General features: G+C 45.5%; 1 protein-coding gene across 1 annotated transcript; it reads left to right on the forward strand.

Moving 5' to 3' along the window:
• Positions 1 to 6,720: 6,720 nt before the first annotated feature.
• Positions 6,721 to 95,829, forward strand: TRPM8 (transient receptor potential cation channel subfamily M member 8). The gene is made up of 25 exons (XM_043462048.1): positions 6,721 to 6,842; positions 9,941 to 10,014; positions 15,154 to 15,310; positions 17,521 to 17,698; positions 22,720 to 22,892; positions 23,724 to 23,898; positions 25,473 to 25,540; positions 27,209 to 27,406; positions 35,206 to 35,308; positions 36,624 to 36,742; positions 41,453 to 41,743; positions 43,533 to 43,628; positions 44,653 to 44,782; positions 46,188 to 46,333; positions 47,139 to 47,251; positions 48,201 to 48,417; positions 55,993 to 56,084; positions 58,719 to 58,860; positions 60,123 to 60,294; positions 63,675 to 63,852; positions 74,555 to 74,745; positions 83,207 to 83,306; positions 84,378 to 84,411; positions 89,999 to 90,091; positions 93,123 to 95,829. Exons 1-24 carry the CDS (start codon positions 6,726 to 6,728, stop codon positions 90,047 to 90,049), a joined length of 3,315 nt encoding a protein of 1,104 aa, XP_043317983.1. The 5' UTR covers positions 6,721 to 6,725; the 3' UTR covers positions 90,050 to 90,091; positions 93,123 to 95,829.
• The last annotated feature ends 12,405 nt before the right edge of the window (positions 95,830 to 108,234 follow it).

The following is a 108,234-nucleotide window of genomic DNA, read 5'->3' on the forward strand; positions in this document are numbered from 1 at the left end:
TGTACCTGTATCTGGGTCATTTTTAAAGCTACTGTCACCTTTAATTCAAGAAAATTCATTGTCCTGAATATTTTTAAAAGTCAAAAATCAAGACATCCTTAATAAAGTTTCAAATTTAGACATTAAAATGTATATGAAAGTACAAAGGACACAAACCATTCCTAACATCCATACACACCAAAGAAATTTTCTGTTTTATCTGCTTGTATGGCTTTATCTTTATTTTTAAATAATTTCACTGGGTACCTTTAAGCCTATTAATTTCACCTGGCATGAGACTTTGGTTTTTTTTTTTATTTTTTAATATTGAAGACTCAGTTGGCAACCCACTCCAGTATTCTTGCTTGGAAAATTCCATGGACAGAGGAGCCTGGTGGGCTACAGTCCATGGGGTCGCAAAGAGTTGGACATGACTGAGCGACTTCAGTTTCAGTTCTTTCTCTACTCCAGGGAAGATTTATCCTATCGACGTTTGCTATGTCTGCTGTGTGGAACTTTTTCTTCTCTCCTTTTTTTTAAGCAGCTGATTATCAATTTATTTAAAAGGTTGATTTAGACATTGGCAATGGCGGCTTCCACCTTGACTTCTGGCTCAATCTTGATGGAAGGGATCTGCTTGATAATCTCAGAAGGACTGTGTGGGCCCAAGAGTCACTTGTGGATCCTCGTCTGGAATCAATTCCAAGTCTTAGAACCGTCACCACAAGGAGTTTTCCTTGTAGTTATTCTCAGAGTCTTGGGAGGCATCCAAACAGGTCCTTTTACTTTGAGATTCTTTTCCTTCATGCCTCTGATCAGGTCAGCACATACCTTCTTCAGAGACTTCACATTGAAGCTGGTGAGGGTGATGCTACAGGAATTGAGAAATGGGCTTCCTGGTGGCTCAGTGGTAAAGAGTCCACCCACAATGCAGGAGATGTGAGTTCGATCTCTGGGTTGGGAAGATCCCCTGAAGAAGGGGATGGCAACCCTTTTCAGCATTCTTGCCAGGGAAATCCCATGAACAGAGGAGCCTAGTGGGCTCATGGAGTCCATGGAGTCACTAAGAGTCGGACAAAGCTGAGCATGCACGCTTGGTGTGTTTATTTGAATTCCTCTTGACATTATATGTTTCATTATTGAAGAAAAGTACATCTTTCATTTTTTCCGTGAACTTTTGGTAAAGAATCCGCCTGCAATGCAGGAGACCCCAGTTCAATTCCTGGGTTGGGAAGATCCTCTGGAGAAGGGATAGGCTACCCACTCTAGTATTGTTGGGCTTCCCTTGTGGCTCAGTTGGTAAAGAATCCGCCTGCAATGAGGGAGACCTGGGTTTGATCCCTGGGTTGGGAAGATCCCCTGGAGAAGAGAAAAGCTACCCACTCCAGTATTCTGGCCTGGAGAATCCCATGGACTGTGTAGTCGATGGGGTCACAAAGAGTTGGATTCGATATGCACTTTTACTTTTACACTTTTACTTTTGAAATTCTGGCCTGTGTTATGAAGCTAGTGCTTTCCTGATGCATTGGCCAACCCTACAATTTTTTAAGAAGCAGAATAATAGAATAAACTGCGTGTGTGATTTACATGAAATCCACCTTATCAGACATCATATCCACATTACAGGGCATGTTTGGTGTCATTTTACTGGTAGAGTCTTACTTGGGGAGGTCCCCCTGGGGGGGCGGTTAGTCCATATCCGGTGCTATCATTTTTTTGACTCCATTTTCCTACTCCTCAGTGAGAATTTCACTAATTTAGAGAACTGCGCTCAGAGAAAGCAAAAAGATGGCCCTAGACTTGAAACTCATGCTTGACAACATTATACTCCACAGCCCTCCAAGTGGTGGACTGTCTCTTTCATGTGGATACCAAATATCTCATTTAAACATCTCACTTCTGATCCAGAGAAAGTAATATCCAAGAGATGACCTTGGCTAGGCTTTAAGACCATAAGAGTTACGTATTATGCTTACGTCATGTTCCGTTGTGTCGTGTCACAGTTTGGGAGTTACACGATCATGTATTCCAGGATGTATGTGAAACTCCGACCCCTAAGTGTTGGGGTTTTGGGGAATCAGCCCATCACCTTTAACTTCTGAAGCTTGGTAAACCATTTACAAACTCACTTCTCCTCAAGTGAAGTCGTTCTTTCTTCTCCATTCCAAGAGACAGAAGCCGCAGACGTCTCCTGGCTGCCCTCGTGGTTGGTTGGGAGCAAGTGTGTAGCCAAGCCCCAGAGCAGATGTGTCCAGATGCTTTTGGGCAGCACAAACCTTTCCCCAGAGGGAGCCTGTTAGGAAGGACCCTGAAGATACACATCTGAAGGAGCAGCACTCTTCCCACAGCTGTGGGGAGGGGTCCTTGAGCCCCTCACCACCGGGAAGCCCTAAGCTCCACCTTTGAGACCACTTCTCTAAACTCGGCTTTTTAAACAACTGCTCTAGAGTTTCCAAGTGTGCAATGTCACAGGCGTGCAGCGTCCCCAGCCAGCCTCTCGTCTGGGGCGGACTTGGCCTTTCTTCTCTGGAGTACGTGGCAGACAGTCCAGTTGAGACCAAGGACCTGGGGCTGTAGGAAGTCAGTGTAATGTCCAGGAATGATTTCAAAGAATACAAAGCGAGAGGGAAAGAAAAAGACCCCCCAAGTTTTTCATCAGCATTTATTATGGTATTCTCAACTCTCTTTTCCTTTCATCTTCGATTTATCATTTATCCTCAGTTGATCAGTTTAATGCTGATAGTCTTACTGCTCCCAACTACCCCACAAAGTCCTACTCTGTGCTTTATATTGTCATAACTGTTTCTCTCTCTCTGCTAGTTTTCATCCCCTAAGACTTAAACACGATCATGCCCCTTGGGAGTTAACAGGTCAGCCTGTGACCCTCCCCTCCCCTGAAGCTACCCCCACCCACGTGCTCTTGTGGATGGAGAGGTCTGTCCTATGGTCTCAGTCTCTCACCCCCACTTACTGAAATGTTATCACTAAGGTCATCAGTTATCTTTGTCTTATCCAGTCTCTAGAAACTTTTCCTGTTTATTAAATATGTTTTCAGGATTACATAAGGAATATATTTAATTTTGCCAAATATAAAAAGTGAAAGGATAAAGTTAAAGTCACTCAGTCCTACCCACACATATAGCAGTGGTTACCATCTTGGTGCATTTACTTCCATGTGCCTTATACACGTTACATGTAATGATTGTACACCCCCTTCTTCGATAGTTGCCCTTCCTGAAGGTGCATTGTGTATTGGCTCCTTTGTTGTTGCTGTTTAGTCACTCAGCGGTGTCAGACTCCACGACCCCATGGACTGCAGCACACCAGGCTTCCCTGTCCTTCACTATCTCCTAGAGTTTGCTCAAACTCATGTCCTTTGAATCGGTGATGCTATCCAACCTTCTCATCCTCTGTCATCCCCTTCTCCTGCCTTCATCTTTATAGGGAAGCTGAGAGGGTGAAAGACCCACTAAAGGTCACAGGGTGAGTGGTTGAACCCAAGCTGTCTCTCTAAGGTCAGAGCTCCTGACCACTGGGATTTCTTGCCTCCTGCTTTTCTTCTGCTCACAATAAATCTTATTAATTTTCCATGTCATTAAAATACACCTCATTCATGGTACCATCTTCTTACTCCTTCCGCATGTAATGTTCTCCTATTGTTGGAACTTTAGGTCATTTCTAATTTTTTCTATGAAATGAAAATCTAAGTATACCCTTTAATGTCTTTCTGATGACTTCTTTTATCTAGAATTCTCCAAAGCCCCAAGGAAAATATTTGAACTTTTGCTACATTGTTGCCACACTGGTTTGCAGGCTGGAAAATGATTTTTACCTCCCCAGGTCCCCCAGCCATATGAGAGAGTTTGCACTAAGCTCTTTTCAACATCAAATGCTGTCATCTGAGACTGTCTCCCCTGGATGCTTCCTTGTCACTGGAGGTTTGTTGTTTTTATTCCTAGGAAGGCATAGCATATGTTTGTGTTTATTAGTGACTTGTGTTTCCTTGTTTGATGGCTTTGGATCTTTCACCCATTTTTCTACAGGATTTTATACTGTTCGACCTAGTGGTATGACTTTATGACTTTTCCTTAGTATTTGATGCATTAACTGGTTTCTCCCTGGTGTGGCTTTCACTTTCTCCTCCTCGTGGTTGTCATTTTGCTTTTCCAGTTCACCTCCTTTCCGGGGTGGACGACCTTCTTTCCAAGGATCCTGGGGGTCCCTGTAGACCCTTTCCTCTCCTCTCCAGACCTCCCTAGAAGCCCTTGGTCCTTGACCCTATGTCCCTTCTCCTAATACCCCTTTCACACCCAAGCCTTAACTCCCAACTGTGTTTAGGAGATGGATAAATGGTATACCTGGCATGTGAGGCAGTGTGAAGGTCGGCCAGACTCATAATTAGTCAACTAGAATATCAGCTGACCTCAGAAAACCGATTAGAAACTAACATGGAATAAAGGCCCCTGAAATGTCAGAACAGGACTGCTTCCTGCTCTTTTTACACAGCCTTCCCATTTCTTATTTGAACTGTGATTAAAAGGCAAAAATAGACATTTTCCGCTGCAATGAAATCAGCAGTTTTTTCCTTGCGAGCAAATGAATCACTTGCTGACCGTTGGTGCCCTACTTAGAAGCCATTTGCTGCTGTATGGGAATCGCAGTAAATCCCTGGCAGGATTGATTTGTGGTTTTACAATAATGTATGTAAAGTACCAATTAATACTCCGAGTCTCTCTGTGAAACGCCTAGAGAGAGAAGTAAAAGAAGCGCTTGTTCTTTTAAACAGCCTGGCCTGAGGGTTCTCAGCGGGCTTTAAAGAGGCCTCCCATCTCTGTGGCATGGGAGGGTTCTGAGGCTGGTACAGGCGATCTGGGAGGAGGAGCCAGGCTGAGAGGTCAGGAGCTGAGTGGCTGAGCCGTGGATCTCAGCCTTTCCACATGCAGGGGTTGTGGAAGGTGAGGTGGAAGTAATCTGCAAACTAAAGGAGGATTTGGGGGTGAGGGGGAGTGTTATATAATTGCTTATGTATTCCGTCAGTCTTGGTATTAATACATTCTGCTTTGGGCTCTGTGCCAGGCTCTGGGAATACAGTTGTTCAGTTGCTCAGTCGTGTACGACTCTGTGAGCCGATGGACTGCAGCATGCCAGACTCTTCTGTCCTCCAGTAACTCCTGGAGTTTGCCCAAATTCATGTCCATTGAGTGGGTGACGCTGTTTAACCATCTCATCCTCTGTCGCCCCATTCTCCTGCCTTCAATCTTTCCCAGCATCAAGGTCTTTTCCAATGAGTGGGATCTTCGCATCCAGTGGCCAAAGTACTGGAGCTTCAGCTTCAGCATCAGTCCTTCCAATGAATATTCAGGGTTGATCTCCTTTAGGATGCACTGGTTTGATCTCCTTGCTGAACAGATAGATCTGGTTTTAGTCTTAAGTAGACAGTCTTAAGTAGACAGTAGACAGGGGGCCAAACAGATCATGAAACCTATCAGGGTACTCATGTCTTGGTGGAGAGTAGGCGGTGCTTCCAGAATAGGCCACCGGGGGGTCTGTGCCAGCCTGGGCATCATTGGTACCTCCCTGAAGAGATGGTGCATAAGGTCGAGAGGATGAGCAGGAGATAACCAGCTGGGTGTTGGGGGAGTTGGGGAAGTGGGCTGCAAACAGACTGTGGGACCCACATGGCAAAGTCGGGGCCCAGTGAGGAGCCTGGCCCAGAAGGAGAGGGAGGTGAGTGAGGTCAGGCTGAGGTACCTGGGTCTGGGGGGCAGCTGTGGGCCACTGGAAGAGCTAGAGAGGGGTGAAGGGGTGGGAGTACCCCTTGGATGTGGTGATGACAGAGGCGAGGGTGGTGGGGGGAGAGGTCACGGGCAGCTGGGGGAGCTTGGTCCCAGGAGCAGACAGAGGATCGGGGTGGGGGCAGACGGGAGTGTAGGAGAAGGATGATGCCATTGTTCTAGGAATCCCATGTTTGCTGTGTCTGCTCGACCACCCAGGGATATGGTGCAGCTGTTGGTGGATAAAGGTCTGAGATAACGTTCGGGAGACAAGAGGGACAGGTTGCTCCTGAAGCTGGGATGGGAGACTCAGATCCCCAGAAGAGCAGGGGACATCCTGGGGGCATCTCCATGGCAACCGAGGCGTCTATGATAGCCCCAGCTCATGGCCTGCTCCTGGAGCCTGGGAGGAAGTTGTCAGGGTCCCCTGGGTCCTGTGTGCCGGCTCCAGGTGTCAGGGTGACTGGGAGCTCACTGGTCTTCGGGCCCCACTGCCCTGTCGATCAAAGTTCTCCTCCCCCTTCTTGTGACTGGATCAGGGCAGGAGTCCTCTCTCCTGCCTGCCAACTGGTCTTCTAGCTGCAAGCCGCTGGTTACAGTTCTCTCCAAATCCATCAACGTGAAAGGAGCCATCCTTCACCGCTTGTGTGGTGGTCAGGGATGCTGGATCCCACCCCCCAGACAAGAGGGTGCACCCGGAGGGGCCCTGCCCAGGCGTGAGGGGCCAGGGAAAGCGTAGGGAGGGACTGAACTCAGGCTGGGTCCCGGAGGAGAGATGAAGTGAGGAGGGCAGAGGCCGGGGGACAATTACCTCGTGAGGGGGCCCGGGGTGGGCGCGGGTAGGGACGGGGCTCTGGGGCAGCAGTCGGCGAGAGGGGAGGGGCTCGGGGAGGGCACTGCGGTAAAGCCTTCAGTGAAGCCTGTCCACGTTGGTGACCCCATCTTCCCCCCTCCCCTCTGTCCACAGGAGAGATGTCGTTCAAGGGCGCACGGCTCAGCATGAGGAACAGAAGGAACGGCACGCCGGACAGCACGCGGACCCTGTATTCCAGCAATTCCCGGAGCACCGACGTGTCCTACGCGGAGAGCGTGAGTTAGCCGGGCCGCCTCCAACACGCAGTTAAGGTTCCTTGGGGACGTACTCCTCCTTTCTGGTGAAGAATCCGCCGGCAGTGCAGGAGACCTGGGTTCGATCCCTGGTTTGGAAAGATCCCCTGGAGAAGGGAAAGGCTACCCACTCCAGTATTCTGGCCTGGAGAATTCCATGGGCTTGTCTATGGGATCGCAAAGAGTCGGACACAACTGAGTGACTTTCACCTCACTCCTTTAAGAAGATCATGTCTCATCGCATTCATGTCTGTGTTTTCTTTTCTGTGTTGTTTGTCAAGCATTCCTGTTTTAAAGATTGTAACTGTAACCTTACGTTGTTAAAGAATGCATTTGTTTTGGGCCTTTAAAAAATAGATTTTATTGAGGTGTAGTTGATTGACAATGTGTTAATTTTTTCTGTACAGCAGAGTGATTCACTTAACACACACACACATATATGCATCTTCTTCTTCATATTCTTTTTCATTATGGTTTATTACGGGATATTGCATATAACTCTCTGTACTGTACAATAAGACCTTGTTATTTATTCATTCAAGAGTGCACCTATTAGCTGACTTATATCACATTTTCAATACTGCACTTTAAAAAAATATTTAGTTTTAATTGAATGATAATTGTTTTACAATATTGTGTTGGTTTCTGCCATACATCAGCATGAATTAGCCATAGATAGACACATTCTCTCCCTCTTGAACTTCCCTCCCACCTCCCACCGGATCCTCCCCCTTTAGGTTGTCACAGAGCACCAGTTTGAGCTCCGTGAGTCACACAACAAATTCCCACTGGCTATTTTATATATGGTATCTATTTTACATATTTTACACATTGTAGTGAAATACCATGCTCTGAATATTTGTTTTTATGATTTAATGCTTGGTGTTCTTGCTTCCAGCCCTGTGGGTTCACCTTAGAAGTGAGTTTTGAAGTCCTTTATTTAATTCCGTGGCTGGTGGCTCATTCTGCGTCTGCATTTGTTCTGGTGTAGCTTCTAGCCCTTCTCCTTGGTGCCTGTCTCACCTCTCGCCATTCTGTGTCCCTGCACACAGAGTTGCTTGCTTTGGATTTGGGGCGGGGAGGGGTGAGTGGGCAGAAGGCTCCTCTGTTTATCTGTGTGAAGTAGACTTAAAACTAGTGAAGAGCTAGAAAAAATGATGAGGATGAAAGGACATCACAGGGCTTTGAAACTTTTTCATTCAGAGGATATGAGATTTATTTTTGCTTTCTACATTTTTTTTTATTAATATTGGTAGAAAAGAACCTACAAACATAAATTACCAGCCTAAGGAAAAACAATACAACTAACACTCTTGCATCCATCACCAGCACTTTTCAGGAGACTCCCATGTGCCCCCCATGTCAAAGCCCTCCATGCTGTCCTGAATTTTGTGTTCCCCATTCCTTGCTTTTATTCATAAGCTTATGGTTTGAATATATGTGCGCAAACAGTGGATGGTTTCATTTTGTCTGTTATGACATTTGTGGAATCCCACAATCACTACTCCTTTGTGGATTCAGTTTCTTGCTAGCTGACCTGTGTTTGTGGTTCCTCCGAGTGGCCAGGTGTAGTGGCGTTGATTCCATCCTGCTGGACTGGGCTTCCTCACGCGCTCCTTTGTCCAGCCTAAGGGGGATGAACATTTGGGTTTCTGATTTTGCTATTAGGAGCAAGGCCATTCTGAACCTTCCTAGATGTGTGAGGTGGTCCCTGGAGAAGGTTCTCTGGGCTGAGGCTGCTGGGTGAAGATGAACACCTCTCCCTAATGGGAATTGGGGTTAAGACACAGGATTTATGGTGAAATATCATTTAAAGGGCCAGGTAAAGGGGGCATGTGGTTCCTATTCTCTGATGTCTCAGAACGTACAGTAGTGGGCACCAGATGGCTAGGGGAGGCTGCTGAAGGCACGGTGGACCTTTCTCCAGGACAGGGACAGTCCCTTCCCTTTTTGTAATGGCCTCGCTGTGGGGGATGAGGAGTCAGGCTTGGCTTTGGTGCAAAGACAGGAGGAAAATGCACAGGACATTGTCTGAGAACTGTGGGTGCCCAGTGACTTGACGGAAGTGGGTTTGGACTGCCAGCCCCACCTCCACGGGGCAAGACAGTCCCCTAAAGCTGCCAGCCTTGTGCCAGGCATCTGAGCGTGCAGGGCATTCCCAGGACACAGGGACTATTTTGACGGGACAGCGGTGGCCAGTTTCCCAGAGCTGTGCCAATTTGCTCACCACCCACAGTGTGTCTGAGGCCTCCTGCCGGGCCCTTCCCAGGCCTTTGGATCCAATGCTCTCTTAATTTTTCCAGCCTGGTGCGTGTGTCATGGGATGTCATTGTGGTTTCCCTTCACGTTTGCCTCATTCCCGAGGAGGCTGAGCTCCTCACACATTTATGGCTTCTGTATCCTCTTTTATTTAATGCCTGTTCACGTCTCCTGCCGTTTTCTCCTGCCGTTGTCTGTCTTATTCTTGGTGTCCCATCATCTTTTATATATTCTATTTACCAAGCCTGTGGTGATCAATACATGTTGCAAATATCTTTTCCCACTCTGAGGAGTATATGTATTTTCAAAGTAGTTTTCAATCTTTGCCAATTGGTTTGCTTCTGTCACCTAAAGGGAAGTTTTCCATCACGTGTCAGAATTAGGTCCTGGATATGCCTGACCACCTGCCCGTGGGGGGACAAATGCAAGTCTGAAAAGAGCATTTGCACTTTATCATCTTTGGAAAAGCAAGCATTAGAGGAATGGGAATCTGCAGTAATACATTATTTATGCTAAGCTACCAACAGATCCTTATTTTTCCCCAGTTGCCTTAGAGTTGAAAAAACATACTTTGTGTGTGTGACATCTGTTACAAGATCATGCCAAGCAACTGTTAGAAAAATTTACATTTAGTTATAAAAATTTAAACATCTGCCTCTTTTTTAAAGGTCTGTGTACTCTAAAGGCGTGACAGGATGCTGGGTGCTACTGATCTGCAGTGAATCCTTAAACTCTTTGAAATAAGTTTAGTTCACTCATGAAGAGCAGCAGGGGTTAAGAGCAAATTAGTGATGTGCTGTTCCCATGTTCTCTCTCCAAAGGACTTGGTGAATTTCATTGAAGCAAATTTTAAGAAACGGGAGTGTGTCTTCTTCACCAAAGATTCCAAGGCCACGTAAGTACCTCTTTTGCCTCCGATTTTGCTAGTATGTTCAAAGATAAATTATTAACAACCATGACAGCAGACTAGTTCATTATTCAGGTTATTTGCATCTTGCAGTTCTCAGAAATGGTGTGCGAGCAGGAAGAATTTGGCAAGCAGCTTGTCCCTAGAGAGGTATCATTTCATATTTTAAGCTTTGGCAGGAGTGGGTGAAGGTTCCAAGACAGGCTGTCACTCTCTTGGTGTTCCCATGAGCCTGGGAGCCCACCCAGGTGGCCGTGGCAATGAACCTTGTTATTTCATAGCTGTTGGCAGGCAACGGCAGGCATGCGCACACGTGGCAATCTGACCCGCTCCTCTGTCTGGCTGTTGACTGTGGCTTCTCTTGTCTGATTGGGTGTTCATCTATGCTGAGTCTCCCATGTTTTGGAACATCCAGGTTGAGTCACAAAAGCCTTGGGGAGCAACCCCAGGGGGGTCCTCGGTGAATGTTACCTAAAGGGCCAGTGATAAGTGGACTGACTGATGATGTTTCCCACGGAAGGTGCCCTGGGCTCTAATGAAGAGATTTTAGTCCTCCCTTTCTCTCATATGTTCCTCTCTGCTCCCTCTCTTTTGCCTACTGGTGATAGGAGACAGTCTAGCTATTGATTCTATAAATTGGAGTATAGTCGATTTATAATGTTGCATTCTTCTGCTCCCTCTCTGCTCCCTCTCTTTTGCCTACTGGTGATAGGAGACAGTCTAGCTATTGATTCTATAAATTGGAGTATAGTCGATTTATAATGTTGCATTCTTCTCTGCTGTATAGCAAAGTGATCCAGTTATACACACATATATATTCTTTTTTAAAATATTCTTTTCCATTATGGTTTATCATTTATTGCTGTTGTTTAGTCGCTAAGTCATGTCTAACTCTTTTGCGACCCCATGGACTGTAGCCTGCCAGGCTCCTCTGTCCATGGGATTTTCCAGGCAAGAATACTGGAGTGAGTTGCCATTTCCTTCTCCTGGGGATCTCCTCGGCCCAGGGATCGAACCTGCATCTCCTGCATTGCAGGCCAGTTCTTAATCATCTGAGTCACAAGGGAAGCCCAGCAATGTGACCCTGGGTAAAGCAGTGAGTCTTTCCAGGTCTCACTTGACTTGTCAGTCAAATGATAAAAGCTACCTTGCAGGGCAGTTGTAGAATTCATGATCAAGTATGTAAAGTTCCCTGATACAGTCAATGCTCAATAAATATTTGTTGAATGAATGAATGAATCCAAATGGTATTTTGTACCAGTCAAACAAATTAACACAAAATCTTTCAGGGAAATGTGGGGGATAGATAGCTGACTCACAGAGTTTATACTCTGTCAAAATGCTTCATAACGACTAAGTTTATACCAACGATAAAATAGAAATCTCTTATTTTTTCTGATGTTCATTTTCTAATTTATACAAAGAAAGAAAGCACATTGACTGAGAACTTTCTATGGCAGGAATTTTATGAAACATCCCACTGAATCCTTACTACAACTCAGAATGTATACTTTGCTGGATTTCTAGGATAAGAGAATTCAGTTCAAAAGATAATAATTAGTTTAAGTTCATGCAGTGAACAGGCAGCCAAGCCAAGGTTGGATCTAAGGCTGATTATAACACTCCTGATCTGCCTCTGGTCAACAGAGAGTCAGTGTTTAAACACAAACTATGGCAGCAACTAAACAATCAGTGAATAGCTAGACTATTATATATAGAAAGGACAAACAACAAAGTCCTATTGTATAGCACCGGGAACTATATTCAACATCCAGTGATAAACCGTGTGCTTCCCTGGGGTCTCAGGGGTGAAGAACCTGCCTGCAAGGCAGCAGACTAACACTTTCACTTTCATATTGCTGGTAGGAGAGAAATGAAGGATTGAACTCAGTTTTCTGATTCTTCTTTGTGCATTCTTTTTTAATGTTTTAATTGGGAGAAAATTGCTTTACAATGTGATGGTTTCTGTCATACAGCAATGCAAATCACCATGATTATACATATATCACCTCCTTCTTGAGCCTCCCTCCCCTGCCCCCAGACCACCCCTCTGGATCAGCACTATTTATAATAGCTAGGACATGGAAGCAACCATGTGTACGTTCTTTTCAGGCCCAGCTCCTTCCCCTTCTAAGAACGACCCTGCCTTAGGCTGACTTTATTCATCAGTACCTTGTCATTTGCAGATATCCAATCTAATTGGCTTAAATGAGTGGTGGTTGTAATGGGAACTTGTGGCTGGAAAGCACAGCCAGATCCAGGGCTTAGTGTCACCAAGACCCCGCCTCTTTTTATCTGTGGGTCTGTCCTTCTCTGGGTGGGAAGGCTCCTCCTTTGTAATGGCAAAATGGACACCACAACTCTGGCTGATACCAGTTCAGCTTACCAGTGAGGGGAAAGAGGGCCTCATTCCTAGCAATTCTACCCAAAGTCCTGGACCCTTGATCTTGGAGTTCATGGCTCTTATTGGCCTGGCATGGGCCATGGACCCACTCTAATCCTTGGGAAGGTGATGAAATATGTAGTTGGCCAGTCTTGGATCATTGGAAGGACTGATGTTGAAGCTGAAACTCCAATACTCTGGCCACCTGATGTGAAGAACGGACTCATTGGAAAAAGACCCCAATGCTGGGAAAGATTGAAGGTGGGAGGAGTAGGGGACAACAGAGGATGAGATGGTTGGATGGCGTCACTGATTCAATGGACATGAGCTTGAGTAAACTCCGGGAGTTGGTGATGGATAGGGAAGCCTGGTGTGTTGCAGTCCTTGGGATCGCAAAGAGTCAGACACGACTGAGTGACTGAACTGACTGACTGGGTGTTGTGTCCATATGGATCTGGTGTGGGAAGGAGGGGTCCTCAAAGGAAAGTCAGGGTGTTTCTACTAGCTGCAGCAGAAGTGGATGGAGGATAGGGAAATCTACAACTACCCACCTGATGGTGTCTGATTGCAGCTCAGGTCTGACCCCAAACGAAGGGACTTGCCTTCGAAGTGAGTAGCCCTCCCCCTCCACAATGCCAGCTGAGGACAGGAACACCTTGGGGTCTCCCAGTGCCTATCTCAGAGGAGACCCAAGGTTGTAGACCAGAGTCAAGACTCCATAAGCTTTTTAACTTCTCATATTTATTATTTTCATCTATCAGCCGTGGGGATGCTCTGTGTAATCTAAATTACTCATCGGACAAAGGACTCAAAGGAAGTGACTGGTAATAGTAATAGTGTAATTTTGCTGCTGCTTGGCACACCAGCTGACGTAAACTACTCCAAACCTCCCCCAGAGTTGTCCCATATGTGCTAAGCCCAGAACACTCATGTTTTTCTTCTTTAACCCCTTTCGGATGTCTGTTTCTTGTGTGGTCACTGGAGAGTGATGCCTGACTATGGCCCCTGTTGCTGAGGCTACCCTCTGACACTGCTGCCCAAGTTAGGGGTTGCCTCCTGGCACTCTCGAGGCTGTATGTTCCTGGATCTGGGTTTGTTCTCTGCAGTCCTCACTGCCTCAGCCATCCTGGGTTCTAGGTAGAGACAGGAAGAACTTTGCTTTTGCTCTAATGGGCTCTGTGTGATGGAACTTTCTACTATAACGGGGATATTCTTTATCTGCATCATCCCATGTGAGTATTTGAAATTGGCTAGTGCAACCAAGGAGCTGAATTTTCACATTAAATTAAATGATAGCCACACATGGCTAGCAGCTACTATATTAACAGTGTAGTTCCGTAGGATTCAGACTTGTCCCAAGGGGCAGAACTAGCATCCTGACTCTCTCCTAATCCTCTTCATCCCCCTTCTCTGTCACGTCTATGCCTCCTCCAAGTATCTGTGCTCCTAATGCCTTCTTGGCATTCTTCCCGCCTCCTCTCCATTTGTAGACCAATTTATGTACATTGGTGCTTACAGGGCTACCAACCCAATCATCAAGATGGAGCCAGACAAGCTTCTCATTCAGGGTCACCCAAAACACACCCCTACTCTTGGAAAGGAAAAGAGTTCGAGAGTCACTCTTCAGTTGTAACAAAGACAGTTGGGACAGGAACTTCCCTCCCCAATCCTGCAATGAACTTGGGTGGGTGTGGAAGGACCCCAAAGGACAGTGGGACAGAAACAGCTAAAGAAAGACGGGAGGAAGCCAACTTGAACCACAATGGTGGGGAGGATCCTGACACCACCGGAGCAACCTCAGCTCAGGAAGTGCCCCCGGGCTTAGTCGGAGAAAAGACTAAAACAATTGTAATCAATTCCAGTTGACTTTTTTTTTTTTCCCCCTTGGCCAGACTGAGTGATGCCCAAGAGAACTGTTCCAAAAAAAAAAAAAGAAAAGAGGCAAGGTTACTGGTGGAGGAGTGATTTTGGATTCTAGGTTCTAGCTCAATTTTTATAACTCTAGAAAATATTGAATGTTTTGATATCAATACAGATAATTTCTATACCCTATAGTAATTAAGATCTGGGCTTCACTGGTGGCTCAGTGGTAAAGAATCCACCTGCAGTGCAGGGGACATGGGTTTGATCCCTGGGTCGGGAAGATCCCCAGGAGCAGGGAATGGCAACCCACTCCAGTCCTGTTGCCTGGGAAATCCCATGGACAGAGGAGCCTGGTGGGCTTCAGTCCATGGGGTTGCAAGAGTTGGATGTTACTGAGTGACTGAACACACCTACACACACACACACACACATACACAGTGTTAATAATTAAGACTTTTAGTTACAAGGACCCTGAGTTATTTTAACCTAAATGAAGAAATTTACTCTAAAGAAACGGAAGTGTCCTGCAGAACCTGAGAGAGAAGTGACTGGGAGTCTAGAATAGTTAGGGCTATGGCCAGAGCATGTGAAGGCTCAAGAAGTCTTCTCTGTTGTTTTTTATTCCCTGCATTCCTGCTTTCTTCTTTCTCAGTGGAGACGCAAGTGCAGTGTATTGCCTGAATCTTCCATGTCACAGGGATAAAACATCAAGATAGTTTTTAAACAACCGAGATGATGAAAACAGTCTGGAAATTAGATGTGATGCTAAAATCTCTTTTTGTGTTGATTTAAGCTAATCATGTGTAGTCTAAGAAACGTGATGAAACATTTAAGTAGATTTAATGAAATCTGTTCCTTCCTGTCAATATCCTCCTACTCAGGGAAAATGTGTGCAAGTGTGGCTATGCCCAGAACCAACACATAGAAGGCACCCAGATCAACCAAAATGAGAAATGGAATTACAAGAAACATACAAAGGAATTTCCCACTGATGCGTTTGGAGATATTCAGTTTGAGACTCAGGGGAAGAAAGGGAAGGTAAGCAATGGTTTTTCTACTTGAACTAGCTAATCCATATGCTAACACGGTAGGTTACTGAAGTACCTTGAGGTACTTCAAATTGTCTGATAGTATGTATGAAAGCAGAAGAGATGGCTTGTCAACCCAAACATGACTGCAGAAAAAGATTGTAAAAAAATCAAAAGCTATGATTAGATTATGTGCCATGGCAACACTCCACAGGTGAACTTGTTAAGGCAGTAGTGAGTAGCGGGAAAAGCAGAAAGAGGAGTTCCATCTGTAAGGTGTTGGTAACACCAAGGTTGCGGGTTCAGTTCCCATATGGGCCACCAAATGTTACGGCTGTCCGGGCGTGGGCTGGAAAAGAATTTCCAGACACAGAGTATTTTAGAAGAAAGGATTCATTGAGAACAAAGGACAGAGATAGTGAGAGGTGCTGCTAAGACATTAGGTCGGCTTTCTGACAGAGCAGGGAGAGATGACCGCCAAAGGGAGGATAGAGCGGGAGATGCTATTAGAACGACAGGCCGATCCTGAGGTGTTTTCAAGGGAGAGCTGATGCTTTTGTGGACTTACAGCCAATTTTTATAGACTCAGGACAAAGAAAATTCCTAAGGGAAGGGTTGGCGTTAAGTCATTGATTCTCTATGGTGCATGTGTTACTGAATATAGAGATGGGAGCTGGCTGGTTAGGGACAGGATGGCTCTTGACAAACAAGATGGCCTTTGACAATGGTTGTCATGGAGCTTGGCTCATTCTGGAAATATTGGCCTGTGACCCCAGCATGGAGCTCCACAAGGATGGCTGGCTTGTCACCCAGTATCCTTTCTCCAGGCACAGAGCAGGCTCATGTGATATCCTCGTTGACCCTCGCTGCTACAAAATGCCTGACAAATGCATTTATGAGTGGTCTGGTTTAGTTTGGCATATGACAATCTTGAGAGTAAACATGGCCTTGAATAAGGTGATATTTTCCTTTGCATACCCACACTGCAGGTTCTTACACAGCATTTTACAAAGCTGTTTAATGGATTGTGTCGAATGGAAACAAAAAGGATAATGTGAGAGTTGTGAGTTAAGTTTTATTGGGGGCAAATGAGGACTATAGCCAAGGAGACAGCATCTCAGATAGCTGAGAAGCTGCTCCAAAGAGGTAGGGGGGCAAGGTCAGTGTTACATATGATTTTAGTGAAGGGGGTATGTGTAGTCAAACATCCACTTTGGTAGACGCTTGCTGCTAGTCACGAGGAGCAGGTGTCTCCATGAATGATTTTAGTGTTTTTGTAGATATGAGAAGATGCAAGAATTTGGGCTCATATAATATCCTGAAAATAACTATCTGAAGCCCTGTTCTGTGGGTTTTCCCCAGAGCACAGAGTTTCATTCTTGATCTCCACCCTGAACTCATTTCAGGATGTGTCAAAGGTCAGTGACTACAGTGATTGCTTGCATCCTTGTAAAGGCAGCTCCCTGGTGCTCTCACCGCCGCAGCCTGGGTTTGATTCCCGATCAGGGAAGCCTTTCTTCTTCCTTTCCCTCTGCCACCTAGGGACCTCCCTGGTGCAACATACCACCCTTTATGGCTTCCCTGGTGGCTCAGAGAGTAAAGAATCTGCCTGCAATGCAGGAGACCTGGGTTTGATCCCTGGGTTAGGAAGATCCTCTGGAGAAGGGAATGGCAACCCACTCCAATATTCTTGCCTGGAGAGTTCCAAGAACAAAGGAGCCTGGCGGGCTATAGTCCATGGGGTCACAAAGAGTTGGACACGACTGAGCGACTAATATTTTCCCTTTCAGAGGCAGATGGCAGGTGCCCGTTTCCAGTTGGCCATTATTAACAGTTTCCTTAAATTCTCCTCTGTCCACTCTGTGTCTTCCCAAGGCCTCTGTCCCGGGATGGGCCACCACTGTCTTGCCTCCCCGCCTGTCTTGGCTCACAGTCTATAGTCAGCACTCCTGCTGGAGGGCTCCCTAAAATGTAAATCCCCTCTGGCTTCTACTCTGCTTAGAACACCTGACGGGTGCCCCACTGCCTTTAGGATGAAGTCTCCAGCTCTCTAGCTGGCTTGGGTGTCCCTGCAGGGGCACCCACGTCCCCTTCCACTGCCCCAAGGGGACCTTCCTCCCCTGCCATGCGCTCCCGTCCCTAAGGAACAGGTAGACGGGGCCGCGCCCCCGCCATCAGGAGAACGCCTGCGGACCCTGATGCTTCTGCCCTTCCCCACAGTATATCCGGCTGTCCTGCGACACGGACGCGGAGACGCTCTACGAGCTGCTGACCCAGCACTGGCACCTGAAAACGCCCAACCTGGTCATTTCTGTGACTGGCGGCGCCAAGAACTTCGCCCTGAAGCCGCGCATGCGCAAGATCTTCAGCCGCCTGATCTACATCGCGCAGTCGAAAGGTGCGCGGGTCCCCCGGTGGCCGAGGGGACCGTCCCCGGGCCGGGACGTGGCGCGCGCGGGTTTGTCTGTCCAGGCTGCGCCGCGTCTTCAGAGACTGAACGAAATTGTCCTCTGCCATTCATGCGCAAGACTGCAGATACTCTAGAGCTGTATGATTAATCCTGATCTTAGTTAGAAACAAGATCCTTTAATGAGGAAACAGATCCGGAACTCCGGGGGGTGGGGGGATTTCCTTATTCACAGATCAGGAAGTTGCATGTAGGTAGTTGCATGTTTCTCTTAACCTAACGTTTTCATTTAGTCGTTTTTACATAAAATACTCAGAGTATTCTGGCCAATCAAAAAAGAAAGTTTAATGTTTGCTCTTTCATTTGGGGACCAATAATATGCTTTGAAAAAAGTGACCGTGGCTGGCAGGTTGTGAGCACCGGGTGAGTGTCTGATGCGGATCAAAACACATAACCGTGGCTTTGTTATTTGATATATTTTGCTAATTTTTTTCTTTTGTGATTTTTTTGTTACGATAAGTTTTAAACCTACAGAAGAGTTGTAAGAATAATCCAGTGAATATCTATACAGCCTTTACTTAAATTCACTAGTTGTTAACAATTCCTCATGTTTGTCTTATCTCTCTCCGTAAATATTCACGTATTATGATTTTAAAAATCATTTGAGGGATTTCCCTGGTAGTCCAGTGGTTATTGTTGTTGTTCAGTTGCCCAGTTGCTCTTTGGTGATGCTATCTAACCATCTCATACAGTGGTTAGGACTCGGAATTTCCACTGTAGAGGGCACAGGTTCAATCTCTAGTCGGGGCATTAAGATCCCTCAAGCTGTGGGGTGCAAGAGCCAAAAAAAAAAAAAAAAAAAAATCCTGTGAGAGTAAATTTTAGGTATCATGACCTTTAGCCCTTACGCACACATGTTAGCACATGTCTCTGAAGAACATGGCTGTTTTCTTATGTAACTAGTATAACTTTCAAACTTAAGGAAGTTCACATTGACCAATACAGTTATCTAACAAAAGGTCCATGTTTTAATTTTGCTAATTATCCCAACAATGTCCTTCAGAGCAAAAAAAGAAGTTTCTTTTTCCTCTACCTGTATTCTAATTAATTTACTTTTTCATATCATATAAAACTGAAAATCTTTCTTTCCTCTGGAACTGTTCTTTAGTTTTTTTTTTTTGTTTTTTTTTTTTTGCCTTTCAGGACATTTTTGAAGACTGTAGGCAACTTTTTTTTTTTTTTGCAGTATCCCTTTCATTTGAGCTTGACTCATATTTCCTTGAGATTTAATTCTGTTTATCAAAGTCTAATAATTATTTTTTTAAAAAGAAATGCAAAAAAGCAAAATGGCTGTCTAAGGAGGCCTTACAAATAGCTGTGAAAAGATGAGAAGCAAAAAGCAAAGGAGAAAAGGAAAGATATACCCATTTGAATGCAGAGTTCCAAACAACAGCAAGGAGAGATAAGAAAGCCTTCTCAGTGATCAGTGCAAAGAAATAGAGGGAAATAATAGAATGGGAAAGACTAGAGATCTCTTCAAGAAAATTAGAGCTACCAAGGGAACATTTCATGCAAAGATGGGCTTAATAAAGGGCAGAAATGGTAGGGACCTAACAGAAGCAGAAGATATTAAGAAGAGGTGGCAAGAATACACAGAAGAACTGTACAAAAACGATCTTCATGACCCAGATAATCATGATGGTGTGATCACTCACACTCACATAGAGCCAGACATCCTGGAATGTGAAGTGAAGTGGGCCTTAGGAAGCATCACACGAACAAAGCTAGTGGAGGTGATGGAATTCCAGTTGAGCTATTTCAAATCCTGAAAGATGATGCTGTGAAAGTGCTGCACTCAATATGCCAGCAAATTTGGAAAACTCAGTAGTGGCCACAGGACTGGAAAAGGTCAGTTTTCATTCCAGTCCCAAAGAAAGGCAATCCCAAAGAATGTTCAAACTGCTGCACACACTAGTAAAGTAATGCTCAAAATTCTCCAAGCCAGGCTTCAGGAATATGTGAACTGTGAACTTCCAGATGTTCAAGCTGGTTTTAGAAAAGGCAGAGGAACCAGAGATCAAATTGCCAACATCCTCTGGATCATCGAAAAAGCAAGAGAGTTCCAGAAAGACATCTATTTCTGCTTTATTGACTATGCCAAAGCCTTTGACTGTGTGGATCACAACAAACTCTGGAAAATTCTTCAAGAGATGGGAATACCAGACCACCTGACCTGCCTCTTGAGAAACCTGCATGCAGGTCAAGAAGCAACAGTTAGAACTGGACATGGAACAATAGACTGGTTCCAAATAGGAAAAGGAGTATGTCAAGGCTGTATATTGTCACCCTGCTTATTTAACTTCCATGCAGAGTACATCATGAGAAACGCTGGGCTGGAGGAAGCACAAGCTGGAATCAAGATTGCCGGGAGAGATATCAATAACCTCAGATATGCAGATGATACCACCCTTATGGCAGATAGTGAAGAAGAACTAGAAAACCTCTTGATGAAAGTGAAGAGGAGAGTGAAAAAGTTGGCTTAAAGCTCAACATTCAGAAAACTAAGATCATGGCATCTGGTCCCATCACTTCATGGCAAATAGATGGGGAAACAGTGGAAACAGTGGCTGACTTTATTTTTGGGGGCTCTAAGATCACTGCAGATGGTGATTGCAGCCATGAAATTAAAAGATGCTTACTCCTTGGAAGGAAAATTATGACCAACCTAGATAGCATATTAAAAAACAGAGACATTACTTTGCTAACAAAGGTCCATCTAGTCAAGGCTATGGTTTTTCCAGTAGTCGTATATGGATGTGAGAGTTGGACTATAAAGAAAGCTGAGTGCAGAAGAATTGATGCTTTTGAACTGTGGTGTTGGAGAAGACTCTTGAGAGTCCCTTGGACTGGGAGGAGATCCAACCAGTCCCTCCTAAAGGAGATCAGTCCTGAGTGTTCATTGGAAGGACTGATGCTGAAGCTGAAACTCCAGTACTTTGGCCACCTGATGCGAAGAGCTGACTCATTTGAAAAGACCCTGATGCTGGGAAAGATTAAGGGCAGGAGGAGAAGGGGATGATAGAGGATGAGATGGTTGGATGGCATCACTCAATGTACATGGGTTTGGGTAAACTCTGGGAGTTGGTGATGGACAGAGAGGCCTGGCGTGCTGCAGTTCATGGGGTTGCAAAAAGTTGGACACGACTGAGCAACTGAACTGAGCTGAACTGAATGTTTATTTTATTAGTTTATCTAATGCTAAGATTTTAAAAGCTTAAAATTTTTTGTTCATCATGGATTTTTTTGGCATCGATTTTTATATTTATTTATTTATTGGCCATGTTGCATGGCATGCAGATCTTAGTTCCCCGCCTGACCAGGGATTGAACCCTTTCCCCCTGCCGTGAAAACTTGGAGACTTAACCACTGGACCACCAGGGAAGCCCTTTGAAAACATCTTTACTAAGAATATTAGTTGACAGAACTAAGGTAGCATGTCTCATTCTAGATATGCTTTTCCTTAAAATCAAAAAGAAACTGTGGTTTCTCCCCTTATTTATTCTTAATTTCTTGATCAGCCAGATGGGACCACAGTAGATACTTTGTTATGAAACCCAGCAGCTGCCTTCCTCACCACTAAATCTGAACAGACATAATGCATTCCTTCAGCAAATACTTCTTAAATGCCTGCCATGTGTCAGAAATTGTTTTAGGTACTGGGAATAAACAGAGTAGAAGAAAGCAGACAAAAGTCCCCAGGCTGGGATTCTTCTTAGATGAAGTGAATGGCCGGAGCTGGGGGTTCATTGTCTTCTTGTACTCCGGGTCAGCCACGTGGAGAGCAGCTTCGTCTCCCGTTGCCTCATTTGAAAGGGGAATTGACAACTGAAATCTGTCTGCAAGAAGGAGACTGGGCGCCAAGGGGTCTGGAATTCACATCTTGTGAGAACTGGCCAAAGGAATGGGATCTGAATGTTCTAGGGGCTACATCACATTTACCGTAAAATATTGGAAGGACTTTTATGTGGGAGATAACTAAAGTAGCTCCCTGTCGGGAAGGCAGTAACAAAATGGAGAATGGAGACAAAAATGAACAAAAGGGCTTTCTAACAGTTGGGGAAGGGGGCTGCCTCGGGACTCCTCAGAATTCAGGGAGACTGGTGGCCAAGCCTCAGGCTAGATTCCTGCCTGGGTGGCACTCTGGACTAGGCACATTTTCAACTTTAGATTCTATTATTATGTGAAATCATATTTTTTAGGTATTTTGTTTACTACAGTTTTGAAAACAAAACTGTGAAAAACTCTTGGCCTTGCAAAGATCATCAAATAAAAACCTTGAAACACCAGTGTGAAAGCTTGTGCAATTTAAAAGTTAAATCGTAGGCACCAGGGTCATGCTAGAAGACCCCATGGACTGTAGCCCTCTAGGCTCCTCTGTCCATGGGATTCTCCAGGCAAGAATACTGGAGTCGGTTGCCATTCTCTTCTCCAGGGGATCTTCCTGACCCAGGGATCAAACCCAGGTCTCCCACAATGCAGGCGGATTCTTTACCATCTGAGCCACCGGGGAAGCCCAAAGTTAAATCGTGGGCACCAGGGTCCTGCTAGGAAGATCACTCCAGATCCATGGGGGTGGGAGGTGTGGGAGCAGAGCGCTCCACTTTCCATGATGACATTGCTTAACTTGCTCAATGGCTAAGGGCAGGTGCTTATTAGCCATGAAAAGATTTACCCGAGAGGTGGTTAAAGGGACAGATTCCTTGGCCCCCGCCTCCCAGAGAGTCTGATGTTGTGAGTCTAGAGTGGGGTCTAGAATCTGTATCTGTTTAAGCAGCATCTCTTAGACACTCAGACATCCTCTTCTCTTTCCTAAGTCCATGCCGTAGGTTGAATGTAGTCCAAAGTGTGGCCGGCGATGCTGGGTCCTGGTGCTCATGGGTGGGGCTTCTTTAGGGATCGAGCACAGGATGAAAAATTTATTCAGAGCCTCTGTTCTCCTCTCTTGTTGGCAGGTGCCTGGATTCTCACTGGAGGCACCCACTATGGGCTGATGAAATTCATTGGGGAGGTGGTGAGAGATAACACCATCAGCAGGAATTCAGAGGAGAATATCGTGGCCATTGGCATCGCCGCTTGGGGCATGGTCTCCAACAGGGACACCCTCATCAGGAATTGTGATGTGGAGGTATGGGCAGGACATGAGGAGGTCTGCGGGATCACAGGGGACAGTGACCCTGGCATGGGGCTCTGGGATCCCATCAACTCATAGGAAGTTGGCCTTACACGGTTCCTTTGGAACCTCAGGAGTTAAAAACAAGGATGACATAATCAAAGGAGTTCTGTGAAGGAGTTACCGATGGATGTGTTTTGTTCATGAAAATGTGTTCCCAGCAAGTCCTGTTAGAGTCAGATCTTTAGTTTTTTATTCTCTGGTACTAAGTCTTAGGACAAAGAATCTATTTAATTGCCTCTTTTCATGATCCTGTAACTGTGTGCTCCTCAAGAGCTAAGACTCCATTTTATTCATTTTCTAATCCCTAGACCCTGGCATAGGTCTTGACATATGATGGATTCTAGACAAATATGTTTATATCAATATCTACCTTTACCATATCTACACACACACAAATATATATGTCTGGACACACACACACATATGTCTGGACACACACACACACACACACTTTCCTGAATGCTATCAGTTTCAATGAATTTATACAAAAGAGCACAGGGCGATGGAACAAGAACTAGATTGAGAATCTGGTTCTTACACTGCCACTGGTCATTTATGTGACAATAAGCACATGATCCAACTATTTTGAACCTTCATTTACTCATATTTAAAATGATGGCCTGAACTATAAGATCTCTAAGACCCTTCTGCACTTAGGAATCTGGAAAGAAGCATCAGTATAGTTGAACCCAAAGAGTCAGCCTTCCGTGAACCTATAAAGATGTCATCAGGCATTTTGGCCAACAAGCAAGTCCCAAAGACAAGTTTCTGTGTGCTTTTCAGGGATATTTTTCAGCTCAGTACATTATGGATGACTTCAAGAGAGACCCTCTGTACATCCTGGACAACAACCATACCCACCTGCTGCTCGTGGACAACGGCTGCCATGGGCACCCCACCGTGGAGGCCAAGCTCCGGAATCAGCTGGAGAAGTACATCTCCGAGCGCACGATTCAAGGTCAGTGTTTATGAGATGGGATGTTAGAAAAACATATGAACAAAAGTGGCAACAGCAGCATCAACAATAGCTCCCAGTTGTCGAGTGAAGCCTGGCAAACCCATCCTATTAGATGCTCTGCTGCCAAAGAAGAGCCGTTGTATCTCTTCTTTAATATACTAGAAATACTTCTGCCCATATGATAGGTACCCTCCAATGTGTTGGAACATTGATGAATGCTGCCTTGTCCCACTCTGGTTTGGCAATAAATAGACCTGCTGTCCATTCTGCTTGACAACATTTAAAACCTGGTAAAATTCACAGTAGCAAATTGCACTGATGAAGCAATGGGATTTGCTAGAGTAGAAGTGATAAAAAACCAACCCACTAGCTTAGCAGTTAGATGATTTACTTTGAATGTTGGCTATTTCTCTATACCATTGTTGTTTAGTCACTAAGTCCCGTCCAACTCTTTTGTGACCCCATGGACTGTAGAATGCCAGGCTCCTCTGCATTCTACAGAGGAGAATGCAGGAAACATGGAATTTTCCAGGCAAGAATACTGGAGTGAGTGGCCATTTCCATCTCTTAAGTGATTTTCCTGACCCGGGGATTGAACTCGTGTCCCCTACTCTTTACCACTGAGCCAACCAAAACCACCTAAAACATTGGTTTCAGGGGGAGAATGCAACCATTGAGTGAAAGCCTTTATTTGCTATGGAAAGTGATAAATACTGTCTTCCTACTGCTGAGCTATTGGTGGTGAGATGTGTCCTGTTGTGGAACCAGATTGCCTCATGATCTAGTGACAGTCTCCATCACAGAGACTTGTTGGAGATAATCTCGATCTTTTCTTTTCTCAATGGGAAGTCTGTGGCGGAAGACACTTATATACAGTCATCTCTTTGGAGAAAACACATAGTTATGCAAATTTTTCACACACTTGAGAAAGCATAGATTATGCAAATGAGTGGAAGTGTAATTATTGTTAGGATAAATTTGAACCTGGCTTAATATATATTCAGTTCAGTTTGGTTCAGTTGCTCGTTTGTGTCCGACCCTTTGCAACCCCATGGACTGCAGCACTCCCAGCTTCCCTGTCCATCACCAACTCCCAGAACCTGCTCAAACTCATGTCCATTGAGTTGGTGATGCCATCCAACCATATCATCCTCTGTTGTCCCCTTCTCCTGCCTTCAATCTTTCCCAGCATCAGGGTCTTTTCCAATGAGTTGGTTCTTCGCATCAGGTGGCCAAAGTATTGGTGCTTCAGCTTTAGCATCAGTCCTTCCAATGAATGTCCAGGACTGATTTCCTTTAGTATTCGCTGGTTTGATCTCCTCGCAGTCCAAAATATTTATTAGCAAAAGTCAATCATTCACAGACTTTATCATTTTAAATATTAGTAAAAAATTGCAGTGTGACCCATGTCATGGTTTGGAGCCCAGAGATGATCCATTTTGATCAACTGATTGTCAAGTTCATTAGGTCTGCAGCCAGCACCCCTACCCTGGGCTCAAGGGGCAGAAGTTCCCTTGAGGTAGGTGAGTATTTCTGATGAGCCCAAAATATATTTTATGTTTTATATTTTACAGATTCCAACTACGGTGGCAAGATCCCCATTGTGTGTTTTGCCCAAGGAGGTGGGAAAGAGACTTTGAAAGTGAGTCTTGGTTTGGTTTTCTAGAAGATCAGTCAACAAGTTGGCTCAACCAGTCTGCATTTTCAGGGTTTGGGGGGCTCACCTAATCTAATCTGATTGCTTTCTTTTCTACAGCAAGTAAGTGGCATTTTTCCAATCACACAGTGTGTTGCCCTAACAGACTTATGTTGTTTCCTCAGCTGAGAAGATTTAGGAAGAGACTTTGTAGCAACAGGAATAGTCTGTGTACTTGCTGTTGGCTTTGGCCATCAACCAGCCAAATAGGAGGGCTTGACATGAACTCACAAGACTCAGGGATGGTAACCAACACGCATGTTGGAAAACCATGGCCACCCTGTGATCACACACACCTAGAATCACACGAAATTTCTGGCAGAGTTAGTTGGAATCATAATCTAATGCTTCTCTTTGTTTATTATTTTCTGTAACAATGATCCATTTATTTATTCCTTCATGAGCAGGTATTTGTTAAGTACCTTCTATGAGACCTACTGTTGAAAACATTATTAAATAAAGATTTTTCAGGGAAAGACTTTTCAGAGAAAAATTAGAGATTTTTTTGCAGCGTGAAATAGTCAGTATGGAAATGCCTGAAGAGGCAGTCATATTACAGAGGAAGAGAGATGGAGAAAAAGTAACTGAAGGTGGTTACATTTATTGTCACTCAGATTTTAGATTTAGAATTAAGGTTTCCAGGGAGGTTCTGCTTGTCTAGAGTATTGCATTTCTGTAGCATTTCCCTCAAAGTCTGTTCAGCCAGTTCGCAACCCACAGATGCTACAGGAGAGAGGAAAGAGGAGAGAGGGAGGAGAGACTGCCCATTGAGCTCTTCATCCTTCAGCTCACTCTCCTATCACCCCCACTCCTGCCCCAGCACGGCCCCGACACCCACCTTTGGCACAGGTAGGGAGGTGAAGATGGATCCCAGCCTGATCTGATGAAAGCTCCACACTCTATGAGCAACGTCTTCTCTAAGGGAGACAGCATTCCTGGCTAAAGGAAGGGGCATCGCAGTGTCTCCTGTGCTCACGTGTACATCACTTTGTCTTGTTGTCTAGTGATTAAAATTCTTCAGACCTGATTCCCTTATGCTGGTCTCTGTGGTTTTTATCAAGGAAATAAAAGTATGGTAGGTGTCTATCCAGAAAGCAAATACATTTTTCTTTTCTTTACATAAAAGGAGAAAAGAAAATTATTTGAGGAGGGAAATATGTGAGTCAAAAAAGTGTGCCAGCTCCTGGGAAGGTATTTTCATACCTTAAAACTATGCATATTATTCACCTCTGTCATATAAGCCATCAATGAAAATGTTGAGTATCATCTTAAGAGTTGTCATTCGAATCTATGATGTCAACATTTGGAATGATCAGTTTTGTATAGAGGGATATTTTGAAGCACTTATTTGTGGGAAACTTGCCAGTCGCACGTGTCCTTACTATGGAATTTGATACTAACACAGGACGTAAGACAGCTGGCTTGCATTTCTGATTCTTAAAGCGGTTGCAACTATTTGCTTTGCTTCTGATTGAAAATGAACCTCCCCTGCCCCCACAGAAGGATACAGTGCAGAGTTGTGTCCATGTGATTTGTTCACCACCTTGATTAGAACCTCCGTCCGGGGCCGGGTTCTGTTGATCCTCTGGTCGACTCTTAGCTCCCTTCTCGCAGGCCATCAATACCTCCGTCAAAAGTAAAATCCCCTGCGTGGTGGTGGAAGGCTCGGGGCAGATTGCCGATGTGATCGCGAGCCTGGTGGAGGTGGAGGATGTCCTGACGTCATCCATCATCAAGGAGAAGCTGGTGCGCTTCCTGCCCCGCACGGTGTCCCGGCTGCCTGAGGAGGAGACCGAGAGCTGGATCCGATGGGTGAGTGGTGGGGGGGGTAAGTTCACGGGAAGGGAGGGGCGGGCGTCTTCACTGCCAGCCTCCACTAGCAGCTCTGGGTGTTTATACTTTCTCAGTGACTTTGAAACTGCACTCCAGCCCAAACAGGTTTTTTTCCTTGGAAACTGAAGCTCCCATACATTAAGTGACTTGCCTAGTCTCCATACCTCATAAGGTGTAGCGGATGGGGCTTAAATTCCAGTCCGCCTGGTTTCAAAGCTGATACTCCTTCTTTCATACTCTGCCAATAAGCATTGAGCTTCTGTGTCTTGTATCAGCAGTGGGGGGTGAGGGGGTGGGGGTTGGGGGGTGGGGGGTGAAATCCCTGTGATGATGTTTTAGAAATGCAGATTCTAAATCAAATCTGTATCTAGTGGAGAAGCTGTTACTACAGAAAGATTGCCTTTCTAAGTTAACTGGCCTGTGATTCATTCATAATCTCTCATCTTTCCTATTGGATCATGTAAGAAATGTGTACTGATTGAAATATCTCTGGCTTCTTATTGCTAAGCCAGTAAAGTATCTTAACATAGTGCTCTGCTTTCTCCCCTTTCTCTCTGGATCATGCCTGGTGTTGACTTGAAATGCCTTTCATCTTGTTGACTGTTCAGTTTGTGATAGAGTTCACGTTGATAGGAGTGGGGGCATTCCCATCAGCTCATTTGAAAATGGCCTTCGATCTTTGGGTATTCTTAGGAGCCTGTGCTGCCACTTGGAAAGTTTTCCATAAAGGAAATAACAGGATGTAGACAGCAAGAGTTATTTTAATCATGGAACCCATTTCATCATTAGAGTGAAAGGCTGAATTTAGTATAAATAGTTTTCATAAGTTCTTTAATTAGCTTGGTATTTCAGCAGCATTTTGTTGTGGAAGAACCTTGAAGTGTCAAATTTGGCAAACTGAAATCTTGGAGTAGTGAAGACAATCTTGCTCATGGTAGCATTTGTCATTGTGTTTTTTTCTTTTATCGAAGCATAGTTGATTTACAATATTGTGTTCATTTCAGGTATACAGCAAAGTGATTCGTATCTCTATCTATCTATCTATCTATCTATCTATCTATCTATCTATCTATCTATCTATCTATCTATCTATCTATCTATGCTGTGCCCATTTGCTCAATCATGTCTGACTCTTTTGTGACCTCATGGACTGTAGCCCACTAAGCTCCTCTGTCCATGGGATTTTCCAAGCAAGAATACTGGAGTGGGTTGCCATTCCCTTCTTCAGGGGATCCTCTCAACATAGGGATCAAACCTTCATCTCTTACATTGGCAGGCAGATTCTTTACCACTGAGCCACAGGGGAAGCTCAGAGATAAATATTTATAAATATATATAGAAATACATGTATGTGCATGTATGTTGAGTTGCTTTAATTTTGTCCTACTCTTTGCGACCCTATGGAGCATAGCCCGCCAGGCTCTTCTATCCATGGGATTCTCCGGGCAAGAATACTGGAGTGGGTTGCCATGCCCTCCTCCAGGGGATCTACCTGACCCAGGGATCAAACCCGTGTCTCTAATATCTCCTGCACTGGCAGGCAGGTCCTTTACCACTAGGGCCATCTGGGAAGCCCCATATATGTAACTTTCTTTTGCAGATTCTTTTTCATTACAGATTACAAGATACTGAATATAGTTCCCTGTGCTAAACAGTAAACCCTTGTTTATTTTATATAGAGTACTGTGTATTGGTCTTTGTCCTTATTTAAAGCAAGCATGAACAAATCAAATTCTGGTAAATAATGAGAAAAATCAAGCCTACCATCGAGGCTGCCAGGTACTCAATATTAAATGAACAAACAGCGAGACCCTCTTGGCTTTATTTAATTTCACATGACTGGGCAGTTAGGTGATGATCCAGGGAAGGTACGACAGGACCAAAGTGACCAGGACACAAGTCCTTTCTGGATTAAGCTTCACTACTAAGACTCAGAATTAGAAGATGCAGCTGCGTCTTCTTCCCACACCTGAGAGTCTCTGTTGGTGCTGAATGATGCTCTGTCCAACAAACGCTCAGGTGATGTTCCTACTTGAGGTGCTGCGTTTTGCAGATTTTGCTAGAAAGGGTAAAGCTGGTGGTTTTCTGTGAAAGTTCTTGCTGGGATTTGCTTGTATCTTGTTCAAGTCCGGTTGGGATGAATAGAGTGATATCAGCTTCATTGATGATGAAGGCCAAGTTGAAAGATGCAGCTTAGGGGTGCAGCCACCACAGACCTCCTTATGCTGAGCCCCAGAATGAGACAGATGAACCCACCCAGACAGAGGCAGCCCTGGAGGATTGCCGGCCCGCTGTCAGGTGACACTTGTGGTGACAGCTGACACTAGATCTCTAGCACGCTGCAAGGAGCAGATCCCAACGAAGAAGCAGGAGGGGGCTGGCTGGGTAAGGCCAAAGTTGGCAGTTGCCTATGTCACTCCCCAACCCCGAGCCAGTCGAGGTAGTGGTGAAGAATCCGCCTGCCAGTGTAGGAAAGGCAGGAGACATGGATTCAATCCCTGGGTTGGGAAGATACTGTAGAGAAGGAAATGGCAGCTCACTCCAGTATTCTTGCCTGGAGAATCCCATGGACAGAGGAGCCTGGCGGGCCACAGTCCATGGGATCGCAAAGAGTTGGACATGGCTGAACATGCACACACACAAACACCCTGAATACCCAGGAGCCTGATTTGAATAGAGTGCCCTCTGGGTGAAAATATGTGGGTGAGAGAAATACATATAACCCACAGTGGTTATTTCCGGTTCCCAATATATTCAGACCTAAACAGTTTGAGTCATTTCAAACATATCAAGGGAGCAACCCCAAAGCATAGATACAAACCTGAGACTTTGTGTGTTGAGCAATGTCCTCAAGGTAGTTTCCTGTGATGGATGGAAGAAATTCAGTGGTCAGTTCAAGGATGCTCGCAGACAGAGGAATAGACAACTCTTAACTCACTCGTCAAAGATGGCCCTGGGTCCATTCCACTGACTTTCCTCTTATTCCTCATGCACATTGATTGTAGAGTCCAGACAAGGTCATGTCCAAAGGGCCATGCCACTGTATGGGTCCCCATACCCTTTATGAAGGATTTTTTTTAAAGTTTTTTTTTTTTTTTTGATGTGGGCCATTTTTTAAAAAAAGTCTTTATTGAATTTGTTATAATATTGTTTCTGTTTTACGTTTTGGTGTTTTGGCTGCGAGGTATGTGGATCTTAGCTACCCAACCAGGGACTGAATCTGCACCCCTTGCATTGGAAGGTGAAGTCTAAACCACTGGACCACCAGGGAAGTCCCTTTATGAAGGGTTTTGATTTTCTGCTTCAAGAAAACTGCTACAGAAAGTCACGTGAAGCAGACTAAATGTCAGACACATTTCACTTTCTATGATTATTTTGCCCTTTCTGGGGTGCATATCTAATTCATATTCATATGCTAATGATTTACCATAATTATAATCATGTCAATCAGAAGACATACATCCATAATAAAAATTAGCCTGGCATTTTAATTATGCATGTATATGGGGTTTGGCAGTTGGTAGAGATTTCCCAAAAGACAAAGCTTGAGAGTGGAATTATTAATGAATGAATGTATACATTCAGTCAAATATTCGTTGAGTAGCCTCTCAGGGTAATTGTGGGTGGCCTCACTGGTCATGTGGACAAGCATCCCCTAAGCCTGGCCTCACAGTTTCTCATCCTTCTCAAGAGACACCATATACTTGCCCCCTGGGACCAGGCCCTGCTCCCCTACCAGGGTTTCTCATAGTTCTCTACTCTGCCTTCTCCTACCTGCTCAAGAACTTGACCCTTCAGGGTCTCCCAGCCTGCCAGCCAACCTGGTATCATTCATTTCCAACACTTGCATTTATTCAGTAGTAATTTATTGAGCGCATACTGATGCCTGATCCTGGAACAGACATTTCAGAAAGAAGGGTATTCAACAAAGAGTGCTTGTCCTCAGAGAGAAAACAGAAATTGGGGAAAAAAAATTCCTGTGGCATGATTACAGAACAGTGCAGTGTTTAATTTCACACCAGAAAAGGGAGTTTTGAAGAAAGTTAGCAGCGTGGATGCGCTGGGCTTGAGCCAAGGGAGCCTGGCCTGGTGTGGGAGGCCTTTCAGCGGAGGGCTTCTCAGAGGAGGTGATGTGGGAGCTGAGATCTGAGTGATGGGTGAGGGTCAAGGGTGAGGGCTGGGCTTGTTTGGGGCACAGCTCCTGAGACTCGAGGTAAGCTCGGCTCCCCAAGGGACTGAAAGATGGCGATGAGGGTGGATGCTTTTGGGTGGAGACTGTGGGACTTAGGAGGGGCCAGGCCAGGGAGTCCTTGACCACTGTCTAGAGTTTTGGTCTTGCTTAGGTGTGTCAGGAAGTCACCGAGGGGTTTGAGGCAGGGTGAGGTGTGATCTGAGTATGTTTCAGTTGAGGTCACAGAGGCTGCAGTTGGGGGTCAGGATTCTAGGGGGGTCAGAGTATGGGTGGGCGCCCCTGCAGAGTCTCTGGGTTCCATCCATTTGCTCTGTATCCATGCTCATCTTCTCCTTCTTCCTTTTCATTCCAAAGGAAAAGTTTTCTCGGCCCTTCTGTGCTGCCCACACCCAGCTGACCCCAGAATCTTGGGACCTGGACCCATCCTCACCTGTCATTTCTGGCCAGACCCCTTTCCTTTGCATGAACTTTGCAGCCAGTGTGGTGAGAGGACCCTTCCTTTCCTGCCATCAGCCCCTCTCCCTCTCCGTCAAACTCACTGTGGTCTGTGCTTTCCTGCAGTTTTCATCTATTTCCTCATCACCCTCAGATGCCTTTTGAACGAAGCCCTTGAACACCACCTTTCCTAGGAAACTGCAACCTTAAGGTCACCTCCTAAAGTCAGTATTCCAGGGCTCTCCTTTTTCTTTTTGAAAAATTGAACTCAAGTTATAATACTGTGTTCTATCAGGTATACAGCCAAGTGATTCAATCAGGTATACAGCCGAGTGATTCAATTATATAAATGCATATATAAATATATATACTTATTATTGTTGCTGTTCAGTCGCCCAGTCGTGGCTGACTCTTTGTGACCCCGTGGACTGCAGCACGCCAGGCCTCTCTGTCCTTCACCATCTTCTGGAGCTTTCCCAAATTCATGTTTATTGCATCGGTGATGCTGTCCAGCCATCTCATCCTCTGATGCCCTCTTCTCCTTCTGCCCTCGATCTTTCCTAGCATTGGGGACTTTTCCAGAGAGTCAGCTGTTCGAATCAGATGACCAAAATACTGGAGCTTCAGCTTCAGCATCAGTCCTTCCAGTGAATATTCAGGGTTGATCTCCCTTAAGATCGACTGGTTTGATCCCCTTGCTATCCAAGGAGCTCTCAAGGGTCTGCTCCAGCAACACAATTTGAAGGCATTAATTCTTTGGTGTTCTACCTTCTTTGTGGTCCAGCTCTTACAACCGTACATGACCACTGGGAAGACCATAGCCTTGACTCTGTGGACCTTTGTCAGCAGAGTGATGTCTCTGCTTTTCTAAGTTTGTCATCGCTTTCCTGCCAAGAAGCCATTCTGATTTCACAGTTGCAGTCACTGTCCTCAGTGATTTTGGAGCCCAGGAAGAGGAAATGTGTCACTACTTCTGCATATTCCCTTTCTGTTTGCCATGCAGTAATGGGGCCAGATGTCATGATCTTAGATTTTTAAATATTTAATCTTAAGCCGGCTCTTTCACTCCCCTCCTTCATCCTCACCGAGAGGCTCTTTAGTTCCTCTTTGCTTTCTGCGATTGGAGTGCTATCATCTGCATACCTGAAGTTGTTGATGTTTCTCCCGCCTTTCTTTATTCCGGTTTGTAACTCATCCAGCCCGGCATTTCTGATGATGTGCTCAGCGTATAGGTTAAACAAACAGGGTGACAGCAGACAGCCCTGTCCTACTCGTTTCTCGATCTTGAACCAATCAGTTGTTCATACAGGGTTCTAACAGTTGCTTCTTGACCCACATACGGGTTTCTCAGGAGACGGGTAAGATGGTCTGGTATTCCCACCCCTCTTAAGAGCTGTCTATAGTTTGTCATGATTTACATGATCGAAAGCTTTAGCATAGTTGATGAACAGAGACAGATGGTTTTCTGTACGTATATATGTACACACATATATTTTTATGTAAAGAATATGTATATATTATTTTTCAGATTCTTTTCCATTATAAGACATTACAGGGAATTCCCTGGTGGTCCTGTGGCTAAGACTCTGTACTCCCAATGCAGGGGTCCTGGGTTCAATCCCTGGTCAGGGAACTGGATCCTACATGCCACCACTAAGACCAAGAACAGCCAAATAAATAAAAATAAATATATATTCAAAAAAGACAAGATATTGCATATAGTTCCCTGTGCTATACAGTAAATCCTTGTCATTTGGACAATCCTTGTTGTTTTGCATTTAGTAGCGTGTATCTGTTAATCCCATACTATTAATTTATCCGTCCCCTCCCCTTCCTCCTCTGGTAACCATAAATTTGTTTTCTATGTCTGTGAGTCTGTTTCTGTTTTCTAAATAAGCTTATTTGTATTATTTTTAGATTCCACATATAAGTGATATATTATTTGTCTTCCTCTGTCTTATTTCACTTAGTATGATAATCTCTAGGTCCATCCATGTTGCTGAAAATGGCATTATTTCATTCTTTTTTTATGACTAATATTCCTGTGTGTGTGTGTGTGTGTGTATTCACCCCATCTTCTTTGTCCGTTTATCTGTTGATGGTTGCTTATGACTTGGCTGTTGTAAGGAGTGCTACTATGAACACTGGAGTGCGTGTATCTTTTCAAATTAGGGTTTTCATCTTTTCTGAATATACACAAGGACGCTTTTTAGTTCACATCTTCATCCTCAACCTGACCTGAGGCTTCCCTCTCTGCCCAGCCAAGACTCTGTAGTTCCAGATCTTCATGTCCAAATGTTGCTGGGAAAACCCACCACCTTGAAGTCGGTGTAACCACAGCCAGACTCGCTTCCTCCTCTAGAGGGAGCTCTTCATTTTCAAGCTCCCTCCAAGTGGGCCTGAAACCTTAGAATCCGGAGGGGCTCTGCCTCTCCCTAGGCTTTTTTTTTTTAAAGTCTTTTATTGAATTTGTTATAATATAGCTTCTGCTTTATGTTTTTTGGTTTCGTTTTGTTTTTGGCTGTGAGGTATGTGGGATCTTATCTCCCTGACCAGGGATCGAACCTGCATCCCACCATTGGATTGCCAGGGAAGTCCTTCCCCCAGCTCATGAATCTTACAAAGTGTCTTAAAATTAAACATTACAGAGAATCACAAAGGAAAATATAGAGAATCCCTCATCTCTTTATTCAATCACCATGTTGTCTTGGCTTTTATTCACATTGAATTTTCTTTCCTATAGTCTAAGCCCTTAGGACTACACTTGGACAATTTCTGTGGTTTTTCTGTTCTTTTCCTGATTTATTCACTCATTCAATGATTGAGCGCCTACCACGTGTCACATACACACACACTCACACTCACCCCAGTCATTGTGTCTTGCAGCTTTCTGATAGATTCTTTTTGATATACGTGCCCTTATAGAAGCAGTGCTTTATGCTCATCATGGTCAAGGACTCACTATTTCAATTTAGAAATTAGATGCTATGAGTATGGGCACTGTAGAGGAGGGAAGGAAATCTGAAACATTCTTATAGGTGGTCTTTAAAAAAAAATGGAACAAGACTTTCCCCACCAAAAGAGAGAGAAATTTATACTCCTTGGGCCTGAAATCAGTTGGCTGACAATTCTGCTCTTTAAATCTTACCAGCTCAAAGAAATTCTCGAAAGTTCTCACCTACTAACAGTTATTAAAATGGAAGAAGCAGGGGATGAAATTGTGAGCAATGCAATCTCCTATGCATTGTACAAAGGTGAGTAAAAATAAATCTTCTAGAAATGTGACTTTCTGTGGTTTTTAATGGCTGGCATTTATTTTTTAAGCAGCTTTACTGGAAATATAATCTTGCATTTAATTTTGATTATCATAGGTTGAAAGTTAGAATAACTATTATAGACCTCCTTGGATGTATGTATTTAATAGAAGAAGAATTTTTATGTCATTAAAATATTGGTTAAATATGATCACAGTGCTTTCCAAAGAATTGTCTCTAATAGTGGTTTAAAACCTTTTTCTGAGCCTCAGACATCTGGGAGAATGTGATATAAGCTATGGACCTTTGTTCTAGTATTCCACATCTATGTAAACATATGCCCACACACTTCACACACACATAATTCTGCATTCAGTTTCAGGGGCTAACACATCTCCTGAAGCTTGTGAATGAACCTCAGTTTTAAATTCTCATGTGTGAACTTTGCTTGCTGAGAATCCCATCCAGATGGAATTACCTGAAGTAAATAGATCCTTGACAAAGACCGTGAGGAGTTGAGCCACCTGATTAATATCTGTAAAGTATGCAGAGCAGAGCAAGGCACCTCAGAAGTGTGTTTTAAGCATTAACTATTTATTAGAAACATTCTTGTCATACTTGTCAGAAATTTGGTTGTAAAGATATTTATTGAAATGGGGCTACATCTGTAGAGATACATAGATACAGAAAATAGTAGCTCTGGAAAAGACAAGTAGAACATTGCTATAATATAGCTCTTTATTTCATAGATTTAGATATAGTATAAGTCAGATGTGGCCCTGGAAATGTAATATTTATGGAATCTGGATCTATAGGAAAATATCAATATACCATAGTTATACTGTTAAGATATGGAATGGAAAGATATTATCACCTTAAATGACCTTCATCATATACTTTGGGACATAGAAAATATGGATAAGAATCAGTGAAAATAAAGTGTCAGTGAAATGACAGCTCTGAGTGTCTGATTCCTTAAAAAAAAATTTTTTTTTGTTTGGATCTGGACCATTTTTTAAAAACCTTTAATGAATATGTTATAATATTGCTTCTGCTTTTTATGTTTTGGTTTTTCGCCTGCAAAGCATGTGAGAATCTTAGCTTCTTGTCCAGGGATTGAACCCACACCCCCTGCACTGGAAGATAAAGTCTTAACCGCCGGACCACCAGTGAAGTCCCTCTGAGTGTCTGACTCTGAGAGAACATGTTTAGAATCTCCTTTGACAAATGGCTCTGATAACTGACCGTGTGGAATGGTCCTGATATTCTTGTTTCTGGGTGTTTGGTAAGTTGACTTTTCCCCGTCCTCTTACAGCCTTTAGCACCAATGAACAAGATAAGGATAACTGGAATGGGCAGCTTAAGCTCCTACTGGAGTGGAACCAGCTGGACATAGCCAACGATGAGATTTTCACCAACGACCGCCGATGGGAGGTAAATAAGAAGCCATCCTTGGTGATTCCAGTGGCAGGTCTAGTCCATTTCTTAGAAGGCCTTTGATGTTGAATCTTGTAATGGACGTTCTGTCTGGTGCATCTGTGTTGCTAAGACTCACTTTCTTCATCTTGCTGTTGTTCAGTCGCTAAGTAGTCTCCGACTCTTGGCGACGTCATGGACTGCAGCACGCCAAGCTTCCCTGTCCATCACTTTTCTCCCAGAGTTTGCTCAAACTCATGTCCATTGAGTCAGTGATGCCATCCAACCATCTCATCCTCTGCCGCCCCCTTCTCCTCCTGCCTTCAATTTTTCCCCGCATCAGGGTCTTTTCCAGTGAATTGGCTCTTCATATCAGGTGGCCAAAGTATTGGAGCTTCAGCTTTAGTATCAGTCCTTCCAGTGAATATTCAGGGTTGATTTCCTTTAGGATAGACTGGTTTGATCTCCTTGCTGTCCAAGGGACTCTCAAGAGTCTTCTCCAGCACTTCTTCATCTGTAGTATGGGATAATAACATTGACTTTGTAGGTTGGTTGTAAAGAGATAATAAAACTAAATATACTATAATGTAAGGTAACATCAAGCTACCCACATCAGCTAAAGTTTACAGCTTTTCAGCCATGCCATGAGAGGCAATTCTCCATCTGGGTGTAGAGGTGAAGATTTCCTCTTGGGGGAAATATATGCTCGACAGCAATACTCATTTTGTGCCATACTCCACCTTCCTAGCCAAATTCTAATGAGAAAATCATCAGACGTGAGATGCATAAGAGACAAATAGAACAAGTTGATTGAAGACATACAATGAATATCATAGAAAATTGGGCCTCCCCCAGGCAAACCTTTCCCTCTAGTATGGAAGTTGTATGTCCAGGAAATCTGTATTTTTTTCCAGTAAGCTGAGTTTTCTCGTTTAGAATTAATTTTTTTACATTTATTCAGCGGCACTGAGTCTTAGTTGCAGTATGTGGGATCTTTTGTTTCAGCATGGGAACTCTTAGTTGCAGGATCTAGTTCGCTGACCAGGGATCGAACTTAGGCCCCCTGCATTGGGAGCACAGAATCTTAACCACTGGACTACTTGGGAAGTCCCTCTCACTTAGAATTTGATGAGAGTCGTAAGGCTACGCTTTACAGCAGCATCCTCTTGTATACAACTAAACTGAGATCCACTTCAGGAATTCTGTTTCATAGGAAAAATTATGAACTGTCATACTTGGATCTACATGGCAGGGGCTTCTTTGTTTCAGCTCTTCAGTCATTGGTGGGCAGTGAGAATTTCATTCTATATGTGTATAACAGTATAAGGCATGTGTATTTCATAACTTTGTATCCTTCCCAGTCAGATTCAGAAAACACTTTTAGGCCTATCATCATATAATCAAAGATGAAGAATTCATTTATACTAACGTGATCAATTTTAATGATAGAATACAAATAAAGTCATGGCTTATGGACATTTAAATTATTCATTTCTTTAGCAAACACTATCTTTGTTTGGTTTTTGCAGCATAATGAGCCCTATCTCATATGGCAAGCCTTGAGTTAGTTGAGGGAAAGTAGAATTGCAGGTAGATTTAGTTAATTGATTCATAAATGAACCCATGTGTATGAACTGTCTTATTTAAGTGAGGTTAGATGGGACAAATAAACATAAAGTTGGGCACATATTGAATCGACTATTTAATTTTACTGACTTAGATAAAGATAGTTAGCATGAAGGGTCTAATGGTTGAGAGAATGGACTCTGGAGCCAGCCCCTCTGCATGACTTAACCTCTGCAAGTTACTTAACTTTCTATGCCTCCGTTTCCTTGTACAGTGGTGAGTTGGGGTCAGCTCATATTGTTTTTAGCAATAAACAAAGTTGACTGCTAAAATTTGTAGGGATTTTTGAGTCAGTTGTTAAATATAGTCATTAAAAATCAAATAATATAAACTTAGAACTAAATAAATTTTATTAAAAACAAAGGCAATACTTAATCAGACTCATCCCTTTCTAACTGTTTTACTACATTTGCTATGATCTAGCTTCGGGAAGTTATGTCTGTTGTGTCTGTGTGCTGGAAACTCCGTACCTGGTAGTCTGTGTCGAGGCCCAATTGCACATTCAGTGATATCACATGATAGCTGAAGACTGGCTGTGGTGGGAAAATTTACACCATAGTAATGGGCAAATGCCCCAAATCAGGACTTATTTTCTTCTAGAGAGTTGATTGTAAAGTATTTACCAGCATACCACTGCTCATTTAAAAATGGAGATGGTAATTAATAGCAGTACCTACCTCATTGGACTGATACAATCAGATGTTCCTAAAGTGCTTAAGACATAGGCACCTGTTAAGTCCAATGTAAGTCTTTGTTTAAAAATAAATACAGATCTTTGGAATGATGGTTGTATTTGTGTAACCTCTTATACAGCACAAAGCAGTTTCACTGTGCTTGTTCACTTGGCCCTCATGCCAACCATCCCAGGGATTATCTCATTTTGATGGTTAATAAGCCAGGGCTCCATGGGTACCACTGGGGAGCATTCTGATGGCATTTTGGGGGCCTGTTCTGAACTTGAAACTCTAAAGGCATCTGGACCCGTGTTACCTCATTTCATTCCCACACACACCTATTTTAGAGATGAGAAAAATGAGGTGCAGAGACACAGTCTCATTCAAGGTTGCACATAAGGTAAGGTAAAACCAAGGTGTGGAAACAAAGGCGTGTCTGGCTTTAAAGCCGTTCTCTTTCCCTGTGTTCCAGAGGTTATCAGTGAGTGATCCCTAGACCAGGGGTTGCACAGGCTTAACCTGGGAGCTGGTTAGCAGTGCAGATCATCAGGGCAGCCACCGCTTTCTGCCTCTGTCCCACTGGGAGCCACAGTGTGGGGACTCAAGGGCCCCTTGGCAGTTCCCTCTGCAGGCAATGTGTGATCCTCCTGAGACCAACATCAGAAACAGAAACTGCTATTGCTGCCCTTGGCCGGGGATATTCCCCTGAACTAGGTCTCAGACACATGAAGTGCGGAGAGTGGACTGGGTGGACAGCAGGGAGACGTGTGGGGTTTGGCGCTGCAGCGCCCAGGCTCCTGGAGCCTCCCCCACTGGCTCCAGCTGATGGTTCTCCATGGTGTCAGATCTTCTGGTGTTTACTTGTGAGTGTTAGTCGCTCCATCATGTCTGACTCTTTGCGACCCCATGGACTGTAGGTAGCCCGCCAGGCTCCCCTGTCCTTGGATTGTCCAGCCAAGAATACTGGAGTGGGTTGCCATTCCTTGTTCCAGGGGATCTTCCTGACCCAGGGATTGAACCCAGGTCTCCTGCATTGCAGGTGGATTCTTTACTGTCTGAGGCATCTGGATTGTAATGCTGGAATTGTGGATTTTTATGAACCATCTAATTTTTTTATTAATTAATTTTTTTTGCAGTATAGTTGCTTTATAGGACTTTATAGTGGTTTTGTAGGACTTCCCTGTAGCTCAGACAGTAAAGAATCTGCCTGCAATGCAGGAGACCAGGGTTTGATCCCTGGGTCAGGAAGATCCTCTGGAGAAGGGAATGGCAACCCACTCCAGCATTCTTGCCTGGAGAATCCCATGGACAGAGGAGGCTGGTGGGACAGAGGAGGCTGGTGGGTCCATGGGGTTGCAGAGTCAGACACGGCTGAGCGACTCACACATACACACAGTCACTTTACGGTGTTGTGTTAGTTTCTGCTGCTGCTGCTGTTAAGTCACTTCAGTCGTGTCCAACTCTGTGTTAGTTTCTATTGCACAGCAGAATGAATCAGCCGCACATGTACATGTGTCCCCTTGCTGCTGGATTTCCTTCCCATTGAGGACACCATGGTGCATTGAGTTCCCTGTGTTATACAGTATATTCCTATCAGTTTTCTATTTTATACATAGTTTCTGTTAATGTGGGCAGCTGAATCAAACTGTAAGAAATATTGGGTTGGCCAAAAAATTCATTCAGGTTTTGCAACACCAAATGAACTTTTGGCAAGCCCAGTACTAAGGAGGACAGTGGGAAACAGTGGTATGGCCTGTAGACCACTGGTTTGTGCCTGAAGAATGTATTAATTTTCTTTATTAAGATTTTCAATAAGCTTCTATGGGATAAGGCTTATCAGGAGCCCAGAGTGTAGAGATGAAGGGAAATAATAACTGGGTATCATTGTCAGGTGTTCCAGTAACTCATGGTTTTTTAACATGGCCAGGCATTTGCCTCATGGTATGTGAAGGGCAGCAGGGTGACCCCACGGCACAGAGGGAAGAGTTGGTTGGTGGTTGGTTCATAATGGTGTCTACTGTAGACCTCAGAGAAATGGTGTGAACTGGATGGCAAGTTCCCTGCCCCGTGACAGAGCCAGTGCTTCCTCTATACCAGACATTGGGATCAATTCTCGATCAATGTCATCCCTACATGGTGTCGTTATCTCCACTTTACAATTGCATAAGGCCAAGTCCCATCCAAGCCCATGTCTGGCTGATTTCAGATCCCACCATGCTGCTTCCTTCTCCTGCCTCAACGCTTGAGCTAAAACCCAACATTATGTTACAACTGAAAAGATAAATTTTATTCCCGAAGCAGAGCTGAAGGAAAAGCTGATGATCCTATTGCTTTGTGGTTGAAAGTGCGCTGTAAGCTGAGAAAGAAAATGCCTTGCTGCTTTAATTGGGTTTAGGCTGTGCGTTCTCTCTCTGCTCTTTCTCCGTAGTCTGCTGACCTTCAGGAAGTGATGTTTACAGCTCTTATAAAGGACAGACCCAAGTTTGTCCGCCTCTTTCTGGAGAATGGGTTGAACCTGCGGAAGTTCCTCACCAACGACGTCCTCACAGAGCTCTTCTCCAATTACTTCAGCTCCCTGGTGTATCGAAACCTGCAGATTGCCAAGAATTCCTATAATGATGCCCTCCTCACATTTGTCTGGAAACTGGTTGCTAACTTCCGAAGAGGCTTCCGGAAGGAAGACAGGAATAGCAGAGATGAAATAGACATAGAGCTCCACGTATGTACTGGGATGGTTGTCTGCCTGAATTCTCTGATCTCTTGAGTCTTCCTTCAGAAAAATTTCTCTGCCTCTCTAGATTCCTACTCCCTACTCATCACCATCATGTATTTGCTAATTTTTTGCTAATTTTTTTGTCCTACTTCATTTATTTAAGCTAGCAAATCCTATTGAGATAACAAGTGGTGCATTTTCTTGCTTTATTCTTTGTGCTATATTTACAACTAGTTATTGCAGTGTTTATTAATTGCAAAGGTTGGTGTGATACACTTTCTGAAGGCAACAGAGAACAGGGGCAAACAAATGGCAACCTGTTCGTGCCTTAGCCTTTTGGACGTGATCTGCCTAAAATAGTTCTGTGCTACCCATGCAAAAGACTGGAGAATTGCCAAGTTTTCCTTTGTGAATGAAAAGGGAAGAGAATCTTTCCGAAAGGATAATCCTGGTTTCCATTTGAGAGGATGTTATGGAGGTACCACTTATATTCTTTCAAGATTTTCTACTTAAAGGACAGGCAGGGCCAGTTTCCTGCACCTGCAACTCTTTGCTGAAGGCCTCCTCTAGTCAGAGCCCATTGAGGGTCAAGTTGGTGTATAAATACCCCAGCAACTTTCCTGCTCAGAGGGGATAGTTCTGAGGCCTGTGTCCTACACTGGCCCCTAGAGTTGCCTAGTGGGACTGTTGTTGAGTTGCTAGGTCATGTCCGACTCTTTGCAGCCCCGTGGACTATAGCCCGCCAGGGTCCTCTGTCCATGGGATTCTCCAGGGAAGAATACTGTAGTGGGTTGCCATTTCCTTCTCCAGGGGACCTTCCTGACCCAGGGATTGAACCCACATCTCCTGCATTGGCAGGCAGATTCCCACTGAGCCCCCAGGGAAGCCCCAGCTAGTGGGATTAGTTTCTGGTTATTTACTATGATAACCCTGTTGGTCCTTTCTTTTCTAATTTCATTTCCTCAACCTCCGAGTGGTTTTCTTGGAATCACTTCTCAAATAAAATGCTTGTCTCAAATCGTTTTGCTTCTGGGAAAACTCAAGCTAGGTCATTATCTTTTATAGTTCTAGAATTTTAATATATGTGTGTGTTGCAAAAATCTAAATGAGCTAGGTGTTTGAAGAAGCTGGAAGTGTTTTAAAAGCTGTTTGTTTCTATTTATAGTGAAACTCTCCACAGTATCCATAACTGTGCCAGAAACATTTTGTATCTTGGTAAAACTTGTAGGAAAGATTAAAAGGAATCTACAGATAGAGTTGTTTTTCTATCTGAAAAAGATTCCCTTGGAAGATATGGATGGCTAAATGAAGCTGGGATTCTAACTGAAACATTAGGAATTGAAACTTTGAATAAACACTCCAAAGAAATAAATATAGTTTTACATTGTGATAATTGAACTTTAACTATCAGAAAGTCAGAATTTAGATTGAGCGTTTTTCTAGATAAGAAGGAGATTTATATGGTGAGAAGGAATTGCTTTCTCTTCCGGCTGTCATTCAGTTTTTAAATTGCTGTCAGCACATTTTTTCACCCTTTATACTTTTCCATCTACTTGTACATTGCCTTTTATGATAGATCAAAGATTCTGTGTCAAATTATATCACCTGGTGCATTGTGGAGATGAAACGCTCATCCCTATTCTGTGAAAATGGATTCAGGCACCAAGTTACAGAGCCCTCCAAACACGGGGTGCTCCCTAGGGCATCCTGACCCCATTTTCCTTCTTATACTAGTGTGTCTGCTAAAGTAATGTTCCAGTTGTAAGTGCTGACTCCCTGCTCTAACGCCTCCCAGGATGTGTCTCCCATTACTCGGCACCCCCTGCAAGCGCTCTTCATCTGGGCCATTCTTCAGAACAAGAAGGAACTCTCCAAAGTCATTTGGGAGCAGGTAAATGCCCAATCCCTTGGCAAACATATGCTTTGTTGTGGTTGTTCTGACCCTCTCAGAACTCACACACGTGTGCACATGTGCATCCATGCTCAGTTGTGTCTGACTATTTGCTACCCCAGAGAGTATAACCCACCAGGCTCCTCTGTCCTTGGAATTTTCTAGGCAAGTATACTGGAGCTAGTTGCTGTTTCCTTCTTTAGGGGATCTTCTTGATCCAGGGTTTGAAGCTCTGTCTCTTGCATCTCCCGGATTGGCAGACGGATTCTTTACCACTGCACCACCTGGGGAGCCTAATCTTAAAGCATCACTAATGAAATGAAACGTTTGATGTAATGAAAATGGTTGTGGCTTCTTTTTATGTGAACAGAGGTGTGTTTGGGAGGGGAGGTCTCTGGAAAGTCCTGGGCTTTGTGGGCAATCCAGGAAGCACTTACTGCTTAGGTGTGTGTGGATGTGTGATTGTTTTCCAAGAGGATGAGGTTTTTAAGTTTAGTTTAAAAATTAATTTCTAGCTTTATCACATTATAGACAGGAAAGTAGGGCCTGTACAAAATCTGCCCTGGGAAATGATTGATATTTTTCTCTGTGATTCCATACATAATGATTTTTATAGATGATTTATGAGCAGTTGAAAAGCAGTTACCTTCTCCATTTTTAGAGCCTACAATCAGGTACTAAATATTAATTCACACACAGTCTCACTAACTCATTGTCAGATCTTTGTGTCCTTGGCCACTTTCCCGCCTGAGCTCTTATACCGTGGAGGTGGGTCTTCAGACCTCCCACTGCCCTATCGAACTATCAGCTTGTCCTGCAGTGATCTTCATACTGTCTTTTTGTATGTTAATTTCGTGCTCAAGACTATGAGTATGTTCAGGTTCAGGGCTCTCGGTGCACACTGCACCTCTTGCTGGGAATCCATTCCCTGCTTTTGCCACAGTTTTTTTCCTTGTCTGACTTTGACGTTGGCTTGACCACAAGGGATTTAGAATTAACTGCAGCATGCTCACCTCTCTGAAAGACCAGGGGCTGTACACTGGCTGCCCTGGGGGCCAGCAAACTTCTGAAGACTCTGGCTAAGGTGAAGAACGACATCAACGCTGCAGGGGAGTCGGAGGAGCTGGCAAACGAGTACGAGACCCGAGCAGTGGGTAAGTCTCCCGGAATGGGACCCGGGGCTGGCACAGTCACGCTAGGGGGCAGTTACTGACTTTCCTAAGGTTGAAGGTGGGGAAAAATGGGGGCTTCCTCTCTCCACAGCCTCCCAGAGCCATATGCAGGTCAAGTCTAAGTAACTCAGCACCGTAGGGGAGCCTTGGAGTGTTGCTATTCAGAAGCCGTGACAGGTCTGAGGTTTTATCTGACGTGTGAGCTAACAGGTTAGCCTGCCAGTCTCCCATACCCATACCTAGGGAAGACCCCAGAGCCCTAGTTAGGGGACACAGAGTTTGTTACTAATGGGAAAGGCAACATTCAGAACAGCATCCAGGGTTGTTCCTCGTGCCTTGATTCCCCACGGGGTGATGTGAATAAGAACTGGTGTTGACAGCCCCACAGCTCCCCTAAATCAGGAGACTCGGCCTCTATAATAAGAGATGACAGGTGAGCTGCCCAGCTGCCCTCCAGGAGGAGGTTTCTCATCACCTGGAACAGAAGAGGGCAGAGGCCTTGCTGAGTCTGATGCTCCCGGAACATCTGTCCTCTGTTTGCTACTCACCTGCCCTTGAACAAAGCTTATCAGTGCCCCTGCTCAGAAGTCCTGGATCATGTGGTATGAGAAATCCAGGACCAAGTTGCCTCCCAGCAACACAGAATGTTACGCCAGTTCTATTTTTTTTTTTTTTTCCACTTGGGAGTTTTAAGTTTCCAGACATGTTTATCTGTTGTCTTATCTAATGAAGAAATTCTCATGAGTTGAGTTTCTCTATGTTGGAAAAAAAAAAGTATCTGATTTTTTTTCTTCTAATATATTTAAAATTTGAAGATATCGTGTTGATTTTGGATTGACTTAGCTAGTCTATGACTGCTAACATTTTGACTTTTAAAATAGTTCCTCTGAGGATCAGCACACCAATCTCTTTGTCATAAGAGCACAAAATATGAGCTTATGTGTCAAAATATGAGCATATCCTCAATGCAACTGGTCAGTGTTTTTTATTACATCATTTTGGCTTTTTTTTTTTTTTTTTGGCACTGTGCCTTAACTGCAAAGACCCTCACCAAGAAAGCGCAGAAGGTAAATGAGATGGCTGAGGGTTTGAATCCTCTCCCCACTGGCTGAGCCCCGCCAAAACTCCCTGGGTTCACTGCAACTCAATGGGCATTTCTGCCACCTGCCACCAGGAGGTGCTGTAATGGGCATGGGGTGCACATTACTTGCTCCGTAGGGAATTCTCTTGTGTTGGCCTTCTCTCTGCCTTCTATAAGCCAGGATAGTCACAGCCGGGATTTTGTGGAAGTAAGGGCTTGACTTGGGAAAGGGGCAGGGTGAGAAAGTTCTGTGTATTGGTCAGCCCTGCCTCCCTCTTCCCTCTCTCTGGGGATGCTGTTGCTTAGAGCTGTTCACGGAGTGTTACAGCAACGACGAGGACTTGGCGGAACAACTCCTGGTCTACTCCTGTGAAGCCTGGGGCGGAAGCAGCTGTCTGGAGCTGGCGGTGGAGGCAACCGACCAGCATTTCATTGCCCAGCCCGGGGTCCAGGTAAGCAGCACACCGTCACCAAACAGCATGCCTAGAAATGGGCCTTTCCCATCAGCTGGGGCTCTGGATCCAGTGTACCTCTAGCTTGGTGTAGGGATGGGCCAGGTTACACAACCTCTCTGAGCCTTAGTTTCCTTATCTGTAAAATGGGCAGAGTAGGGGGTAAAGAAAGGGTTGCTATGAGGATTTAATGTGACAGTATGTGAGTGGAGCCAGCCCTTTATGGTAGCAGTTACTGTTACAGCCATTATCAGTAGTGATGGCAGCAGAGAATTTCGTATGAAGTGGGTTCAGCCACTGTAGATGCTTCCTGCCTTGAATTATACTCACAGCAATTTGCGCCTCCTGTCTCAGGTTTGGGAGGGGAGATGTTTCACCCACCGTCCCAGCTGGAGGAAAGGGAGGAAGGTAGGGAAGAGGACAGACTGACACTCCTCTACACACTCCTTGTACATGCAATCACATTTCATCTTCACAGAATGCGTCCAGGTCGACATCATACTGTTTTACTGAGGAAGATTACACAATAAGAATTACAGTTGGTTAAGGTTCATAGGTTTAGTGAATTTGGACTCATACAGCCTCTATTTTAAAGTCCACAGAACTCAACATAGGACAGGACTGAACATCAAGCAGGTTTCAGTGGTTGAATCATAGCCCCTTAGAATCCAGGTAACCAATAGAAAAGAATAAGGATCTCAATTCAGAGAGTGAGGGGAGATTTGAGGGCTGGGAAGAAAGGTCGCACACCATCTGGCAAGTCATCGCACTGATAAGGACCTGTTTCTTTGTCTGTTTCCTCTAGAATTTTCTTTCCAAGCAGTGGTATGGAGAGATTTCCCGAGACACCAAGAACTGGAAGATTATCCTCTGTCTGTTTATTATACCCTTGGTTGGCTGTGGCTTTGTATCATTTAGGTATGAAACCAAGCCACACAATAGTGTGTGTGTGTATACATGCATCTGTGAATGTGTGAGCACCTGTGTGTGTACATGCATCTGTGTGTGTACAAGCACCTCTGTGTATGTATATGCATCTATGTGTGTAGACGTACTTGTGTGTGTACAAGCATACTTGTGTGTGCACATGCATGTGTGTGTACACACACCTGTGAGTGTATAAATGTCTGTGTTTATACATATATCTGAGTGTGTAGATGTACTTGTGTGTGTACAGCATCTGTGTGTGTGTATATGCACCTGTGGGTGTATAAGCATCTGTGTGTATACAGATATCTGTGTGTGTAGATGTACTTATATGTGTACAAACATCTGTGTGTGTACAAGCATCTCTCTGTGTGTACTTACATCTGTGTGTAGATGTACTTGTGTGTGTACAAGCATGTGTGTACCAGTGTCTGTATGTGTGCATGTACTTATGTGTGTACAAGCACCTGTGTGTGTATAAGTGTCTTGTATGTGTATAAGCATCTATGTGTACATTCAGCTGTGGGTGTACGAGCATCAGTGTGTACATGCTTATGTGTGTGTACATTCCTCTGTGTGTGTACAAGCATCTGTGTGTGTACAAGTGTCTGTGTCTGTGCACATCTCTCTCTGTGTGTGCTCTCATGTAAAGAAAGCATTGTAAGGCCAGGAATTGATGACGTCCACTCTAGTGCCTGCACACATTAGGTCTGGGATCTCCGTGGATTTTCTCTGGGTTTGAAACAGGTAGAAGTGGGGTCATGTCCTTATATCCGAGGCAGAATTTAGATCTGGTAACCGAGAAATGCCAAGGCTGAATTCTGGCTGCCTGGCCCCGGCCCGGCTGTGGGTCTGTGTTCCTCTGTGTTCAGAAGGAGAGATGAAGCCCACACAGCGCCGTTGGCTGGGACGGTGACAGGGCTGTCCCCTCTCGGTCCAGGAAGAAGCCCCTGGACAAGCCCAGGAAGCTCCTGTGGTACTACGTGGCCTTCTTCACCTCCCCGTTCGTGGTCTTCTCCTGGAACGTGGTCTTCTACATCGCCTTCCTCCTGCTCTTCGCCTACGTGCTGCTCATGGATTTCCACTCTGTGCCCCACGCCCCGGAGCTGGTCCTCTATGCGCTAGTCTTTGTCCTGTTCTGTGATGAAGTGAGACAGGTAGGTCAGCCCTCATGTGGGCGCCTCCTCCTTTCCTCACTGGGTGGTGTCTTCCTAATGCCACGGAGGATCAGAAGTTGCTCCTGAAGTTCCAAAGTCACTGTTTCCCCCAAACAAATGTTCTCATTAGGCGATCACCCATGAACATGAAGACACACTTCCATGAGATCTCTTAGCCCCAAGCCCATGCTTTGCTCTGTAATTAATGTTAATGGAGATGAATTACTCGGGATCAGAAATGTGTTCAAAGAGCAGGTTGATCTTGGCCTCTAAACCCACTCCTGTGTTTAGGGTTTAGGAGCTACTTGTGGTCCTGTCTGTACCATCACAGGGGGAGGCAGCGCCATGAGTGGCAGGGGGATTGGAAGGACTTTCCATTTAAGAGCATCTCGATGCTCAGTATGTCAGATTGACAGTGTTGGGAATTCATATTCATCCTTGTGAATTTCAGGGAGTTCGTGTCAATTATTCATGGTGCTTTTCTGTAGTTTCTTGGGATCTGCATTGTTCAACATCCCCTTCCCACTCTTTTTTTTTCCCCCCCAATGGAAAGTGATTTTATTATTTTTTTTCATTTATTTTTATTAGTTGGAGGCTAATTACTTTACAATATTGTAGTGGTTTTTGCCTTCCCACTCTTGAATCCAAACTTGGGCCAGGCTGGGCGTGTAGCAGTGCTCAGTTAATAGTTGTTGAATAAATAAATGTTGATGGTGAAGGTCAGTGCTGTCCCTAAACTGTCATAAAAAGTCATCCAGAAAATCCTTTTAAAATGGTAATTTGCAAAGTGTATGAGAATTGCTCTTGCTGTCACTCTCGTCCCATATGAGCCCAAATGCAAGAACATATCCATTCAACAAGTATGGCCTAGTGCCTGTAGGTTATGAGGCGCTGTGCCAAGTGATACAAGATGTTTGGAGGAGCAAAGGATACCGGTCTTGACCTCACAGAGTCACTACCTAGAATGGGAATCCTAAATTGGTTTCAACTATCATGCCAACTCTAATAGATGCCTTTCGGTGGCTTCTAGGGTCCCTAGGTTGAGAAAGACTCTGAGGCTCTGTTTTCAGCAGGAGAGCGTCTTAATGAATTAGCAGCATCTGCCATGGGCACAAGGGATGGCAGAAGTCCTGGCACCAATGTCGGGGATCTGCCTTTGCTTGTCCAGTAGGTGGGAGTTGCAGGTGTGGACTGGAGATGGGGTACAGGCAGAGGTGTGTTGAGCATAGTGAGATTATCAGGCCTGTGGTCTACCAGCAGGTCTCCCCAGGTCCTGGTTCTGCTGATGTGCAAAAGGCTTCTATGGTTTCAGATCAGCCTCACGGGAGCCCCAGCACTGGCTCAAGAGGTCACGTTCAGTCCAGGGCCCTTCTGTATGAGTCCATGAGGGCTAGGGCTGCGATGATGAGACAGCTAGGGCTGTGCTGAGACAACACAAGTTCATCATCTCATTGATCTGAGGGTCAGAAGTCTGAGATCAGGTTGTGGGCAGGGTTGGTTCCTTCTGAGAACGTGAGGGAGAACCTGTCTGAGGCCCCTGACTCGTTCCTGGAGACTTACTGGCCATCTTTGCTGTTCCTTGGCCATAGAGGCGTTGTTTGATCCCTGTGCTCACACTCACACCACCTTCTCCCTGTGTGCGTGTCTGTCCCAGTCTCCCTTTGTCATGAGGACACTAATCATTGGGTCAGGGGCCCGTCCTGCTCCAGTATGACCTCATTTTAACTAATCCACACCTGCAAGGACTCTACATCCAAACAAGGCGCCGGGGGTCTTCCTTGGAAGTATCAATTTGGAGGGGACACGGTTCAACCCACAGCTCCTTCCATGCAGTCTATAAGTGCTGTCTTTACTTGCTAGTTCTCTCTCTCTCTCTCTCTCTTTGGACTTAACTACATATCAGCAGCCAGCATAGGAAAATACCTGCTTGAGAGAATCAGAGAAAGATGGAAGGAGAGTCAACAATTAAAACAGAAATGGGCCATTGTGAGAGTTAACCAAGTTAAACTAGGACCTCTTGAGTTGTGTTGTCATGGGAGTTGGCGCTGCCCAGGGTCACACATGCTTCCTCCTAGACCAGTGGGGTCGCGGGCTGGGGCCCTGCCTCCCTCCCTTTGCTCTGCTCCCGGGTGTGGTTGACTACCTTTCAAAGCCACATCAAAGAGAAAGCTTAGCTACTGCAGAGAAAGAGGATGAAAGGGCAAGTCTGGGGGGCTTTGTCTGGCTGCAGGGGGAAAGCCCTGAGTCTCACACCATCTTGGAGGGTAGCACACCTCTTGTCCTCTGCGGATGGGGGATGCCCAGCAGGGAAATAAGTCATGAGCCCAAAGAAGTGGAGAGGGAGAGAGAAAGAAAAAACCAGCAGGAATTGCAAGCAGCATGGTTGTTGTTCAGTTGCTCAGTTGTGTCTGATTCTTTGTGACCCCATGGACTGCAGCACGCCAGGCTTCCTTGTCCTTCACTATGTCCCAGAGTTTGCTCAAACTCATGTCCATTGAATCGGTGATACCATCCAACCATCTCATCCTCTGTCGTCCTCTTCTCCTCTTGCCCTTAATCTTTCTCAGCATCAAGGTCTTTTCCAATGAGTCAGCTCTTTGCATCAGGTGGCCAAAGTACTGGAGTTTCAGCTTCCAATTCGGGGTTGATTTCCTTTAGGATGAACTGGTTGGATCTCCATGCAGTCCAAGGGACTCTCAATAGCATGATAGTAACTGAATTTCTTTGATCTTCTGGTTTCCCATCCATAAATGGGCATCCTTCCTACTGTAAGCGGTAATTTTTTTTCAGTTTTATTGAGATGTTATTGACATATAGCCCTGTATCCTTTCAAGGTATGTAGTATAATGACTTAACTTACATAGAACTGTGAAATGATCGTCACAGGAAGTCCCAGAGAGGAACAAGAGGATTGGGTGCCTTGTGAGGCAACCTCACCCATCTCATCCACATCAACTCTGCTGGGGAGTTCCAGCTCCTCGCCCAAACTCTGCTCCTGACCAGAAGTGGGTGGCAGGGAAATGACTTCATTTGGACATTTGTTTCTTAGTCACATTTGATCCCCGGGGACTAGCACAGGGGCCAGTGCTACTGTGTTTCCGACAAGTGTGTGTATCTTTTTAAAAAATGAATTGACAAGGCAGGGTCTTCCTGACTGAACCCCAGAGCTGTGCTGTGACCAAGAATAAGTGGGAAGCCCTAAGGCCAGAGCCGGGCATTGGGGAGGAAGCTCGCAGGAAGGGCTCAGGGGTACCTTTTTGGGCAGTGGGTGCTGTTGGCAGCTGCTTCGTGGAACAATTGATAAAGAGTTCTTTTCCTGCTCTTGACTGCCCCTTACTCACGCTCCCAACATTTCTCCCATGGTCCCACTCCTGACCCTGCCTCCTGGCTGCATCATGGAGCCTGCGATGTGAGTCCCAAGGTCATCTGTATCCTCCAGGCACCTAAAAGAGCATCAGGTCCAGAGAGAGGGCTTCTCTTGGGCTGCTCTGGGGGCAGAGCTGGGCCTGAATGGAGGACGCAGGGAGAGTCATCCTGGCTCAGGCCAACACACTTCATCCACACCCTCCTTCTTTGAACAGATATTTGTTGAGCACCTACCAGGTGCCAGGCAGTGTTTAGACCCCAGGGATGAAACAAGCAGGCAAACATCTCTGTCTTCATAGACTTTTTACTAGTTAGAGATGGCCGTCAGGGTCATTTGCAAGAGTTTTCAAGGAGAGGAGGTGAGCATGGCAGGTAGTGTAGAATGAGCGAGTTTTGAGTTGATGGGGAGGTTGGCGGAGAGGACCCAAGAGAGTGAAATTCTCAGTCCTCTCAGCACAAGCGTGTCCCTTCAGATTCGGATGCGTGTCAGCTGCCTGTCACTGATTCGGGTCATGCAGGAAGGAGCCTCAGGACAGGTGCGTTTAGCTTGGAGAGGGGCTCTGGGCAGGTGGAGGTGTGAAGGGCTGCTCAGGAGAGACACAGCGGGGACTCTGCGTGGGAGCAGACGGTGGGCTGGTGTGCTGCCCAGTTACTCCCCAGGCTTGATGTGACGCCCACAGCGTCCGACTGGGTCCCGGCTGTCCTGCCTTCCAAATGGGTGATACTTGACCATGTGTAGCTCTGTCCAAGTTTGTCCTCTCTTTCTCTGTAAAAAGTTATTCTTTTAAATTTGTTTTTAATCGGAGGATAATTGCTTTCCAACATTGTGTTGGTTTCTGCTGTACAATGACGTGAATCAGCTGTCAGTATAAACACATCCCCTCCCTTTCAAGCTTCCCTTCTACCTGCCCGTCCCACCCCTCTGGGTCATCACAGAGCACCGAGCTGACCTCCCTGTGTTACACGGCAGCTCCCCACTAGCAATCTGTCTTACGCATGGCGGTGTACCCATGTCAACGCTACCCTCTCAGTTTGTACCCCCATCCTCCCCCAGCTGTGTCCACAAGTCTGTTCTCTATGTCTGAGCCTCCATTCCTGTCCTGCAGTTAGATTCATCAGTATCATATCTCTACATTCCATATATATGCACTGTACGCGTGCATGTTCAGTCATGTCATCTCCTTCGTTGCAGGCAGATTCTTTTACTACTGAGCCATCAGGAAAGGCATATATATATATATATATATATGCATTAATATATGATACTTGTTTTTATCTTTCTGACTCACTTCATTCTGTGTAACAGGCTCTAGGTTCATCCTGTAAAAGTTCTTCTTGAAGGGGGAGTTTGAATTCAGCAACCTTTGCGCATTAAGGCGATGGTGAAGGACATGCTTAGGGTCAGGAGTGTGGGGCCCAGGCCAGCCCTGCCATCCGAGAGCCGCTCTGATTGTGTGGTCTGTGAGCCAGCCTGCGTTGCCAGCCAGCCTTGCAGATTCTTGTCATTTCAGGACTCTGACACTAGAGGTCGGTGTTTCCCCTCGGGTCTGCAGTCTCAGGCCTTTGGAATCCTCCATGCGGTTGGTTTCCTCAAACCATCAGTTCTGCCAGCCTGGTACTGTCTTAATTAACCCAATTCACACTTGTTAGCAAAAATCAAAACCAGGCGGGATGTTACCTGTTTCGGATCGTGTCTGGGTGTCAAACGCATGCTCCTCAGTGTCTGTCTGGGTCCTCTTGCCCGTGGGGGGATGGTGGTGGCAGAGGTTGCTCTGTTAAGTGGAATTTTTAACCAAGGCAATCAATAAGTGCAAACAGAGTTAGTTGCTAAATAGCTCTTAGGTCTATTAAGCAGTCTGTGAATGTTTATTTAAAATGAGGCAAGTCCCAGCATCCCTTCATGGAGAGCACACTCATTCTTCAGGCCCTTGAATCCCCCAGTCCTGAGAAAGATCGTGAAATATGGTATTTTATGAATGTAGCCTGACCCTGGCATTCCATTCAGAAAAGAGACTGCTGTTCCTTTTTAAAAATGTCTTCTTACTGTAACAGTGTCTCCCAGCCGCAGAATTGATCTACTTACTGTTCCTCCCATCACGAGTTCAGAGGCTGAGCCAGGCTGGCGCTGTCCTATTGCCCTGTGCCTACCTGCCTCGCAGGCCAAGGTCTCAGAGAGGGAAGTAGGTGGCAGGTAGAGCCTGTCCCAATCACCCTCATCACCCCTGGGTGGGTGGTGATCCACGTCACTGGGGTCACCCAATGGACCATTAGAGATCTGAGCCCACGAGATCTGCCACCCCACAGGGGAACAGGGTCAGATCAGGCTGCTTAAATCTGGGGGATTTTTTTAGTGTTTTTTTTTAATTAAAGTTTTTATTTTGTATTGGGGTATAGCCAATTAAGGGCTTCCCTGGTGGCTCAGTGGTAAAGAACCCACCAGCCAAATGCAGGAGATGTAGGAGACCCAGGTTCAATCCCTGGGTTGGGAAGATCCCCTGGAGAAGAGAGGGCAACCCACTCCACTATTCTTGCCTGGAGAATCCCTGGGACAGAGGAGCCTGGCGGGCTACAGTCCATGAGGCCACAGAGTCAGACATGACTGAAGCGAGTGAGCACACACTCACACAGCCAACTAATAATGTCGTGATAGTTTCAGCTGAACAGTGAAGGGACTGTTCCATGAATCCATTCTCACCCAAACTCCCTCCCATCCAGGCTGCCACACAGCACTGAGCAGAGTTCCATGTGCCATATGGTAGGCCCTTGTTGGTTATATTTTAAATATAGCAGTGTGTACCTGTCCATACCAAACTCCCTAACTGCCCCTCCCCTGGTGCACCTGGGGGACTGTAATACTTTCTTGGTGCTTGATTTCATAATGCTCTCACCCCCTTGTCCACAAAAGTTGCCATTTGCATTTATCAACGACTGAAGAGAAGGGCTTCTTGAGAAACTGATGCTGTCTCTTGAATCTCTTCCAAGTCTAAGACTGGGGGATCCCCGTGGAGTGTAAAGAAGTGGGGTGATGCTGGAGAGAGGAAACCAGATTTTAGAACCCTGAGACCCACCACTTGCTGCCTTTCTGTCTTTGGGCGAGTTCCTTTGCTTCTTTTTCTTAGGCCTTGGTTTCAGGTGCAGAATAGGAAAGGAGATATCTGGATAGCGGGTGGCCCATGGTGGTGAGTCCATGTAGTAGATTTGAAAAGTGCCATGTTCCTTTGATGATGCATCTTTGTTGTTATTTTTTTCTTCCTTGAGTAAGGCAGGTACATAGTTTCCTTATCTGAGCTCACTGGGAGCTTTGGTCTTACCTCCCCTCTGACTCTTATCACGTTTCATTTTAAACATGTTTAACATTTATCTTTCCCATGGGCCAGTGGATTCCTTGAGAGTCCACAATGCACCCAGTCTGATGACTTTGTGTCTCAGGAGTCCAGCACAGATATTTGCAATGCTGTGGACTCTCAGTAAATATGTTCTGAATGGATGAGCAAATGACAGGTGACATGACCTCCCTGGAATCACCCAAATCTAGTGCATGGATTGGCAGAGAGGCTGTCCTGATGCAGCCTCTTCTAATGGATAATCTTATCCCTCTTTAAGTGTTTTCCTGACATGCTTTCTTCTGAGAAATCATGACTGATATATACACATAATGACAAAAAGATCCCTGAGACACATCATTCCTGTCAGTCATTTCTGTGACCACATCTGTCCTCTTAGGTGCCATGTATAGCACCTGCGTGCCAAAAAAGGGTTTTTAAAACTTCTAAAAAAACGTTCCTTTTTTCAAGATGTTTTATTGTCATGTGTCAGAAAATATTTATAGTAAACACACAAATCTGTGATGACAGTGGTATGGGTAACACCCTTGAAGAGTTGTCCAGCGCACAGCCTACACCACTGTACATGGCGGTTGGGGGAGGGTTCCAACTTGGCCCACACAGGCTCTGCAGGTTCCTCTTTAAAGAACAGTAAGGATCCATGTGTCTTTTTTTTTCCTTGACTTTGTTAGCAACATATGAACAGAACAGCAAGCATGCGACTGTACTTTCCAATCCCCTGGGAATCGCAGGGAGCAGTTGTAGGGCGTATTTGGTACGTCACAGACTCAAAATGGATCTGGAGAGAAATATGTGAGCACGAATAAACCTGGATGCAGTTGATGTTCCAGCTGTTCCATCCTTTCTGTCCCTCTCTGCTCTGCAGTGGTACGTGAACGGCGTGAATTACTTCACTGACCTGTGGAATGTCATGGATTCACTTGGGCTTTTCTACTTCATAGCAGGAATTGTGTTTCGGTAAGTAGTCCTCACCACGTTTTCAAGCATCAGGTGTTTGCGGATTCTCTCAGGTGGAAAGGTGGAGGAAAGACATTTCAAGCCCAAGATAAGTGAGATAGGATGAAATATGGTCCGGATATTTTATGAATACCGGGCTTCCCTGGTGGCTCAATGGTAAAGAATCCACCTGCCAATGCAGGAGACAGGGGTTCGATCCCTGGGTCGGGAAGATCCTCTGGAGGAGGAAATGGCAATCCACTGCAGTATTCTTGTCTGGGAAATTCCATGGACAGAGGAGCCTGCAGACTACAGTCCATGGGGTCACAAAGAGTCAAATACGACTTAGTGACTAAACAACAACAACAACAACGTTATGAGTATGGTGGTGGCGGTTTAGTCATTAAGTCGCGTCTGACTCTTGCGATCCCGTGGACTGTGGCCTGCAAGGCTCCTCCGTCCATGGGATTCTCCAGGCAAGAATACTGGAGTGGGTTGCCATTTCCTTCTCCAGGGGATCTTCTACCCACTTAGACCCAGGAATCGAACTTGGGTCTCCTGCACTGCAGGCAGATGATTTACCAACTGAGCTATGAGGGAATAGACTATCTCCAGAACACCATTCAGAAAAGCGGTTACTATTCCTTTTAAAAAAATGTTTTCTTACTATAGCAGTCCCTCTGAACCCCAGAATTGGTTTGCTTATAGTTTTTCCCATCACGTGGCTGGAAGGCTGAGCCGGTCTGGGGCTGCCCAGTTGCTATGTATCCTCCCCGCCCCTACCATTTAGAGATTAGTACAAATGCCCATTGTCTCTGCCTCTTGTAGACACAGCCTGGTTGATATAAAGTTGTGTCTCCTCTCATCCCCCCTCTTGGTGATCTGTAACTGGAAAGGGGTTCTTCATGGTTTTTCTCTTTGTGTTTATAGAATTTGGGGAGAGGAAATTAGAAATTGAGGGCCCTAGAGAATGATGAGGGTGTAAATATCACACAGTGTTTTCCTTTGAGGCCATATAGTCTAACATGCGTTTAACTTCAACTCGAATATTGGTTCTGGAGCCTGCCCTCCCAGCTGCAAGGTTTCCTCAGTCTCAGAGCTTGTGATTAGAAAAGCCAGTTGGAAATGTGTTTGGAGGGAAAAAGCAACGTGACTCCACCTGATAGGGATATTGGGGTGCACCCAAACTATGAACCCCCTTGCCCAGTCCTGCTCCTTCCAGACCTGCCTCCCCAGTAGCTTCAAGGTGAAACTCCTTACTCCTTCTTCTGATGGAGCAGAGAAGCTTGACTGTTCCTATTTACACCCACTTAGAATGAGAAGATTTACAGTGAGTGCTCACGCTATGATGTGAACTGGGTAAAGCTCGATTTCCTCCTTCAAAACCTCCCTTTCTGCTGGGGTTAAAGGCCCAGCTTTTGGAGCACGGTTGGACATGATTTCTGGATCATTCCAGTTAGAAAGCACAGGTTTTCAATGAACAGCAGATGGTTAGTTAATCAAATGATCTGGTGCAAATGAGGTAAGCTTCACTGGGGGGAACATGGCAGGCTCAGGTCCCAAGTGGCTGGCATCACTGTGGAAGCCTTGTGAGCCGGGAAGTTAGTGACGGCGGGCTTGGGCCCTACAGTAGTTACAATAAATCCCCTACATTCGAACGTGTTGTGTTCGGGGAGTGTGTTCATTAAGTCTGACAAAGTTAGCCTAGGGACCCACGTAACACAATCTGCTATATAGTACTGTACTGTAATAGATTGATACTACTTTTCACACAAATAATACATTAAAAACAAACAAAAAAACATTTTTGATCTTACAATATGGTACCTTGAAAAGTACAGTAGAACCAGCTAAATCACTGCTGCTTTTACACTTGCTTCTGGACATCCTAGGCTTGACATAAAGTTACAGTGCTACTGTAGTCGACGCTGTTGTTAAGTTACTAAGTCACGTCTGACTCTTCGCAGCCCCATGGACTGTATCACCAGGCTCCTCTGTCCACGAGATTTCCCAGGCAAGAATACTAGAGAGGGTTGCCATTTCCTTTTCCAGGGAATCTTCCCCACCCAGGGATCGAACCTGCATCTCCTGCGTTGGCAGGCGGATTCTTTACCACTGAGCTGCTTGGGAAGCCCAGGCTACACAGTACTCTACAGTAAAGTACACAAAGCACGATTCTAGAGGACGCATGCCCTTGACAGGTATACCAGACAGCTGAGCTAACTTACATAATTGGACGTGGGGACCCATATTTGCATCTTTGAAAGTTTGCATCTTGAAGGTTCATGTGTAGGGGACTTACTGTGTTTAAGCGGAAGGACTGAAGCTTTGGAAATCTTGAGAGCTCTATTGTGCGTGATGGCCTCATCTCCCCTGGAGCCCACGAGGGCAATGCACGTGGCCTTTGGTTTCCAGTGACTGAAGGGCAGGTGTAGACCCTGGTCTATTTCCACCTTCAGTTCCCAGGCTTTTGGCTGTTTCTTCACATTTGGCTATTTTTAAAACTAAAACTTTGATTGTAAATCAACTACACTTCAGTAAAATTAAAAAAAAATACTAGCAAATAAAATCCAGAAATAAATAAAAGTGATACAAAAGCACAGCTTTGAAATGTTTTGTCAGCATCTCACAAATTCTTTCCCCTTCTTTCCACAGGCTCCACCCTTCTAACAAAACCTCACTGTACTCGGGACGAGTGATTTTTTGCCTGGATTACATTATATTCACCCTAAGGTTGATTCACATTTTCACGGTCAGCAGAAATTTAGGACCCAAGATTATAATGTTGCAGAGGATGGTAAGACTGAAGAGTATTTGTGGTTAGTTGTCCTTCTTCTGACTATACCCAGGGTTCCTTTCGTTGCTGAGAGGGACTTTTTCTCCACAGAGTGATGGTTGCATTTCATAATCAGTAACATTTGTTTTTTTTGATCTGTTTTCCTCAGGGGCCCCTTCCGGGTTAAAATTTAATGAAGGATGACTATTGGGAGTAAACTGCATAACTCAGCACATTACTAGTAAAGATCTCTATTTAGACTGTCCACGTTACCAAGTGCTTCCACTTGAGTCTTAAGTATTCACTAGGGGTGGCACAGTGGTAAAGAATCCGCCTGCCAATGCAGGAGATGCAAGAAACTTAGATTTGATCGCTGCATGGAAAACATCCTCTAGAATAGAAACTGGCAACCCACTCCAGTATTCTTGCCTAAAGAATCCTGAGGCCAGAGGAGGCTGGTGGGCTACAGTCCATGGGGTCACAAAGTTGGATACGACTGAGCACGCATGCATAGGCAGGATAGGGAATTTTATACCCATCTCATAGATGTGGGCAGTTGGGTTCAGGAGGTTCACATGTTTGTCTGGAGACATGAAGTGAGCTAGAAGCACAGCGAGGTCTGGAACTTTAATCTTCAAACCACGTAATACAGACCTTGGGGAAGCACCACCAGACCTGTTTCACAGGGTCAGATAACAGAAAGATGATTACACCCTGACCATGTTGCTTCTCCCAGCTTGTTTTCCACATGACCCAAACCTCCGTGTTTTTGTCTTTAAATCAGATGGGTGTTTGAATGAGCTCATCTCAAGGTTCCTTTCCAGCGCTGAGCTCCTTTGAGTTTGTGGTTTTAATTCAAAGCATATCTGGGGCATCAAGTCACCATGAAGTCATGCTTTGTGTGCAGAACATTAAAAACAGTATAATGGTGCATTGTTGTCTAAAAAGGAGACTTTTTCCTTAAAAAAAAAAAGCAGTAGCTCAGGAGTCGGCTGGAGAGGAGGGGGGTGCTGTGGAGTTGGGGCCCTCTTCTGCTCCCAGGCTGGTCTCATTCAGAAAGTTTCTGCTGCTGAGCTGGCCTGGGGACCTGCAAGCAAAGATGCATCCATCAGTGGATGCCCTGAGACCCAGGGGTGATGATGGCCATGTTTAAAAATTGGTGAGCGGATGATGCTGGCTGCCTTAGGTTCCTGGGGCCCCTCTGCCTTCTCCGTGGTCAGTGGAGCAGCCGAGCCGCCCTGGCGCAGTCCTGACTCTGCTCTCCTGTCCTCCTCCCTCGACAGCTGATCGATGTATTCTTCTTCCTGTTCCTCTTTGCCGTGTGGATGGTGGCCTTTGGCGTGGCCAGGCAGGGGATCCTTAGACAGAATGAGCATCGCTGGAGGTGGATCTTCCGCTCAGTCATCTATGAGCCCTACCTGGCCATGTTTGGCCAAGTGCCCAGCGATGTGGACGGTGAGCCTGACGTGGCCTGGGTGGGGATGGCTGGGAGGCGGAAGATGCTTCCAGAACCAGCCCCCGGGGAGCCTCCAGGGCTCCCTGGTTTGACCCTGAGGCCTGTCCTAGGAACAGGCTGCGGGTGTCTGGCTAACATCAGGAGTGCACACTAACTCTCAAAGCCTTTTCTGTCTCCTGAGCAGGATCTTATGTACCCTGGCAAGCTTGTCCCCAGCATCTCAGCCTGCAATTTTAATTTTTTTATTTTTTCATTTATTTTTATTAGTTGGAGGCTAATTACTTTACAATATTGTAGTGGTTTTTGTCATACATTGACATGAATCAGCTGTGGATTTACACGTATTCCCCATCCCGATCCCCCCTCCCACCTCCCTCTCTACCCGATCCCTCTGGGTCTTCCCAGTGCACCAGGCCCGAGCACTTGTCTCATGCATCCAACCTAGGCTGGTGATCTGTTTCACCCTAGATAATATACATGTTTTGATGCTGTTCTCTCGAAACATCCCACCCTCGCCTTCTCCCACAGAGTCCAAAAGTCTGTTCTGTACATCTGTGTCGCTTTTTCTGTTTTGCATATAGGGTTATCATTACCATCTTTCTAAATTCCATATATATGCGTTAGTATACTGTAATGGTCTTTATCTTTCTGGCTTACTTCACTCTGTTTAATGGCCTCCAGTTTCATCCATCTCAGAACTGATTCAAATGAATTCTTTTTAATGGCCGAGTAATATTCCATGGTGTATATGTACCACAGCTTCCTTATCAATTCCTCTGCTGATGGGCATCTAGGTTGCTTCCATGTCCTGGCTATTATAAACAGTGCTGCGATGAACATTGGGGTGCATGTGTCTCTTTCAGATCTGGTTTCCTCAGTGTGTATGCCCAGAAGTGGGATTGCTGGGTCATATGGCAGTTCTATTTCCAGTTTTTTAAGAAATCTCCACACTGTTTTCCATAGCGGCTGTACTAGTTTGCATTCCCACCAACAATGTAAGAGGGTTCCCTTTTCTCCACACCCTCTCCAGCATTTATTGCTTGTAGACTTTTGGATAGCAGCCATCCTGACTGGCGTGTAATGGTACCTCATTGTGGTTTTGATTTGCATTTCTCTGATAATGAGTGATGTTGAGCATCTTTTCATGTGTTTGTTAGCCATCTGTATGTCTTCTTTGGAGAAATGTCTGTTTAGTTCTTTGGCCCATTTTTTGATTGGGTCATTTATTTTTCTGGAATTGAGCTGCAGGAGTTGCTTGTATATTTTTGAGATTAATCCTTTGTCTGTTTCTTCGTTTGCTATTATTTTCTCCCAATCTGAGGGCTGTCTTTTCACCTACTTATAGTTTCCTTTGTAGTGCAAAAGCTTTAAGTTTCATTAGGTCCCATTTGTTTATTTTTGTTTTATTTCCAATATTCTGGGAGGTGGGTCATAGAGATCCTGCTGTGATTTATGTCAGAGAGTGTTTTGCCTATGTTCTCCTCTAGGAGTTTTGTAGTTTCTGGTCTTACATTTAGATCTTTAATCCATTTTGAGTTTATTTTTGTGTATGGTGTTAGAAAGTGTTCTAGTTTCATTCTTTTACAAGTGGTTGACCAGTTTTCCCAGCACCACTTGTTAAAGAGGTTGTCTTTTTTCCATTGTATATCCTTGCCTCCTTTGTCAAAATAAGGTGTCCATAGGTTCGTGGATTTATCTCTGGGCTTTCTATTCTGTTCCATTGATCTATATTTCTGTCTTTGTGCCAGTACCATACTGTCTTGATGACTGTGTCAGCCTGCAATTTTTAAAGCTTCTTAAAAAGAGTGTTTCTCAGATTTCTGACAGCAGCATGGCCAATGACACCAGAATCCTCACTGGTGTAGAGAAGAGTGTTGTGGGTCTGTCCAGAGTTACAGGGTACCCGTTTATTTCAAAAAGTGCCATAGTGAAAAATTTTGTTCTGGAACCTGGAATTTGAGCTTCTGGTATGAGCTCACTGCCAACTACCTGGAGGCAGGTTAATGGTAGCAGAGATGGCATTAATTTGATCACAGCCAGTTGGCATAAGGAAAGCGTGGGGCATGTGCAAACTGGTGTGTTTTGGATAAACTGTAGAACATCTTTGTGATGCTGGCAGTAGCTTGGGCTCATCGTGTTCTGTCCTGCCACAAGAAAACCCCCTCGATGTTCACCCAGCCCTAGGCTTGCGTTTCCCAGCTCCTTGGTGTTTTCTCAATTATCCCCATGGCCTCATGTGGTCTTTCTGGTGTCTTCTGCTGCAGTCTCTTCCAAGACCTTAGAAACGGCTCTGATGGAAAGGCATCTTGTTATTATTGTTCCCCAATCTGCACTCTGTACTTGCCATTTTACATAAGTGGGTGTGTTTTGTCCTCCCAACAGTCCTACATGTTGGTGGCCTTAGTCCCACGGGAGGCGGTTCATGGTGACCTAAGAGTCAGTGACAGGTAGTGTTCGAGTCCTGGTTCCGTCACTCATATGCTGTGTGACCTGGGATGCAGTTGGCACCTCTGCCTTTAAGTTCTGTTGCAGGTAACATGGGTGCAGCACCATCTTCTCTGACTGGCATCTCACCAACCAACAGGGCCAAACTCACACGCTCAGAGGAGGATCTCGAGTCTAGAGTGACTCCTGGAGTGCCAGGCGGTTACATCCACTGCCTTCTCTAAGACTCCCAGGCAAAACTCCTCATCCTCTCTTCCAGACCCAGACTTTCTCCAAGGCCCCCATTCTAGGTTGTTGCCACCGGTCACACAGATGCCTATCAGCCTCTCAATTTACCACCCCACCAAGTGGTGACAAGATACCTGGTAGCCATGTTTATTTTCTATACCTGTGGCTATTTCTGTTTTGTAGATAAGCTCTTTTTTTTCGTTTGTTTACCATTTTTTAGATTCCACATATAAGTGATAGGACTTCCGTTGTGGCTCAGCTGGCAAAGAATCCACCTGCAATTTGGGAGACCTGGGTTCGATCCCTGGGTTGGGAAGATTCCCCTGGAGAAGGGAAAGGCTACCCACTGCAGTATTCTGGCCTGGAGAATTCCATGGACTGTTTAATCCATGGGGTCGCAAAGAGTCGGACACGACTGAGCAACTTTTACTATGAGTGATATTATATGATATTTGTCTTTCTCTTTCTGAGTTTTTTACTTAGTATGATGATCTCTAGGTCCATCCATGTTGCTACAAATGGCATTGTTTCAGGGGAATATTAGTCAATGCGTGAACACGTGATTCTGAGGATTATGCCTGGTTGGGTAGAGTGCCTTGGAACAGTGCCCAACACAACGCACGATCTTCACCTTGTGGCCCTCTGGGGTGCCTTAGTGCTGTCCTTCCGAGTGTCCTCACCTGCCTGTTGTTTGCTGCATCCTCAGGTACCACGTACGACTTCTCTCACTGCACCTTCACCGGGAACGAGTCCAAGCCCCTGTGCGTGGAGCTGGATGAGCACAACCTGCCCCGCTTCCCCGAGTGGATCACCATCCCCCTGGTGTGCATCTACATGCTGTCCACCAACATCCTGCTGGTCAACCTGCTGGTCGCCATGTTCGGGTAAGTTCTCAGAGACGCGCTGAACGTGATCGGTGACGCGATGGATGTGCTCGGGAACGCGCTGGACGTGCTCGGTGATATGCTGGAGGTGCTTGGGGACGCGCTGGACGTGCTCGAGGACGCGTTGGACGTGCTCGGGGACGCGCTGGACGTGCTCGGGGACGCCCTGCTTGGGTGTCCACGCCTTGCCGGGCCCCGTGCTGGGCCGGGCTGGAGGCACTGGGAGGGAGGCAGCAAAGGTCCCCCTTTGCTGCGTATAATAGAAGTCTCTAGGGCAATGATGGTCTAGAGTAGGGAGGGGCCTTGAAAGGATTATATTACAAATGTAGTGTGTCCCTGTGAGCTATAACCTGAGTTTATTTGACCCCAAAGACAGATGACTATGACCCTCTCCAGCATATTCAGACTGTATGTTAGATACCCTCTTAGCACCCTCCCGCCAGTATCACGATGCTGGCCTAACGGTGACTGCATCCCAGCTCAGCTCAAGGTCCTCACTTTCTATGGACTCAGATGGATGGTTTCCAGGGCTTAAGGGACTCAGCTGTTAGGCAGTTGCTGCTTTAAAATGTTGAGTTTAAGTACAAGTCAAGAGCACAGGGTCAGGAGAGTGACTCTCCTTGGGGCTTGCATCTAATGAGGTTGGCTTGAGAACTCGATGGAGACTCTGAAGCATTTTTATTGCCTTTGGCCATTCTCTTTAATACATTTAGAAAATCATGCTTATCTCACCCCTTGTTGTTTCTTAAGAGGGTTTCAAAGAGCCCCATGTGGCGATTACAGTGGAGGTACCTTAGTTTTTTATGCTGTTGCTTGAAGTAGCTGGTTATATTGAATACATGAATCCTGGCACACAGAGAAACAAATAGTTTAGAAACAAAATACAAATTAAAAAATTATTTGTTAAACCTTGGACTGAATGAAAACTATAGTTGAACCCCAAAACTGGGGAACTACGACAGACAAGAAATACATTTGATTTCATTAAGCAAATGTTTTAGGTACAGGGGACCACAGATGGAGTCACGTGATAAATGATAGACTGGGGGCAGTCTTTGCCTGAATGTGAGCAAAGGCTTCTAATTCTTAAGATAGAATGAGCTCCTGCACACTGGTAAAGAAAAGATGAGCCAGTAGAAAATGCGCAGAGGGAATGCAATTAAGAGAAATTCAAATGGTCCCGAATCATATGGAAAGGGGCTTACCCTTGTTGTGGGAAAGGTCAGATGAAACCAAGAGTGAGGTGCTGGTTTAAGATCTGTCAGGTAAACAGACATCATAAGAAGGGTTGGGGGTGGTTCTGGGAGTCTGATTTGTCTCCAACTTTTGGGAGAGTGATCTAAAAATAGCTATTAAAAGTATACAAACGTTTGGCCCAACTCCTTCATGTCTGAGAATCTTTACTAATGGTACATATGTAAGAGCATTTATTAGATCATCATTTGATGCCTGTCAATAAGGTGATGACAGAACAAAACGTGTTCTAGCCATACCATGGAATATTATGCAGCCCTTAAAAAGAAAAGGCGGGGGTCTCTGTTTATTGACTTGGAAGGATATTTTGTTAAATATAAAAAGCAAAGTGCAGACTTATTTTAGGGTATAATCTTATTTTCTGACAATAAAAAACCAAGAAATCTTAAAAAATCAAGTATATATTTCCCTCATCACAATGATCACATATTACTTCTACAATTAAAAAAAAAATAAAAAAAAAAATCAGTCAGTTGTCACAAAGAGCTGTGAGGGGCACCAGGATTGTAATCGAGGGTCATCTTTCTCTGTTGGTCAGTGGCCTGCCCTTGAGTGAGGCTGGGTGGGGGGGACACGTGCATCTGGGAACATCACGCATCCATGGCACTGAGCAGCCAGCGGTCATCTGGTCTTTCGGTGCACAGAGACATCTGACTCTAGTCCAGGTGCCTCCAAAATGTCACTGCTGGAGGAGCCAAGATGGCGGAGGAATAGGATGGGGAGACCACTTTCTCCCCTACAAATTCATCGAAAGAACATTTGAACACTGAGCAAACGTCCCAAAATGTCACTGCTTTGCTTAAAATTCTGGAAGTATTTTAGTATTTCCTCACAGTGTTCGGGGTAAATTTCAACCTCCTCCAAGGCCGTCTGTGACCTGAGCTTTGAAAACACCTTCAGGATTCCATCCGCAGGCATCCCGCCTGTTCATCCCTGACTGAGGTGATCTGTCCTGCCTGACACTCTTGCAGATGTCACTACTCTGTCGGCATCACCTGTTCCATCTTGACTGCTTTCTCCCCCTTCCTGCTTGTTCTCTAAGGAGCCCAGCACCATCCTTGGCCTGAGTGGTCCATGTGCCCTCCCTACTGTGCATAGCAACCCCATGAACCCCCTTCACAGCTACAGCCTCCTCTCCTTCCAGACTGTAAGCTCTGGAGGGCAGAGACTATGTCTGTCTCAGTGCCTGGCCCTTCCTGGCTTTGTTCCATGGATGAAAAGAACAGGATTCTTTCTGCTTTTAGTTCATTATTTGGTCCCCAGTTAGGAGCTTAGCTTCCTGTTCTGTTACTCAGGGTGAAGTGTTCATAGTGAAGTTGCTCAGTTGTGTCTGACTCTGTGACCCCATGGACTGTAGCCCACCAGGCTCCTCCATCCATGGGATTTTCCAGGCAAGAATACTGGAGTGGGTTGCCATTTCCTTCTCCAGGGGATCTTCCTGACCCAGGGATTGAACACAGGTCTCCTGCATTGTAAGCAAATGCTTTACTGACTGAGCCACTAGGGACGCCACTAGGGATGTGTTAATGGTGAATGTCAAACTAGTGATGGGCTCATCACATAGGTAAGGTCACGTGGCCGTTGGTCCCACTGGCCTTAAAGAGGGAATGTGCAACCACTCCCCTCCCTCCACCATCACTGGCTCTAACGGGGGTCCAGAAAAGGACTTAGGGATCCCGACACCTGTATTGCTTAAGGGAAGCTGGACCATCTCAGGCTGCTGAAAGTCCCCAAGTCTGAGCTTGCAGAGAGAGGTGGCAAGATGAGTGATTACGTATCCACGTGAGGGCAGAGAAGGGAGGACCAAGTCCTAGACTTGAAGCAAGAGTGGGGAGGAAATGAGATGACTGGGATTCTATTTGACAGTGATAGCCTCTCCTATCAACCTTTATGTTGAACCCTGGGCAGCCCCTGTAAAAACCGACGGCTGATATAACATCTACAACAATTCAACGAAAAGGCCGACAGCTCCCAGTGCTGTGGACTTTGAGTGACGTGAACTCAGTAGATCTCAAGAAGCAAAGAGGAATAGTGCTTAGAGCTTGCCCGAGTCTGAGTGCTGTGAGTGTGTGTGTGTGTGTTTGTGCTCAGTCGTGTCTGACTCTTTGCGACCCCATGGACTGCATGCAGCCCACCAGGCTCCTCCGCCCATGGGATTCTCCAGGCAAGAACACTGGAGTGTGTTGCCCTTCCTCCTCCAGGTGTTCTCCAAAGCTAATCTTGAGGACTGTGTCAGTTTGTAATTCATTATGGCCCTGACAATCATACAATAATAGAATTTGGAGCTGAGAGGGACAGGAGTCTGGCCAGTGATTTTTGGGTCGAGGAAGTGCAAGTTGGGCAGCTCAGCCTTCGCGGTGCTGGCCACGCTGCCGTCCAGCTTGCTGTGTCCATTCGAGCTTGAACCCGAGTGCTTTCCGCGTGAGGCCTGAGCCGTTGGGCCAGGCTGCAGCCCACTGTTGCCTTCAGTACTTACGTGTGAAAGCTGGAGGAGTTCCCTTCCCGGGGGGGCTTCCTGGATTCCTCTTGGGCTCAAGCAGAGGCCTTTTCTTTGTTAATCCCTGTCTGGGCACTTGAGAGCAGCCCCCTTGCCATCCTTGGGCTAATTAGTCAGAACACTGTCTCAAAAGATGGTCGTAATGGTTGTTCTGGGCTTCCCTGGTAGCTCAGCTGATAAAGAATCTGCCTGCAATGCAGGAGACCCCGTTTCGATTCCTGGGTTAGGAAGATCCCCTGGAGAAGGGAAAGGCTACCCACTCCAGTATTCTGGCTTGGAGAATCCCATGGACTTTAGTCCATGGGGTCACAAAGAGTCGGACACTACTGAGCGACTTTCACTTTTCGAGCCCACAGCTCTGGGCTATGACCCTCATCCGGCATCACATCAAAATATTCATGTAATAGCTTAGCTATACACAATGGCAGCCTTTTGAACTCAAAGTAAATGAACACTTGGGATTTTAAAGCGATATTGAAGTGTTCTCTAGATGGTATTCAGCGGGGAAAGGAAATGGATGTGAACATCTGTGATTATTCCACATTAAAATTATTGATCACAGGCCGTGTGTGGCTTATCAGAGCACGGAGTGAACTTAATTGTCAGTAAATAACTCGGGGTCACCTTAACACACAGCTGTGGTGCTTACAGATGCTGTGTCCTGAGGTTCAATACACCAGAGGCTTTTCTGCTGAAAGGGACCCATCAGACATGCCCCGTCTAGGGTGATTTCTAAGAATGATTTTTTAATCTTAGGACTAATGTATGCTCATTACAAATATGGAGCAGAATAGAAAAAAAAAAATCGCATGGTACAGACTTAAACGTTTGGGTGACTTCATTAGTCCCAGGCAGGCTATTGAACCAGGAGGAAAAGGGAGCAGATAATGGGAACAATAATAATAGCTAATATTTATTGACACTTTATTGGGCTAGGCACATCCAAGTGCTTGACATGTGTGGCCTTATTTAAACGATTCATCATTTTGTGTAGGTGTGGCTTTATAACCATTTATAAATGAGGAGCTGGAGGCAGGGAGAAGTTAAAATCTCTGCTATTTGAGATGTAGAGAATGGACACGTGGAGCCGGGGGTGTGCGGTGGAGGGGAGGGTGGGACAAGCTGATAGAGGAGCACTGACATGTACACGCTCCCATGTGTATGACAGATAGCTGGGGGGAAGCCGCTGTCTCACACAAAGAGCTCAGCTTGGTGCGCTCTGATGACCTAAGGGAGCAGGGGAGATGGGGCCCGACTAGGGAGGGAAGCTGACAAGGGGCGGGATGGATGCTTACCTATGGCTGAGTCACGTTGTTCAGCAGAAGCTATCACAACATTGGGAAGCAATTATATTCCAAAAAAACCAGAAATCCCTGCTATTTGAGGGCGATGGGCCTGATAGTGATACAAGACGATGTGTTGTGATACAATATTAACAGCACGAAAAGGCTCTTTACGAACAAAGGACCTTGGTGCAGAGTGGGGGTCGTTACTTCTGACAGATCCAGGGGGTGGGCAGCAGTGAGCGCATGAGACCTTTGCCCTTTGAGGTTTGGTTGGAGAGGGAGAGGCAGAGGAGATAAAGCAGTCTGGGGAGGACCAGCGACTACAGAGGGGAGGAAGTTGGCAGCTGTAGGTTATGGAGTCTTTTCTGCTGTGGCAAAGAATTTGGAGTTTTTCTTGCAGGTGAAGGGGGATTTTCATGGGTCTCTACACAGGCAAGCAGCATAATCTTAGTTGTGTTACTTTGACAAAAACAAAGTCGACATTTAGCATCTCAAAAACCAGTGCCATGAAATCGCTGACTGTCTCTTACCATTCGCTTTGATGCGTTTTTGGTGCTACAGAGTCAGAGGAGAGCCTGGATGTGCAGAACATCTTAACACACCCACTGGGTCAATGCATGGGTGCAAAACGTCAGGGTGAGCCAGGGTCCCTGGGTATCGCTGGTGTGTCAGGCAAAGAAAGGCAGATGGTAAAATGCCTGATATTTGTGGAAAGCTTGGAAGAGAGGTTGATCTGCTTGCAGTCTAGCTGGCAAGTTTCTGGTATTTCAAGTGTTTCTAGATTCTGCCATCGTTTTAGTGTCTACTTTTTCTTTGTGAATTTTTTGCAGACTTGCCATTCTGCTCTGTGGATCGGTCTTTCTGTTTTCATTTTTACTACCAAACGGCTTTAATTACTGATTTTTAAAAATCATTTTAACATCTGTTGTATGAAGGCCCTTCATTAGTCTTACTCAGACTTTTCCTGAGTTTTCTTGTATGTTTAATCAGATGGAGGGCCTAAGGCTTATCTTCTGAAATCTGTTTTTCTTTCCTGTTCCAAAAATTTTGTTAATGAATTTTATTGTGCTGATGTTAACTTTGTAGATTCATTTAGGGGAAGCTGACATCTAAAAGAAGTGCCAGAAAGAATGGGTTTTTCTCCACTTAATCAAATACATATAGTTCCTCAGTTTTATGGACTTTTTTTCACGTGTATATAGTCAATGTTTTGTACATTTTTTCCTAGCCATTTGTGGTTGTGAGTGACATAGTTTTTCTATTATGGTTTTTCGATAACTGTTTTTTGATATGTAGGGAGGTTATGAAATATAACTTATTTTGGAATAAGTCTCTTTTGTTATTGTTGTTTAGCTGCTAAGTCATGTCTGGCTCTTTGCGACCCTATGGACTGCAGCATGCAAGGCTTCCCTGTCCTTCACTATCTCCTGGAGTTTGCCAAACTCATGTTCACTAAGTTGGTGATGCTCTCCAACATCTCATCCTCTGTCGCCCTCTTCTCCTCCTGCCCTCAATCTTTCCGAGCATCAGGGTCTTTTCCAATAAGCTTAATAAATAAGAAACAGGAGGAAACTTCCATGACATGATGAAAAGAAAAGAGAGGGAAAAAAAAAGAATTCCATGTCTCCTTACTGAATTCTTTTTTCTCTCTCTCTTTTCTTCTTATCATGTCATGGAAGTTTCCTCCTATTTCATATTTATTAAGCTCCTTCTTTCTTCTTCTTCTTTTTTCCCCTCTTAATCAGAAATGGATGTTGCATGTCGCCAGAAGACTTTCTAGCAACAATTGAAATGGTATTTTTTCTTTTGATCTATGATGTATTATGAAAATGATAAATTACATAAGTGACCTTAATATTTAGTCATCCTTTTGTTCTTTGGTCAGGCACATTACTCTTTTAACGTAATGCTGAATTTCAGCCATGTGTATTACAAGGCTATCTGAATCCTAAACATTTATATCTCAGTAACAGTTTCACTGTCAAGGGATGTCTGAGAGTTCATCTCTCCTGTCTCTTCATCCTCTTGTACTCAGCTGCTCCTCGGGGACAGAGCTTCCACCGGCTGGGTAGCTGAAGGCACAGATATTATGAGAGATGTTTGGTCAAAGGGGATCTGCTCAGACTTCCCTGGTGCTCCAGTCGTTAAGATTCTGTGCTTCCAATGCAGGGGGTGTGGGTTCCAGCCCTAGCTGGGGAACTAAGATCCCACATGCTGCATGATGCAGCTAAATTTTTTTTTTTTTAAGGTGGAAACCTTGCAGAATTTCTCCCAAGGAAGACACTAGATGTCCAGTGCTTGGCAGGGAGAGTGAGGACCATCAGAGTTGGGTGGATGAGAGCCTGAGCCTGAGGGAGGGGCCCTGAGCTGCTCTGGACACTTGGGTTTGCTGAGGGGGTTGGGCTGCATTGACAGCAGAACTCAGCCCCTCCTCTACAGAAATGGAAAACCATGTCTAAAGAACATTAAAAATCACTCAAGCAAAGCGCTTTGAAGCAGTGCGCAGTTATCAGCCTCCCCTGGGGACACCTCATGTCTTTTTGGCCAAGTCTGGAGCTGACTCAAGAGAAGAAGAACAATTTGGAAGGTCTGGGGTGGGATTTGGCTCAGGGTCACATTTGTCCCTTTCTGCTGCTCTCTGGGGGAAGGTGGGCCTAAGTAAAGGTGGACCTCAGCATGGTCAGCCCCAGAAATATGTGATTTCTGCAAAGCAGCCTTGGGCATTCATGTCCAGTAATCAGCCAGCTCGTTCACACCCCTTGGGATGCATATCAGGGCTTTTACTGCTTGACCAGGAGAGGAACGCCGCTCACTGGATCCACCTGGACCCTGAAGTGCAGAGGAAGCAGTGGTTCCAGCTGGGGGCTCTGTGGAGCCTGCTGGGTTGTCCTAAGGAGCCCGTGGGGCAGAGATGGGAGGCAGAGTTCTTCAAAGTGAAGAGTGCTACCAACACCAGCCCTTGTTGTGGTCACTGGTCTAAAGTGCATTTCAGACCAGGGCTTGGCAGCCTTTTCTGTACGTGCCGGCCAGTGTCTTGGCTTCGGCCAGATGTGCGGAAAGAAGCCATGCCTCGTGACCCTGCACCATCCCCTCCTCTCTGCTCATGGCCCCTTACAGAGCAGTTTTGGCCTCTGGGTCACATTGCCAATTCCTTTTCTAGATGACCTGGGAGTCTTAAGATGTTTTCCGTTGCCTCTGAGTGACTGGTGAAGCTAAGATGTCAATCTCTTCCCACTAGGAAGGACCCTTCTTGGCCATAGTTCTACTCAAAGCTTCCAGGAAGAGAGGGAGAGCTCACCTTCTCCAGCTCGAGGCATCCTGAGTGTTCCTCCCTTCAATAGGAATGAGTAATTCCTTTTGGATAAAACTTCAGAAAACATTTGATGCATGACAATGGATACAATTTTTTTTTTTTTAATTTGGGGCATTGCAATAGCAATTGGCAGAAACCATTTTTGGCTGCATAGGTAAGAATTTAAGATGCTTCTCCTAGGGCATCACCATTTGCATGGTGATACTGGTTCTGGCACAAAGAATAGAGTAGAAAGTGATTCCTGGCAGGCTGCCCGCCTGGACTTCATTAACCTGGGCGTGCCTGCCATCCTCTCTCGTTGCAGCGACAGAAGCCTGCGGTGTCCTTTGCAGACGTAGAATCAGCAGGGACTGGCCAGGACAGATAATGATGCTGGGTGTTTGTCTCCGAGCAACCTGACCTACATTTGGAAGAAGCGGCAGCTTCACTGCCGGGTTCAGTTTGCTGCACGCTCATGCATCACAGTCCTGTCTGCTTTTCACCTAGAAAATCTACCACATAGAGATGACACATGATCAATCAAGAAACCATTTTACATGCCTAGCCTGGGAGGTTACAGACAGTAGATACTGAGTAAATGTGAATTCCCTCTGCTTTAAAGATCACCCCCTATTGAAGAGGCATTCCCTGCAAAAGCCTGCCCTGCCCAGACCCCAGGACCTGGAGGAGTCTGATTCATCAGTCAATGCCAAGATAAGCAGAGCCAAACTTACAGGCAAAGCCACAACCATGCTCTGTGTAGGCTAAGGCTTTGCCTGTATGTATGACCATCACTTGCCTGAAGATATTTAAGTCTTAGGTGGTAGTGTGGCAGAGAGCAAGAGTGAGGTCTCACAACAAATGTATCCCATTTAGTCTGCCTGAGAAGTTTGGCCTCTGAAGTTTTTACCCAGAATTTGGAGAATTTAATCTATCTGCAATCAGGATTTGCTTGGAGGTGATTTCTAAGGGTTCACTGCTGCTTCTTTGGCGCTTAAAGGGGTGGTTTGGTGTTAGCAGTAAACTGTCTTGGATGATTGAACTTCAGCGAATGGTAGAATGCTCCGCAGTAATCTTTTACTAAGTAGTCCAGGCAGATCACTGATTCAATGGACATGAACTTGGGCAAACTCTGGGAGATGGTGAGGGACAGGGAAGTCTGGTGTGCTGTAGTCCATGGGGTCACAAAGAGTCGGACATGACTTGGTGACTAAATAACAACCAAGCAGGTCCTTTTGAAATGAGCATGACTCAGAGCATTCACGCTCCACGTCACGAGATGGCATCACGCAGTGACAGAGCAAACAGGCTCTGGGGCGGGTCGTCAGGTCCAAATTTTGGCTTCATCACTTCCCAGTCTGGGGACTCAGACAATTTATCTACCCTGGTTCTGCCTCAGTTTCCTGATCCGTTAGTCATAGGTGATGGTAGCACTTATATGCTACAGGGTTGTTTGCAGATTAAATCAACTAATATAAATGGGCTGCTTAGAACAGGGCCTGGTAGATACAAGTGTTGGCTACCTTGCAATCTTGGTTTAATTCATAACTGATAAGTCAGTAGTATAATCAGACATTTTCCCAATAAATAGACGTCCTAATTTTCCTTATGGGGATCTCTTTCTCCCTATGAACTGTGATTTACACAGTGAAACGGTATTGTTAAGTAAAAATCCAAGCCTTATTATTTTCACTCATATCTAAGCATTTCCCCAAAGTATAAAAGTTAGTTATAAACATAATTTTTAATGACTGCATAATGTAATCATATGGACTAGCCATAATTTGTGATACATTTTCTTAGTGTTGAACATTTTGGTTGCTTCATGCTGCTGGGTGGATGGTGGGGGCACCAGACCCCAGTGAATGTATAACCATTTCTATATTCTCTTTTCTCAGTGTCTCCTTATTCTTAGGTTAGATTTCCAGAAATAAAATCAATGGGTCAAAGGGATAGATATTTTTTAAGGCCCTTGATAAATATTAACAAACGGCTCTCCCAGATCGTTTATAATTAAACTCCCACAATGACGTAGGCAAGTTATTCCTATGAGAGTCATCCCCTTGGGCCTCTCAGTATGAAACACGATACCGGACTAACGGACAAAGAGAACCCTTGAGAGATCTTGAAATAGGAATCATTTTAAAGTTCGTTGGACAATCTTTTGTGATTAGCGACAACAGCAAGACAAAAGCCAGATCTAACTTTGACCCAGCATGGACGGAAGAGTGCCTGAATTGTTCAGGCTCTGATACCAGCATGAATTTTTCTCTCCTGTGTCAGCGAGAGCTTGATGCTGATGTCGGGTATTCGGCAGTGAAATGGCCAGGTCTGCGGAAGGCTGAGCCTTGACCCTCTCTCCCCTCCCGCCAGCTACACCGTGGGCACCGTCCAGGAGAACAATGACCAGGTCTGGAAGTTCCAGAGGTACTTCCTGGTGCAGGAATACTGCAGCCGCCTCAACATCCCGTTCCCCTTCGTGGTCTTCGCCTACTTCTACAGGGTGGTCAAGAACTGCTTCCGATGCTGCTGCAAAGAGAGGAACACGGAGCCCTCCGCCTGCTGTGAGTGGCTCAACCCTGGTGCTGGGGCCCAGGGGCAGGGGTTCGTTTCTGGGAGGGTGTCTGGTCCACATCTCAACAGGTGGGGTTAGTGACAGTTATTTCAGCATTCACAGGGGTGTGTCCTGAGGCTTCTCTGACGGCCCAGTGGTTGAGATTGAGCTCCCAAGGCCGCGGGGCATGAGTTTGATCCCTAGTCGGAGAACTGAGGTCACACATGCCACACAACTGGAAAAAAAAAAAAAAAAGTGTTCATCTGTGAAGGTCAGGCATCAAGCCCCCCCAAGTGACTTATTCAGGAGGGAGAGTAGATTAAGAAAGACAGCTAGATCTGCTGGGATGGCCTTGTTACAGGGGGCTCGCTTTTGGATGGACATCATAAGGGTGTAAGTAGGATGTTGAACAAACACGATGGGTGGGATGGTGTCAAAATGTGACTTGGTTCTTGCTCTCTGTTGCTTCCATGACATTTATTCTCTGGGAGATCTTAGGTCTGATTCTAGTAAGGCTTATTGTTGCAGAAACCAGTACTCAAGAAACCAACTACCACACTCGGAGAGTTGGAGAATTCAGGTTTATTACACCGGCAGGCCCAGAGGAGTTAGCACTCCAATCTCTGAGCCCCGAACAAAGGGATTACAGAGTTGTTTTTTTTTATTTTTTGGGATTACAGAGTTTTTGTAGACAGACTGTAGTGGGCAACACTAGCTGTTAGTAGGCTAGTTTAAACTAAGGGGTTTTGCGTGTGTGGGAACAGCAGTCCAGATGGGGAGGGGGATGCCTGACCTGGACAGGCATGATTAAGCAGGTTTGCAGGGTCTGGGCAATTGCAAAGAGCAGGACAAGGGTGAGTGAGATAAACTCCAGTTCCTAGTATTGCAAGTCCCCACTTTCTGAGACAACCTGACCTACGTGATCTAGACTTTGCAAGGGGCAAGCTGAGTTACAGAGGCAGAAGAAGAAGGAGGTTATGTCAAATTTTAACTTTTCCTCTTCATGACTTTTCTGGTGGTTCTTAGAGAAGATCTTCTGATGGTCTTACTTGGTAAAAGAATCTCAATTTAGGAATTGGGACCTGCAGTCCGATAGATGAACCAGCCCGCTTGCCATCTTCCAGAGGGGAGGCTCCCCTTAGCACCCCTTCTCAGCCAGTGGATTCATCAGGAAGGGTGGGCCACCAGCTTTCCTCTCTCCCCGCCTCCTTCCCACTCACTCACCAGCTGCCCTGACTGACCTTCTGTGGGTTGGAGAGCAGGAGAAGGGAAAGGAAAGAGCGGAAACCCTCTGTGGAAACAGTGGCGCTGCCCTGGGCTGGCTCTGTGCTCCCTGGTCTGTGCGTGATTCCAGCTGACCCGCGATCGTGTGGCATGTGGTGGGTCCTTCAGCTGAACCCTGCTTGACCCCTTCACACCAACCACTGCTCCTGGGGTTTGGCAATGCTTTCTCCGGGGGCTGCTCCCCGACCCAAGCCTCTGGCCTCCAGGGGTGTCTTCTGCACACTCTCCCTGCTGACAACCCACACTGCCTTCCGGAAGGCAGGATCCACACGGCCGTGGGGTTTGCTCTCTCTCTCATGCTTGCCCACCGCCTCAGCCCTGTTAGATGCTAGGCAGGCGGTTCCCCACCAGCCCGTCTCCTCGCCCCGGCTGTGGGAGCTGACTCTCTGACCCCTGACCCTCGGTCACACCTGGTTCCACCAGAACCCACATCTGGCTCTCTCCCCTGAGATCCTAGGGTTTCCTAATGCCCCTTCCTGGAGCCACTAAGCTGGGCAAGTCTTCCTCACCCACAAATGTGCTTCTACCAGATTCAGCCCAAGGGAGAGAGAGGCCTATTTTCATTCCTCTGGATGTTTGGACACAAAGAAAGAGTTGGAAAGAGCACCACTGGCTCCTGTAGCTGTCCTCTAGACTCAGGCTTAAGCTGGCGGCTCCATCTCTGGGTGGGCGTGGAGCAGATCTGCAGGGCAGGCGTCTGCACATTGACGGGGCCCAGACCCTTTGGGGTCCACAGGGATCTTTCCATTTCTTTTAAAAGCCAGAAGGAAAAGAAAGAATTTTTAGGTGACAGAAAATCTATTGGTGTATGCATGGGAAGCCACCACTTCCCTGGTGGCTCAGGCAGTAAAGCATCTGCCTACAGTGAGGGAGACCTGGGTTCGATCCCTGAATTGGGAAGATCCCCTGGAGAAGGAAATGGCAACCCACTCCAGTACTCTTGCCTGGAAAATCCCATGGATGGAGGAGCCTGGTGGGCTACAGTCAGTGGGGTCGCCAAGAGTCAGACATGACTTCACTTTCACTTTCATATGCGTGGGTGCATGTTCAGTTATGTCTAGCTCTTTATGACCCCATGGACTGTAGCCTGCCGGGCTCCTCTGTCCTCATGGAATTTTCCAGGCAAGAATGCTGGAGTGAGTTGCCTTTTCCTTCTCCAGCGGATCTTCCTGACCCAGGGATCCAACTGTGTCTCCTGTGTCTCCTGCATTGGCAGGTGGATTCTTTACCATTGAGCTGTCTGGGAAGCCCCTATTGGTATATACTTGTCTTTATACCAACCCGGTCATATAATCTTTTTAGTATTTTCTTCATCCAGGAAAGGGCCCATGATGGCAAAAGTGCCAGTGTCGAGGGCCTAGGGTGACTGACTTATCTCAGTAGCCACAGACCATCCCCACAGTAAAATTAGAAGTCCTGCATCCCCGGGACTCCAGCGATTCAGGGGCTCAAAGAAGTCATCAGTGGCTCTGTGTGCTGATTAGAGATGCAGACTTGATGACCCAGGTTGGATCCAGCCCTAGAGCCCTTGGGATTTTCCTTCTGTCCCTTTTTCTGAGGAAAAGCCAAGAAGGGTCTCACTGAGTCTCTAAGCAGATCTCTTGTGCCTTACTTAACAACTTCATGAGACCTGGTTGCTTGAAACAACTACTGTTTATCTCTTCACTGACTGGGCTTCCCTCATGGCTCGGACAGTAAACAATTTGCCTGCAGTGTGGGAGACCTAGGTTTGATCCCTGGATTGGGAAGATCCCCTGGAGGAGGGCATGGCAACCCACTCCAGTTTTCTTGGGCTTTCATGGTGGCTCAGACGGTAAAGAATCCGCCTGCAAAGCAGGAGACCTGGGTTCGATCCTGGGTTGGGAAGATCCCCTGGAGGAGGGCATGGCAACCCACTCCAGTATTCTTGCCTGGAGAATCCCATGGACAGAGGAGCCTGGCGGGCTGCAGTCCATGAGGTTGCAGAGTTGGACATGGCTGAGTGACTAACAATGCATGACTACCATCATGGGATTCATGTTCCATTTTGGGCCAATCATTCATGTCTTTCTAGTATATCCCAAATATTTTGATGATTCATAAAGTAAAAACATGAATTTTACTAACCTAGATATGATAACTGGCTGTAATTAAGAAAAATTTAATTTGCCAAGAACCATCATTTTTTTGTTTGATTCCTGCAAAGAAAAATGCAGGAAAGATACTCAGGAATATGACCTTCAATATTGTTCGTAATTTGCTTCTGTGTTACCCCTGCAGCCGTGATCCCCTAAAATCTGGCTTTCAGAATGTAAATGTACAACGACCCCCATCTCATGTCACAGTTTAAACAATCTTCATGGTCGGCTCTTTTAACAGCAGTATTTCAAGATGTTAAATGTCACTTTGGGGATGTCATTAGCTATCATGGGTATGTAATTGCGTTTCCTAATGAGGAAAAGTGTTTTGACAATTTGGATAAGTTACTGTCTTTCTCCTCATTGTTTTGCTGTGGAAGACAGAGTGAATCGTTTCTAACCAAAAGAATGAGAAGTCTTTATATCAGGGATGGGAATTGAAAGCTGAGACCTGGAATTTGTACTCAAAGACTATACCCAAAGATCAGAGGAGTGTCATGAAGCGTCTCAGATCTACCTTTGAGTCTGTTTTGAAGCCGTGTCATAGATGAATGACTGTAGAACCTGTGGGGGGGCTCAGGGGACCAAACCAAGCCTGCAGACGTGGAGGCAAATGCAAAGTAAATTTAGGAAATGTGTTGCCAACTAGAGTCTTTGGCAACAAGTTTCATACTTCTTCCTGAAGTTACAGAGAAAAAAATAAATGATGGAGAAATCGTGTGGGGAGGAAGGTTTGATGAAGTATAAAGGAAAGTGAAAATGAAAGTAAAAGTGGCTCAGTTGTGTCAGACTTTCTGTGACCCCCTGGACTATACAGTCCTTGGAATTCTCCAGGCCAGAATACTAGGTAGCCTTTCCCTTCTCCCGGGGATCTTCCCATCCCAGGGATCGAACCCAGGTCTCCCTCATTGCAGGTGGATTCTTTACCAGTTGAGCCACAGGGGAAGCCCAAGAATACTGGAGTGTGTAATCTATCCCTTCTCAGGGGATCTTCCCCACCCAGGAATCGAACCAGGGTCTCCTGCATTGCAGACAGATTCTTTACCAGCTGAGCTATAAAAGCCATGTCTAACAGTTAGGCCTGTCTGGAAATGATGTGGTACCTTGTGAGGTAGGGAATTCCCCATCGCCAGTGGGATTCCAGTTGGGGGTGGGGAGGCAGAGGGGCTACATGGGAGGCAGGTCCAGTCTCCAGTCCAGAATCAATAGAATCGGGAGACATGATGTATGGGTGAGGACAAATCAGTCCTTTGGATTCAGGATGGGTTGAGAAGGCAGGAATAAGTGCAGATCTCCTCCCCAAACTTATTTGTGATTAAGCATAATAACATAAATGTAGAAAACAGACATGTGGACACCGGGGGTTGAGGAAGGTGAGAGTGGGGTGAATTGGGACCTGTCTGGTGGTCTCCCATCCCCATTCCATTTCTGTATTCCTTCCTGAGACTAAGAACTGTCTGGAGAGAGCATCGTTGGCTCACTGTTTCTCCGAATGTGGTGAGCCCTTCAAGGAGACAGGTACAGAATAACACGGCTCTTTTCTGACTTGTTTGCTTTCTCTAGTTGAAGCTCCTGTCCACTCGCTGGCCAGGTTGGTGGATTTGTTTTCATTAATTTATTTTTTTTATTGGGGTGTAATTGCTTTACAATGCTGTGTTGGTTTCTTAGTGAGCACACACACACTACCATGTGTAAAATAGAAAACTAGTGGAGAGCCTGCTACAAAGCTCAGGAAGCTAGTTCATGCTCTGTGATGACCTAGAGGGGTGGGGTGGGAGTGGGTGGGAGGGAGGTCCAAGAGGAGGGGACTTATGTGTGCATATGGCCGATTTACCCCGTTGTACAGCAGAAACCAGTACAACACTGCAAAGCAATTATTTGTTGGTCAGTCGCTCAGTCGTGTCTGACTCTTTGTGACCCCATGGACTGCAGCTCACCAGGCTTCCCTGTCCTTCACCATCTCCTGGAGCTTGTTCAAACTCATGTCCACTGAGTCCACTGATGCCATTCAACTATCTCATCCTCTGTCACCCTTTTCTCCTCCTGCCTTCAATCTTTCCCAGCATCAGGGTCTTTTCCAATGAGTTGGCTCTTTGTATCAGGTGGCCAAAGTATTGGAGTTTCAGCTTCAGCATCAGTCCTTCTAATGAATATTCAGGGTTGATTTCCTTTAGGATGGACTGGTTTGATCTCCCTGAAGTCCAAGGGACTCTCCAGAGTCTTCTTCAATTAAAATAGATAAATAAAGAGAAAGCAAATCCCCCAATCTGGCCAGCAAGTGGACAGGAGCTTCAACTAGGGAAAGCAAAGACAGCAGAAATGAGCCGTGTCCATCTGCACCTGCCTCTCTGCTGGGCTCACAGCAATCAGAGAAACAGTGAGCCATCGATGTTCTCTTCAGACAGTTCTTAGTCTCAGGAAGGAATAAAGACATGGGGGGGATGGGAGGTGGAGGACAGGAGCCTCCAGCCACTGTGCAGTGATGACAGAAGACAGGGAGCCAAGAGCTGTTTACTCCCTGGAGATCCTGGGGCATCTGGTCACCACCTGCCCTTCTGTCTCTCCTCCGGGATGGCTAATTCCTGAGCCACAGCATTCTGTGGTCATCGACTCCTCTCACGGTATTGATTTCCTTCCCACGTTTACTTTGCATTTGCCTCCAGTGATAGGAGAATCATGGGGTTTAAGCTCCACATGGCTCTTCTTTGGAGAAAAAATGCAAGATTTTTCAAATAACTTTTCAGAAAAGGTAGAATCCAAGCATCCCCGTTTAGTACTTTTTGGGCAATGCTTTCAAGTGATAGTAAAAGGTATGCTACCCAGTGATTACAGTTTTATAAAACCCATCACTTTTCATGAATGAAAAAGTACTTATTTATAGAACATTTGAAAAATACAGAAAAGCTCAACTAAGGGTAAGAGCAGATGAGCTTCAGATGGTAAAGAATCCACCTGCAATGCGGGAGATCTGGGTTCGATCTCTGGATTGGGAAGATCCCCTGGAGGAGGGCATGACAACCCTCTCCAGTATTCTTGCCTGGAGAACCCCCTTGGACAGAGGGGCCTGGTGGGCTGCAGCCCATGGGGTCACACAGAGGTGGACACAGCCGAGTGACCAAGCACTGCACAGCACATCTAGAGATAAATATTGATAGCCTATTGGTATTGATTCTGTTATTTTTAGGTGGGTGTATGATAATTTGATTGTTCTGTGCATACATATTCAAAATCTAATTTGCTCATTTAACTAATAACCTCCTGTAGAACATCTCTCGTCACCATAAATATATACTTTTATGATAATTTTTAGCTGTGGAATATTCTAGCCTGTGGATATACCATACTTCATTAAACCAATCCCTTGTTAAGCATGTATGATGGTTTCTTCTCTTTGGTTACTATGTCACACTATGATAAGCAGTTTTATATATTCATTTTTGAGTGCATCAGCGACTTTTTTTTCCTTTGAGTTCTTTCTAGAGGAGAAATTTCTAGATACAGTGTATGTACATGTTGAAGTCTTTTGATATGTCTGTTCCCATCCCTCCCTCGTTCCCTAAGGCTGTAACAGTTCACAGATTTTCCGCAGTGTATGGCAAACCTGTTTATTCGCCTCTTTGCCAACTCCTGGTACAGTTATTATTGTAGACCCTGCTGTTTCCAGTTTGGTTGTGAAACTGCCATGTTGTTGTCTCAGTCAACATTTCCTTGACTCTTAGAGAGGCTGGAGGTTTAATCATTGGCCTTTTTTGCTGTCTCGCCACCTGAGTTCAGGCATCTATCCTTTTCCAGTTGATTATTAAGTTCTCCTACTGGGCTTCCACATATGTTTAGTTTGAGGAAAAGACATTGAGAGTGACTTTGCTTGGAAAAATCCAGTTAAGAGAAATTCAGTTAGGAATTATTTTTTTAAAGTGAATGACCACCATTGAAAAAAAAATCTGGACTTGCTATCTGGGATCCGCTTCAATTCTGATCCGTGCATATTGGTTCTGCCTTTGACTCCCAATTAATTCTTTCTACATTTAGGAAAATCTTATAGCAGTTCCTAAACTCTAACATCTCGAAGAACAAATTTAAAACTAAACACTAAGTAAACTTATTCTGAGTGGACACCTGCATGAACATATGCACTTTTCTTTCCCCACGAATTCCTATGAAGGGTTGCTGTCCATTGCACTAGTCCTGGAAACACAAGTGACACGTTGATCTGCTCTTTTGTTTGCATGCCATCTGAAAAGCTAAGTCACTGTAAAAAGTGTTAGTCACTCAGTTCTGTCTGACTCTTTGCAACCCCGTGGACTGTAGCCCACGAGACTCCTCAGTCCATGGAATTCTCCAGGCAAGAATACTGGAGTGGGTTACCATTTCCTTCTCCAGGGGAACTTCCCAACCCAGGGATCGAAACGGGGTCTGAGGAATTGCAGGCAGACTCTTTACTGTCTGAGACATCAGGGGAGCCCTACTGTTAAAAAAAAAAAAAAGAACTAAAAATCTTGCTGGAACATTCCCCAGGCCAGTTTTGCAGCATACCTGGTTTAGGTGAGAGGAAAAGACTAGAAATAAGATTTTCCTTGAAGTCTACACCTAGACTGCATATTTCAAGAGGGTAGGAATGAAGTCCAGTGATGATTCTCCTTTCCTCCAAAGTTTCTACCCCAGTGTTAGGTTGAGAATAGACAATCCATCAGTAATTATCCAACTGGATAATCAGTGTAGCATTCTGATGTCATCAAAATGGAACATAGGAAATATGAGAACCAAATTGACTAGTGAAATGATTTTGTTAGGTCACAAAACGCATAGATGGGCTATGGATGGATCTCTGTTTGGAATGAAAAGTGCATTCCTATTTCATACAAGCCCCAATTCCTCATTGTTACCAAGAAATTCATTACTATTCCATCGCTCTGCTGCAGTCACTAGTGAGTAACAGTCAGATCAGCCTGTGCAGGACAGATCTAATTCCTTTGGTTCCAGAGTATGGCAAAATGCCTAGCAGGTGTTGATTTAGGAAGGAAAGGGGTAAGTGAAACAACTTGAATGTTTTTCTTTGTCTCATCATCCAAGGTTTCAGGAATGAAGACAACATGACTCTGGCATGGGAAGGTGTCATGAAAGAAAATTACCTTGTCAAGATCAACACAAAGGCCAGCGACCCTTCAGAGGAGTACGTCAGCATTCATTCCTGCTTTGCGAGGCTCCCCTCGTGTATGGAAGCTAGCAGATCACAGGCAGCTTATATGAACAAACTCTGTGTAAAGAAAATTTATACCAGAAAGTGGCAGCATAAGGCTCAGACAGCCAAAGGTGACAAACACAGAAGGGTGTGTCAGCCTGCTAGGAAGGGCAAAACCTCCGCACCTGCTATCTGATGGGCCTCCTGATTGCAGGGAAGAAAGAGGTGTTGATATCTGGGACCCACAAGGCAAGGCCATGGGACCAGGTGACCAGAGCATGGGTCCCTGTGCCATGCTGCAGAGGTGGATTCTGGGAAGATCCACAGATCATGGGCAGCAGTCATCACCTCACAGGGTCCACACATGTATCTCTGCGAGGAAGAGACAGAGAGATTAGAAGATGGCAAAGCCTTTTGGTTGGTCTGTCACAGACTGTTGTCCCTGAGAAGTCCTGAGCATCCTCTGTGAGGCACATGGGGTTGCTGTGAACATCCCAAAGAACTAGACACATCACTCATTCCATAGATGGTCCACGAAGAATGTGGGATGCAGGGCCTCCAGGAGCATGCCCTTTGAACTTAAAGTGGGGTTAACAGGGTTAGTCAAATGTAATTCTGAGAGCTCCAAGCACACCTCAGAATTCAGTCTAAGAAAGAGCGAACATAAGAACAACTACTCCCTTTGTTAGACTTAACACAACTCTCGGGAGCTCGGGACGTGAGGCGTGCCTTTTCTCTTCGAGCAACAAGGCAGAGGCCTCTATTCTCCTCCGTCCCTGGACTCAGAGGTCTTAGTTTTGGAAGGAAGGAATGGACCTTATGTGTCATCTTCCACCCCCCACCCACATCAACAAAGGCTGCATCAATTTGCTGTCCTTCCAACTGGGACAAGAGTGCAGTTCTGCTTTGGTTGGGTATTAGGAAGAAAGTAAGAATGATAAAAGCAGCTGATGTTAATTTAGTTGAAGATGAAAATGATCTGTATTTTGTTCTTTAAAATGGAGCCTAATAACCCCTTTTTTCTCTCTCTCTCTGTTCTCTCTCTTTTAAACATCTTTGAAGAATAAGGCATCGTTTTAGACAGCTGGATACAAAGGTAGGGTCCTGTTTATAGTTTGGGAAATATTTTTTAAACTCTATTATCTTTGAGCTTTCAGCTAGAGGCCAGAAATAAATGAAGTTAATTGTCTTGAAAAATGGATATGACCCTGTTCTGTGTTCAGTTGTCTTCATTCACTGCGTAAAGTCTGACTGCTGGAACAAAATTGTTTCTCAGATGTTCCTAGCCCACATGGGAATAGTCCTGAGTCCCATTTCTACAGCGTCTGAAATTTCTCCTGCTTCTGTCTAACCCAGGACCCCATTTCTCTTTTCCTCTCAAGAGAAAGATGCTTGCAATGACAAGGAACACCAGGCAGGCTCAGAAAAGCAGCTTGGGAGCATGGGAGCCTCTTTGCCAGTCTTTATTGCCACTCTAATTTGTCACCTACTGAATTTGAATTACAAATTCACAAATACACACGTAAATGTCAAGCCTAGAGAGAGAGTTGGCCACCTCCACCCTGAGCTGGGCAGCTGGAAATTATGATTTGGTTCAGGAGAAGTGACAATTGATTCATAAATACGGGCTCCCTGTTAGGCTCTGAGGAGGAGGTGGTATCACTCTTATCGTGGTGTTCTGAGGATGGGCCCTGGGTGTTGCAGTCACATGACACATTCGCTGCTCCCCCCTTGCCACCCCCAAGATGTGCCGTTTCACTGCTGACAGTACCCCATCAGGAGTGGCAGGGTTTCTAGTACCCAGATCCCCTCCTATAAGAGAGTCTCAAAAACATTGAATAAATGAACCAGAAGTGCTCTCTTCAGAGCTCTAACTGATGATTTATCCAGCCCACAATTCCTTGCATATGTATTTCTGTACTAGTTATCAGCAGCATGTAAAACATCAGAGGCCATGTGTCCATGGGTCTCCCTTCCTGTGGTCTGGTCCCATGCAGGATACTGAACTGATGCCTAGAACCTTCCTACCTGTACCTCCTGCCCCCATAGCTTGTCTCTTCCTTCATCTCCTTCCCTCCCCTGGAGCCGCCTGCTCCATACATTGGTGTCAACCACTCAGGATGACGAGTGTAGAATGTTTCTGTCACAATCAGCTTTAGTTCCCTACACTTCAGGGACTTCAAACAACTATCTTATTTCCCTCTCGCTTTCCTGGATCAGGAGTTTGGGAAGGGACCAGCTGGGCAGTTCTTCTGCTTCTTGTGGTCTCAACTGGAACTAAGGCCAGGACCTGGCACCTTGGTGCTCCTCCTCATTGCTTTTGTCCCCACATGACCTCTGATCCACATGGCTTGTGCATCTCGGGTCAGTTCCCTTTGTTCCATAGGGGCTGGCTTCCAAGACTGAGGAAGTGCTCCCCAAGGTGGGACCTGGACCTGGCATGACATTGAGTAAAGAAGCCCCAGACCGACTGAGATCTAGCTGGGAGAGGAGTAAACTCCACCCGTCCATGCTCTACCCCTCGAGGTGGGAGTGACGCGTAGACATGGAGAGACGTGACAGCTATCTTTGGAACCACACCATCACACAAGAGGATACCCTGTTTCAGCTGCTCTCCTTCTGATGTACTATTGCTGGTTTTTAATTGAGTGACTAGGAAGACCCCTAGTATGTTAAGGCTGTATATTGTCACCCTGCTTATTTAACTTCTATGCAGAGTACATTATGAGAAATGCCAGGCTGGAGGAAGCACAAGCTGGAATCAAGATTGCCGGGAGACAGCAATCCCACTTCTGGGCATACACACCGAGGAAATCAGATCTGAAAGAGACACGTGCACCCCAATGTTCATCGCAGCACTGTTTATAATAACCAGGACATGGAAGCAACCTAGATGCCCATCAGCAGACGAATGGATAAGAAAGCTGTGGTACTTATACACCATGGAATATTACTCAGCCATTAAAAAGAATTCATTTGAATCAGTTCTAATGAGATCGATGAAACTGGAGCCCATTATACAGAGTGAAGTAAGCCAGAAAGATAAAGAACAGTACAGCATACTAACACATATATATGGAATTTAGAAAGATGGTAATGATAACCCTATATGCAAAACAGAAAAAGCGACACAGATGTACGGAACAGACTTTTGGACTCTGTGGGAGAAGGTGAGGGTGGGATGTTTCGAGAGAACAGCATCGAAACATGTATATTATCTATGGTGAAACAGATCACCAGCCCAGGTTGGCTGCATGAGACAAGTGCTCAGGCCTGGTGCACTGGGAAGACCCAGAGGGATCGGGTAGAGAGGGAGGTGGGAGGGGGGATCGGGATGGGGAATACATGTAACTCCATGGCTGACTCATGTCAATGTATGACAAAACCCACTCACTACAATATTGTAAAGTAATTAGCCTCCAACTAATAAAAATAAATGAAAAAGAAAAAAGATTGCCGGGAGAAATATCAATAACCTCAGGTATGCAGATGACACCACTCTTATGGCAGAAAGTGAAGAGGATCTAAAGAGCCTCTTCATGAAGGTGAAAGAAGAGAGTGAAAAAGCTGGCTTAAAACTCAACATTCAGAAAACTAAGATCATGGCATCCAGTTCCATCACTTTATGGCAAATAGATGGGGAAACAATGGAAACAGTGACAGCTTTTATTTTCTTGGGCTCCAAAATCACTCCAGATGGTGAAGCAGTCATGAAATTAAAAGACACTTGCCCCTCAGAAGAAAAGCTATGACAAACCTAGACAGCATATTAAAAAGCAGAGACATTACTTTGCCAACAAAGGTTCGTCTAGACAAAGATATGGTTTTTCCAGTAGTCATGTATGGATGTGAGAAATGGACCATAAAGAAGGCTGAGGGCCAAAGAATTGATGCTTTTGAATTGTGGTGTTGGAGAAAACTCTTGAGAGTCCCTTGGACTGCAAGGAGATCCAACCAATCCATCCTAAAGGAAATCAATCCCGAATATTCATTGTAAGGACTGATGTTGAAGCTGAAGCTCCAATACCTTGGCCACCTGATGTGAAGAGCTGACTCATTGGAAAAGTCCCTGATGCTGAGAAAGATCGAAGGTGGGAGGAGAAGGGAATGACAGAGGATGAGATGGTTGGATGGCATCACTGACTCAATGGACATGAGTTTGAGCAAACTCCGAGAGATGGTGACGGACAGGGAGGCCTGGTGTGCTGTGGTATGTGGGATCGCAAAGAGTCGGAGACGACTGAGCCTCTGAACAAGGAAGACACCATTGGGCTAAGTGCCATCAAAGCAGACATGGCCCCCAAATTTCATGAATGGACCCTTTGTTGAATGTTTTGGGTATGGGAGCATTTTCAAGCCAAATTACGTAGGATTAAGTAGGAATAACACTTTGCAGTATCAGGCGTGTTTTCCAGATTGCCTGAGTCTACATTATCAGGGGACAAGGTCAGCAGCTGTGAAGACCCTAAGTTCAGAGAGGCGTGGAATGTTCCAGACTAGAGAGGGACAGCTTGAACGAGGGGGAACCCCGAGTGGGAAGAAGGGGGAAGCTGTGTCGTCCTGTGAGGGAACTTGTTGGCCTCTTTAGGGGTGGGGTTTATTCCCCCCCCAAACCTCTGGGGACACTTCCTTCAAAGAGCCCTCTCAGCAGTCAGAGTGGCCACATCAGAGGGGTTTAGACAGTTTGGCTTGGGAATAGAGGCACTAGGGGTGTGTCCAGATGTGTGGGTCAGTGTGCAGAGAAAACAGGCTATTTTTGGTTCTGTTGTTCTACTTGTTGGTCCACTTCAGGTGGCTTTGAAGGGAGTCAGTGGAAAGTGGACTTGGGGTTGAGCTCAACCTTCTGTGTACCTTGCTGGGGTGCACTCAGAGCCTGGGCAGGATGGCAACACGGGGATGGAGCCGAGTGTGACTGAGGTCAGAGGTCAGCCGGACATCCAGGCACTGGACCAGCTGAACTGCCTCCCAGGGTTCAGGGAGGTCTCCTAGTCCATGAGCTTCTGGGAGGGCTGGGGAGGGTTGTGGGGGGTGGTGGGCCTGTGCAGTGGGGGCTGTGGGGGCTGCTGAGGGGTCCCAGATGGTGGCAGTCACAGTTGGGGGCTGTCCACACATACGTGTGAGTCTGGGGTCTGTGGGGCCTTCAGGGGAGGACCTTGGGTCCAGGCCCCTTGGCATCTCCCTGGCTGTGGAGCTCAGCCTCTTTGTGGGTTCCTACAAGAAGCCCCCCACCTGCTGCATTTTGCAGGTTTCAGTAGAATTTAGGCAGAGCCCTGGGAAGCCATAGACCACACAACACAGAGCCCTCAGCCTGCACCCAAGGATTTCACTGGCTCTCTCCCCTCTTTCAGTCCTGCCGCTGCCCTCTCTCCTTTTTATCTCCTCCCCCATCCTCTGCGCCTTCTCCTCTCAACAACAAAAGTTTCTCCTTTGTATCCAAAGAGAATTTTAGGGCTGGCCACTTGTTTCTTTGAGCAAGCTCTTGATGTCTTAAACCATACTAAACAGTGTATTAAAGTCCTTTTACTGCAACAAATACAGAGATTTCCCCAAACCCTCCAGTGGAAAAAAAAAAAAAATTCTCCAACTCATTCTTACACCAGAATACAAAGTCATTCCTTGACCTTAAGTCTGTAAGTAGGAATCTTACTATGCCTTTATTTTAGGCAGCCCTTACGGTTTCTTTTTGTCCTTTTCTAAGAACACTTAAATGATGAGGTTAATGCTGGAAAGAAACCATAGTTAAACTGAGAGTTTTCCTTGAATGAGTGATTTAGCAAGTTGGAAGCCAACTGTACAGAGATTGCGTTATGTCTATAGCTTTTACCAGGTTAACAATATGGCTTGTAATTTGAAGTGATCTTTATCATCTTCATGTATCTTGTGTAAAAACTTGTGAAATATGCATGTATTGAAAATATTGCCTTTTGCCTAAATTTGTTTTGCTATTTATACTGTGTTTTTGGTGAAGGGAGACACTTTATTTGCAAAAACTTGATTAGTATTATATTATTTTCATTAGTGTTATGCTTTTATCAAAGCAAAGCTTTATTGATATCTTATCATTTATTGGTATTAGTTACATATAACATTATGATTTATATGTGTAAATTATATATGAGTAAATTATATATGTGTATATTATATATATGTATATATATAGGTTATATATTATTTCTGTGTTGTTAAAAATCTATCATTTCTATGTGGGAATCAGTAGTGATTAAGATTTGTGCTTCCCTGATGACTCAGCGGTAAAGAATCTGCCTGTAATTCAGGAGACACAAGTTCGATCCCTGGGTTGGGAAGATCCCCTGGAGAAGGGAATGGCAACCCACTCCAGCATTCTTGCCTGGAGAATCCCACAGACAGAGAAAGAAGCCTGGTGGGCTACAGGCCATGGGGTCGCAAAGGAGTTGGGCGTGACTTAGCGACTCAACAGCAGTAGCAAAAACTAATCCTAATTGGTGCTCATGCTTATTTGCTAGTGATTTGATTTCAGAAAGTCTGTAGTGAACAAGCTCTGAAATATCACCTGTCTGATATTCTGCCGTACTCCAGGCATGGGCCAAACTTCTTATTTCATGTATAGTTAATCTATTTCATGGAAAAGCCTTAGAGTCATGATTTAAAATTTAAGTTGGAAAATTGATCTTAAGACCAGTTCTGTTTTTCCCCTTTCTAAGCTTAATGACCTCAAAGGTATTCTGAAAGAGATTGCTAATAAAATCAAATAAAACTGCATGGACTCTGATGGAGAAAAATTTAATTCTAGCAAGGTAAGTCATTTTAATAGCTCTCTTCTTTTTTTTGCTCTGAAATTTACATATTTTGAGACTAATTCAAGATCATGATATTTTCTCAGTTATTTTATTTTCACATGTGATCAGATTTGCAAAATAACGATGGTGTAAAAAAAATCAAACAATCAAGGGATATAGAAAGAATATAGGTGGAAACCCACCTCCCATAACTCCCCCTCATGCCCCCAGTGCAAGACTGTTCCCTGGTCCAAGATGAGCACTAGTAGCATCTTTTTGAATCGTTTTTTTCAAAACTTGCAAATTATATAGCTATTTTGACATTAATTGAATCAAGGTCAGACTATTCTAAGACTTGGCAATTTTTTCTTACTCAATGCTAGATCATGAGGGTCTTTACAGATCTGTGCTTCAAATATGTACCTCATTCTTATGATGCATCATTGATGATTTTTGCTGTTAGGGGATACACAAAGTGTGGGTCTTTTGGTTGGTTTGTTTTATTTTCTCTCAACAAATGAATGTTGATCACATCTTACTACCAAAAATGTTTTAGTAAAGATTTTAAGACTTTGGGGGCTTCCCTGATAGTTCAGACAGTAAAGAATCTCCCTGCAATGTTGGGAGACCCCTGGGTCAGGAAGATGCCCTGGAGAAGGGAATGGCTACCCATTCCCGGATTCTTCCCTGGAGAATTCCATAGATAGAGGAGCCTGGCAGGTTACAGTCCATGGGATCACAGAGTTGACTGAGCCACTAATGCTTTCTTTCACTTTCAAAGTTTTTAGCAATAGCTCATTCACACAATAAAAATGTAATTCAGTTAACTGGCAAAATTGAGCCCAAGGCTTTGTACCATGATCTGAGCATTTACTTTAATTAAGTTTTCTCATTACCTGTCCAAATGCTGAAACCAAATGTTAAAAATGTTGTTAGGGAGTTGTAGAGCTAGGAGGAAACAGCTATGAGCATTCCATTTGATTAGAATTTTTTTAAGGAAGTGAATTGCATGGAATGGAAACACAGTTAAGGCTCCCTCCCACCTTCCTTCTTTCCCTTTGTGTTTACTGAGCACCTTCTAAGTGCTAAGGCTCAGACCCTGATTTCTACCTTTGCATAAATCCTCTCACAGCAGAATTTCTATTCACAGAGTGGCTGTGTTATAGGGATAACTGTATTTGGTTTATCTGGTCACTCAACACTTTTCCTTGGATCCTGACAATTACATATCATATTCTAAGCCCTCTATCCTGGAAGATTTTGTAAGGGCAAGATTGGCACATATTTTATTTGTATATTTATTTTGTGTGAAGACAGGCATAGCCCCACAAGTTGCTCAAGAAAACAAACCTTGAATATTTAGGAAGAATGCATTTCAACTCTTCCATCATGGTGTTTCATGAACACAATATTATACTTTACAATAAATTATAATTTGAGTTTTGAAGCATTTGTTATTTTGTTTATGAGCTGAGTCATAGAAAAAACAATTAGGAAGTGATGAAACAATTTAAAACGATTTAAAAACCCATAGAGGTGTAGTAATCAGAGAAGATGTACTCATCCACCTCTTAAAGATCTAATCTCATCTCTCTTTTTTTTCCAAGAGTGTTGACTATGAGGAAAATGAGCACAGAGACTGGTTTCTTAGCAACCTTCTCTTTGCTTAGACTTAATTTTTTTTTAATGTAAGGAGAGTTAATTCACTGGTGAATGAAGATGAATTGGGGGAAAGACATCACTTCATGTCCACGTGGGCATCTGTGAGCCTGGGGATGAGAAGAGCGTGAGAACACGGAGGCCCGAGATAGTCTTAACTACAGATATCTTTAGAAACAATGTGCTTGGCACGTCCAGTTTGTTGGTATACTTTTTACTTCGGGTAGAAGATCCATTTTCTTTTTTTGATGTCGTCTGTCTGGCATGTCCTTAAGAAGTTCGCTGAAAATGTAATTTTATAGACAACCACCTACATGCTGCTAAAATATATATTTTTTGATTTTTTTAATTTTAGTATAGCTGCTGTCAAATATTATATGTTATAAGTGTACAGTATAGTGATTTGCAATTTTAAAGGTTAATTCTTTAGAAGTTAACTCTATTTATATACTTATTATTATAAAATGTTGGCTGTATTTCCCGTGTTGTATCATTTACCCGTGTAGGTTATTTTCTACCCATTAGTTTGTACCTCTTACTCCCCTCCCCATATCCTGCCCCTCTCTCCTACCTCTCCCCACTGGTACATGGTGCTGAAATATTATTATCGTAGTGTCTCTCTGATACTGCTTTCTCTAGAGAGGTGAGGATATCTTTCCTAGGAGTAGGGGCAAGGAAGTGAATGCCAACTCAAGTGGGTGTAAGCTGAACACCAGTGAAGGCAGGGCAGAAGGGACATCTGGGGACAAGTCCTTATCAATTTGCCCATCGGCGCTCTCCGTCTTGAATCAGCCTTTGACTCAATAACTTGGGATGAGATGTTTGGGTATAAATATTTCTTTCTCCCATGCTAAAATTGAAAAGAAGTAAGAACCAGGGTGAGAGAAAGCTATTTGTTTTCTCGTACCCTTACCCCTTCCCTGAGGATGGGTGGAGTGAAGGTGGGGTGGGAAGTACTTCCTTTGGGCACCAGAAATTGTTTGATCCCTCCATAATGATCCATCGGTTCTTGTATTGGCTGCACTTAAATTCTAGTTCATCTCTTCAGTACATTATTGCAGTTCTTAATGTTACTATCAACTCATCCTTGTGCAGAAATCATTCAGCAAATAGGGCACTTGGAAGCTTTCTGGGTCTTATCTTTGAGTTGAGTCTTAACTGTTCAACCACAGTCATTTTGTTCACATTGGCAAAGTGGTCAGAACTCACCTCTTTAAGGGAGAAAAATGGTCATGTAACCGCTTCAATACTGAAAGGCAATGTCTCAATGCCTGGTATTGCATTTAGGCCCTCTGTCAGTATGTTACTAGTGTGTTTTGAAGCAGACGGTGTCCTGAGAACAGAAGAGGGAGATGACTCTTAATGCAGTGCTCTTCCTTTGTCTTCACAGGTCGTATCAGACGTCTACATGGAGAAGATTCAAGGGATACTGCTGAGCAGTTGCATCTTGACAACAGCTGTATTCCTGACTAAGCGAGAATTGTTCAGGCCCCTGGGTGCACCACGATGGCTTTAATCATTCCAGTGTGCTCAGTCTGAGGATAAAATGTGTCTCTGATTTCACTCAAGAAGACGGATGTGAAGGAAGAACATTTCCTTCCCCATGCTTCCCCCCAGGCCGCCCTGTTGCTCTCTGCGTCTCCGTGGCTGGAGCCCTCTGTGGATGCTTCAAGCTGCCCGGAGTTCTCCCGTTTCCTTCTCTTGTCCTCCTTGGACCCATGCACATTAGGGAACATCTCTCCTAGGAACAGCAACCTGGTCCTGCTTTCTCTCCTGGATCCTTACTTTGTCTTCAACGGATTCTCTTTTGTTTCTTTTTTTTTTTGGTATTATGTGACTAATTATCTGTCATAGTGTTAAAAGTTTCTGCAGTCAGGTCAGATTCTAAGACATGCTACAGCTAGAGGACTCTGCTTTTTTTTTTTTCCAGGAGAAACTCTTTATCATTTTTCTCTCTGATCTTAATCATTAAAGCATAATCTTCCTGCATGTGCCCCCAGAACCCCACTTGATGGAAGTATCCCCTTCCTAGCAGTGTGAAAAGGCACCTGAAAATGAATTCCTCAGAGGCGCATCTGATTTTGTTTTCACTGAACGTTCCTCTTACTTATTATTTTCCCATTATAAATAATTCATGGATATGATAGGAAATTCATGGGTATTATAGAAAACATAGACTATGGGGAAAGTAGAAAATATAAACAGTCTCACTATCTGAAGATAATCACTGCTAACAAGTCAGGGTGTTTATCCAGATCTGTTTTTTTTTTTTTTTTCTATGCATGTTTTATGTCTCTTTTAAAATTTTATATAAAGTCAGCATACCACATATACAATTTTACATAAGCTTTTTCACTTAATATTTTATCCAAGATGTGTTCTTTATATACAGGGTCTTCTTAAACTTTACATTAACACTTGCATGCTATTCAGTCTCTAATGATTTCTGCTATGTTGGTCATTGAAGGTGGTTTCTTGTTGGCCAATGGGGTGAGCATCTATGTGCATGAATCTTTTTCCATAGTTGGGAAAATTTCCCATGGCTAGATTCCCAGGAATATGTACTTCTTATCAAACTATTTATAAGGTTTTTTTCAGAAATGTTTAGCAAATAGGAATTATTAGCTTGACATCAGTTCAGTTCAGTCACTCAGTTGTGTCCAACTCTTTGCGACCCCATGGACTGCAGCACACCAGGCCTCCCTGTCCATCACCAATTCCCAGAGTTTACTCAAACTCATGTCCATTGAGTCAGTGATGCCATCCAACCATCTCATCCTCTGTTGTCCCCTTCTCCTCCCGCCTTCAATATAAGTCTTATCAAAGCATTTACAAGGCTTTTTCAAAAATGTTTAGCAATTGGGAATTATTAACACAATACAGAACCTAGAACTCCTAAGATAAAATATTGCATCTAATCCTTAGTTTAGGAAGAAACCAGTAGACTTATTTCAGTAACATAGAGGGTGAGGGCATTGCTATAGAATTCAAGGTATTATCTTATTGAACACCTGTAGTCCCAGCTTTGTCTGGAAATGGTGTTATCTTTGGGCAAAAGAAGTAAATAAAGTTATTTAAACATCCGTGATTAGTTTTTCCACTTTGAATAGAATGTACTCAGTGGCTAAAGAAGAAAATCTTAGAAGGAAGCTATTAAATGATTATCTCATTAGAAAAATTACAAAAGCATGAACCAAAAAAATGTTTTTCTGTTTTGTCTGGGCAGTAGTTAAAATGACTCCTCACAACATTCAGGATGTTTGTAGGGAATGAACACAAATAAAAGATGTCTTTTTACCTAAACCTCTTTAATGACCTGACAAGGAATTTTAGTAGTGGGGATGATCAATGCATGGTTTTGGATTCTGAAAGGTGGAACAAAATTTACTTGACAAAAATTGTCGATGAATGGAATTTTCAAGTTTGCTCTGTTAGCAAGGGAATTTCATTTTTGTTTCACCATAGCAACTAGAAGAACTGCCTTTTCTGAATCCACCAAGAAGAGGCTTGTGTTATCGCCATAGTGACTGGAAAAAAACAAAGTATTTGGCCCTGTCCGTAAGACCACATAGAGAATGACAACCATCCTAACCTTTTATCCTCAATTCAAATGATGAATGTGAATAAAATCAGTAACTTGAAACTCTCCTAGAAGATAAAAATTTAGCATAACTCTTGGCTGATCTCCTTAAATGTGTTTTTTCCTATATTCACATTTTTACAGACTGTGCTTTTGTTAGTGTAAGAAATAGGCCATGTGCACATCAATATCGTGAGTAAAAGCAACTGTTCCATTGACGCTGATGACGGAGAACTTGAACAACGCTCGGAGTTCACTTGGAGGAGCCGCCCAGTGCTTCCAGCTCGGCTTGTCTGGCAGAGGTTTCTGCACGGTTCCTCTCCGTGATCTCTGTGTAGGACACTCCTTGTTTTAGGTGTAGCTCATGAAAACAGCACGCGTCTTGGCTGTACCTCTAATCAAAGGTGCTGTCTTTGTATGTGGTACTGAAAATGTCCTGTGTGTGTGTGCATGGCCGCTGTTAGCCTTGCGGCTTGGTTCAAATGACTGTGTTGAATTAAATGAGGAGGAAACTTCATGGGTTGCCTTTGTCATTCTTTTGAGAGTGAAAAAAAAAATACAATACCTCCCTCCAGATTTATTTCTATGGGGATTTGACTCGCAGAGTTACCTGAGCTGACTTTGATAAGCAGATAATTCGAGCATTCTGATCAGGTGCAAGCAAAGGCTGTCCCCCATGGTTCTGATTCTTGCCATCAGGGCCAGGTTTGGATCCATGGTCACCTTTTGGTGCCCCCAGTTGGGCTCCCGTCTGCACCCCTAGGGTCTCCAGCTTCTGTGACTTGGAGACACCCTGCTAGGTCACCACCCTTCAGATATGTGTGGTTATTTCTGAGCTTACAGGGTCTCCTGTGGGCTCAGGATCTGTCTTGGGGCCAAGGTAGTGCCTTATGTCCACAATCCCACATACTGATGGAGGCTGGGGCCCAGACTGAGGTACTCGGTTTCCATGCTGAAGGCAGAGTCCTCCAAAGCCACCTTGGTTCCAGACACAACTGGGGAAGTGTGTCTCCCTCCTGCCACCCCGCCCCCTTCGTGGTCCATGTGGAGGACTGAACTCGGAGGTTGCCATGGACACGGCCTCTGCCCACAGCCTCCACCTCAAAAAGAAAAGGCTTAGGAGTCAGGCCCTCCACTGAGTTGGGGCTGGATTTTGGACACAAACATCCCATTGCCTTTCCTGACCCACCCCAAGCTAGGCACATGTGGACTGGACAGGTCTTTATTCTCCTGAAGATGGAAAACATGAGGGACAAAACAGCCTTCAGTGGCCTGCCCTGTACATCCATCAGACCTCAGTGAATGTTTCTGAACCATAGTTTAGGATCAAGCTGGGGCTTTGGGACTCCATGGGCTCATTTATAGCCTCAAATTTTTAATCAGTGTTTTTCCCCTTGCAGAAGCCTTATTTGACTAGGAGCCATTTCCCTCATTTTTCTCATAATGTGCAATGTGTTGTCAGTTAAGTGTCCACTGGGAATACTTCCTGGGGATTAAGGATAAAATAAATTAAAAAATAAAAAATCAAAATAAGAAAGGAACAGGAGGCCCTGCTTTCCACCATCTTACAATCCATTACAGGAGACAAAAGAAAAGTGAAAATGAAGTCACTCAGTCATGTTCGACCCTGCGATCCCAAGGATTGTAGCCTACCAGGCTCCTCCATTCATGGAATTTTCCAGGCAAGAGTACTGGAGTGGATTGCCATTTCCTTCTCCAGGGGATCTTCCCGACCCAGGAATCGGACTCAGGTTTCCTGCATTGCAGGCAGATGCTTTACTGTCTGAGCCACCAGGGAGACAAGATTGATTTAAGATAAACAGGGACCTGATGCTTCCTGGTGGCTCAGTGGTAAAGAATCCACCTGCCAATGCAGGAGACCTGGGTTTGATCCCTGGGTCGGGAAGATCCCCTGGAGTAGGAAATGACTACCTACTCCAGTATTCTTGCCTGGAGAATTCCATGCACAGAGGAGCCTGGTGGGCTACATTCCATGAGGTTGCAAAGAGTCAGACACGACTGAGTGACTAAGCATGCATGCATGCATGACGCTGCAGGCAGTAAGCCGAGTGCAAAGGCTGTGAGCGTGGACCCAGGAGGAACTGTGTGGGGTGAAGTGTCCAAGAGACAACTGCTCCTGCGGCAGATGGAAGAGACTGGCTTCCCCTGAATGCCCCCATGTTTGTATCAAAGAAATGCCTTGAGAAGCTCCCTGGGGTAGACAGCTAGACCCAAGTGGCTAAAGCCGGTCACTAATTGCTATTCACCAGCAGGGCTGAGGTGTTTGAAGTAGCTGGGGGGGAAATTGTGGCAGGTTTATTGAGATGAGGACAGAGAAGAAAGGTGCAGGCCAGGAGGGGCGTGTTAAGGGGTGTGCAGGGAGCACTTCTTTATGATGGCACCAATCATCAGGAAAGAAAAACAAACCAGGAAGGAATCCTGGCAACAGACGGAGAACACGTGCAGGGACCATATCACACCTGGGGCCACCCATGGGTGCCTGTCACACTGGACCACCGCAGCATCCTTCTACATGTCTCCATCACAGTGCCCCCTCCTCCTGATCCTTGGCACTGCCCGAGGGTCATCTTCCTGATGCTCCCCACTGAGCATCCTGGGCCCTGCTCATGAGTCTTCAATGGCTCCCCATTGAACTTCTGCCCAAATCCCAAAAAGGGAGCTTATGACGAGCAGCCTGGCCCTCACCCTCCCCTGCAGACACACGATGTGACCTCCTGGCCTAGATCCCAAGCTCCAGGAACAGCTGTCCATGTGGCTTTCCTGGTCTGAGTCGAATGCTGTGTCTTCCTCCCTGCCTGTTTCTTACCACTGACCATCCAGCATCCTGTATCCCAGGAAAGCCACACGGCTTCTGCAGTTTTGCTATGTGCCTCAGTGGATCATTTACTAGGGAGCGGAAATCTGGGACACATTACCTTGCTGTGAATCCTAGCTTCACTGCTTTCTGGCTGTGTGACTTTGGGAAGGTTACTTCAACTCTCTGTGCCTCAATTTACTCACGTGTAAAATGACATCCTTCCCTTCAGAGAGGTGGGAGGATTAAATAAGATAACTTTAGAGGTGCTGAGGTCCAGGCTGGCACTTTCTTACTGCTCAGTGAAGGTCTGCTGCTGTTGTTGCTCAGTCGCTAAGTGGTGTCCAATTATTTGTGATCCCACAACTGCAGCATGCCAGGCTTCCCTATCCTTCTCTATCTCCTGCTCAGACTCATGTCCATTGAGGCACTGAAGCCATCCAACCATCTCATCTCCAGCCACCCGCTTCTTCTTTCTTTTGCCTTCAATATTTCCCAGCATCAGAGTCTTTTCCAATGAGCTGGCTCTTCACATCATGTGGCCAAAGTATTGGAGCTTCAGCTTCAGCATCAGTCCTTCCAATGAATATTCAGTGTTGATTTTCTTTAGAATTGACTTTTTTTCCTTCTATTTACCATGAAGTGAGTCAATGAAGATTAGCACACTTTATTGTCACTCTTTATTCTTAGTTTGTTCCTTTGTTCAAAATCTCTCCACCTCTCCTACTCTATTATCAGGGCCCAACTTGGGAATCACCTCCTCCATAAAGCCTGCCTTGTTTCTGCACTCCCAGAGCAACTCTTTCCTGAGAGTTTCCCAGCTCTTCCACATCCTGGCCGTGTGGAAGGTATGAGCGGGTCACCAGAGTGCTAGAGGGGACTTCTCGAGGCCACAGACCCTGGCCAGGCCCCCACCCAGCCTCCCTGGAGCTGGAGGGTGAGCACCTCACTCACTGACCTCCCGCCAGGATGGGCATCCTGGCCAGGAACCTGTGGTTAACAGTTTCCACCATGGTCCGTGTGGGTCTCACTCCCTCCCTTACTGTGACCTTTTGGAAGGAAGGGCTTTGTGCTCCCCCTGTGTTTAGCTCACTGCATCTAGACAATGCCCGATCTATTGTAGGAGCTCAATCAGACAGCTTGGCTGTTGGACCAAGCTAGTCACCCTTCTCCACGTGCCCTGTGGTCTCCTTATCAGTCTGTTCCTTCTCCCTTCTTGGCTGGTTAGAATTGGACTCATCCCTTCCCAGGTGGGCTCAGCGGTAAAGAATCCGCCTGCCAATGCAGGAGATGCTAGAGATGTGGGTTTGATCCCTGGGTTGGAAAGATCCCATGAAGTAGGAAATGGCAACTCTCTCCAGTATTCTTGCCTGGGAGACCCCATGGACGGAGGAGCCTGGTGGTCCATGGGGTTGCAAAAGAGTCAGAGATGACTGAGCAACTGAGCACACACACATGTATCCCTAATTAAGCGCCTGCCCTGTCCTCGCACCCCAGGCAGAGGTCACCAGTCCTCCCCACGTGAGTTTGGAACCTGATTTGTAAACTTGACTGTAGCCCTTCCAGCTATCCATGAGGTGTCATGGTTGTTGTGTAGGAATCTGCCCTCCCATGGGCTTAGGAGCTCTTGTGGGACAAGTTCAGTTCAGTTCAGTTGCTCAGTTGTGTCTGACACTTTGTGACCCCATGAACCGCAGCACGCCAGGCCTCCCTGTCTATCATCAACTCCCGGAGTTTTACTCAAACTCACGTCCATCGAGTTGGTGATGCCAACCAGCCATCTCATCCTCTGTCGTCCCCTCCTGCCCCTAATCCCTCCCAGCATCAGGGTCTTTTCTAATGAGTCAACTCTTCACATGAGGTGGCCAAAGTACTGGAGTTTCAGCTTCAGCATCAGTCCTTCCAATGAACACCCAGGACTGATCTCCTTTAGGATGGACTGGTTGGATCTCCTTGCAGTCCAAGGGACTCTCAAGAGTCTTCTCCAACACCACAGTTCAAAAGCATCAATTTTTCGGCTCTCAGATTTCTTCACAGTCCAACTCTCACATCCATACATGACCACTGGAAAAACCATAGCCTTGACTAGACAGACCTTTGTTGGCAAAGTAATGTCTCTGCTTTTTAATATGCTATCTAGGTTGGTCATAACTTTCCTTCCAAGGAGTAAGCATCTTTTAATTTCATGGCTGCAATCACCATCTTCAGTGATTTTGGAGCCCCCAAAAATAAAGTCTGACACTGTTTCCACTGTTTCCCCATCTATCTCCTATGACGTGATGGGACTGGATGCCATAATCTTACTTTTCTGAATGTTGAGCTTTAAGCCAACTTTTTCACTCTCCTCTTTCACTTTCATCAAGAGGCTTTTTAGTTCTTCTTCATTTTCTGCCATAAGGGTGGTGTCATCTGCTTTTCTGAGGTTGTTGATATTTCTCCCAGCAATCTTGATTCCAGCTTGTGCTTCTTCCAGCCCAGCGTTTCTCATGATGTACTCTGCATATATAAGTTGTAGGACAAAGACCTGGTCTTTCTCACTATTTCATTCATTGTGCTCGCAGACACACTGTGTGCTCACAAAGCTTGGATGTTACAGAAACCCTGTCCCCAGGGATCTTACTGTCTGCAGGGAGTCCTGAGATTTGGGGGATGATGGGGGCTGTAGTATAGGGGTCCAGGGGCAGGTATGAGGGCCTCTCAGCCGAGCTCTGGGGGAGAGGCAGGAGGGATTCCTCAGAACCAGCAAAGCGATAGAGAGGGTTAATCCAGGACAGGAGGGGAGTGTCGGAAGTGGAGGGAACACACAGCAGCTGGGAAGTGGCGGAAAGCAGGAACTTGAACCAACTCACAAGTAGCATGCTAAGTTGCTTCAGGTGTATCTGACTCTATGTGACCCCATGGACTGTAGCCCACCAGTCTCCTCTGTCTATGGGGATTCTTTGGACAAGAATACTGGAGTAGGCTGCCATTTCCTTCTCAAGGGGATCTTCCCGACCCAGGGATCGAACCCATGTCTCTTGTCTACTGCATCAGCAGGCAGGGAAGTCTGGGAAGCGCCACCTGGGAAGCCCTTGAACCGGCTCACCTGGGCTCAAATCCTGACCCCAGAGTACACTTAGACCTGACCTGGCAAGAGGCCCCAACCCACGCGGCATTCGCCTTGAACCTGTGGGTCCCTTATTAACTTCCTTTAAATTCTTGATTCTGTACTCTTCGCAAAATGCTTCACCATGTAGTGATCATGTGAAATTCCCCCTACATGTCCGGAAAGTTTAGCTGGGGAAGACAGCAACTAGCAGACACCTCCAGGGAGCCACGCTCATGCAGCAAAGAGGGTGGGGGCTGCCTGCAGGGGACCAGCGTGGGGGGCCACTGTGACACGTCTCCTTCCCACCCTCAAGCCGGAGTGCCTTCTTCACATAGACACACAGAGGAGCACTTGCTTTTATTTTGTGTGTTCATTCACTCAGTCGTGTCCAACTCTTTGTGACCCTATGAACTGTAGCCTGCCAGGCTCCTCTGTCCGTGGGATTCTCCAGGCAAGAATACTGCAGTGGGTTGCCATTTCCTACTCCAGGGGGGTTTATTTTAAAAATAAGCCAAAAAGGATGTAGCTCTCAAATTGAGATTTAATATGTGTACACACACACACACACACACACACACACACACACACACACATACACAGTTCTGAGGTAGGAGAACAGTGTTTGCAGTAATTTTGTGTGCATGAATGTAAAACCTCACGTGCTCCTTTGCCTTCCTGCTGTTGTGTTAGTTGCTTAGACGTTTCCGACTCTCTGTGACCCCATGGACTGTAACCCACCAGGCTCCTCTGTCCATGGGATTTCGCAGGCAAGGATACTGGAGTAGGTAGCCATTGCCTTCTCCAGGAGATCTTCTTGACCCAGGAATCGAACTCAGATCCCCCAGGCAGATTCTTTACTGTCTGAGCTGAGTACAAAAGAACAAATTGTGTTACAGCGCTGTGGTGACCCCAGCTGAATAGATGTTAAGCAGTGATGGTCTCTGTCCCCGTTTCCTGTCCCCCTGCCTCCTCCCCCTGCCTCCGCCCCCTGCACCCCCCTCCCAAGCCTCCTCCAGCCTTTCTCTTCCTCATTGTCTCTCTCCTTCCAGTTCAGCGCTGGCAGATGACTCTGATGTCTACTTAATTTTTCTTGGAGATGGGTGAAGAACAAGAGCGAAGTTGCCCTTCCACGCTGACAGAGAGGCTTTTCGCCTCCGATTTCACCTCTCACGTCCCCTGGTTCAACCTCCGGGCACAGACAACCCCCCACCCCCTACCCCTTGCAAAGTGAAAATCCCCTGGGCGCCCTCAGCTTTGCTTGAATCTGCTCGCAGAAGCTGCCAAGCTCTCTTATTATTCCAGAAATGGATTTTCTTTCAAGCCCCACTGTCAGTTTCTTTCAGGCAGATCAGGCGATTTATGGATGCTTAAGGAAACGCGTGCCTTCAGTGACCCAGAACGGAAGACACTCAGGAGTCCTGGCTCTGGTGGCAGGAGGGCGGGGGGCGGCAGCACCCTCACGGGGCTTCCCTCACAGCCCACCTCCTCCGGGAGACCCCAGGCACAGCCTGCATTCTCTCTCCCTGCAGACCCCACGCTGTCTACCCATCAAAGCCCCAGCTTCTGACCCCCGCTGTCCTTGGAGAGTCTGGAAACAAGAGACTCTCATAGCAAATGAGGGTTGTTTCCAGGTCAGGAGAGTCATTTCCTTTCCACTCCAGAGAGCACTCGGCGTTCCAGCTCCAGAATCCTGGGCCATGTTCCTTCCTCTTGAGCTTTCCTCTGATCTGTCTGAAATGAGGCGACACCGTTTCTCCCCTGATCAAGCAAAGAGAGGCTTTCATTTTCAGACTTGTGGTGCATTTGACTTGGAGGGAAGCATTTGGGGGTTTGGCAAGGGGGAGATAAATTCACTTTCGTCAAGCACTCACTGCCTGCCTCTGGATGCAGTGTGCCCAGATTAATTCTCAAAGAACGAGGACACCTGCGGGTGAGCAGCCGCCTTTAAGCCTCTCTGGGCTTTGGGCTCCTCATTAGGGGGAGGAGAAGTTGAGCTTCATTGCTCCCCAGGCCTTCCGCTCTCTGAAACACCAGCCTTCTCAGCTCCCTGGGTAGTTGAGCAGAGCTTGGCTTTGGCCAGAATGCTGATGGATTTTCTCTTCTGGGTCATTTCGATGGCTTTGAGCTTACTTCTGTAAATGTGTCTGGGACGAGGGGGTGGATATGAACTGAAGAGTGCTGGCAATGATCTTCCCTTTCACCAGCTGCCCAGGCTTCAGAGGCTTCCTCAGGCCACCTCTTGTAGGAATGCTTATGGTGACAGGACTGTGAGTAGATGGACACAGGCAGGTTAGTGGAAGGGGGAAGGGGGCCCGGATGTGAGGGAGTGTTTACAGAGTGTGGAGAGACTGGGGTCCTGGCCTGTGTTTATGTGCTTGTGTGTATGAATGTGTGTGTAGCATGTGAATGCATGGGTGTATGTGTGCATGTGCCTATGTGAGTGTGCTTGTGTGCATGTCTGCATATGTATGTGCATGTATGTGCGTGCACGTGTGTATGTGCGTGCAGTATATGCACACATGTGTGCCCCATGTGCACATGCATGCATGCAATGTGCACATGTGTGAACACACATGCATACGTGTGTATGCGCGAGCATGTGTGAGGGCACACACATGTGGGAACATGCATCCACACATGTATGTGTGAACATATGTATGTGCACTCATGTATACACATGTGCATACATTCATGCATGTGTGGACATGTGTGCATGCATATGCATATTTGTGGATATGTGTGCCCGTGCATGTGTGTGCATGTGTGTGAGCGCACATGTGTTCATGTGTGTGTGCATGTGTGTGTGTGCATGCGCACACAAACCATCTGGCGCCCTCCTTGTTTTCCTCTGTCCCACTTGTTCTCTGCAGCAGCTGCCTCCAGACACACTCTCCTGGAAACCTCTGGCTCCCCCTTGACTCCATCTCCTTCTTTGCCCTTGGTCAATAACCTTACTTCCTCCTCCCAGTCCCGTTCCCATGGGCTCACTCGGCCACCCTCTCCCAGGTTTGCAGACACCCCGACCCCGCCGAGGGGCCTTCCTGCTGCCCTTTGTCTTCTCCGAGTCAGCTCCGTCCTCCTGCGCTTTGGACCCCATCCCATGCTTGTGCTTCTCAGGAACCTTCTAGGGCTGGTTCCTCTTTCTCCTCACTTTCCTTTTACCCCTTCTCTTCTCAAGGGGCTTCTCCCCACTGGAATTGTTTCTGCTTGCTTCCATGTTTCCTGTCCTCAGAATCGATCGCCGCTTCCCTCCATCTTCCACGGCCCTTCTGTCTCCTCCCTCTCATGCCTGAAACCTCACAGAGGTGCTGGGACGCTCGGCCTCAGTTTCCCCCCTCTCACACATGACTGAGTCTCCTCCAGCCGGCTCCTCGCCCCTCCTCTTGCGTGGACCACCAGTGGGCTCTAGTCTTCCGTCTACAGGCGTTTGCTGGTCTTCCCGTGACCTCTCTCCTGCAGGCTTTCTGGAGCTCCAGTCCGGGCTTCTCCCTGACTGGATAAGTACCCTCTCAGTTGCCTTTGACACCTGCCCTGCTTTGCTCATCTGTCCACGCTGGCTTTCCCAGGCTCCCTCCTTGTCTCTCTCCTCCTGTACTTGGGTCCCCTCCTTCACACCCCAGCTTCAGTGAGCATCCAGATGATGTCAGTTCCCAGGCGTATGGCTCCAGCCTGTATTTCCCACCTGAGCTCATACCTGCTCATCCCACTGCCTAGCTAGCATTTCTCCTTACCTTCACTAATATTTCCTGTGATTGTGCCAGACAGAAATTCTAGCGTCATCACTGATGATCTATTTACTCCCGAGTCATAGCCTGTCCTTTGTGCCCCCTAAGTATCTGGAGTCTAACCATGTCCCTTCTTCTCCACTTAAATCCGACTTCTTCTCACTTTACCATTCTCATCCAAGCCACTGTTTTCTCTGCCTGAACCACAGTCATAGATTCTGATGACCTGATCATCTCCCCTAAATTCTTCTCTGCATTGACACCAAAGTGATCTCTTCAGAATGAAAACCTGCTCATGTGATGCTCTTGTTCAAAACCCTCATATAGCACCCCGTTGCTCTTGGGATAATGACCCAGGTTGTTAGCAGGGCCTGCAAAGCTCAGCCTGCTCTGGTCCCATTTATCTTTGTAGAGCATCCTCTGAAACATGCTGCCCTCTCCCTGAGCTCTGAACCTCTAAAATCCTCAGATGGCACTATTTTTTTTTAATTTATTGGAGAATAGTTGCTTTCCAGTGTTGTGTTATTTTCTGCTGTGCAACAAAGTGAACCAACCGTATGTATACACACATCCCCTCTCTTTTGGATTTCCTTCCCATTTGGGTCACCACAGAGCAATGAGTAGGGTTCCCCATACGTGCAGTAGGGTCTTATTAGAGACCCTATGTATCTAGTTTATACATAGTAAAGTGTACATGTCAATCCCTTATCCCCCCTTTCCATCCTCGGTGTTCATACATTTGTTCTCTATATTTGTGCCTCTATTTCTGCTTTGCAGATAGGTTCATCTGTAGCATTTTTCTAGAGGAAAGAAGGGTGCAATTAATGATCAGTCTGTAGCAATTGGCTTGAAAGAGACAACAGTCTTGTGAAAACTGTACTATTCACCCACTCATGGGGGATGTTCGCCCTCTGACTCTGGGGCCTTTGCTTGTTCTGTCTCATCTGTCCGGGAGTCTCTTTCTTGCCACATCACGCTTTTGTACCGTTCACTATGATAATGTCTCTGTGGTGGCGCTGAGCCCTCCTCGAAGGGTCTTCAATACTATTGCCATTTTGCATACCTTCATGTGATCCTGAATGTATGCTTATCTTCCTGGCTAAAAGTGTAAGCTCCCTGCAGTCAGGAACCATGTCCAGGTTTGCTCCCAGATGTATATCCAGCAAGCAGCTCAGTGCCTGACATATTATTGCTAAATGATGTCCAGTGTGTGAGCGAATGGATAAATCAGGTAATTTCTGGGAGACAGCAATGGATACATTGGTTTCTTATGAGTCTGAACATTTGCCTCTGTTTCTATTTGTTCAAGGATTTTCATATGAGGAACAGCCTGGGAGATGGAAGTAATTTCTTCCTTTAGAACAAAGAACAGGCCTACTAACACTCCATATAATAAAGATAATATCTTCGTCTGGAAAAAAAAAAATGGCAGGCATGCTCACTGCCCCTTAGAAAAGCCTCGGGTTCTCTAAGATCTTCTTCTGTAATGTGGTTGACCAAGTGTGCAGGTATCACTTGGCTCTTTTTCACATTGCCTTGTGGGAATCAGGGCTCAGGTAACCAAAGCAACAGATGCAGATACCCTGGCTACTGCTGTGAGTGATGGAGTCTCATCTCTGATGCAGGAGTATTGGGTCTTCTGTCAGCGTCCACATCAGCTACATGTTGAGAAAAATTTCAAACTTTTCCCTGGGCCTGACATTAACTAGAGTCCCAGGTGGTACAGTGGTAAAGAATCTGCCTGCCAGTGCAGGAGATACAGGAGACACAGGTTTAATCCTTGGGTTGGGAAGATTCCCTGGAGTAAGAAATGGCAACCCACTCCAGTATTCTTGCCTGTGAAATCCTGGGGGCAGAGGATCCTGACAGGCTACAGTCCATGGGGTTGCAGAAGAGTTGGATCCAACAGAGCATACCCTGTTCTAGGCGTAATGAACATGAAAAGCAATTCTATTTTATCCATTTTGCATGTTTCTTGGATTTCAGTACCAAGATGTGAAGATATGAAATGTGAATGTTTTGAGGACCATTCCTTTATTTCTTCCACACAAATAATATCCTTGCAATACCCTCTGAGCCAACAAAGGTCTGTTTAGTCAAAGTTATGGTTTTTCCAGTAGTCATGTGTGGATGTGAGAGTTGGACTATAAAGAAAACTGAGTACCGAAGAATTGATGCTTTTAAACTGTGGTGTTGGAAAAGACTCTTGAGAGTCCCTTGGACTGCAAGAAGGTCCAACCAGTCCATCCTAAAGGAAATAAATCCTGAATATTCATTGGAAGGACTGATGCTGAAGCTGAAACTCCAATACTTTGGCCACATGATGCAAAGAACTGACTCATTGGAAAAGATCCTGATGCTGGGAAAGATTGAAGGCAGGAGAAGAGGACGACAGAGGATGAGATGGTTGGATGGCATCACCGACTCAATGGACATGAGTTTGAATAAACTCCGGGAGTTGCCAATGGACAGGAAGGTCTGGCATATTGCAGTCCATGGGGTTACAAAGAGTCAGACATGACTGAGTGACTGAACTGAACTGAACTGAGACCCTCTGAAGCCAGCAATGGTTTTCATCTCTTTCTTGCATGTTCTCTTTTTCTCCTTCTAATTTTTCAATTTTTTCCCTCCTAGGTCTTTAGTCTCTTCCAAGTGGTTAAACTAATTTCTCCCACACTGCTACCCAGATTTTATAGAGGACTCTGAAAGAGGACATACAGTCAGAGTTTAGCAAAGCATCAAAGAAAAAGCTCTGGGCCAGAAGTTAGGAGACAGCTTTTACATTCATTAGGAGTAATTAGTTATGGACAACTGGGCAGGTTGCAAAACTTATTTCCTCATCTGAACTCCCTCCCTCACTCAACAAGTCACTAATCGAATTATTTGCAATAAATGACTCTGTTGCTGCCTTCAGAGGACTCGCCCTCTAATGAGGGAGGCAGACAAGAGAACTCAAGATCCTCACATGGTGAACAGTGTGACATCAGAGGAAATCCTGGAGAGCCACTGCAGAGCCCTGGGGTGGGCAGAGGAAGGTGATTTGTCAGAGTGAGCTGGGGCCTGAGCCCAGTCTGGTTGGGTGACTGGCTGTGAAGAAGGCCAGGACAGGGGTTTTAGTCAAAGGAAGCGGTCCCTACAATTTATGCTGAGTCTTTCCTTACCATCCTTGCTTGGCAGGCTCTGTGTCTATGATCAAACCCCTAGTGCTGGCCTCCCTCCCAAGGGAGAATCTTTCTTACCCCTAGGGCCATGGCAAGCGTACCTCGTGGACAGCAGTGTGTGGTCACTGTGAAG

This window comes from Cervus canadensis, chromosome 2 (genome assembly GCF_019320065.1).
Source record: "Cervus canadensis isolate Bull #8, Minnesota chromosome 2, ASM1932006v1, whole genome shotgun sequence".
Classification (NCBI taxonomy): domain Eukaryota; kingdom Metazoa; phylum Chordata; class Mammalia; order Artiodactyla; family Cervidae; genus Cervus; species Cervus canadensis.

Coding starts and splice junctions, on each gene's coding strand:
- TRPM8 (XM_043462048.1), top strand. CDS start 6,726: ATGTCGTTCAAGGGCGCACGGCTCAGCATGAGGAACAGAAGGAACGGC. Junction 27,407..35,205: donor CCGAGAGCTGGATCCGATGG/GTGAGTGGTGGG, acceptor AAATCTTACCAG/CTCAAAGAAATTCTCGAAAG. Junction 43,629..44,652: donor CCAAAGTCATTTGGGAGCAG/GTAAATGCCCAA, acceptor CCTCTCTGAAAG/ACCAGGGGCTGTACACTGGC.